General features: G+C 41.8%; 2 protein-coding genes across 2 annotated transcripts; one reads left to right on the top strand and one right to left on the bottom strand.

Annotated features, from left to right (window-relative positions):
- The first annotated feature begins 2,463 nt into the window (after positions 1-2,463).
- On the top strand, positions 2,464-11,913 carry LOC139917364 (gamma-crystallin S-like). Its single transcript, XM_078290980.1, has 4 exons — positions 2,464-2,473; positions 2,584-2,663; positions 10,752-10,994; positions 11,641-11,913. Exons 1-4 carry the CDS (start codon positions 2,464-2,466, stop codon positions 11,911-11,913), a joined length of 606 nt encoding a protein of 201 aa, XP_078147106.1.
- Positions 11,914-13,594: 1,681 nt separating this feature from the next.
- Positions 13,595-80,797, bottom strand: LOC139917344 (voltage-gated delayed rectifier potassium channel KCNH8-like). Its single transcript, XM_078290981.1, has 15 exons — positions 80,722-80,797; positions 64,114-64,347; positions 60,085-60,219; positions 58,695-58,840; positions 55,543-55,801; positions 49,967-50,124; positions 47,527-47,734; positions 37,268-37,645; positions 34,527-34,726; positions 32,912-33,161; positions 28,781-28,995; positions 21,871-22,145; positions 17,282-17,382; positions 16,407-16,459; positions 13,595-14,869 (listed from the first exon to the last, which is right to left on the bottom strand). Exons 1-15 carry the CDS (start codon positions 80,795-80,797, stop codon positions 13,595-13,597), a joined length of 3,963 nt encoding a protein of 1,320 aa, XP_078147107.1.
- Between the last annotated feature and the right edge of the window lie 45,054 nt (positions 80,798-125,851).

A 125,851-nucleotide genomic window follows, 5' to 3' on the forward strand; every position in this document is an offset into this window, starting at 1 on the left:
TATGCATGTATAAACTTGCTTTTATTTGTGTTCTTTTCATATTAATACTAATTCATATCCATGAATGCTTTGGCAACACAAGTAGCCATACTGGTCATGATAATAAAACCATATTGATTCAGATTCAGAAAGAGCGCATCTGGCTTGTAAAAGGGGCATCTGATTTCCCAAATGGATAGTCAGTGGTCTTATACTGCATTATTATGCAGACAAATAAATCCCTAACAAAGACATAGGCAAATTATTAGTCGTAGGAAATGAGAAGATATTATTATTTACTCAGTGTGATAAATTATTAGTCATAGGTCAACAAACTTAAAGAGAACACTGGTCCTGATTCTCTATATCCCTGATAATATTTTTTTAGCTTCCAAATACATTTCTGGTGGTTTTTGCTTTATCTTTGTTTTCCGGTATAGTAATAAAAATGACAAGATTAAATTTGGACCCACTTTGGCTTTGTCATACGCCGATGATTTCTTGCTTTTGTACAAAGTAAGTAAAAACCATAGGCCGAGATGCTGCTTTTACATGGATGGTCTCAAGTTCTGTACATAACTTGCACAATGCAGACGATCTTGACAAAAGAGAAACCAGCCTGCAATACTGATCTGGGTTCATCAGCAGAATAAATAAAAAAAAAATAATAATAAAATACAAACAATTAATGTGGTCCTATGCTGCTAAATAAATGAAAGCAGACATGAGCCTATGGGAGTTGGATTTTTAGGCCAAATTATTAGAAGATGGTGAACCTACAGTAAGTATTTTTCAAAAAAGCTAATTCAGAAACTTAGATTAAAATAATAGTTTATAAGGTCCACAAAAGTGTGTTTCTCCCTCAATTTCCACTGATAGCCAAGACAAATTATTTGAGTGTCACTAAAGAAATGCAGTCATGTTTTTGTGCTGGAATAAGATTATTCTATTCTGTTCTTTCTACAGTAGGGGATAGTAGAACCAATACAATTATTTCAACAGTAACTGTAGCATTATCTCAGTATGTTAATGCTAATATAGTCGGCCCACAAACAATGTAGTTTTAAAGTTAAACATCACCGAAAAATCCTCAACCAGTAATCATTAGGAAAGCTATGAAATATAAGAAAACAAAATTTGTATATTAAGTTTCTTAAATGAATAATTCAATTGTATTTTTTTTTTTTATTAGTATTTCTAATCACATTAAACATCTTACTGACTTACAAACTTTATTTTTCTATCAGTGTCCTTCAAGGAGGCTTTAGGCGGTGCTGGTTTCTCATTTGGATGATTTGGGCAGGGCAACAAATTCAGTATCAAACTTGTTTTTGGTGATGCAAGCTTTTAAACATCCAAAAAATATTATTCATCCTTTGAGACTGCAATCAAAACACCCACATCCCTGTCAATCCTTGTCCTTGGTTTCGATTTTTCATTGCTTTTTGTTTTTTAACATTTTCAGTGTTTTTAATGAGGACAATGTGTGGAACAGTATTGGAATTTATGGAAGTGTAAATCTGTCCAGCAAGCTGCCCAGTAACCACAGTCTTCTCTTGCTCCACTATACTATGTTGAGTGGTAGTCGGCTCCATGTTAACACTTTAGCGTAACTGTTAGGCTACATGTATTCTAAAGAGTTAGAGAGTTTACTATCACTCAACATAGTGTATGCTAAAGTGTTAGCATGGAGTCTACTATCACTCAACATAGTGTAGGCCTATGCTAAAGTGTTAGCATGGAGTCTAGTATCACTCAACATAGTGTAGGCCTATGCTAAAGTGTTAGCATGGAGTCTACTATCACTCAACAGTGTATGCTAAAGTGTTAGCATGGAGTCTACTATCACTCAACAGTGTAGGCCTAAGCTAAAGTGTTAGCATGGAGTCTACTATCACTCAACAGTGTAGGCCTAAGCTAAAGTGTTAGCATGGAGTCTACTATCACTCAACAGTGTAGGCCTATGCTAAAGTGTTAGCATGGAGTCTACTACCACATAGTGTATGCTATGTGGTATGGTAGTAGGGTAGTAGGCTCCATGTTAACACTTTAGCGTAACTGTTAGGCTACATGTATTCTAAAGAGTTAGAGAGTTTACTATCACTCAACATCAGGGGTCTCAAACTCAATTTACCTGGGGGCCGCTGGAGGCAGAGTCTGGGTGAGGCTGGGCCGCATCAGGTATTCCACAAGAAAAGCTTTGTTAAAAAAATTCCAATCTTCTCAAATGTCTTTATTTTTATTCTTTAACACAAAATAAGATTTAAACGTCTTTATTAACAGTTCTTTAACCTCAATGGGTTCTTCTGAATATGAATTGTCCTGAACATGAATGGAACATTGAAGAACATGAACTGTTCTTCTGAACATGGCTTCTCTTGCCTACTCCTTGCTGCTAGAGACCTGGCAGCACTTCCTCTCGCATAGCTGAGCCACATTTGGCTTGAGGGAGGAAGCAGTTGAGACCCTCAGTATGGCTTGAAGATGATTATCAGTAAGTCTGGACCTGTACTTGGACTTATTGAAGTTCAAGGTGGAGAAGAGCTTTTCGCACAAGTATGTGCTCCCAAAAAGGCACATGGTCCGCTTGAACATTCGGGAAAGCTCAGGGAAGCTGGGGGTCAATTCTCTCAAAAATTGCCCAAGCTTGTCTGCTTTTCCACTCACCTAGTAGTGTTCATCGTGTGAGGCAATGCAAATAGCGCGATGCAAATAAAAAATAATGACCCACAAATAACGGTGCGACCCTATAATTGGTCCGGTTTACCGGGGACTGTTATCGCCGACGGACAGGTGTCGCTATGTGACTGCAGACTACATTAGGCTACATTGAGTTCCTTACTTTTCTTTTATCCCGCCGCGTACGCATCACTTTGATTTATTTTGTCAGAGAGAGACATATATACGTATAATGTCCCGCTGGGCAGCAACTTAAAAAACTTTTTTTTGGAAGTGTTGTGAACGCAGCGCGCTGGGACGAATGTCCGCGTGTGCCCAATAGAAACGAGGCAGCCAGCCAGGCACGGAAGAAAACTCTCCATGGCAACGCTGCTGTAACTTTAACTCATTGAGAAATGTTTCTCTGCTTGCATCAAGCCCGGTCGATGTCCCACCCCCGAGAGCCATATACCCCACCGTGATTGGTAGGTTCGTTCAGCTCCGCGCACAATACTGTAAAGTGCCATCCATATAAAACTCGCGGGCCGCACTAACATTAAACTTTCATATTAAGGTGGGGGCCACAAAATATCGTCTCGCGGGCCGCAATTGGCCCGCGGGCCGCGAGCTTGAGACCCATGCTCAACATAGTGTATGCTAAAGTGTTAGCAGTCTGCTATCACTCAACATAGTGTAGGCCTATGCTAAAGTGTTAGGGACTGTTCGTTATTTATGAGGGGGGGGGGCAGGGGTATGACTTCGTCTTTTTTTTTTATCTTGACCCTGATCTTGACTTTTTAAATATTATTTTTAACGTGGAATTTGGGGCCTCATGTATAAAAGACTGTGTAGATTTCATATTGAAAGATGGCGTATTCACAAAACTTTAAAAGTACATACGCACAGAAATTTTCAGATGTATAAAACCGTGCGCACGCCAGGTCCTGCGCACCTTTCCTTTATACATCCCAATCAACGTGAAATTGAGCGCACATTCACGAGCCTCTCACCCCGCCTTGTCCCCTCCCAGAATTAACTATGCAAATGACTATAAATACGCCCCTCTTGTCACCTTCTTGTCAAAAACGATGGTGAATGTGCCTGTGTTAAGTGCTTCCCTTTCCAAATATGTCCAATGTGCTTTTACGCATGCAGTGTTTTTGTAAATAAAGGTAAAATTGCACAATTGAACTGATTCAAAGATTAAAAACAAAACCATATAATGTGACATGTCCAGTGTTCGCAGTGCTGCCGCTCCAAATATGGCAATTTGTGGCATTTTTTTCTACACTGCTTTTTTTTTTTAGTTTTACGCATGGGTGGCCTTTCCTTTCTTACCGTTCAGTCCCGCAGTCAGTGCACAACTTCGGTGGTTTGTGTGAGCAGGTACTACACACAAATCGTTTGGACATCACACAGTTGTTCCAGGACTTATTCTGAGTGCATCTGCCCACCCGACACTGCGTTTTCTTCCCAGGAGAGATGGATCTCTGTGCGCCTCGGCAACTGTACAGTCCCCGACATGCATTAACATCTCCATGTCACATAAACAAAGAAAACTGTCCAGTTTACTGGCGATCTTGGTTTTGGCACTGTGAGTAAGGCCTGATGTCATCTGTGGGAAATTAGTTTCACTATGTTTTCATTGCGCTCAATAAGTCAGACCTACTTGAAGCAAGCCGGAGGAGAGAGAGACGCGCATTCACACAAACCAACGCGGCGATATAGCGGCGAGTGCCTGTATTTATTTCCTAAGTGGCTTTTTTCATTCATTTAAAACCCTCATATTTAGGAAAAGTCATGGAGGGAGGAAAAAATAGCATTTTCCTCAAGTGTTGGAGGAACTAAAAATTGAAAATAACAATGCCAGATGGGTTTTGGCCTTTCTAATGTTAAACATTATCCACATAAATAATCAAACTATTATGGTGTATCAGTGGAAATAATTATGGTTTTTCATAGACTACTTCATAGACATAGCACAGTGAATTGAGTGAAAACGTTATTTTGAAACATTTGGAGAGTTTCACTACTTCGTAGTTTGGCGTCGCCAACTGACAAAGCCAGACAAATGTGCGTACGCATGGTCTAAAGTTTGCGGGACGGCCCGCACATTCTCACGTTAAGTTCATTTTTATACATCCCGACGTGTGCTTGAAAACCAGTGTACACAACCTTTTTGTGCATGCGCAACGTTTATACATGAAGCCGGTGTCTTTCCTGTAGGGACTGTGAAGAATATGAGCCCGGACACGACGCAAACCCATGTGGGTATTGTGGCTGTCCACCGGGAGCACATCTCCGTACTGCTGATGAGTCGGGCGTGAGGTCAAATGAGGTTAAGGTAGGGGTGGGAGATACCAAGTTTAGTGAGTCCTGTCACCATACAGCGGTAAAACACGTATTTTGAAAAGAAAAAACGTATTTAAAATAAATATAAAATACAACCATTTAAAGTTGTATGTCCCTCCCTTAAAGCCAAAATAAAAAACATAAGTCCCTCCCCAGTGCTTAAAAAATTATTTGACGTGCCTCCCCCGTTTTGCACCACCCCCTCCCCTCTCATAAATAACGAACAGTCCCTTAGCATGGAGTCTACTATCACTCAACAGTGTATGCTAAAGTGTTAGCATGGAGTCTACTATCACTCAACAGTGTAGGCCTATGCTAAAGTGTTAGCATGGAGTCTACTATCACTCAACAGTGTAGGCCTATGCTAAAGTGTTAGCATGGAGTCTACCACCACATAGTGTATGCTAAAGTGTTAGCATGGAGTCTACCACCACATAGTGTATGCTAAAGTGTTAGCATGGAGTCTACCACCACATAGTGTATGCTAAAGTGTTAGCATGGAGTCTACCACCACATAGTGTATGCTAAAGTGTTAGCATGGAGGAATGGAGCTAATGATCTACTGGGGACACATGGCTTTGGTGTCTATGTTGTCATCACTACGGCTAATTTGACCAATGGGACAATCTACCAAAAACTTGTTGTATTCCTTTAAGGGAAGGGAGAGTATTATTCATTTACATTTTTTGATATTCCTACCTAGTTCCCAGCTGGGTGGGATTTGAACCATCAAGACCAATGGCACTGTATGATTTCATTGTTACACTGCTGTGTTTTTACTGAGCCAGGAGCTGACAAATATCCATAACAGCTTCCGTTTCAATGTGAATCTGTACCGAAATACCAAGTGTTTACGTTAAATGATTCATTTGAGATACATTTTTTAGATTTCAGTTTGTGGTTTCAGTCATTTCATCAGTTCAGTTATGTTTGTTTGTCTGCCTTTCTAAATAGCAGGCCTGGTTTTCACCAGCAGTTTGGTCAGCAGTTTACAACTTATTCTAGACAGAAGAATAGTCACCTATCATTACTATTCACCCTGTCTCCCTTCCTGTCTCTCCTCTGTGGTGTATATGTGTGTGTGTACATTGCCAACACTTGTCTGTCCTGCATCAGACTAAGTACCTTTGACAGCTAACCGCAAGTTGTTAACCCTAAGCAAGAGGTGTAGGTATGTGTGTGTGATTGTGTGTGTGTGTGTGTGTGTGTGTGTGTGTGTGTGTGTGTGTGTGACGGTATGCTTCGCCATTAAAGAGTGCTTTCACAAGGGTCCAATGAAAACAAGCCAGCTCTTATTACTTGTAACAGCAAATATTGACTTTCTGCATACGTTTACGAGTCTGAAAATACCAAACTGGGGTTTTAAATTTACTTTCTAATGCATTTCTGCTTTTTTATATAGAATACAGTGGAGATTGACTGAGACAGAGAGGTGGGGGGAGGGGGGTGACGTGACAAAGGTCATGGGAGATTGTGACAAAAGTGTGTGACAAAATGACAAAATTCTTACCATGATAGGGATCATAGCAGCTCTAATTGATTAATTGTTAGACTTATTTATTGAAATAACATACTTTATGTATTAAAGTGTGTAACTGTATATGTGAAGGAGGGTTTTTGTATGTGTCTTTCTTTTACTGATTTTATGTAAAGCACATTTGTAGTTTCCTTATGTATTAAATGTGCTATACTACTACAATTTGACATGACTATTGCTATCTATATTATTTATGTTTTGCTGCTGCAATGACACACGTTCCCCATAGAGATCATTAGAGGTTGATCTTATTGCTCCCTTTCGAATAATGATTAGAAATAGGAAATTAGACTAATTTTGATATATCACAGCAAATTATAGAAAACCAATTTAGGCCCCTCATTTGGGCATAAAATCAGTTTCCCATAAATCATAGCTTTGGCTTGATTTTGGTCGAAACCTCAGAATTTGTGCAGAAGAGGCTTTTAGAGAATGAAGCCCCAGCTTGTTGGGACTGTGAGGAGAGGAGGGCTTGTTGTTGACTTTTCGCTGTGGAAATGCTGCCTCTCTGTGGTACTTTTAGTAAGTACATGTGGGTGATGACCTAATACCATTCTAAACCCTAAAACAGGTTGTCAAAGTGGGGTCTGGGGACCCCAAGGGGCCTTAGCCAAAGTAGGTTTATTTTCACTTTCATTACACTTCCTGGACATGAGTACAATGAGAAAATTACAACTATTTTTTATTGATTTCACTGTCTCCACTGTTACCTCCAACTTCAAGTATAGACAGATAATTCTGTGTAAAGCCAGTTCTATGTGGGTGCATTACGATGCATTGCACTCTCATACAAAATTAATACACCCTCAGTTTTAAATCCCTGTTTTCCTCATCCCTGCTAACCCCGTGTCTTCAAAGTCATTCAATTTCAATTTGTTTTGAATACTTTCACTGTGACTGGGTAGGTATTGAACACTTATGACTAATCTAAGATGTATGACTAATCTGCTTCAAATTTGTTGTTTTGAAACTCCAATGGGCGGGGAGTTTTTGTTGCAAAACAGAGGCTGGAAAGCCAGAAATCTCAGCACCTGGCCAAGTAATTTTTGAGTCATTGGTACTGATCAACCCCCCCAGATATATTATGGTCTGTTTATGCTATGGGACAGAAAAACCTTATTTGCGCATCGTTAATAGTGATTGTACTAATTTATGAGTTATGGCATTGCAGCTATTTTACCAAACCAATTGTTTAAACCACAGATAACTGCACTTGAAACAATTGGTAGGGATGTTGGCCCTTCTCTGAGGTATGTTACACTTCACCACATCAACCAGTATTCATCACACATTACACATTGCACAGTGAATGAGTGATGTCCATGATTTGTGTCTGGTCTTGCAAACACTACAAATTCAGTAGATACTGTCTTTGCTTTGATATTACATTACATTACATTACATTACATTACATCATTTAGCAGATAATTTTGTCCAAAGCGACTTACAGTACGTGCAATACAATAAGTGCATTTAGTCTTCATCAGCTAACACTTTAATAGGAAAAAGTAGCATAGAATCAGAGTTTTTTTTTTGTTGTTTTTTTATTAAAAGTAGGAGAGAAGATCGGTACATGATATTGATGAGAGAAAGATAATTTCCTGCACTCACACAATTTAAGTTCTATTGCTGCATTCACGCCATATTGGAATAACCATGATGTCGTGATTTTCTGTAGACTTTAATTTCTCCTGATCAGCTTTTTTCACACATGCAGGTAGTGATGATGCATTTGAGTTCATGTTTTATATCAAACCAAACATTGAAATGTCAACCACAAACCAAAAATCCATCAGGTAGATGTGTCCTGCCATGGTATTTGGTATTTGGTATTAAGAGCTGTGATCACAAAAATGACTTGAATGATGAAAATCGTTCATTTTGTTTGTTTTATTTGAAATGAATATCTAGAAATCCTTGAGTTCCCTAGTAGCTTACCAGCTGAAAGCTGAGGTGAATGGTATTTTCAGGCAGGAATCTTGCGTCTACCGTCTTTCCCACTGCACAAGAATGCATAATAAGTGTTCTTAATGGGAGGATCTATTGTTAATGGATGGAAAGGATTGGTCGGCATAGCTGTCAGCTTGACTTGCAGCTGTTCTACTGTATTTCTAATAGGTGAGTCTGTGGATTTCAGTATAGCTCAGTGCTGCTATTGATCATTTGGGTTTGTTGGTGCGCAGAGAAAGCTGACTTGGCTGTTTAGTTCCCTCAATGGCCCTGGAAGGCAATACGCCAACTCCTGGTTTGGCACAGGTTTGTGCCATAATCCTGACTGGCTGTGTGTGTCAGTTTGTGTGCGGTTGTGTGTATGTGTGTGCTCTATTCAAGCTCTACCATAGTTCCATAACATTGTATAATACCAAGCGAGAGAGAGATTCATAAAGTTTACATTTATGTCTGTATGTGTGTGAATGTAAATGTGTGTATGTGCATATATCTATAGTTGGTGCATCTACAGTATGTGTGTGTTTCTTGTACACGTGTGTGTTTATAGTTTGCTCTTAACAGAGTGAACAGGCGGCCGTTGACTGGGGCTTTTATGCAGTGTAATCCCACAGCCCCTTTCTAGAAAACGTGAAAAGCGATGGAATCACTGACTCAAATTTTGGATCTCATTTTCATGACAAAGCAATTGTTTCAATGATAGAGGGCTTGGTGGATATAAAAGGGGATGAGCCCGCAGGATCTGATCACACACACACACGCATACACACACATACATAGGTACATAACACACATAACACACACATTCGAGGGAGACAACTCGGCGGATCACAGCTACACCCAAGATGGGCAGGGTGAGTAGAAGTACTCCAGAATTGGAATGTAACTAGTTACAGTTACTTCAGTTTCTGCACTTGAGTTGATGTTTAGAGTAAGGAATACGAACAATATCTTGCCATAGTCGTAGTATGACTTGAGTAAAATATAACTGAGGTACTTATATGGTTACACCGGTACAGCAGTTTGCCTTTTGGCCTTTTTTTAAAAAACTGGATATCACCTAGTCAATGTCGTCCACCTCCGATATGATGAAGGTGTCTTCCTTTTGTTAATGAACAGCTTGAGGGGTTGCAGTGTGTAAAACCTTCAACCTGCCTAAGAGGAATACATAGGCTAATGTTTTTGCTAGATTGTCCCGTTGGTCAATGTAGCCATTAAGTGATGAGAATATAGACACCAAAATCATCCATGTGTCCCCGGTAGATTGTTGGCTCTGTTACGGCATGCTAACACTTTAGCATACGCTATGTTGAGTGATAGTAGGCTGCATGCTAACACTGTAGCATACGCTATGTTGAGTGATAGTAGGCTCTATGCTAACTATGCTATATAAATATAGTCACTACTATATTTGTCAAAAGGGACCGTGACCAAAATTTTAATGCCACAGCTGGTGATGTTCAACATTTGTATAGGTTGGATGAAAGATTATGACCATATTATGATACAGGTGTCAGTATTATTGACATTTATCAATGATCCCAAAAGGGCAATCTCATTTATGTTCTGTTGTAAACTAGTAGAGTAGAAACAACCCTGGTATCAGGATCATTTGGGGAAATTAATCCCTGGTCAATTATATACCTCAATGGGTAGAGCATGGCACTAACAATACCAGATTTAGGGTTTGTTTATTGGGGCCACTCATGCTAAAATTGTACGCACTCATGGTATTGTAAGAGACTGTGGATAAAAGTGCCCACTAAATGACATATAAACACTTGTCACATGCTGCTTAACTCCAGTTTAACGTCTTCCTTACCCCTGGGTTAGTGGATTGGACTTATTTTTGAAAATGGGCACCGCTTTTAACTCTGAGTTAAGGAACCCTGCTGGGGAGGGCGTTAACCCTGGGTTTATGATGTACTGGGTGAATTCTAAAAAAATAATACCCTGGGTCAGTTGTTAAAAAAAAACAAGTGTGAAATGTAGGATAAAATAACCCAGGATTGTGATAACCCAGGGTTAACATATTCATGTGTGAAAAGGGCTATCATTTTTTGTGCTATACCAAGCTATAAATAAATAAGTTAAAAAAGTAAAAAGTAAAAAAGTAAAAGTAAAGTTTGTGTGTACAATACTCAAGTTTGTTTAGAAGTATGTATACAACTGGGTGTCTTGTAAATCCGTAGAGTAACCCACATGTCACTTGAATAAAACTAAATATCAATGTAATGTAATTTAAACATCAGGGTATCACTCACATTCCCTCTCCCAGATCATCTTCTATGAGGATAAGAACTACCAGGGTCGCAGGTATGAGTGTGACAGCGACTGCACCGACTTCCACTCCTACCTGAGTCGCTGTAACTCTATCCGGGTGGAGGGCGGGACCTGGGTGGTCTATGAGAGACCAAACTACATGGGCTACCAGTACGTCCTGAACAGGGGCGAGTACCCTGACTACCAGCGCTGGATGGGCCTCAACGACAGAGTCAGCTCCTGCAAGATGCTTCACTTTGTAAGCCTTTGAACATTTGGATTACACCAAGTCAAGGGGTTTGTATAGGGTTAGACCGATACAGTGGTTTGCTGATATACTGAGCTGATATTGGTCTTTTACTTGAAATAGAATACTCGCCAGTCAATGTTATACACCTCTGATATGATGGAGGTTCCTGCTTTTTAATAGTTTCAGGGGTGTCAGTCTGGAAAACCTGCAATGAAACCTGCCCCACTTGAATGGCCCACAGGACTTTACTTGATTTAAAAAAAATGTTTGGCATGAAAATGATCAGATTTAAAGATATTGAATATCGGCACAAAATATTGGCAGCTTCAATCCCAAAATATCAGTGTCAGTATCAGCCTTCAAAAACCCATATCGGTTGAATCCTACTCCCCATCTTGTGCTGTTCCTTTCTGCCTTCCACCCACTATTTCTCTGTCACCTCTGCATTCAACCCCCACCCAACCCTCGTTGCTGTTATTTCTCCTCTCTCCAGCCAATCTCTAACTCCCACCAAACTTTTTCTCTCCCCATCCTTCTTCGTACCACAACGTTGCTCATTCAACTACCCGTCCAATCTTCACTCCAAACCCTTAACCTCCTCCCTATTCCTTTTTATGTCCCATCCTGTCCACCCCCCTTCTCCATCCTCCTCCAGGCCAGCGAAGACCCTTGTAAGATCCAGCTCTATGGTAAAGGGGACTTTGCTGGTCAGGTGTTTGAGGCGATCGAGGACTGCCCCTCAGTGCTGGAGAAATTCCACTGGAGGGAGGTCCACTCCTGCAAGGTCTTGGGAGGCTGGTGGGTCTTCTACGAGCACCCCAACTACAAGGGCCGCCAGTACCTGCTGGAGAAAGGCGAGTACCGCAAGCCGGTGGACTGGGGTGCTGTCTGCCCCACCGTGCAGTCCTTTAGAAGGCTAACTGAGTAGCCACCTCCCCTTCTTTCACATTTTCAATTGATCTATCTATCTGTCTATCCATCCTTCCTTTTCTCCCACCTCATCACCTCATTTGCCGCTGACCATTGTCAGCTTGCGATGGGCACCTGTGAGACCAAGACAGCCACAACTACAGATACAATAAAACCTGGCTGGCAAGCAACTACAGGGTTGTGTCATCACTGTGTGCATGTGTGTTTGTGTGTCTGGCAATATGTGCATGACTGTCTGGTCGGTTTAACCGTTAAGTGATGAGAACACAGACACCAAAATCAAGGATGATTTTGATTTTAGATCTTTGGCTCCAGTGCTCCATGCTAACACTTTCACATACACTATGTTGAGTGATAGTGCATCTCAAAAGTGAGCAAATGAGAACTTGTAGCAGCTCTAAAGCTAAATAGTAAGTAATCCTAAATGATATGACATACTGTTTTGATCTAGTAGGGATGACTTTATACTTTCCCTTTTTCAAAAGGAAGTGAAAGTGGTGGGTGATGTGAGGCTGTGTATAGCTACAAATCACTGTGTAGTAGATGATTATGTGGTTGCTCACCTATAATAGTTCCAAAAATAAACCTGGCTACTGAATCTGCAGGCCATATATTAACAATCACACATCCTGCACAGACCCACGACGCGTGTTCAATTCTATGCACTGAAGCACTGCGATTAAATTACCTAACTCCACTAATGTTACTTAAATACCACAAGATGACGTCACCTACCGTTACAGTTTGTAGGGCAGCGAAGACGAGTTACTGTCTGGAAATCCCCGTTACTAACTGTGGAATGTTAAGTTTCACTTTTGTTTTCACACCAGAAGACTCTGTGGATGCGGATGATGAAGTGCAATGCTGCTGGTCTGCTGTCTGTACATCTCCAAATGACAAACATGATGTGATGCGACATCAGGTGCATTAGAGATCGATTTGGATCCATTTCTATAACTCTGACCAACTTCTGATTTTGTGCCTCTGTATGGGAAACACTGCATGTCACAGTCAAAAACACCCTCTAGAGGCCATGTGACGAAGTGCTAAGTGTTACCTGACTGACTGACTGAATGACTGACTGACTGACTGACGGACTGACTGACTGCCTGACCTGAATTTGGCTCGTGATGCCCTTGGCTGCGCCATGGGAAAAACTACTAAGAGTTATTACTAAAAGGTCAGTCTTCTTACTTTGGATAATACTAGACCCCTATCACTCAACATAGTGTATGCTAAAATGGTTAGCATGGAGCCTACTATCACTGTATTGTAAAGTGTTAGCATGGAGCACTGGAGCCAATGATCTACCAGGTGACACATGGATGATTTTGGTGACTATGTTCTCATCAATTGTAAGGTAAGTTGACCAATGGGATAATTTCACGACAATTTCACAAAAACTTTATGTGTTTTTTTAAAGGTTTAGTGAAATATAATCAGACACATATAATCAAAACACCTGAGGTGAAACTGTAAAACAAACTCTTTATTGTCAGATATATCATTACTCATAACCAGTGCTCATGATCATAGTTTAGCAAGAGATTAAATTCAATGTATTTACATCGTAACCCACATGCCCTCCTTTGGGCAAATGTTTGTCATGCAGTAAGGTGTGTCTGGCATGCCTGTCCATTCTGCCAGTCTTTTGCCAGTGTCAGGGTATTTTTCTCTTTTTAAACCGAGGGCCCTTCTTCGTCGATGAAGCTGAGTTGGGCGGTGTGCTCCCCCCACTCCACTTTTTGCATGTTCAAGAGAGGATCCTGGGGGCTGGATGCCATGCTAGGGGCTTGGAGGAGGGACTGGGGCTGGAGCTGGGACTGGAGGTCAAGCTGGGGCTGGGACAGGGAATGGGGCTGGGACTGGGACTTGAGCTGGGACTCAGACTGTGGTTGGAGATGGGGCTGGGACAGGGAATGGGGCTGGAACTGGGACTTGAGCTGGGACTCAGACTGAGGTTGGAGATGGGGCTGGGACTGGGAATGGGGCTGGGACTGGGACGTGAGCTGGGACTCAGACTGTGGGTGGAGCTGGGGTTGGGACTGGGAATGGGACTGGGACTTGAGCTGGGACTCAGACTGTGAGTAGAGCTGAGGCTGGGAATGGGACTGGGACTTGAGCTGGGACTCAGACTGTGGGTGGAGCTGGGACTGGGAATGGGGCTGGGGCTGGGACTCAGACTGTGGGTGGAGCTGGGGCTGGGACTGGGACTGGGAATGGGGCTGGGGCTGGGACTTGAGCTGGGACTCAGACTGTGGTTGGATCTGGGAATGGGACTGGGATTGGAGCTTGAGGTGGGGCTGGGCCGTGGCCTGGGCCTGAAGCTGGGACTGGAGCTGAAGGTGAGGCTGGGCTTGGTCATGGGGTTGGGAATGGGACTGGGACTGGAGGTGGGGCTGTGCTTGGGGCTCAACGCCGGGCACTGTTAAGTCTATCAAAAGGGGAGTGAGGGTTGACAGGTGGTGGGAGGAAGAGAATGGAGAGAGAGCAGGGATGGAGGAGAATGAGGAGAAAGCGTACTGGTGTGGCACCACCATGTGTTCATGGGGAGAGCTGTGGAGTGACGGGGGAGCTGAGCAATGGGAGACAGAGGACAGGACACTGCTCTGATGGGGAGTTGGAAGATGATGCGAGGTGATGGTTTGGGAGGGTAAAGAGGGTGAACTCTGCAGTGGATCAAACTCTCCTTGGTTTGGGCTAGTCTCTAACACCTCGGTCATACTAGGCTGAGAAAAGAATGATTCGGGTACCAGGCTGGATAGGAGATCTTTGTCTTCTGAACAGTCTGGAGGGGCAATTTGGGCCAGGGAGCAGCTATCTGAACACACACTGGGGGGAGGAGTCACAGCACTGGGTATCAGCAGTGGGTTATGGAGGAGAGGTTTGAGAAGACGTGTCATTTCCTGCAGTTCCTGACTGACAGTGGTTACCTGATGGGAAAGGACATTCATCTGAAAAGGGAGGAATGGGGATGGATAGATGGATAGAGGCATGAAAAGAAGAAGAGAGATTAAAATGAATCCACTTGCGCCACAAATCTCTTGGCAGCCACGACTGCCGCCATCTTGGAGGCCCATTGGAGAGTTAGCTAAATATTTAACAACCAGGCTAGAAAAAAGAGAGATACCTGAAAACAGATAGTTACGGTGCAGGTGTAGATCCACTTGATAATGTTATAAGTAAAAGTGAATGGTCGGATAAGGTAGATGTTTCCCAATTTAGGTTAATGTGTCTTTAGTCCTAGCCTCTACTCCACTTACAGTCTGCTAAGTTAGAGTGAGTGAAGTTAACCTGGACAGTTTCTGGCTATGTTAGGTAGCTAACTAGTGAGCAAGTTAACTTAGCAAAGCAACTAGTGTTAATGTTATCATCCAACAACTAGCCAGTAGCTACTACCCAAGTGAGTTTAGCTATTGTGCAAATAAGATGTTAACAAGACAGCGATGGTTAGCTGACCAGATACTATGGTTAGCTAGCTAACAAGCTGACATTATAACACAAAATCAATCAGATGTATCAGTGATGAAATGATCATTTCCCAGTCCAAAACACCACAGAAATTAATCATGTGTATTCAATACTGACAGCAAAGTCACCAGTTTAGAAATACAATCAGCTGAAAGCCAAAGCACCTAGAAATCATGTGGCTACACTGGCACTGAAAGAATTTTGACCATTCATTTGTGGCAGTCATTCATTCACCCAAGGTTGGGTTTTATGTGGTTCCAAACATTTGACTGGTCCAAGCAATGACCAGGTGATATAAATGGTACAATGGTGTGTGTGTGTGTGTGTGTGTGTGTGTGTGTGTGTGTGTGTGTGTGTGTGTGTGTGTGAAACCACATAAAACCCAACCAAGCCTATGGAAAATTCCGTAACACTTGGGACAGCAGATTAGAGACCCATTAGAAGCAAAAATAAACTTTACTTAACAATATAATCACGAAACAAACATCAGAAAATTACACTCAATTTAGTATAATGTCATTAACTATAGAGTGGCCCCATAAAGTATTGAACCCCCTATTTTTTGCATATTGTTTTTTATAGTATGAAATGATTATTATAATTATCATGCACTCACAATGTTTTAATAATGAACTTTTCATGCTTTAATAACGCCTTATGAGCTCCACTTCAAGTAAAGTGTTACCAGAATTGTTCTGGAACCAAGGAACCTATGTGATTTATCTGCTTTGTAGTCCCTGTGAGCTTCTTCCTGCTGGTATATATCATCATTACTCAGTAATGTATAATCAGTCACAGAAAAAAACCCTCAAATTGGACCAAATGAAAGCAAGAAGCAGTTCTGTAATGTTTTTTTCTGGCATTAGAATGAATTGCATTAGAATTACAGTTAGTTTCACAGCGATATGTTAATGAAAAAGTCAACATGTTGCATCGTTATTAATAATTCACTGAATTAGTTGTGACATTCATAACTATATTATGGTTTTCCTCATCAATGCAATGTATTACCGACCTTACCTCATATTTTAGCTTAGCTATAGCCTGCATGGTCTCGGCCTCCTCATGGGCCCCTGTGGACAGACAGATACACACACACAGGCACACACACACACACACACACACACACACACACACACACACACACAAGCTGAGCGAATGAGGACCTCAATAGCTGGTAGTTAAAGGTAAAAAGGAATCGCATACACCGTGTTCCATTTAAATATGTGTTTTTACCACTCTACACCCTTATCAATCTAAGGGTTAGACTGATATATTAGGGTCGATATTCGCCTTTTATTAAAATTGGCCCAGTCTGATATGATAGATTTTTATTGTAGAATTGATCAATACGCTATGGGAAGCCCTTAAATTGATTCTAATGAGAGAATTTTGATTGGATTGTCCACACATATCCATGAGGATGTTTTTACTATTTATTCATTTATTTAATTATCATTATTATTATTATTATTAGTAGTAGTAGTAGTAGTAGTAGTAGTAGTTTTAGTGTCCCATGGTCTAAATGCTGTTTCAGAAGCTTTTTGAACCTGACAAGAATAAAATTCTGGGGGAAACACTGAATACTGTACTTGCAATTGTTTTGGAATATTTTGGCAAGAAAATGGCACCATTTAAAGATATTGAATATCTGCACAAAATATTATAAAATAGCTATTGTTTAATCTTCAGTCCAAAAATATCAGTATCACCCTTCAGAACCCCATCGAAATCTAGTACGGACCAGAAATCTTTCAGTGCTATTCAGGGATGTGTGTCATAGATTTGTGTATGTTAGATGTGCGTGCGTGTGTGCGTGCGTGCGTGCGTGCGTGCGTGCGTGCGTGCGTGCGTGCGTGCGTGCGTGCGTGCGTGTGTCTGTGTGTGTGTCTTACCTGAACTAGGGCTGGGTAGAAAGCTCTGAGTTGCACTGGGACTAAAATCAAACTTCTGGGTTAAACCACTTCGGCTTTCTGCCTCAATCCCATCCACAAATCTGAGGATAGAGAGACAGAAGAGTGACTCAGTGAGTGAGTGAGTGAGTGAGTCAGTGAGTGAGTGAGTGAGTGAGTCAGTCAGTCAGTCAATCAGTCAATCAGTCAAGTCAATGTAAGTCAGTAATTAAGAAAGAAAGAAATTCCACAAGGTGGCAGTAGACTATCCAAAAAAAAAAATAAATGCATAGGTAAAACCTACATATCTACATAGATGAAGGCAAACCACAGCAAAGTTGTATAGCACAGTGTTGTGGTTTGGCATTAAGGCAGGATCGTTAGACATCTAGGTAGGCGTAAATGGATTTTCCTTGTCTGAAAGAAAGTACAACATCCCTCGTATCCCTTGTGACTTTACATTATTCATAAACACAAACTAGACATGGTTTAACTGTCAAAGCAACAAAAATATTACACATTCATTCATTCATTCTAGCATCAAGTACATCAAACAATATCTCTCCTATTTTGTGGTATTCTACATTTTAGTCAGAGGCCTAGGGACAAACTAATAATCAAAAGATGATGATGAAGGCACCCTTAATGATCTTTTGATTATTAGTTTGTTATTAGACTCAGGCTGATACATGTATGTGTTTTTTAATGTCTTAGCCCTCTCCACTTTTTTTAAACTTTCAAACCCACATGTGAGTCTGGACTTGGATTTTGTATGCCACGAGAACATATTTGTGGTCACAATATTTCTTTGCTTACTTTCCGGTACAATTCCTGGCCTCAAAGAACACCTGTGGTTATACTGGGAAACCTGAAGCACTCTGTTCTGTAAAGGGTTATGATTCAATAAAACAAATTGGGGGACATTTACCCAGATATGTTATGATGTACTTTATTACAGTTCCTCAGTAAAACATGTGAATTGTGTCCTCACTACATGTCTCATTATTACGGTTCCTCAGTAGAGAGAAAACAGCAGAGAGGAAAAAAATGAATGGCCAACCATAAAATGAGAATGTGAGCCCGGATCAAGTTTAGTAAGGAAAACAGTAATTTTAGACTTAAGATAAATCAAAGTAAAAACAAAAAAGTGGACTAATAGTAAGAGAACAAGAAAAAGAAAAGACAAATGAGCCATATGAGCCAGGAGCAACTGTACTAGCTAGCAGTCTGAAGCTGACCCCATGAAGTTTGATTTTAGCCATGCAAGTGAATGGCCAAAGTTGATAAAGCATCTTGAGCATTTCAGATCAGTATCAAGCTTGGATAAACAAATACAAGAATATCAAGTCACATGCGCACATACTAGAGGATGAAGCTGAAACATTCTGAATGTTTTACCCTTAGATTGTGATGAAAATAAATCATATGAAGAAGTGCAAAAGGCTTTTGAGCAACACTGTGTGAGCATACGCAACATAATCTTTAAGCGTGCATGCTTCGATCGGTGGAACAAAGAGCAAGGAGAAAGCGTTGAAGCATTTATCACTGCTGTCCATAGTCTTATAGAACACTGTGCATTTGGAGATCTGAAAGAAGAACTAATCAGAGACAGGATTGTAGTTGGCATATGGGATGCAATCATGTCAGAGTAAATGCAATTAGATCCTGAGCGCACATTACCTAAGGCTATAGCCAGAGTACGACAGAGCAAAGAAATAAAGCAACAACCAAGGCAGCTGTCGAGAGGAGCAGATAGCAAAGAATATTGATACTATACGTGCAAAGCAAAGACGATGATGCTCGAAGATGCTCAAAGGGACAAAAGCGCAGTTCACAAAGTCAAAATGTGGAAGATGTGGAATTAACAAAAAGCACCAACAAAAGGAGCTGATGGATGGAGCCATATAGGATTGAGCTGGGGCCAGGGGGTGTCCCATATGCCTGTCCACTCCACATAAGGTCCCCATTCTATTGCAGGATGAAGTCAAATCACACTAGCCAGGCTCTCAGGTGCGAAGGTCTTCACCAAACTGGACACCGCATCAGGATTTTGGCAGACCCCTCTAACATAAGACAGTGCCCTCTTGACCAGCTGATCATAACCCCATTTGGTCACTACTGCTTCAACAGGCTGCCTTTTAGAATCTCTAAAGCCCCAGAGCATTTCCATGCAGGAGGGCTATAAGGGAGTGCTGTGTGTGCTGATGATATCCTGGTGTACGGCAAAGACCTGGATGAACATGATACCAGGCTGCACCAGGTCCTCAGGGGACTGAGAGAGTTTAGAGTTTGCAAAGAGAAAGGCTGTGTCCCTGGGGTACAGCATCACTGCTGAGGGAGTCAATCCTGATGCAGGCAAGGTCAAAGCAATTCTGGAGATGCCAGATCCTGCCTGTGTAGCCAATATCAATGATGGTATGGCTAACTACCTTGGGAAGTTCCTGCCCCACGCTGTCCTGAGCATCAGTGAAGCACATAGTCACTCAAGCTGAAAAAGAACAGGAAGCAGAAGTTCAAGATTTTGTACACACAGACAGGCTCTCCCAGCTACAGAAGCAAGATTGCAGCAGATTGTGGAGAAACTGCAAGCAGGACACTGATACTGTCAAACAGAGTGGCCACAAAAAGCCCACCTACCACCACAATTAGGACCATACGGGACTGAGAGAGAAAATTTTGCCATGGCTGGGAACCTTCTCCTGAGAGGACAAAGGATTGTCATTCCGGGCTCTTTGAGACAAGAAATCCTTGACATTCTACATCAAGGCCAGGGATAGTCAAGTGCAGAGCCAGAGCTCATCAGTCAGGCTGGTCACCAGTACTGTCTGTCCATATCAGCCAGAAAGTTGAAAACCTCTGTTGAAAACACCCAGAGAGAACTGAACTGCTCATCTACTGTAGGAAAACTTACATTGTATTGGTTGGCTACTTTTTCCAGTACATCAAAGCTGCCCATGTCCATGTAGCCTCAGCCAATACAGTCATTTCAGACAATATAACAATATAGCGGGCAATATGCTTGTGCTCTCTTCAAAGTCTTTGCCAGGGAGTATGGGTTCACCCACATAACCAGCAATCCATGGTATTCTCAAGCAAACAGTGAGGTAGAGCGAGCTGTGGTCACTTTGAAAGGCCTGTGGAAGGAGGGAGAAGATTGTGTAAAAGCATGACTTACATATGCCGCTCATGTCAGAGAGCACTTGGAAATGTTACCCAGTTGGCAACAGTCAGCAGCTCAACCTAGTGAAAACGGACTGTTGAGGAGAAACTGCACACGCTTGCGTACAAATTACCAGCTAGACTCTGATACACTCGCACTAATAAAGACCAAGCAACTGTTGATCAAGTAGTTTGTGACAAAAGCATTACATATGTCATAAGCTCAGACAGACAATTGTGTCCACCAAAGAGACATGACTTAAAAAGTTATCGAGTCTTTGTGTCCAATGTGATATAAAAAGACTGTATATTGAAATGTTGAATAAAGTCCCAGGTTACACATCATAACCGCTAATGTAATCTTTTTAGTTGGTCAGTTACCAACTTCAACTTACCTGTCTCCAGCTCAAACTTCTGCCACCACAGAGGTCCAACCCCCACCCTTATATGCTCACCTGGGGGCGTCGCTGTTGCACTTTGCCCCACCACCCTCTCCAGCATAATGTTTACAAAACAAGCACAGACTGGGGTGACGCATCAATTGTGGACTGTAGCTTTAAGTGCTGAGAAAAATAAGAAAAGAATATGCATGTTTCTTACTTAAAAGGCAGCGATGTGATGAATCAAAACTCAAGAGTAAAACCCAAAAGTGGCTCCTGAACAGCAATGAGCAAGCGCTCCGTCCAGAGAAAGCTGTACTTACCAATGATGGCTGAAGTGTTTCACCACCTCCACCCTCACCATGCACTAAGAAGAATGTTGTGTTCATGTTATATAGGAGGTTGTGGAATAATGGCATGACATCTCATTGCTACAACTTGGAAGCGTTCACATGTTTAACTTATAGGAATGCCCACATCCAAGATGGCGATTGTTGTTGTTAACAAGTTACTTTAAAATCAATGAGTTGATTTTATTAGTGTGAGTATAACTGATTTTGATTTTTATTGCCTTGGACCCTCAAAATCGCTGGCTTTGCTGCCATATTTGCCACTTGTGTTGACACACTTCTGCAATTTGTGGTGCCAAGTGGGATTTGGGAACCTAAAAAATTCCCACGTCCTACTTTTAATTACCAATAGAGGGCTGACATTAAAATTTTTCCCAGTCGGCAGCTCATATCCAATATGACATGAATGTGGCAGGAGACATTTAGGTCACCTTACAGGATTTCTGGGTAATGAAGTCTTTCAAACTTTAAAAAATTCTGTCAATTATGTCACACTGCCACTTGGGGCCGCCAATGGGCCCCTAGTTTGTGTTTATGAATAACATAAAGTCACAAGGGATGCTTTGTGGTCCTAGCATTTCCTTTCTTACTTTCCAATCAAAAATAATTTTGGATTTGTTGCTGTCAGCCTGGCTGTCGCTCCCCAAAAAACTTCCTCCAGCCAAAGCTACTGCCAAGTGTCCAGCCAGTGAATGGTTCCTACCGAGGGCTGAGGTCATGGGGTGGGCAGTTGAAGCTGACCACGGGGATCTGCAGGGTGGAGGGCCGGGTGTGGTCACTGAGGGGTCGGAAAGGTCTGGGGGGCAGCAGGGGGGAGCGCAGAGGGGAGCGCAGCGGGGAGGTCAGGCCTCTGCCCAGCCTGCCCAGGGAAGGCATCTTGGGGAGGGGGGAGTGTTCTCCCTCGGACCCTGACCCCTCCTCGTCCTCCTTGATGGAGGGAAGCTTCTTCACGATTCCTCCATTGCTTTCCCAGTCTGTCTGAGGAGAGAAAAACATGGCAGAAACTTTAATGTTCAGTAAATAAGAATAGAACAAATGAGGGAAATGAAACATAACACAATCAACAATTACAACACTAGAATATGTTAAGCATGACTTCAGCATTGAGGTTGATTCCTACGCATTGGACCAGGCCAGTTTATTCATTCACTATGCTGCACTCTCCCAAATGGAGAAATAGACAGAAAACAAGAGAGAGAGAGACACAGAGAAGACAGAAATGGGACCGTCCCAAAAACATTACGTCGGAAGCCTGCTTCTGATAAACAATAAAGTCACTGAATTGACTGAGGGGGCAGGAAAAACTGTTAAAAAATTTAAATTGTAAATAAAATCAACCTGCAAAGTTATGGAGTGTCATTTCTCTGTTTCGCCAGAAGGAGAGGCTGCTGAGCCACTGAAAACATCACTGCCTGTGACTTGCCATTCACAACAGCTGCAATGGAACTGATACCCATTCACTTTTACACTAGCGCTGAAAAACACCATTCCCATTCAAAACACCATTCACCAATAAGAGTCAGCCGAACTCAAAGACTTTCAATCATTCCAAAGCTCTTATCTCGGGCTAAAACATAAAATCCCGTAAAATATGGGCGCTCTTTCAAGTTTTTTATGACTCCTTATGTCATAAACTCCTTATGTCTTACTGTAAGTCATATCTGTACAGCGAATGATTGTCCATTCAAAATAAAATTACTCAGGTACTGCATTGAGCATATTGTTTCCCTTTACCCATTTAATATTGTTTTTTTTTATCTTTTCCCATTTCATTTCTTTTATTTACTATTTTTAATTCCTTCTTGTCGCTGATACTTGTAGCCCCGTGGAGTGTGTGTGTGTGTGTGTGTGTGTGTGTGTGTGTGTGTGTGTGTGTTCTGGACTATCATTTTGAAAGCTGATAAAAAAAATAAATAAACAAAAACAAAAAAATCCTGTCTCCCCGTCTCTTTTTTTCCCCATCTTTCTTTTCCTCTTTTCCACAGCCACCACCACCCTTCCCCTCCTCTACCATGTATTTGTTGTCTTCTCCATACAGTTTTTTTCATTCACGTGGCTGCGTGGTATTTTTAGATCACAGAGGTTTAATTTTAGCAGAGGCTCGCCTAGAGGGAGCTGAACTGAGAAGGGACTGTTATGACTTCCAGTGTGTGTGTGTGTGTGTGTGTGTGTGTGTTTGAGTGAGTGTGTGTGTAAGCAGGCATACACGTGCCACCCTTAATGTGCAGCGTGCCGTTAAAAGGGCATCATTTGCTGTGTGAGAGAGTGTGTATGTGTGTGTGATGCATATGAGAGATGCTGCATGTTCAAATATGCTATGTTATATTACATGTGTGTGCTACAGTGTGTGTGTGTGTGTGTGTGTGTGTATGTGTGTTATGCATATGAGAGATGCTGCATATGTGAATAGCTATATATGTTATGTTACGTGTGTGTATAATATTGTATAATATTGTAATATGTAATATTTGACTGCATTTATAATGTTTATGTCCTTTGTATGCTTGTAATTTATGTGGACATAAATAAAGCATTCATTTGTGTGTGTGTGTGTGTGATGCATTCTCTATGGCAGACGTTGCATGGGCAAATATGCGTGTGTATGAGGGTGAGAGATGCTGCATGTGCGAATATCTACTGCATGTTATGGGTGTGTGTGAGTATGTGTGTCGGCACGTGAATGCAAATATTACTGAGGATCCACACACACACACACACACACACCCCAACCCCCAAACCCTCAGCTTCCTTTCATCCTGCTGATGTTTTCTGCTTGTCTCGTCTCCATCTGGTTGTTGGTCTATATTTATCCAGCCAGGGACGCCCCCACCCCCCCCCCCCCCCCACCCCCACCCCCACCCCCCCCCCCCCAAATGACAGCACTATTTTTAGTCCCACGCCACGCTTGGTGGAGAATGCACTGCTGCTGCATGTGTGTGTGTGTGTGTGGACAATAACGTAGAGTTTTGTGTGTGCACTACGCAATTGTCTATGGTGCTGATATTGTGCTTTGATTAAAATTCTGATTTAATTTAATTAATTTAATCTAAATTTGGGGTTTTTGAAGGCCAACATTTTTGGATTGAAGGTGCAAATAGCCAATATTTTCTTTAAATCTGACAATTTTCATGCCAAAAAAAGTATTCAGTATTTCCCCAGGAATTGTATTCTTTTCAGGGTGGAAAAGCATCTGAAACAGCATCTGGACATCATGGGACACTAAAACTCTCCACTGAAACCTAGACTAAAAAAAATATTTTAGGATTAGCAGCTGTTTTTTTTTACCACCTATTCAATGGTAGGTAAACTCTGGGACACATTACTTACTTTAAGAATTATCTACTTGCTAATTTAATTTTACATATACATTGAAAATTAAAGGTGCACTGACATCTGTCTAAAAGCATTTCTGTCTCACTTCCCCTGCCTTTTGAACAGAGGGCGAACAGGTTCGGCTGTCCTGGAATGTAATAATACTTTATCACTGGCAGGCACTAAAAGTCCCAATTGAGAAGCACGAAATTGTAAAGCGTAAAGCACAACTTGTCAGCATTTTCTCCTTTGAGCCTACTTCTGACATCCTCGACTTGGCTAAAGACATCGGACAGAGGAATTTCTTTTCAAGAGGAGAAAGCAGGGTGAAGCACTCCTCGCTGTGTTTCCACCATTCAAGTGCGTTACCTTTTCTTCAGTCTATTACTGGTTCGCTGAGGTACGGATCCAACTTCAAGGCTGGTGGCAGGTCCTGGTCTAGGTTGGGAATGGCATCCAAGGAGTCTGGTAGATTTGACAAACCGATGTATCGATCGAACCCCAGTCTAAATGCTGTTTCAGAGGCTTTTCTACCCTGACAAGAATACAATTCTGAGGAAAATCTGAATTCTTGTTGTCGCTTGTTTTTTTTTTGCATGAAAATAGATACAACTATGTTTAGACTAATATATGGCACTGATATTGGCCTCCTATTAAAAATCAGATATCACCTCTGATATGATGGAGGTTCCTCCCTGACCATTTTCCCTGAAATTATTATATATAATGTTTACATTTACAGATATTGAATATTAGCCCATCGGCTATCAGTAGCTCCAATCCAAAAATATCAGTATTGTCCTTCAGAAACCTGCATCGGTAAAACCCTCGCTGAAATTTAATTAAAGTCACAACAGTCTTATCTCTCTTTTTCTCTATCTTTCTCTTTTCTCTCTCTCTCATTCTTTGTCTTTTTATCTATCTTTCTCTCTCTCTCTCTCATTTTCTGTCTTTTTCTCTCTGTTTGGGAAAGCACAATGTACTGAATGGTGCTGAATGGTTCCAGGCTTGAATAATCATAATAAACAAATCATTCCAAAAAATATTGCTCCACTGTTCAGAGACGCATATCAGTTGAACCCTAGTGTGAACAGTGTGAGAGAAAGAAAGTGTGTGTGTGTGTGTGTGTGTGTGTGTGTGTACATTTGTGCATGTGTGCATGTGTAAGTGAGTAGATTAATAAATGTGTTCAAGTTCAACTGTATACAGTTGCAGTCAAATACGATGCGAAGACTGTGGCACAGATGGGGAAGTTGCAGAACTGGCCACAAAGGTTTCTTTGCTGTTTCTTTTGTCACAGTAGCCAAGTATTTCATCCAAGTAATTATAATTATGTGAATTATGATATATCAAGTGCAGCACGGCAGCTCAATGGTTAGCACTGTCACCTCACAGTAAGAAGGTCTTTTGATTCCTGGCCATGGTCCTTTCTGTCACAGTCCAAAGACATGCAATCAGGTGGATTGGATATGTACACTGGAATATCACTAAGTGCATTTCTTTGTTTTGGTCTTCAGCTGAAACTATGAATTATAACCAACATTAGCTGACACTAAAGAACAATAACAGCTTGCCCAATACTCATCAATTCTTGAAAGACTCTTTCTATTTTTCTGGTGGATATTTTTGATGTACTACTACGTTCAGGAAGCCTATAATCCAGCTGATGGAAACACACCTAATTCTAATGCTTGACAATTGGATGGAAACATGACTAGTGAGGCTTGATGCAGCACCTGCGCTAAAATAATAAAGCTCTGTCTTTATGCTTCAATGCATGAATGAATTACATCCTTTTTCCCCACACAGAAGAGCCATACCTATGTTCCTCTGCTGTGTGTGTGTTTGTGTGTATGCGCACGCGTGTGCATGTGTCTTTTCATGCGTCTCTGCTTGCAGAGCGTCTATAAGCTACACCTGACAGAATTGTTGACCTGATATTTCATGGCTCCAGATGTTGTTTTTGTTGACGAGGCAGTCGGAAAAATTGTGTTCATTTGAGAGGGCTAAGCTGTTGGAGTAACAACAACTGGTCTAAGTTGGGCAATTACAGCCAATCGGGGAGGTTGTCAGTCAAAATCAGGCAGGGTTCAGCATGTTGCCAGACTGACTAGACAGTCTCAATCTCAAGCCAAAAAAGCAAATGCTAAAGCAATATTATTATTCCAGTATTCAACATGGTGATATGTTACGTCTTCACTAGACGTTTCTGTTGGATCTCTGCTCTAATTAGCTAGCTTACGCCTCTCTTTTGTGAAAATGTGACTTTACTGTTTATTACAAACCGTTGTAGCTCAGTTGTGTAGGATTAGATAAGTTCTGTCGATATTGTTGCAATTCCTACTGGTCACCAATAGAGGCCGATAAAGATCATAGTGTAGAAGTGGCAGGAATGCGGACCCACAGAGCAAGACAATTTACCTCGCGCTCCTAAAACACAACATTACGTCGAGCTGACGTCAGACCCAGAAAACCAGACTTTCTTAAAGGGACCGTGTCTCCTTAACCCTGAGAAGCACACAATATAACTGCGTGTGTTAAACATACCCAAAACACAGATTATGGTGAATAATGTCTATAGAGTCCGCCACAATAGATTACTTAATACATGTTAACCGGAATTGATTGTAAAGCGACATTGATCGGATTCCACACAAGTATGAATGAATATGTTGTCTTCGTCTTCATCTTTTGTCTTACAATTAGTATTGTCTTGGGTTTCCCACCTTGACAAGAACACAATTCTGGGGAAAACACTGAATACTTGGATTTTCTGGCATGAATGTTTTTGGCATGAAAATAGTCAAAATTAAAGGTTTTGAATGTTCAGTAGCCTAAGCCATGTCCAGAGGCTGATGGTGGGCCTTCAGATGGTGGATCTTCCCACATGGATCTTTCCATATGGGGGGCCGGATCAGCTCAGTGTCAGCTAGGACTGGTAGTCACTCAGTATGGAAGATGCAGCATTTCTTGCATCCATGATGTCAGTAGTGTATAATGCCTTGGACCTGTAGGTCTATGCTGCTTATTCATGTGCATTGTATTTAGAACTGAAATCTACCAGTAAATCCGTGGCATCTCAATCTTCCATATTTAGCTTATGTCTTTATCTATTGGCTGCAATTCAGGCAGAAGCTGTGGCCTTTTCCTCAGTCGTAGCCAGATGGCTAATCCTTTTCAAGGGCAAAGCCATCACTCCACCATTGAAGATAGATAGATAGATAATTTTTATTAACGTGTCACTCCTCAACATACAAGACAAACAGGACAACAAACACAGTACAGTAAAAAAAGAAGGTTGAGGACCACTCATTGAGAGTTGAGAGACACGGCTAAAAATAATACACATAGAAAAAAAATACTAGAATATATATACCGTATATATATATATATATATATATACATATATACATACACACAAATATACACACACATAAGTACATACATTCGTATTGATACACATATACATACATACACACACACACACACGCGCGAAAAATAGAAGTCATAATACACACACACAAACACAAAGAACATAAAACTATCTTAGTGTTGCATTATAAAATTTAGACACTCATGAATGAACGTCTTCTGTTAAGGATGAGGTGGCAAGCTTTGGCACATTCGTTAATACAATATTTACCAGCTAAAACTACACACAATTTATTTAAATCATCGTACTCATTAAAATTTGCAACATGGTTTGAAAGTTGAAAAAATAATTCAGAACGAATGTCTGTACAGAGTTCACAGTGTAAGAGTACATGGGCTTCTGATTCAATAGAACCATTATTACATAGAGTACAGAACCGTCTATCGGCTGGGTGTTTGTGTACCGACCAGTTTCTATAGCTAAAGGTGCAACTCCACATCTGAATTTAGCAAAGGCGCTTCTGTGCTGCCTTGATAAGATACTTTGTACATATGGCTCTGTATCAAAAGCACTTTTAAATAGGCAATAAGTGCACAGCCTCAATGTTGGGGGCATGGCACATCTAAAACTAATCTTAAAACTACTCTTCTCATGGTTCTACCCAGAATTTTTTAAGTTTTGGTACCTGTTTTTAAACTATTTTAAACAGGAATTCCCTTTTGTGAATACATCATGACAACATGAGTTTAACTGACCTATTCATCTAAAGATCTAATGATAAATAATATTATAAAGTGCTTTACAACCCAGCAAAAAATGCAAAAGAGACTTTAAGAAGTTCAAAAAGCAGTCAAGTAAAGTGGCCAGCAGCTTCATATCACTTGGGTTTACCAAGTCCAAAGACATACCATATCAGCTATGAGCCTACCTCTGTGTTGTGTCCTTCCCGAAGATTGTATGTCAGATCGTGCTGGATCTCGGTGATGAACTTCTGGGCATAGTCGGGGTAGAGGCAGAGGACCTCACGGAGGCCTTTGAGGCTGATGTACTGCAGGTCACAGTAGGTCAGGGCCTTGACACAAGCGTTGGTCTTAATCACCTCCTCCTGGGTCAGACAGTCAGAGCCAATCAGATCGCCCCGACCTGGAAAACAGGAACATACAAAGGGATGTAGTGGCGGCTAAGGTTAGACAACCAGTGTTGTATTGATCACCTCAACAATAAATATGTCATCAATCAAACTAAATCATGTCCATCATATCAGAGGTGGACCACGTTGACTGGACCAGACCTAACTTTTAATAAAAGGTCAGTATCTTCCCCACATATCATTCTGACGCTAGTGAAGAGCATTTTGCGTCTCATGTTTAGGTTCACACTGCCTAAGTTACGAACCAGGGCTTGTGAACAGAAGTCACATGGAAGTAGCTTGTTTATTGGACAGAGTTTTAGTAACCTACATCATCCTGCAAGATTAAAGATTTTGGCAGCCGGGGAGCGGGGGAGTCAAAACAAATCCGAATCCAGTTACTGTAGCTTTAACCATGGACTTGCCTGGAGCCTTTGCCGCAATTTACCATCTCTGGTCTTCATACCAGGAAAGAACACATGAAGAAAAAGCTGAATCCATTCAGTTCATTTTGGTAGGCTAGACTTAGTAACTGTAACTGCTGTTGGAAATTAGGAGGGGCCAAATTGTCTCCACTTTTCACCCCTTTTAAAAGTCAAAATTTTGTAATTTAATGTAATATTTTCAATCTAATATTTAATTAAAATCAAACTAAAATATGTTTTCAACAGATTATTGAAGATGATACTATTAGCAGTGTCAGCACAGCAACAGGTAGGATGCCAAAGCAAAAAAAAAAAAGGAGTCAGATGTATCAGTGATTAAATGATCAGTTCCCAGTCAAAAACAACACAGAAATTAACCATGTCTATTCAGTAGTGACAGCTGAGCAAGTTAGCTGTTCTCAGCAGTTGTTGTCAAGAGTTGAGGACCTCTAATATGGCTACCAGACGGCACATGAAAATCCTACAGACAGTGTTGTAGACAGAATGGTTGATATAGACTGGATGATATAGACAGTGCTGTAGACTGACTGGATGATATAAATTATAGAACTTGAATGGATAGAACGGTTATTCCTATTCAAATCAATTTTCCAGGATGGGCCGAGTGGCGGCCATTTTTATGCGTAGGCCTCAGTGTTGTGCATGAACGCGCTAAAAGAGCGCATTCATTGAACGTGCTCATGTTTTTGGTGAACGGTGAACTGAACGTATCCGTTTGCAACTAATGAACGTGAGCGTCGTTAACTCCCGCGAGAGTTAACGACGCTCACGCACTGTGTTTTACGGCACCCGAGGATTTACGGCACCCGGCATAGCTAGTGAGTGCAACTTGCAATTCAGACGCAGCTACCGGTACTGCTGAAGTACTCTAAATACTCTAAATTGTGTGCTCTGCAGAACTGAAATCATAGCACATCTTTCAGCTAGCGACTGTAATGAAGCCAGTGGTGGAGCCTGTACCAGCTCGCTTGGAAGCATATGAATCTATTTTATGTTTTTGAACTGCTGCATAATTTGGTTCATGCAGGCTAAATAAAATTTCCATTGCATCTACAGTATACCTTTACTGCACCTCTTTTTTTCACTTTCTGCATAATATGACACATTGTTTAAGTGGTAAAACATATACTCACATTGGTTTTTCTTGGCTTTTAAAAGTAATCTCTGTCTGTGATTCTATAGTAGTATACAGTAATTCATTTAGTTTGGGAAGTGGGCAGTGGCAATGATTGGGGGCAGGGGATGGATGGGTAGGAGGAGGTTCTATTGAAAAAGAATAGCTCAGAGCAGCTCATTTAAAAAAAACAGAAGAAATGAACGTGAACTAGTTCATTTTTTAGGACTGTGAACTTAGTTCAAAATTCAAAATTGTGAACTATGAACGTGAACTAGTTCATTTTAATCAGTGTGAACTGAACTTTGAGCTAGCTCTTGTGAAGTGTGAACTTGCACAACAGGCCTACCGTTGCCTAGCTTCCATATAAACTGACTTCAATCAGGAGAGACTAGGATGAATGTTCGAGTGAAAAGTTTATTCATGACATAAAACAAGATGTAAAGCTTGGCGTAAGCTCCATGGAGGAACTCCTCCCATTCGTGAAGTTAGGAGTACATAGACGTAGATGATAGACGTAGGAATTAGGATGTCCCCCCAGGGAGTTCCTCTGGAGCCTGGACATTGGAGGTGATGGGGTGGTGGAGGGACGAAGGTAAGCACAGCGACTGGAATGACAGCAGCATACGGCATAGATCTGAGAGAAGGGCAATAGTACGAAGTGTTTATACTCCCGTCACTTAGACGATTGGCTCTTTGAAAAAGAGAGGGAAGTGACGGCTAACTCTGATTGGTTCTCTGGAAAAGAGGGAAAGTGTTCACCAACTCTGATTTGGTAAAGAGAAAGCATGAGTGAATGATAAGTAGTCTTCCTGATTGAAATTACGTAATACTTCATTTATGGCAAGTCACTGAGGTGAGAGGTATTGCAGCAAGGACCTAGTCTGTCGCCATGGATTGCTAATATGATAATGTTGACTAGAAGACTGCTGTAGACTGAATGGATCATATAGAGTGTGGATTGACTGTGTTGTAGACTGCAGTAGGAAGTCTGTAGAATTCTCTTTCTTTGCCTCTTCTCTCTCTGCTCTCTCTGCCTCGCTGCCTTCTCCTCAATGCAGCCACAAATCCAAAGTGGCAATGCCAAAACAATTTGTGTGCGTGTGTGTGTGTGTGTGAGAGAGAGAGAGAGAGAGAGAGCAAGATTCAGACAATGTGTGTGTGCATGAGAGAAACAAAATGTGTGTGTACGATGTAAGTGTGTGTGTGTGTGTGTGTGTGTGTATGTGCGTGTGCCTATTTGTGTGTGTGAGAGAGAGAGAAAGACAAAGAGTGTGGGTTTATGTGTCTGTGAGAGAAGTGTGTGTGTGTGTGTGTGTGTGTGGCTGTGTTTCTGGGAGAGAGAAAAGACAAGAGAGAAAAAAAAGAAAAGTGAGGAGGAGAGAGAGAATCTGTGTATGTGTGTGTGTGTGTGTGTGTGTGTGTGTGTGTGTTTAGATGTCCATGTGCACGTGCATGTGCATGTACATACACACCAGGTCCAGCCAGGCCAATTAGATCACCTTCTTTCCTCTGTAGTCAATTATAAAGCAGGCACTTCATTATTTACACCAGTTTGATTATTAATATGAATAACATTGTTTGTTGCCAATCTGCTCCTTCTGCTTTACATGGACAACTGGTTCCAGTGTTTTGTGTGTGTGAGCGTGTGTGTTTCTCAATTCTGTTTCATCCATGCTATGCAGAATCATGGGGGTCTCTCTGTGTGTGTGTGTGTGTGTGTGTGTGTGTGTGTGTGTGTGGCATGCCTTTTTTTGCATATATTTTACATTTTAATTATCTAATGCGCATGCTTGTGATGTTTGTTTACACATGTACCATAAGGTGAACAACTACCAACATAAACAAAGATACATATTTTGGCAGCAATTTTTTTTTTTTTTCTTGAAAAGACTTTTATTATGAGTTTTATTATGTCTTATTTTAACAGACACTACTGTCACTTGTCTTGAGAAACAAATAAAACTGCATTGGAATCAAGTGAAATGATCTCTCCCCATTGGCAGATTTCTTTCACTATTTGGGTCACTATTTTTAGAAAACTAAGATTGTACTACTGAATACAAGATGAAATTGGTACAATAAATATTTTTTGTGTGTTCCATCAGTCTGACCAAATGTCACAAATAAAAAGATTAGTAATTTGGGTTTTTGAAGGGTAATACCGATGCTTATATTTTTTGTACTGAAGCTGCCAATAGCCGATATTTGGTGGTGATGTTCAAAATCTTTAAATTTGACCATTTTCATGTCAATAAATTAAAAAAAAACATACATGGTAACCCTTTAAATTCATACATACATGTGTGGAATCTGATCAAAAATCCATATCCATATCCATATAGTCAAACCCCACTCTTCATTCCTTACCCAGTATGGCGAGCACGGTGTTATCCTTCAGTACTTCCATGGAGCCAGAGCATACGAAGTAGATAGCCTGGAGGGCGTCGCCCTGGCGGATGAGGAACTCCCCGGGAGCGCAGAAGGAGGTCTTGATGATGAGGGAGAGGGAGCGCAGACACCCCCTGCTGGCCGACTCAAAGAGTGACAGCTGCAACAGCTCCTTGTTCAGGTGCATGGCAATGTCGGCCCTCAGCTCGTCTGGGAAGTCCTTCAGCAGCTATGGAAGGAATGAGAATGAAAGGAAATATTTTTTTCCTCCATAATGAAACAAACAAACAAAAGAATGGAGGCCTATGGATCCTGACTATGGATCAGTTTCCATCCGTTTGTTCATTCCTTCATCCGTCCATTCGTCCATCCGCACAGCCACTAGTCTGGAGCCAGTGACCCTGACAACGTGATCTCATAACATTATGTGAAATGAGCATGAACTCTGAAACACAGACTACGTCTTCTGGATACAAATTATGTCAAGATTATGTTCCTCTACCAATTTACGTGATTACGTGACAATTGGTCAATAGCACAAATTGGACACACCATTTTCACTGCTAACGGTTATGTTTAGCCAAGGAAAACTACTTTTGTCAACGGAATAGTTCACCCAAAAATGTTGCCAATATCTACTCACCCTCAGGTCAGTTGATACACTGTAGTAGTTTGTATGTCAGTATAACACAGCGAGTTTGCTAGCGCTGCTCCGTAGCAGCCTTCTCCAAAACAACTGGAGTGAATGGAGACTGTTTCTTTGGAGTTCCAAAAACGGCAAGAAATTACCATAAAATGACTCCAAACAGCATAATTGAAGTGTTCTGAAGGCAAACGATTACACTGTGGGTGCAAAAGTCCAATATTTACCTCAACACACATACAAGTCACAGGCTGATATGTATAGTACTTGTCCAATTTAAATTGTGAAATGTAAAAAGTGAAATTATATGGAATTTTATTAATTTATTTATATTTTTAAAATAAAACTTTTTATAAGATATTAAAAAATGCAGATGCAGTTTTCACTCTGTACTGTCGTTGTTATATACAAAAAAAGTCACCAGAATGCAGGAAATGAGGTAGCTGAATCTTAGAATTTTCTATGGGAGTAAAAGTGAATGAGTGGCATCCTGGTGGATCAGTGGTCTAAGGCGCGTACCATGTAGATGCAATGTCCTAGGTTCGAATCTATCCCCCGATCTTTCCCGATCTTTCCTGTCTCACAAAATGCCAAAAATTAAGTACATTCTGTTGTGTCTCAGAGAGGAATTGTGCATTCACATGCTAAAGGATATATCGGAAAAACAAATTTCCAACGTGGTAACTTTTTTTTAAGCAAGAAGCAGCCAAATCCACATCATTCTTTTGTCTTCTGGGTTTGATTTTCCAACAGAATAGCATGTGAATGCAATGCTGTTCGGCACCCAACTTGAAAGTCCCAGATATCAGACCTAAGAAGACGTGCAGACTTTACAAATCCATGTGCGCATTCAACTAAAATCCATGTGCGCGTTCAGCTAAATTACCACGCAAAAATAAAGCAACTTTGACCTCTAGTCCACCACCCCCATCATTCCTGAGTCCCTCTTACCTCACTGACGTCGATGCCGTTGTTGACAGACCAGGTCGTCTGGAAACACTCCATCATGCGTTGCTCGAGGGCCTTGGGCAGCCGATGCACCCGGATAAAGTCCTTCAGGTCCTTGGTGCGAGTGTGATAGAGGGACCGGCGTGAGTACATCCTCTGGATGATGGCCGTCACATTACCAAACACCACGGCATGCATTAATGCTGTGAAGGAGAGAGACAAAGAGAGAGACACACCAGAATAGCTAGTCTCAGTAATTGACCAAGCATGTTTGGACAGTTTATTTGAACTCTGGAGCATTTGCTCGTTTAGTTCAGTTCATGTGGCCAGGTGGGAACAATGCCGTTCAAACTCAGGTGGCACCAAATAACCGCATCGAGATGCCTGAAAAAGCGAGTCTCAGTCCTCTTTCAAGAAAACTAAGGTGGTTCATTAGGAGTGAGAACATAATCCGAACCAACTACAGGAAACAACCCCAAAATACAAAGAGTCATGGGTATAAGGAGACAGATGTTGAAATTTGATAGCCAGAAGTCCCGCATGCTTGGAAAGTCTAGCATAACAAAATGAAGCGAGGGCAAACCTGATGCTCATATTGAGTTGTTTCTTCATGTGTTCTTAACTGGTATGAACACCAGAGAAGGTCAGTTACAGCAAAGAGCACAGACAAGTCCATCATGCTTAGTTAAAGTTACAGGGACTGGAATGAGATTTGTTTTGATCCCCCCAGCCACCAAAATCTCTTACCTGGCAGGATGACAGGTAAACAAAACGTTGTCCAATAAACAAGCTACTTGTGAGCCCATGTGACTTTTGTTTACAAGCTCTTGTGTGAAACAAACCAAATACAGAATTGTAATGTAAGTAAACTTTTCCACTATGACCACAGAAAACCAACTGTAGGTGTGATTGGATACCTAGAAGAAACTTGGCAACTGTAGAAAATCATCATAAAAAAATCATGGCAAGAAAGACATGAACATCTCAGTTTACACTGCAAACTAAATGAGACTTCAGATGAAATCCTAAATATCTTCCTGTCAGAGACGTTGAGAGATGATGATGGCACATAGAGGCAGAGTGAAAGAGATAGTCCAAAATTTGTGGAAATAAAAGGACAATACTCAGAATATATAAAGTAGTATTCCAGACATTTCTGTCCTCCCTAACACCATGAAACTCTCAGCAGTTCTCAGCGAGGAGGAAAAGCGTGTGTGTGTGTGTGTGTGTGTGTGTGTGTGTGTTGACACAAAGTTGGTCTCAGCATGCTACCAACTTGATAAATGTTAGTTCATCTTAGACTGACACATTTTTTTTCTTTTTGTCAGCAGCAAAGCATGTACCCTTTTTCATGTTAAACCACATTGATTCATGTGTACATTTTTATTTTTTAGTAGTAGTATTTTGTAGTGTCATGCAGCCATTTACTAATGAAAATGTAACAATCTCTTTGCTTTGTGATGTACCAAAAATATTTTGGCAATATTGGTTATTTTCCATCCATGCCAATAAAGCTTATTTGAGAGAGGGGAGGTGAGAGGTATGTCAGCATTCAAACTGCTTATTCAGAGTGTCTTTCATCTATACACCATCTATACATCAGAAATAGTCCTAAATCTGAGATGAGATGTTTAAAAAAAAATAAAAATGTAAATATACAGAACAAATTTTATAGATTTTATACAAATTTAAGTATACTGAATAGAGGCAGAAAAATATCAGTACACAAAATTGTATTCTTGTCACGGTCGAAAAGCCTCTGAAACAGCATGAAGACCATCATGGGACACTAAAACTCTCCATTGAATCCCAGGACAATGACAATAATAATATATTCATGCATATTTGCATGGAATCTGATCAAAATGTTTCAGTAGAATCAGTTCAGAGCTTCTCATAGACAACCAGTGTAGTAAATATGTAATCAATCAAACTGCATCATATCCATCATATCAGAGGTGTACCACACTGACTGGACCAGATCCCATTTTTAACAAAAGGACAATATCTGCACAATATATTGATCTAACCCTATTTCCTACCTTTCTTCTTTCTTTCATTCTTTTATCCCACTATCTGTTTCTCTCTCTCTGCACTATAATCAGATTAGAAGAGGGAATCAAAGCTTCCTCCGCCTCTAGCTTCACACCACATCACCAGTTGCCATTCTTCCAACTTGGACCCATCCCTACAGTGACGTGTGTGTGTGTGTGTGTGTGTGTGTGTGTGTGTGTGTGTGTGTGTGCGTGTGTGCGTGTGTGTGTGTGTGTGTGTGTGTGTGTGGCTAGTCATTGAGTCATATCCCAGTGAGTCATCCATTAATATGCAGTTACAACACAAGACAGGACACAAGGTCTGTATGACACAACAGAAAAACAAACAGGACTGACATCAGAACCTGTTTGCCTTTCTGAGGCATCAACTATTTGCTTTTCAATGGGAACTCAAGTTTCCTAGAATAGAATAGAATAGAATAGAATAGAATAGAATAGAATTACTTTTTCTTAGAGGTACTTCAGAAACGGTGACAGTGGACCATGAATCTCTTTTAAATCTCCCCTAATGACTGAATTGACAGGATTCAATAGATATAATTCAATTAAACTCTAACCTATATCTACAGTAGGATGTACTCTGGTGCAAATGGGTTTTTGTACTTATTCTTCCTATTATCATCATGGATGCCTTGAAAATTGTTGATTCATTTTTTGTGAATCAACAATTGATGTTGAGATGTTGCTCACCTCCAATGAGCATGGTGCAGATGGAGAAGATCTTCTCGGAGTCGGTGTTGGCTGAGACGTTACCAAAGCCCACACTGGTCAGACTGCTCAGGGCGAAGTACAGCGAAGTCACATAGGAGCTCCTGACCGATGGACCGCCACCCAGCGCCGTCCCTGAGCCATTCGGTTGCCTCGCCCCAGCCCTGCTGGCATTCCAGTGGCCTGAACCCAGCAAACCTGGGCCAGTCAGTGACTCCAACCCAGAGGCGTTCCAGTGATTGTAATTGGCCGGTCCGCCCGTCATGGTGCCCTGTGGCGAATCAGAGACTCCCAACAGGGAGGTCAGTGGCGCCAGGAAGTATGGTGTTCCCAAGCGTTTAGCCAGTTCATGGAGCCAGCCTGGTGGGGGGAGAGGGACAGTCAGGAAGAGTTAGCGTTTCTGTCAGTTTAATGAGAATGCATCAGCGCTTGTTTGATGACCTTTACTAGACGGCTTCGTTAGCAGTGGTAACGAGGCTGGAAGGGCATAGTAATTATTTCAGTGTGTTGGTGTTTGTGTGTTTGGGAAGGGTGTACAGGACAGACAGTGTGCACTCGCATTTGATGGCCTGCTTATGCGCCTGGTTCTGTATGTATGTGTGTGTGTCTGTGCGTATGCCTTGTCATGCCTCGTCATGTTTTGGCAGCTGTTTCAAGATGGACTTGATACTGTATATGTGTGTGCGTATGTACAGTACATCCGAGTATGAGTGGATGCCTTAATGCTATGTGTGTCTTGACCACTCATCCCTCATATTCTCCGATCTCTTCCTATCTCATTCCACCTTGCTGACTTACGGTAAATCCCTTCAAGCGGATAACCATCAGTACTTCACACAGTATTGTTGTTAAGTAACTGAGACATTAGTCTTTAAAGATGTGCATTGTCATTTTTTTTCTAAAAAAAATGGCAGTGGTGGAAAGAGTACTAATGTCCTACTCAAGTAGAAGTGCTGTTACTTAACTGATATTTTACTTAAGTATAATTAAAAGTACTGGTGTTAAAATCTACTTAAGTAAAAGTAAAAAGTAGCTCATTTAAAATGTACTCAGTAAAAGCTACTGAGTTATGTTTTAGAAAAGAGAACGTTGTTACATGTGGTTTTTTCCATGAAACTCTAAAAGGATGAGAGGACAAAGTTCAAACTAGATTCTTTAATTTGAAAAAATGGAAATTACAACATAAAGTGCAAAAACAAAGTAAAGCCAGGTTACTCTTCACGTCTTTGCTGACTGACCGTTCACTGTGAATGGCTCCACAATTGACCAATTTACAATAATCAAGTTTGTGATGCTTATGGAGAGCCCACAAAATGTGTACTCTGCAATGGATGGGATTTAAAATGTAGCTAAATACATACATACATGAGTAAATGTAATTAGTTACTTCCACCCTTTCCAATGAGCACAGTAGGGGAAAAACAGATCACCAACATTGTTTTTTTAGCATGAGGACGCACAAACACACCACATGCTGAAGGCATATAAGCATGTATTTGCACTTTTTCTGGATTGGTAAGTGATAATGTGCAAGATGCTATTTATTTTATATTTTTTTGTCCTCATTTTTTTGCTAAGTCATAATTGCTGTGGTGATTTTGCACTGCACTTCCTACAAATAACTTGAAACAGTGGTTTTGGTTGGTTGTTATATTGACATATAAACTTCACCAGTATTTCAACTGACACAAGGGTGAGAAGATAATGAGAAAAGTTTCATTTTTGGTTGAACTATTCCTTTAAGTGTGATGACTGAGCATTCCTGAGTATTCAACACAGTCCCTGCAGCCCTCCATGAACCCAGTGTACACTGTGAGACTGTCACTGGCCAGAACTCCAGCTCATTGGTGTTTCCTGCTCACTGTTTCCTGTGCTCAATACAACTCAGGTTAGAAACCTCCTAGCTCCAAGAAAGAGTGCTTAACGTCTGTAAGCTCCAGCTGTTTAGTAGAAACCATTATCTGTCTACGCAGTTGCGTCACAAATCTCCCAGCAACCACATCTGGCTCCATCATAGAGGTCCATAGGACGATTAGCTGTACACAAATAATGGCCACTTTAGGTACACCTGCCCATTAATGCAAATAGCCTGCTCCGCCAAACAGTGAATCATGTGGCAGCAATTCAGCATATAAAGCATGCAGACACGGTGAAGTGGTTTAGTTTGTTTGACCAAACATTACAATGGGCAAGACGTGATCTAAGCAACTCTGACTGTGGTCTGATTGTTGGTGCCAGATGTGGTGGTTCCAGCACCTCAGACACAGATGCCCTTTTGGGAGTCTCTTGGGAGTTTACAGAGAATGGTGCGATAAACATAACTAGTGAGCAAAAGGTACCCTTTCGCATCTGTATAGGATGCACCGGGTGTTCCATAGACTCCATGGTAAAACCTCTCGCGGCAGTATTGGACGCCTACAACTTTCTCTCCTAGCCACGGAACACATAGTCTAGTCTACATTTTCTGCCCAAATAAGGGATTCCGGTTTGCTGCATTTCTTTCTTTATAACAACTGTATTGTTACCTCTACTTTACAATAAGCACAATTTAAATAGAAGAACGCAGCTAGGAGTTCTGTTTCTAAACGTTGCATAATCCGTTTCATCATTGAACATACCTCTTTCTGCCCGTGAAACATAGCTGATGAAATCGCAGCAAAACAGCACCAAGAAATGTTTTTTATTATATCCTCTTATAACATCAACCTTTTGGTTCAGATTGTATTGCATCTTTGTAATATTGAGCAGTTTGCCTTTTCACAACCGTAACCTTCCACTGATTGGCACTTCCTATGAGCACTACACAATAAAAGCCCTGTTGCGTGGGTTTTGTAGTTTTGTTGTTGTTTCTCCCATAGTGGACGTTGTAAACATGAAATTGACATTGTTACTGGGGTATTTGAGGGTGGAAAAAAACAAATCTTTTGTCAGATTTTAGCCATCTTAATGGGAAGCAGGATAATTTCAGAAAATATTGCATTTCAACCCAACTCAGTGCCGCCTGCCATCAGTAACCCCACTCCCATGAAAGTGCAGCTCAGTAGCTTTCTAGAAAAGTTGACCCCATCTCTCTAGCCCAGGCGTGTCAAACATACGGCCCGCGGGCCAGAACTGGCCCGCCAAAGGGTCCAATCCGGCCCATGGGATGACTTTGCAAAGTGTGAAAATTGCATTCTAATTTTTCAATAAAATGCACTGCTATTCCTGACTTGTCCACTGGGGGTCGCGCTGTCCTAATAAGCGTAGCAGGCCCTGGATACGCTATGTTGTAGAATAGATCCCACTTGCCTACGTGTAGGCTACGTGACACAACACTATCAAGCGTCATGTTCATGCAGGAGCCGTCGGTGGAAAATTAAACATGTCTTTGTCAAAAAGGAGAAAAGTGGACACAGAGTGTCGGGTTTTCCAAGACAAATGGACCAGTTCATATTTCTTCATCGAGATAAATGGGAAGCCAGTGTGCTTGGTGTGTTCACAGCACATGTCAGTGCTCAAGGAATATAATATTCGGTGCCACTATCAGACTCATCATGGCGAAAAATACAACAACTTGCAAGGACAACTGAGAACAGAGAAGATAAATGAATTGTTGGCAGGTTTGAGGAAACAACAATCTGTTTTTAGTCGTAGCCGAGAGGTCAGTGATGCAGCTGTGAAAGCTAGCTACCTTATTGCTAACGAAATAGCATCAGCATCAAAGCCATACTCTGAGGCCGAGTTTGTGAAGACATGCATGGTGAAGGCTGCAGAAATCGTGTGCCCCAACAAGCGACAGGCTTTTGCCAACATCAGCCTGACGAGAAACTCTGTGGCAGATAGGATTTCGGATCTTGCTGGGGATTTGGACAGCCAAATTAAGGACAAAGTTAAGTCATTTGTTGCATTTTCGGTTGCAATTGACGAGAGCACGAACATTACAGATGTTGCTCAACTGGCTATCTTCATTCGTGGTGTTGATAAGACATTGACTGTCACCGAGGAGTTCCTCAAGTTGGTGCCGATGACAGACACCACAACAGCGAATGACATTTTCAACTGTCTCGTTGGAGCGCTGGATAGGGTCAGGGTGGATTGGGCCCACGCTATTAGCCTGGCTACTGATGGCGCACCATCAATGATCGAGAAAAAGGCAGGTGTTGTGACAAAATTCAGAGAGAAAGTACAGGCTGCAAATGGAGGGCATGCTTTTTGGACTTTTCATTGTATTTTGCACCAGGAAGCATTGTGTTGCAAATCGTTACGAATGGATCACGTCATGGGAGTGGTTGTCAGAACTGTTAATTTCATCCGAGCCAGAGGTCTGAATCATCATCAGTTTGACAGCCTTCTTAGTGACAAAGACATTACCCATGGCCTGCCATACCACACCGAAGTAAGGTGGTTAAGCCGAGGAGCCGTGCTGATGCGTTTCTTTGATTTACGAGAGGAAATTGGACAATTCATGGAGCAAAAGGGAAAACCAGTGGCCGAATTACAGGATACAGAATGGATGCAGGACCTTGCATTTATGGTGGATATTACAGACCACTTGAATAATCTGAACCAAATGATGCAAGGCAGCAACAAAGTTGTCACAAAGTATTATGACAGCATATGCGCCTTCCAACTGAAGCTGACTTTGTGGGAGACGCAGCTGTCAAATGGTGACCCTGCTCATTTTCCCCATCTCATTTTCCATTCATGCTGACATGAATCGGTACAAAGACAAGATTACGGGATTGCTGCAAGAGTTTCAGCAACGGTTTCAGGTCTTTGGTGAACTTGAGACACAATTCAAAGTTTTTCGCTCGCCATTCACAGTCAAGGCTTCTGATCTGCCTGTGGACATCCAACTTGAGATAATTGACTTGCAATGTGATACAGATTTGAAGGACAAATTTGCCTCAGTGGGCTTGGACACATTTTATCAGTATCTCTTACCGGGGTATCCCAAATTGACAGCCCTGGCTGCAAAGGTTTTGTGCATGTTTGGGACTACTTACCTTTGTGAACAAGCTTTTTCTGTAATGAGCATCAATAAAACAAAACTGCGTTCCAGGCTCACACACAAGCACTTAAATGACATACTGAAATTGGCAACTGCTCAGGATTTGACACTTAATATTGATGCACTTGTGAAGGCTAAGAGGTGCCAGGTTTCAGGAGCAAGTTAAATAGTAAGTAGCCTATTTCATGTTTTCTGTATTCATCACTAAATGGTAAACTATTTTCATTACCCTTGAATATAGAGAAGAATTGCACAGTTGCCGTCAATTGTAATGCACAGTTACAGACAGTAGACTTGATAATTTGTTTGATAGGCCTATGGTAGCTGAGATAACCCTATGTGAAAATGTGTTAAGTGTTTTCCTCATGTTACTGAGCAGAGTATTGTCATTATCCTTGCCATCAGTTTTAATGAGCAGTAGCCTAAACGTGTCCACCAATTGTTTTATGGAATGTGGAAAAACTGAGATATAATATTGTTGAAATTGCACTTTGAAATTGACATCTCAGGCTGTTCATCATCTGTTTTGTAAATGGATGGTCCTGTGAAAGTTTTCAAAATGTACCTGTACTTCTTTACACTAAAAGAAACAGGAAAATTTGGAGGTGTTGTTAGTTATAGGTTATTATGCAATGATTTTCTTTGTCTGGCCCACTTGAGAACAAATTGGGTCGCATGTGGCCCGTGAACTAAAATGAGTTTGACACCCCTGCTCTAGCCCCTTCTGTTGCTGCATAATAAGCCTTCAAAAGTGGCCCGGGGTCACAGTTCAAAGGGCAATATTGCAGTGCAGGAACCACCCATGTTCTTCATATTGATATATGTTACTCTCCGGGTCAAGGCCTTTCCAAAAATGTCTTCGATTTTGTCCTACGGCAAAGTTGAATTTTCTATTTCTATTTTCTATAGTGCTCATAGGAAGTGCCAAACAGTGCAAACTGTAGTTTTTCCGGGTGGAAGGTTACGGTTGTGAAAAGGCAAACTGCTCAATATTACAAAGATGCAATACAATCTGAACCAAAAGGTTGATGTTATAAGAGGATATAAACAAAAAAATTACAAAAATATGCTTTTGTTAGTGCTATTTTGCCGCAATTTCATCAGCTATGTTTCACGGGCAGAAAGAGGTATGTTCAATGACGCAACGTTTAGAAACAGAACTCCCGGTTGCATTCTTCTATTTAAATTGTGCTTATTGTAAAGTAGAGGTAACAATACAGTCGTTATAAAGTGCTATATTTTATGGAGTTTATTGAGATGCCACTGAAATAACTTGTTATATAGGTTATGAGCCAAATGTATTTATTTATCTAGCAGATGACATCAAATGCTAACATTTTTTTTTTTTTTTTTCATTTGGCCTCGAAATTGATCTACAACCATACTAACCAATTAAAAAAAAAAATCCATATTAGCACCAAAGAGCTCAAGCAAAGAACTGCAGCAAACCGGAATCCCTTATTTGGGCAGAAAATGTAGGCTAGACTATGTGTTCCGTGGTCTAGGAGAGAAAGTTGTAGGCGTCCAATACTGCCGCGAGAGGTTTTACCATGGAGTCTATGGAACACCCGGTGCGTCCTATACAGACGCGAAAGGGTACCTTTAGCGTCGTTATCGTGACGCCAAGGGATTTGACAACGAGTCAACATAGGACGAGTTGGGAATGAGCACGGGTTGAAACACCTTGTTAATGAGAGAGGTCAGAGGAGAATGGACAGACTTCAAGTTTTCAAGTTCAAGCTAACAAAAAGACAAATGCTCCAATAACAGCTCTTAACAACAGTGGTGTGCAGAAGGGCATCTCTGAACACAGTTGTTGGCTCTTATGATCAATGCGCTATAGCACCAGATGACCAACCGGTACTAGAAAGGTGTACCTAATAAATTGGAGTGAGTGTATAACAACCAAGCTAGAAAAAACAGAGACACCTGAAAGACATTGTTGTGGTGTGGATGTAGGTCAATTCAGTAATGTTATGCCCTCTTTTCTGGGCTTCCAAAGAGGACTGTAAGGCAACTACAGCTTACCCAGGTTGCTGCAGCTCACGTCTTGACTACAAAGACAGAGCACATAACACCTGTTCAGTCAGGAACACTCTCGTCATGAAGTTGAATCCATTATTGTACGAATGGTTATACAGTTGTATTTGTCTGTACAGGTTCTGCTCTCTAGGGTTAAGATTCAGCAGGGAACGCAATCAACGCCCCCAGGGGTATACACAACAGAACCCAGCAGACACATATCATTGAATATGATATGGAATATACATATGGAATATACATAATTCCACGAGACAAGCCTAGAGAAACATACCATCACACGTATATTGATTAATACGGAACCAGACAGGAGGAGGCTGGGGTGGTGCAGGGAGTTAGCAGCACAAACTGTCAACAGCAGCATGGAGCTGACAGCATAAATGGACCACCTTGTTTGAAGTGCAGAATGTGATTGGTTTTTGTTTGGATCAGCTGACGATCAGGTGATGTGGCAGACATGACTTACGTGTCCTGAACTAACTCGATGTTTCATTTCTTAGATCTCTCCACTGGTTTCTAGTGAGCACAAGGATTGATTTCAAGATTTTGCTCCTGCTACAAAGCTCTGGTCTGGCTCCACATTACATTTCTGATCTGTGTATTAGTTCATTCAGCCAACTCAGTAAACAGAATATTGAGAATGAATGCAAATATAGATACTGAGTTCAGTATGGCGTCTAGGCTGTGATCTTGTCACTCCCTGCGAGCATACACCTGACGACAGGGAACTTCCCCCCCAAAGCTATCAGATACAGAGCCGGATTCAAACTATTCTATTTCCGGTGGAGCACCCACCATGTGGCCTCACCAATATCCCAATGCAAGCTATGTATCTTAGGATCAAGCAAGGTCATTGTAACATTATGTGGAACCTTCTATGTGTGGGCCAGGCACTATTCTCCGTGTGGCCATTCTCCTACTAGACACCACTGACCAATGAGGAAAAATATACTATCTAGTGGACCCTCTATGTGTGGACCAAGCACTAGCCGCCATGTGGCCATTCCCCTCTAGGCACCACCGACCATCGAGGGTTATATACTATCTAGTGAAATCTACTGCATTTGGCCATCCCTCTAATGAGCAGCTTCCAGAAGGATACAATCTGTGTACCCAGCAATCCACCTGATATGCAGCAGCAGAGCAAAGGTAAGCTGCAGAAAACCAACAGCCTATTTCAGTCAGGACAACACATATTGATATTAATAATATTTATAAATAGTTATGACATGCGATAAGTATTGGCGGAATAGATCTGCTTATAGCTTGCTGCTGCACATGCATTAGACTTTCAGTCAGGGAGTATATATCCCCCCAAAGCAGAAGACTTAAGCCACCAAAACGTGTGCGCTGCAATTATGTGACGTTTCCTCTGCATGGAAAGTAATGCAACCGGGATCTATAAGAAACAGTGGAACCTATGTGAGCCTCCCACTTAAATGCTTACACTGTCCTTCTCATGAGGCGTGTAAGTTCAGCAGCTGCAGACCGCTCTCAAATGAACATATGGCAAGATATGTGCTTGCAGTATCTTGAATTAAGGGAAATATTCTACATCACTTAATGTACTTAGCCCGAAGGCATGCTTTTCACTGAGGTGGCAGCCAGCAGCATGTCAACATTTCAAACATATGCCAAATGCACACACTAATTACAGGAATAACTTGAATTGAAAATTAACCTCAGCCAACCTTATTAGATTCATATTAGAATAAATGCAATTAATTGTAAACAGATAAGCTTGCAACATGATAAGCGCAAATAAAATAATACTCAGCTTAGATTATTTGCAGCAGCGCTAGTACTCGGGGCAACGTGGACATCCAGCATTCTTGGTAGTGATGTGACGTCATCAAAATCCCTAGGAAAGGAAGGCCCTGGTGTCTGATAGCGGAGATGCGGCAGAAGCAGTGGAATGCTTCCAGGGCGTTTCCAGAGCTTGAATGCAGTCATACATGACCGATTGAGGTCTGGATATCATGAAAGCTATCCGAGTTTGAACTCTCGCTTGGGAGTTGCAGCAGTGCAGAAGCGGGAAGAGCAGTGACAAACTTTCAGAGGCGGTATGCGTGGACTTTATTGCCAGGAGAGGTCCGATGGCAACATTTTGAGTGCAAGCAAAATAGCAAGCCTCATGATAGCATATTAGCAGTTTGCATGGGGCACAAGAGCCAGGAGGTAAGGCAAAAATGCAAAGGTAATAAAACGTATGTCCCACAGGAGCCGAATGTATGCAGGTTTTCATTCCAACCACAGACTGCAGACCTCCTCTCTGGTTGAATGTGTGCAAAGTAGTGACATCACCTTGTGTAGTCTTTGGTTGGAATGAAAACCTGCGTACATTCAGCCCTCCATGGCACATGGTTGAATAGCCCTGACGTAGATGAACGGAACAACACTTAATGTAATGATGAAACGTTGGTATGGTGAGCAGCAGCAACACTGTAGCAGCAGTGATCAGCAGTCTGAGCATTGCAATGCTCAGACTGTGAGCAAGTGCATTTGGAGCTTAAATAGACCACCTTATTGCAAGGGAGGCACTTGATACGGGTTGCAATCAGTAGTGTGTGTATCACATGTCTTGCAGCATGACTCAAGTTGTCTGCCTGAACTAGCTTTGCAGGCTTTGTTTCATTTATGAAGCTACCAGGTCTCTCAGGTAATCTGGCATTCTTAAAGATCTTTTATTGCTTTTATGCACCTAATCCATGGAACAGACTAGGAATAGAATAGATCTAGATCTGATTATATAGTTACTGAATGGATGGAGGGGAGGGACACGTGGGGAATACATACTTTACAGTATATAGTTGTGATGGATATAGGGTGGTTGGGGTGGTTGAGAATGGGAGGGCAGTATGTCCTGCTGACAAAAAATCTGTAAAAAATTGTCGCCATCACTGTATCTTAGAAAGAATGAGCGATGAAAGTCACGTAGAGGATCTTTGACATTCATTTTCTAATATAGGATACAACAAGAAATGAGATGTTCACCATTTGAAAAATATGAGACCTACTCTTGCAAAACGATTGCTATCACAAAATGAAAGATAGATTTTTTTGGTTGAGGAAATGAAAACACATTTACAGATTGGATCCTTGGATTATATAGTTTTTGAATGATGAACTTCAGGTAATATTTTTTTTCCCAATTTGGATACATAGCATTTTGTATATATCACAACATGCACACACAGCCACCCACACACACCTATATCCCAGGAGCTGGGGCTGTTGCTTTCGATCTCACTGCGGCCGATGAAGTACCAGACACAGGCCATCCAGTGGGCCAGCAGGGCGAAGGTGGACATGAGCAGGGTGAGGACCACGGCACTGTACTGGGAGTACCGGTCCAGCTTCTGGAGGAGGCGCAGAAGGCGCAGGAGGCGCACCGTCTTCAGCAGGTGAACCCCAAAGTTCTGGAGAAGAGAGGAGTTGTGAAGTTGAGGGTATCCACACATTTTACACTAGGTATAAAAAAAGTGTAGCCCCATTGGGATTAGTTCCTCCAGGGTAGGTAGGTAATTCTAATTACCTGAATTATTACTTGAGTTATTTGTCAAGTTTAATCCTGTCTGGAACGAATTAGTACTACCAGGGGAGGTGAATTGAGCAGGGCCAGAGCGAAGTTAAAAAGACCCTGTTTCAGACCCTGCCTAGTTGGTGTGCTACCTTTAGATGTTCCTGCTACTTTTCAACCTACACGCCCCAGGTAACTTTTGATGTTTGGATTGTTTGAGGCACATTTTGAGATTTGACAATCCAAGGACCCGCCACACAACGGCACCCATAGTACAGCAAAACAGGCAAAACTTCAATTGGCTCCATAGTATTGTAACGCCCCACTACTGATTATTAGAACCTTGTAAATCAGACGGGATTAAAATTACCCCAGGACATCAGAGTCTAGATGCAGACATCCAATGTCTAGATGCAATATGTAATTCAGCCAGACTTTTTACCAGGGTAACCAAAGAAAATCACTGGCATGTCTATTCCAAACAGGATAAAATTCCTGAGGTAAAAATTACTTATCGCCAGACCTCTGGCAATTTTCTCCCTCGACATCTGTATTATCTGTATATCTGTCCAAATTCCCTACTGTTTTTCAGTTCACCCAGTAGGTGGTCTGATGAATCAAGGTTTCAGCTCATTTGAAGATAATTTGGACACCAGTCGCGTCACTTACTGATCACCAAGGAATTTCATTTATGTCTGTGAAAGTGAAGACTGGCCAACATGGAAGCGTTTGAAGATAATTTAACTGGTATGAACCTACACCACACACTCCTTACTGGGAGACAATAACTAGAAGTCCGGGACAAGCTAGATCCTATGAGCTGCTATAATGGACAATAGTAATGACAGCTACAGGTAAATTTTCGATCTGTAGGCTAACCAGGATTGAATTTGTGGATTTGTGGAAGTGACACTTAGTGGAAGTGACACTTAGTCCATACCTTTTTTAGCATAAAAATCCAATGACTATCTATTAAAGAACTAGCAGGCTTTGCATCCTGGATCCAACCAAACTACTTGCTTTCATCTGTAATTTTCCATTGGTTAAAAAACATTGAAATCAGTGAGTAAAATAAGGGAGGAGCATGGCTAATATTTATAATCCCATCCCAATGGGGCTTTAGTCCGTCTATCACCCTAATTACCTTTGATTTATATCAGAGGGTGGGATCACAGTCTACCTATCTCTCATCCTAATTACCATTGACTTATATGAGAGGATGGCATCACAATGTACTCATCTATCAACCTAAATACTAGTGAGTTATATTGGATGTTGGTCTACCAATAACCACTACACCAAATAGGAAGAGGAAGAGGGAAGAGGAGGAAGGCATGTCTGATTCTGTACTGTACAACTTTCTAATCAGTATTATTTTGAGAAACATCTTAAACCATGTCAGTAATGGTGGCCACGTTGAGATACAATATGTCAGCATACGCTGGGAAAAATTACATATTTTCATGGTTGATTTTACTTTTTTCCAATAAAAACATTACTTTTCACTAGCTTTTGGTTTCCTTAGCCAGTTCTTTGTAACATAACAGACTGTGTGTGTGTGTGTGTGTGTGTGTGTGTTGCTGCCTCGGGCTCTTCTGTACGGTTGCAGGCTGTTTTCACGGTCTTATTAAATCAATGGGCGAGTGAGAGGCGAACAGCGGGAGAGTACTATCGATAAAAGACTGACGTCTATTACCACTGGCAGGGCCCAGGGAGCCTCCATACATCAGACACACACACACACACACACACACACACACACGCACAAACGTACAAAGACACACACAAATTGCACACAAAAACACACGAAGATGCAAACAAAGACAAACATGCACAATTCATGCACTTACCCACGCCCATAAATATGCAAACACTACACATTTACACACTGTACACACAGAGACACACATGCACACATGCAAATTACACTGTGCATGCGCACACACACGTTTCTGACTGCTCAATGCGTCTTACACTAACAGTACCCAGAACCACTGATAGACCAGTACAGAGGTATGTCTGTGTGGGAATGTGTGTATAAGTATAAGTGTGGAGGAGGCACTGCTTCTGCTGTATCTGTGTGTGTGTGTGTGTGTGTGTGTGTGTGTGTGTGTGTGGGTATCAGACTCACCACACTGATATTGAAGGCGTAGAGCAGGTCAAAGGGCAAGGCTGCGATCAGATCCACAAACAACCACGATGTGACGTAATGAATGCAGATGGAGCGAGCGTCATACACAACCTGGCCAGATGTGCTCACATAGGTGGTTCGGAAGTTCAACACGATGTCTGGCACGCAAACACAACATTAGAGAACATCAGCCAACATCAATATATCACCCCAATATTTGTAACCACATTAGTTAGGAGTGCCATTGTCCATTATCTGTGGAGGCATGGTGTAATATTGTGCTAACAGATGAATTGTTAAAGTCTAATTGACCCCATTTATGCCTGGGATTACCGTCCTGGGTATTGAACTAGGTTTGGATAGAGCAAAAATGCATTAAATCCAAGTGTAAATGTAAACATTAACAACAAAGTGTGAATGTAATGTGTCTCCATACTACATGTAAGTAACATACCTCATACATTTTCATATAAATACATGTCCATTTTGTTACTCTCTATCACTGATTGATATGACACAATTGTGATTCAACCTATAGCCAGCTCATGAATAGAAGCTAGTACAGAATAGCTACCATGGCTGAACAGACAAAGAAAAGAGCGCCACCTACAGAAACTCAAACTGCATCAACAGAAAATCCAAGGAAGAAGACGTCACACTGTTTGATTGACAAGTGCTAGAAAGTGCAGCGCAGAAACACCACAGCAATAACCACTTTGCACCAAAAAGAGACAAGAAAAAACAAGTACAGATCCTGTACAGGCCCACGGCGCGTGTGTGGCCACTAGCTGTGGCCACACTGATCTGTCGGATAGATTTCTGTCCATTGGGCTGTTTTGGAATGTCAGTATGGTGGGAGAGGCAGAAATACAGTAGCCTAGCTTTGCTCATAACGGTGCTACTTCATAGAAACAAGTTAAATTCACTTGAACACATTGTTTTATCACTCACATTGGGGTGAAAATAGGAAAGAATGTGTTTCTTCTTTCTCAACATTTTCACAACACAACTTGTCAGCTCTGCAGCTCAGATTAAACCATCTGTGTCATTTGATTGTGCACTTGTTTAATGTGGCGCGGCATCCTGGTTGAGTGGAGTTTTCCGTTTTTAAGCACTGTGATTGGCCCGAAGGTCCAAACACCGCCCAGTCGGAAAATTTTGGTCATAAAACGAACCAAGCCAGTAGTTTAAGCTCCTAAAACAGGTACAACCACCAGTACTGCTCTTTATTTATTTTTTCAGAACCGGAACGCGTGTGACGTCGTCAAACTCCCGGAACGGCGTACTGGTGCGTTCTGGCCCAATGACCCCCTGGATATAGCCTAGGTTTGTTTCCTCTGCCAAGAGATTCAGGGCCAGTCAAAAAACATTTCCGGCTAAAGCCCGGAAGCCCGATGCTCATGACGAGAACAATAACCCATAGGCGAGAGGCCATCTCTTGGTCAAAGACGCCCTCTAGAGGCCATCTCACGAAGCGACATCTCACTAAGCGCTACCTGACTGACTGACTGACTGAATGCATGACCTGAATTTGTCGCGTGATGCCCTCTGCTGGGCTGTGGAAAAAACACACCCTCCTACACTTGGACCTACCACTCACTACAGAGGAAATAATGTTATTAGGTACCTACCCTCTGGAAAAGCCCTGGGCCCTGGCGGTTTCACAATCAAATTTTATAAGACCTATGCTGAAGAGCTTGTGCTGCTTCTCCTAAATCTATATGGGTAAGACTGCTATATACACACCCAAGTTGTCACTAATAGTTTGGTCTCCACCCCCTTTAACCTTGCCCGAGGCACAAGGCAGGGGTGTCCCCTGTCCCAGATATTATTTGCTGTAACCCTAGAACCATTAGCAGAGGTCATATGCAGACATCCTGCCTTTCCAGGAATAAAGGTAAACCAAAACGCACATAAATTAATGCTATATGCTGATGATATTCTGCTCTGTTTCTGAGCCAGATCGCTCTCTTTTCAATCTGATTAACTCTTTTTCTAAAATTTCAGGATATAAGGTTAACTAGGCAAAATTGGAAGCCCTCTCCCTTACCTCATACTGCCCTCAGCATCAGATGATCAAGAAAATCCAGTGCCTTAAAGTTCCATCTCCACCCATTCACTGAATTCATAACTTCCTCAGCAATAGACCTCAAGCAGTAAGGGTTGGCAACACACTGTCACCCGTTATCATCATCAATACTGGTGTGCCTCAGGGCTGTATGCTCAGCCCATTCCTTTACACCCTTTATAAAAATGACTGTCAGAGTCCTACTATGTACTGCAAATATGCAGATGACACAGCCATCCTTGCACTCCTCAAAGACAATGGGCCTCATTCACAAAACTTTTCTTAAATTGTTCTTACTTTTGTTCTTAAGAAACATGCCTACGCAAAACCAACGTGGGATTCATGAAGCATGTGCAGAGTCTCGATTTTTGCGTATTCCAGGTGTATCTGATGATGAATGCCACTTGTTCCTTAATTGGATGCGCGTGCCTGTTGATGCTGATTAGCATAGGTAGACGGCCTGGCAACTCCATAAAAGGTCTGCTGTCTGAAGGGTCGTGCGCAAATGGAAAGCATTACTGGAGTGGTGGAGAATGGCAAACAGACCCAAGAAGAAAAATTCAAACTCTGAAATAGAAGTGTTGTTGTCGGGAGTGAGAGAAAAAAACATATATACTTTTTAAAAGTGTAAGCGGTGGAGTGACAGCAACTAAGAAAGAAAACATGGCAAGAAATTACTGATGCTGTCAATGCTGCAACATCAGAAACACACACCTTGAATTAAATTAAAAAGAAACGGTTTGACTTACAGTTTGAATCTAAAAAGCGAGGGCGATAGTCTAATTCCAAATAGATGCAGTTTATTAGATTCAGGCGGACGGCAGGGCGCTGCAGAAATGTTTGGGGAAATAATATGGAGACTGTGCTGTCAGGTGTCCAGTCATCAGCGGAGTTGGACACTGGTTTAATTCAAGCAGCATCTCCATCTGATGGTAAGCTCAGACTTTAGGCTTTATAATAATATTGCTGGTTTTGACTGTAGCTCTTGGCAGGAGCTTTCTTCCTGCGGTGTCCAAGCACATCCAAAGTCCTTCCAGCTCAGTATGCTGCGCTCGCTCTGTGGCGGAGCGAGTGCACGTATGATAATTATATGATCGCTGCTGAGGGGTCTGAAGGTTTATCAGGTATGTCATTAGCAATGTGGTCAAGGCATAACCTCTATCACCTAGAGACAAACTAGTTAGTCTTGAGACTCAGGTTAATTTGCGCCATGCGTCTCCAGCAGCACCTGCTCGAGACGCACGACCACCCTGCTGTTCTGCAGCACCAACGACTCGTGGCTCCCTCCTGGACAGGGGAAACCACATGTAGGAGGTTTAGGTTGGCGTCACAAATTAATTGAATGTTTATGGTATGTTATTGTTTGTGATTTAAATAGGGGAAAGCGTTTGGAGACGGTGCTTTGATGCGCACAGTCTATTGCTCCTGTGGTAAGATAAGATAGAACTTTATTGATCAATAAATAATATAATAATATATGTATGATAATATACGATAATAATGAATCACTTTAATCACTCAGGTTTACAATTGAATAGAACTGCCTATGAATTTGTTCATATAGGCCTAGCTTTGTTAATATGGTTATTATCACCAGGCTTACAAATGGACTGAAACACATTTTGTTGTTGATATGAGATCTGGGACTGCTAATAGATTTTGCTTAAAGAATAAGGCATTTTAAGTAGAAATCACTTCATGCGTAATGCCCCACGCATGTTTCCAAACACACGTAGATTTTGATCGTACCAAAGAACAAATTCAGGTAAGAAAAAAAATGATGAATGCCGAAATGTTTGTGGAAACGTTCGTAAGTACACTTTAAGATCAAATCTGATCGTACGCATGTTTCGTGAATGAGGCCCATTAACTCTCTCTGCCTACCAACAGTCCATATTTCACTTCACCACATGGTGTAACAATATGTTCCTCCAGCTAAATGTCTCCAAAACCAAAGAACTGCTCATCAGCCCCCCATAATGCCCGATCTCGCCCCCAGTCCAACCATTATTCATGGTGAGACAGTAGAGGTAGTTGAGGTGGTCAAATACTTAGGTATTACACTTGACAGTAATCTCATTTTCAGCCAACACGCCACAGACATTCATAAACACTGTCAACAGGGATTCTCAGTGGTTCAAAAACCTGTCTGTCCAACCCCACCTCCTCCTCCTATATCATAGCATCATTGAGCCAGTGCTATGGCACCATCGATGATCACACACACACACAGCCACTCAGATAATTGGTCTTCCAACTCCCAATCTATCTGACCTCATTTCAACAGCCACAACACGTAAAGCACACATAATTGCACATGACCCAGAGCACCCACTCTATTGTCACTTTACTCTCCTCCCCTCTGGTCGCAGATACTGGACACCTGTGTGCAGGAAGGCCCGCTTCAGTAAAAGCTTTGTCCCCTCAGCCATACACGCTCTCAACAACTTTCCTCCACCCTTGTGATTCCTGTTCAAACTACAGCTTGATGTTCTCTGTGATGTCAGTTGTTGTTGTATGGTGTATGATTCATTGTATCATGATTTTGTATGTGTTCTGGCTTGTGCCAACTGTGAAAAATAATTTCCTCTCTGAGGACAATGAATAAACAATCTATCTATCTATTTTATTGTGTTTACAGGCACCACCAACCCTGTGGTGCCTGTAACATGGCAAGATGAAATTTACGAATAAAAGTGATACACAGACTAATGGTGTGATACAGCCTTAAAATCTGATCGACAAGTCACTGGAAGTCCATTCATTTCCTATAGAGCTGAGCGACCAGGGAAACTCTGGATGTGCGGATGGTCAACAAGCTTGTCAGCCTGTGAAAGCTGGCCACGGCTGAACTTTCCACAGTCATTGGCCAGCAATAGCCAATCAGATTTCAAGCACTTCCTTGTTTCCTTACTGATGTAATGTCATTTCATGAAAGCAATAGTTCCACTTGGCAAGTGCGAAATGGACAAGGAGATGATAGAACTTTTATTTGAAAGACTACATGAATAAACATTTCAAAAACAATGCTTAGACGTTGGGTCGTCTGAAAATTGTTTTCTGTTTATTTCCAATTAATGCTATTTAATTAGCGCTTGCTAGCTATAGCTTTGTTTTGATGAGTTATCATGCAGATATACATGATTGTTGCTGCAGACCACTACATACGCAGATGCAATCGGAGCTTCTTGCACCACCAACAATCGGTCAGAATAGAGCAACCTATCAATCACATTGATCGCTGTAGGAAAGCAAGGAAATTGAACTTTTGAGTGTCTATGGTTCAAATCTGTTTTGTATGTACTCAAGGATGAAGGCATCATATCAGAACCTGTTTTTGACCAGTTGTTTCTTGTCACACAGTATGTGTGGTTTACTTTGGCAGTCTTCACACTGAAGATACAAATGAATCACAGCAGCATCTTGAGGCTGTTTGGGCTACATCTTCTCCAACTCCATTACATATTCATGCATTTTTTTTCATACAAGTGTGTGCAACCAGCCTCACCAATTATAAACAGTATCTCCACCAGGATATCGCTGACACTTGGAGGGTTACGTGCCGCTGAGCCACCGTCCTCTCGTATCTCCACAGCGGTGAAGCAGACGTTATAGGGAACAGTGATTGCTACATAGAACGTGGCCAGCAAGATCAGCCAATCCCAGCCGGCCTTGAAAGTACCGTAGTGAAGGAGGATGAACCGGGACTTCTGGATGTCCGCCACCTTGTACTCCGGGACGGGGTTAGCGTTGGCTCCAAGAACACTCTGGAGAGGACGGGGTGGGGTGGTGTATGGACACACACACACACACACACATACACACACACACACAATCACAGATTAATAATCAGTTGTTGGCTGTTTGAGAGAGGGGAAGGAGTTAGTCACACTAAAGGTTCTGGGGCTATGCTTATTATTCACACTGGGGTGGCCAGGCTTGATGTAGGTGCCGTAGGTGGAGTTAGCCGCTAAAATAAAGTAAAAAAAGGCACCTGGCAGTGGTGTGTCACGTGCATCACAACAACGAGACAAGTAGGTGAAAAAACAACTGATAAAAGAATATCAGAAACAATAAAGAAACTCAGAGAGAGAGAATGTGCACCTCTTTTCTCTTTCTCCTGCAGCCTTGTTATCGTTTGTAAGTCCACTACCACTTACCAGCCTGCCATCAGTCTAAATTAGCCTCACTGGTTGGTAGTATGTATGGTACTCTTCAACAAAGGAAACAGCATGAAGAGAAATCATTTATTTATTTAATAAGGAAATACATTTGATACGCTCAATATTGATAATGCTCAAGAATGTTCAACGTTGCTTATAGATTTTACAACAAAAATCCTTATTTCAGCAGCTATGCGTGGTGTAACCACAAAAAATGTTGGCACAAGGAGAGAAAAGCATTAAAATCTAAATCACATATTGGAGGAGAAAACGTGACCCCTCAGCCCTACTTGTGTTTTGTCTTGTGGAGTGGACCCTGGTAGACTGTAGATCGGTGCAGTTTTTAATCGAGCGACTCATAGTGGCAGTCAATCGATCAATCGGAGCCCATATTCCCACTCTATGTCTTTCTCCACTTCGAGTGGCAGAAAAACCCAAACAAAGAATGACTGAACCTACTTTCAAGACGCTAGAGCAACTACATTTCACTTTGGGATGGGCCCAGAAATGTGTCAGACCACATTTGGTCACACTCCATAGCACCATCATCAGGCCACCCTTGCAACAGCATCTATTTTTTTCATTTCTCCTACAAAGTTGCCTCATTCTCCACCAAACACACAGTGTATTTCAACTGCCTGCATCATCTTTGTATCACAGAATCTTGATACTTGTAACTGTGATGCACTGTGATGTGACTTGGCCGTGCTGCACAAAAGAAGTTCATGGAAAGACAAACAGGAAGGGATGTGGAATTCTTTAATGCCTAAATGTTAGATATATAAATGTTTGCGAAGGTCTAAAAGTGTGTCAGACCACATTTGGTTGCGCTCTATGGCTTTATCATAAAGCCAAAAATTGGCAATGTGTCATGCACCATTTCACCTGCAGTTGCAGGACTTTCACAGAAAAGTTCTATCTTTCATTATCATTATTATTGTCATCATCATCATAATCACCATCATCATCACCCTCATCATCATCCTTTCAATGGAGAGTTTTAGTGTCTTGTGGTTTAAATGCTGTTTAAAGTCTTTTCCACCATGCTAAGAAAACATTTCTGGAGGAAGCAATGAATATTTGTAATTTGAAAGTATTCAAATTTAAAGATACTGAATATTAGCACAAAATATTGGCTATCGGTGGCTTCATTCCAAAAATATTGGTATTGGCCTCTTAAAATCTTTATCAGTCAAATCCTAGTCCATATACTAATTCTTCTTTTACAAAAAATATCTGGATTTTAAAGACAGAGTGATACTCTACATTCATTCATATTTTGTATGGACAAAGTAATGACATGAGTATACAGTATGTGACAATAATTAACTTTATACTATGCCTAATAATACATCTTCTCTATTGTCAAGGTCCCTGTGTGTTGAGCAGATCATGTAGTTTAAAGTTAAAATTAATACAAATCAAGTTGTGGCGCAAACAAGCCCTCAAAAAGAGCACTGCGCAACAAAATTGCCCTTTCATCAGCAACTGCAAGGGCAAATTGCTTCTGCTGTAAGACTAATCCACCAGCACTGGCACATTTCGTATCATAAAGCTCCTTTATAACTGGAGCATTCTATGATCTGACTTTCTTGGATGAAAAAATGTGCTGAGTCTTACAGCATTGACAGCAGCCATTCTGAAAGGTTGTACCAAGACCTGTACCAAGTCTTGATGGCACCTTTCAAAACCTTGCTTACAAATAAATATTAGGTGGGCAAAATGATGAGATTTATATTACATTTGCATGTGCATGACCATGACAGGCACAAAGCGGTTGTATTTGTCGAACCAACACTATTAAGCTTTCCAGTCATTGCGCACCCATGGCTTTCTGATTTGATCATTTTGGTGATATACAGTAGCACTCTCGTCCCTGCACAAACCTTTAGTGAATCTTTTCCTGAGCGTCTTTCCTTATACTGCCAAAATACTGTCATGGTTGTGATTGTGATGATGCTGATGCTGATGCTGATGATGACAGTGATGATGACGATGATGATGTTGGTGACATCAGTGAAGATGATGACAAGACAAGGAAGATATTACAATGATGAGGTTGATGATGGGGAAATGATGATCCTGGTTAAGACTGGAGTAATTAAATTTTTTTATTTATTCATTTCTTTTTTCTGTAATGTTTTTTGTAAACTAATTCTTCATTTAAAGGCAATGTATCCCAGAGTTCCCCTACCATTGAATAGGTGTGGTGGGTCACTCTGCCTTAAAGAGTTGCTAATGCTAAAATAATTTCATCAGTCTGGGTTTGGAGAGTTTTAGTGTCCCATGATGGTCTAAATGCTGTTTCAGAGGCTTTTCCACCCTGAAGAAAATAAAACTCTGGGGGAAAACACTGAATCCTTATACTTTTATGGAATTTGTTTGACCTGAAAATGGTCAAATTCAGTTATCAGCTATCAGCAGCTTCAATCCAAAATCAGTATCATGTCTCAAAAACGCATCAGTCAAACGTTAATTCGGACAGAAGTTATCTCACGTTGTTGATCTTCAGCTTGCTCTTGGTCTTGTCCTGTTTCTGGAGGTGTCCGGACAGCTGGTAGAGGACGGCCCGGCTTCGGCGACGCTCCGTCGAAAAGCTCGGCGGGCGGTTGATCCGACGAACCTCCAGACCTGTTTCCCCATCTAGAACCAGGGACAGATGACAGGAGAGATGTGGGAAGAGGTGTGGCATAAATGGTCATCACGTAAATCAACTGGGGTCCAGGATTCTGGGGGGGGAGGGGGGGGGGTGGGGGCAGCAAAATTAGGAGCACTGTTACCTCCCTAGACAGTTATGTAATTCCATACAAAGTCATATCTAACGACAAAAAAAAGACACTAGGTCTGTGGTGCTTTTTATTTTCTTTTTGCTTTTGCTTTTGTTTTTATGCTGTTGCTGCTTATTGGTAATACTAAAAAAGTGATGGTCATAAAGATTTATACAGACATCATAAACACATTATAATCTGATCATAATCATGTAGTATGACAGTGTTATGAGGTTGTTACCCCTGGAGACTCTGCTCATATGAATCATGACACATCAATTATGTTATGAGCTCTGGAATTCATAAAGTCTTATAAGTAATTCATGAGGTCAAGACATTATTCAAAGTCAGGTGGCTTATAACAGCCTCATAACTGTGTCATACCATGTTCATAATGCATTATGATATATCATATTATGACATTTTCTGATGTGCTTGTTATGAGCTTATGATGGCTGTATAATGCCTTATGACCAAGGCGTTATTCTAAACTTATTTTCTGAAGTGTCTTTGAGTATCTTGAAAAAGCCTGTATGATTAATATGTATTATTATTACTATTACTGTTATTATTGTTACATGTCTAGACACTTTATGTACATATGTATGTCCTTCTGTCGACTTGTTAATGAAAACACATCACGTTTGCACATAATGTATATAAGTTGTACATTTTTCATATTTTCAGATTCTAATTTGCATATACAGTATCTTGATTATTTTTTTCACTTACAGTATCCATACGGAATTTATTTCAAATTTTTGGTATACTTTCAATGAATGAATATTTTTCATTCATTTCTCTTTGTTTTAGTATTAGAACATCTGTGTGACTCTGCAATGAAATACCTGACAATGAAATACCTGACAGTGTATTTTTATATATTCCCAAGTACCAAATAAGAGGAATTTTCCAAATAATTGACCTGAGCTGGTATTTTTGCAAAATCTAATAAATGTCCTGTGCAGAATAGGACACTCATTTTTTGTTGTCTCTCAAATATATAAACACAACTTTATTTCTGTTATTCAAATTCAGATTATTTCATGCTCTCTTCCATGCTCTCTCTCCATCTCTGTATGTCTGCCTCTTGCTCTTGCTCTTCTTTCTATCTCTCACCAGTCTCGGAGTCATTGCCATGGTCCAGGTCCTTCTTATTCTCTGTGATGTCCTTATGAGAGACCAGGAACAGAACCACCTCGCTCTTCTCATTCTTTATGGGCACGATGTCCAGCAGACACCAGAACTGGGAGCCTGTCCAAGACACAGTGATCTCAATAAACCTGAACAGAGAAATTACCCTCCAATGCACAAATGCTCCCAAGATGTATGAAGCGTTCGACCACTATCGGTTTTCAAAAGCCAATACGAATATGTTTTGATTGAAGCTGCCGATAGCCAATATTTCATGCCAATATTCAGTATATTTAAATGTGACCATTTTCACGGCCAAAAATATCAGACCGTTGTTGGCCTTTTATTAAATATCATATCTGATCCACTCAGTGTCACATAGATATTATATCACTCAGACATGATACAGTTTGATTGATTACATATTTATTGTACCATTGATCAATACTACACTGGTTGTCTGTCTTCTTTTTCTTCTTCTTCTTCTTCTTATGATTATTATGACTATTATTGTTACACTGGATTCCAAAGTTTTGTGTGTCATGGTCTAAATGCCATTTCAGAGGCTTTTCCACCCATACAATTCTGTAAAATATATTAAATGGAAGGGAAAGTGAACACAGAGACTATTTTTCAGATTAGACTGCCATCTACTCGTCAAAGTACGGTGGCCCTGAGGGTCAAAACACAACATTTCACAAAACACAACTACATTTAACAAAACACAACAACATTTCACAAAACACAACGACATTTCACAAAACACAACAACGTTTCACAAAACACAACGACATTTCACAAAACACAACGTTTCACAAAACACGACATTTCAGAAAAAACAACATTTCACAAAACACAACATTTCAAAAAACAAATTAACATTTCACAAAACAAATTAACATTTCACAAAACAAATTAACATTTCACAAAACACAACAACATTTCAAAAAACAAATTAACATTTCACAAAACAAATTAACATTTCACAAAATACAACATTTTACAAAACAAATTAACATTTCACAAAACACAACATTTCACAAAACAAATTAACATTTCACAAAACACAACAACATTTCACAAAACAAATTAACATTTCACAAAACAAATTAACATTTCACAAAATAAATTAACATTTCACAAAACACAACAACATTTCACAAAACACAACAACATTTCACAAAACAAATTAACATTTCACAAAACAAATTAACATTTCACAAAACACAACAACATTTCACATAACACAACAACATTTCACAAAACACAACGGCAAAAGAGAAAACAATTCAACATTTCACAGAAAATGGAAAAGGTAGGTCCTTTCTTTATTGTTACTGATTGGATGTGTTCGTTGTCACTCAAGGTAACAGGAAGTGGGACCAGAGCAATGGCTCTGAGAGATGCGTTCCGCTGGTTCAAATTAACAGAAAAAAACGCTTCCGGCGTTTAGCCTTCAAAATAAAAGCGTGGTATTTTAAACATGTATAAATACTGTTTTAAACCAATTACTTTGTATTTAATCATCAAATTCAATAAGTGAACACCCATATTAATGTTTGATGTCAAAATAATAATGAAAAATGCTATAATATGTGCCATTTTTAACTGTAAACGCTGCATATATTACACTTTCTGACATTTTTGACTAAATTGGACACTGTACAGTTTACCTTTTAGTGTAACTGCACAAGTTCTATGTCAAAAGACTCCTGCAGACCTGAACTTTCACACACACTAATATTTAGGCCCAAATGGTTTAAGAAAAGTCATGACAGGCCCTCAAAGTCAGCCATACTCTAACACTGTGACATTTGTAGAAAAAAGTATCTAAGACACACATTTGAAACACACACAATAGTCTCAAGTCAAGTCTTTTTCACACTGTAAAATCTTTTTTTTACAGTTTTCAATTTTACTGGTTTCAAGGCAGGTGTGACTGAAAAAAAGAAATGGGACAAATTAGATATAAATACATAAATAATAAATACACAGCTTGGACCTAAATGATAGTGTGTAGTGAAAGTACAGGTCTACAGGAGTGTTTTGACATAGAACTTGTGCAGTTACAATGAAAGATAAACTGTACAGTGTCCAACTTAGTCAGAAAATGTCACAGTTTTACAGTATGGCTGACTTTGAGGGCCTGTCATGACTTTTCTAAAACAGCTTGGACCTAAATGATAGTGTGTAGAGAAAGTACCGGTCTGTTAGAGTGTTTTGACATAGAACTTGTGCAGTTACAATGTAAGGTAAACTGTACAGTGTCCACTTTATTCTAAATTCCTAAATGTTGGTGTGTAGTGAAAGTACACATCTGCAGGAGTGTTTTGACATAGAACTTGTGCAGTTACTCTAAACTGTATAGTGTCCAGTCAGAAATATCAAAAAGTGTAATACATGCAGCATTTATAGTTAACAATGGCACATAATATGGCATTTTTCATTATTATTTTGACATCAAACATTAATATGGGTGTTCACTTATTGAATTTGATGATTAAATACAAAGTAATTGGTTTAAAACAGTATTTATACATGTTTAAAATACCACGCTTTTATTTTGAAGGCTAAACGCCGGAAGCGTTATTTTCTGTTAATTTGAACCAGCGGAACGCATCTCTCAGAGCCATTGCTCTGGTCTCACTTCCTGTTACCTTGAGTGACAACGAACATATCCAATCAGTAACAATAAAGAAAGGACCTACCTTTTCCGTTTTCTGTGAAATGTTTAATTGTTTTCTCTTTTGCCGTTGTGTTTTGTGAAATGTTGTGTTTTGTGAAATGTTGTTGTGTTTTGTGAAATGTTAATTTGTTTTGTGAAATGTTGTTGTGTTTTGTGAAATGTTAATTTGTTTTGTGAAATGTTAATTTGTTTTGTGAAATGTTGTTGTGTTTTGTGAAATGTTAATTTGTTTTTTGAAATGTTAAATTCTTTTGTGAAATGTTGTTGTGTTTTGTGAAATGTTCATTTGTTTTGTGAAATGTCGTGTTTTGTGAAACGTTGTGTTTTGTGAAATGTTGTTGTGTTTTGTTAAATGTTAATTTGTTTTGTGAAATGTTGTGTTTTGTGAAATGTTAATTTGTTTTGTGAAATGTTGTTGTGTTTTGTGAAATGTTAATTTGTTTTGTGAAATGTTAATTTGTTTTGTGAAATGTTGTTGTGTTTTGTGAAATGTTGTTGTGTTTTGTGAAATGTTAATTTGTTTTGTGAAATGTTAATTTGTTTTGTGAAATGTTGTTGTGTTTTGTGAAATGTTGATGTGTTTTGTGAAATGTTGTGTTTTGTGAAATGTTAATTTGTTTTTTGAAATGTTAAATTCTTTTGTGAAATGTTGTTGTGTTTTGTGAAATGTTCATTTGTTTTGTGAAATGTCGTGTTTTGTGAAACGTTGTTGTGTTTTGTGAAATGTGGTTGTGTTTTGTGAAATGTTGTTGTGTTTTGTTAAATGTCATTGTGTTTTATGAAATGCTGTTGTGTTTTGTTAAATGTCGTTGTGTTTTATGAAATGTTGTTGTGTTTTGTTAAATGTCGTTGTGTTTTGACCCTCAGGGCCACCATATTAAAGGCATGCTATTGCAATTGCAATCTACTATTGGCTGATCTAGGTTGGTTGGCTGCTTGATCCATGACGAACCATGACAAAACAGGTAACCTATATCACAGGTAACCAAAATCAGCCAATAGCAGAATAGCATGATTTTAACCAGTAGATGTCAGTCCAACCTGAAAAGTAGTCCTGTGTTTGAGTAACTGAACCCCAAACCCAAATCTGATGTCACCACCATCACATGGCACCAAAGACATGACACCAAAGACATGGTCACCATTAGGTGTCAGGCTTCACCACAGATTTGGGTTAGGTGTAGTTACTCTTTAAAACCTATATCGGCTGAACCCTACAACCAGCCAGTCAACCATCTTTCTTCCTACCCACCTAACCAACCAGTTTCTCACAAATAAACTACTAGCCAACCAGCCAAAGTCCCCACCCTCTAGCCAACCAATATTACCACTCTTCTTGTACAGAATGATCTCAGTCTTGAACTCCCGGCGTTCATCCAGAGCCTTCTGCATCTGCGAGGTGAGGCGGTCGCTGGTCTCGGCGCCATACAGGAAGTGACACATGCAGCTCTTCTGCATCAGTTCACCGCGGGCGAAGCCGGTCAGTTCGCAGAAACCATCGGAGCAGTAGACGATGGGATAGAGGGACTTGACCTGGGCGTTTCCCAGGACAAAGTTACTGTCTGGTAGGAGGAGACAGAGGTGTAGGTGGAGAGGGAGCCGGGGGAAATCGGGGCAAGAAACAGGAGAGGAATTTGAGGTGAGTGAAAGAGGGGAAAACGGAGTAGGGATAAAGTATGGATAAGAAAGAGGCTAAGCAGTCAGAAGACCGCAACAGCCTGCATCACTATCACCTAAGCCAGTGGTTATCAAAATGGGGCACAGGGACCTGCAGGGGTCATTGAGGGGGGTTCAAGGGGTCCTCAGCAAAATGAAGAATAGTTTAATTTCACTTGAAATTATCCAAATTAGAGAATGACTATTCTAATCCTCGGTTTCACTGTCACCACAAAGAGTGTAAACAATTCAATACTAAATCAACAACAACTGAAATCTGGGACTAAATCTTACAAGGACCACCATAAAATGGTGGTCCATGTTCTGATCTATTTGGGTCCATGACATGAAAATATTTGAAAACCAATGACCTAAGCCTTTCTAGGTCATGGCCTCCTTCATTCTGAATTTTGTTTCATGGAGCTACAGTATCTTGTTATAGTTAATATCTTGGTGGCAAAAACATACATCACACACCAATACAAAAAAACATACACAAAGAATACAATGAATCTCAAATGCAGGATGAAAAAGGGGTGGGTGAAATAGGAAAGGGTAGAGGGGAGAACAAATAATACGGCTTAGACGTGCCTGCCTTAGGTTCCAGAAGGAGTTTCTCAATGCTCATAGCCGCTTGTGATAATTATTTTACTGTGCCACTGGTTATCAAAGATTGTAAAAAAGTTGCATATATGTTAACGGCAGCATTGTAGTACTTGAGTCCCAATTTTTATGACTGAGGACTTGAATTTGGGACTCGGTCACCTTAGACATTGACTACACGTCTTTTCAGTGTTACCCTAAATTTGTACCTCATTATCTGGTTGGTTAACAATATAGGTTTACATGAGTGACTTAGGCCATGAAAATGTGTCTCAATCCGTCAAAGGCTTTTATTTTGATGAAATGATTGAAATCCACAACTTAGTGAGTCACCAGCCAAACAGCTAGCTTTTAATGGGACATATGTGAATTTGTTTGTGCTCTTTTTAATTTGATCTGGCATGGACTATTGAATTGAAACTGGTTACTTGGACTCAGACTTGGACTCGAGTACTGAGGATTTGAGACTTGACTCAGACATGACCTTGGTGACTCAGACTTGAACAAGGACTTGGGACTCAACTTAGACTGGAGTGCTGTAATTGATGACAGTTGATATGGTTAAGGTTATACCAATATATTTATAATATAGCCAGTAATACAAGTTCGCCAATATATTGGGCCAATATTGGTCTTTTATTAATATCGGATATCACCCCATCAATGTTTCCTACTGCTGATATGAGGTTCCACCTTTTTTTAGTCAACAGCTTCAGTGGTGTCAGTCTGGACCTCAACCTGCAATGAAACCTGCATCACCCTGCCATAAGAAGCTGCTAACTCACCTAAAAAAATGTCATTAGTATGCTTTCAATGAAGAGTTTTAGTGTCCCATGATGGTTAAAATGCTGTTTCAGAGGCTTTTCCACCCTGACAAGAATACAATTCTGGGGGAAATGCTGAATACTTGGATTTTTTTGGCATTTTTTTATTTATCTTTTTTTTTTTGGTCAAATTTAAAGATAATGATTATTGGCTCAAAATAACAGCTGTCAGCAGCGTCAATCCACAAAATAACAGTATCAGCCTTCAAAAACTGATATCAGTTGAACCCCAATGAGATGTGTGAAATTTTGGTATTTGAATCAGTCTTAAAAATCCATATCAGTTGAACCCTGTAACAAAAAGGCTGAACCCCCGATAACCAATAGCTCCTATGTAATTGTAGCGTGTAGAGTCGAAATGATCAAATCTAGAATTTAGTAAAGGTATGAAAATATGAAACTTTGATAAAGATATCAATTTACACTAGTAAGGGGCACCACCTTCGTAGATGAAGGACCTTTACTTATACTAATCAGTCATCAGTCTAAAGATCGTGAAATCTTTTCAATACAGGGATTACTCTACTCTGCAAGTAAGGAAACACATAACAACTTCTCTGTAATAAATGGGAATATTTATTTAACTATACAAGCATAACAAATTCAATGAGATAAGCAATATAAGGCACGTATATTGATCACCAGAATGAAGCACGGAAACTATAGACTAAAAACGGACATGGAATGCAATGAAACAAATTAAGAATGAAAGGGAAATGATAATGAAATATGGGAATAAGAATTGGCAGCAGTAAATGGAGGTATGTATGGATCAATCAACCAGAGAAACGAGGCAGAAGGCTATGGGGCAACTAAACTATAAAAGCCTAACTTTTCCTGATCTATTTAAGTAATTTGAATCTAAGCTGTTGCATCAACTCTCAGCAGTAAAGACGTGGATAATCAGAGCCTACTTTGTTCAGTTGGGAAGTCCTGCCGGGTCGGGTTGTCTGGTCCCGCTGAGCTCGGAGAGATGGACTCGGCGTGGCCGGTTACCTGGCAACGGCAGACGCTGGTGGAACAGCTGGTCTCTGATGTATTATCGTCACGTCGAGGCAAGCAGCGCTACCGGCTTTTCACAGCTGTAGACAACAGGCCTCTCTGGATGTGGAACACTGCGGCGATGTTGAACCGGTGTTTGACTGCTGGTCTTGGAAGAGTTGACGTTTCTAGCTCTTCTAACTGTTATAAAAACTAAATGATCTCGTTTCTAAATAGCTTCGAAAATGATCTTCGCTTGGCCGAGCGTTGATAACTTCTTAACTATTAGACGCAAGGTTCAAACTTCTTGTACGCGATTCTTAAGTTCATCTGGAGAAGACGTCTCTAACTCCAGGTTCAAACTCTAAGTTTCAGCTAAGCTCGAATTGTAGCTAAATTCTTGGTCTTGGCTTCAGCAGGTTTGTTGGCGAGGGCGGAATGTTGAACTGTCTGAAAACCCAGATAAGAACATTTTATAGCTCTTTGAATTCTCAGGCGTGGTTTGCCATACAAATCACACTTCGCGCTCTTTTTCTGTTTACTAATTAATTTCTTTGTTTGAGAAGATTTCACCCCGAACCGAGAGGGAGGGGGGAAAGGAATGCAAGAGGAATCATTCCTCTAGTCTATTTTATTTTGTGATCTATTACTAAGTGATCTTAATAAAGATTCCTTTTAAAATAATATGTCGGTATTTTACATCTCCACCAATTACTGTTGTCAATTGATCGAAATAATAAAAACCTGTCAACTTACATTCAAACTTATATAGCTAGCACATCAATATAAGGACATCAAATAAACCTTCCTGGTACAATCTGTGGCTATAAAGTCTTCATCAAGTTAACTCGTATATGTGACTCGTGTCTCCAACTGCGTGATCAATATGATAAAAACAATTTAATCATTTAAGACATTTGGACGTACTGACATTTTATACTGACATGTCGTTGCTATAAATGACCACAAGGTGGCAGTGTAGGACCACGGAAATAGGAGAGTGTCTCTGGATGAATATCTGAAACAATTCAATCATTTAACATATCATGGTCTATGCGTGTAACTTTAGCTATTGAACATCTTCAACATATATATGGGCCTGTAGTTAACACATCTAGTATACTTCAAACTACAAAATAGATCCATTAAAGACATTGAGAAAATATAGTTGAAAGTAGGTTTTAAAGGAATGTGAAAAGGGAAGAGATTTATGACTGTCCTGATTTAGAGAGGGGGTAGTGATGAGACTCTGGAAAGTGTCAACAGCAGTCTTTGGTTCCTTCGTATTGACACGGTGTGTATTCCCGTTCTCACCCAATGGTGACTGTCCCTTCTGATTAACCAGAACAGTCTGGTACTCCAAATGAAGAAAGGAGGGTGATTCCCTATATTCAGATGTGTGAGAAGTATGGATGTGTGAGTGTATAGTTCATTAGTATTCCTGAGTTCTTGAGTCCTTCTCCTCCTGATGGCTGAAAGATAAAGGTCGTTAATTGTGGAATGTGTGATTTTCAAAGCTCTTCGCCGGGTTGGTATCCTGTCGTTAATTTCCTGAGCTGTCCTGTGGAGACATCTCTGGCTGGCATAGACTCAACTCCTTGAGCCATGGACTGTGTCCATTCGACACCTTTATGGCCACTTGTTGTGATAGGCCATTTGGTGTTGATTCAAGAAAGCAACAGAAAGGTTGTGGGCTTTCTGCAAATGTCTCCCTGGTATCGCTACATAATGTATGTAAAACGTAGTGTATAATGGACACTATGTTAATATATGTAACTGTTTCTCTGGTTTCATATGCTGCACAGTAAAATGCTTGTGGCCAGTGTTAATTATTGCCAGAGGCTATGAGCATAGAGGAACTACTATCGGAATCTAAAGGGAGCTGGCACATCTGAGCCCTATGGATAAGGTGGTTGTTGAAAGTGAATGCTGGCGACAGACAAGAGAAAGAGAGAGGTGGGGGGAAAAAGAAAGAAAAAGAGAGGATAATTTAGGGAGAACAATAGTGGGAGATGAAGAAAGGGAGACGATATGACGTTCATTGAAAAGCAGCAGGCATGTTAAATTGTCCCTGAAGAGAGCTCTTCAAAGTGAGCAGAATTACTCGTAAGCTTTTCTGGGACATGGACTGAGAATGAAGGACTGTGAAAAAAACAGTGGTTTCAGAAAGAGCCATGCATAAAATTTTAATTATGTTTTCTCTGAATTAACATGAGACCTTGGAGTAGTAGGTGATGACCCTGTGGTTCAGACTAAAGCATGCACCATGAATATGACTGGAAATGTGAAAACTGCAGCCATTAAAGGCCCAGTACATAATTGCAGCATGGTGCTCTGTGTATATTGTGTTATATATCAATTTGGCTGAAATTGGCCTTTTATTAAATATCGAATATCGTCTCATCATGTCGTCTACTACTGATAGTTCCTCCCTGATCACAGCTACATAAAAACATTTTGGAAAGCCTGCAATGACATTTGATTAACTTTTATGTTTTCATTTAATTGTTCTATTTTCTTTTTGTTTGTAATTCTTAATTTAAATACCTAAGGTATCCCATTATATATTGTAGGCTATACTATTGAATAGGTGCAGTGAGTCACTCTGACTGCCTTAAGGAGCTGCTAACCCACCAAATATAATTTCATTAGTCTGGGTTTTAATGGAGATGGTGTAAATGAACAAAATGACAATTTCAATGATATTATATCAGCACAAAATATCGGTATCAGCCTTCAAAAACCCATATCAGTTGAACCCTAGTTTGAGGCTGTGTTTGGTTCATTTATATTGGTAAGATCTGTTAAGACTGGAGTCAAACAGACATATATATTTTGTTTTATAATGGGTAAAGATTGATAGATTTCCCATCTACAAGATAAGGTGAAATTTTATTGATTCCCCATGGGGAAATTGGTCATTGCAGCAGCAAAAGTAAAATAACAGAGCAGGGGGAAAAAGAAAAATAGAAAATAGAAGTAAAAGCATAAAATAAGCAAAAAAAAACAATATAAGAACGATAAAAATGCTAAAAATAGAATTACTAACAGTCTCAACTGATCCAAGCCAAGCTCTTCCCAAACAAAGTGTGAATCCCAAAACAAAGTGTGAATATGCTAAAAATTAAGATGGTCAAATGAACTATAAATGATTAACTTTAAGCCCAAAAGCAAGAAAAAACATTCATATGAGGTAATGGATATATATGCAAATATCCAGGCTGTGATATAAGCAGGAGCTTTGACAAATGCTTTGACAGGCTGAGTTAGAAGGACAATCTTGAATATTTCATAACATAACTCAGTTAGGTATGATAGGCGACTCCCACAGCCAAGCCATTCATTCCACCAAGATAATTAAAGTCCATACATAAATGAAATCTGGGAGACTGGAGTGCTCACTTTGAAGAATGTGAGCAATATAGGAGGAGAGAGCAGGCGCGCAAATGATTGAATGAGAGAGAGAGAGAGAAATGGATGGGCAGAGACATAGAGAAAGAGAGCAATTGCATGAAGATGAACTGGGGACAATGAAATTTAATAATTCATACAGTAATAATAAAGCATGTGCTGTGTAAATGCTCTTGTCAATCCTCAGAGAGAAGCTCTACGCCGGTGAGTATTACATCATGTCATTCAGTGGAAATTGATTGAGTCTCATGGGAGGTTACACATTTCCTCTGAAGCTGTCTACCACTGTACAACCAGCTATGAATCACAATAATACTGTCACTGACAAACAAAATTAATATATTAATATTTCAATTTTACAATTGGTAGTCCTGAGACATAGGTTGTACTTATAGTGAAACATATTTTCATTTAAGCTAGACAGGAATCTCTTTGTTCATATATGCCCACATTCGCATATTGGACTTTTAGTTCGAAGACAGAGCTGATCTGGCTGCAGAGATAATCTCATTGGTTGAGTTAAACCTCAATAGGAACCGCAGTTTTTCAGAGCGCAAGCTAGCCAACTGTCAAACATGAATGGAAAAGAAGGAACTCTAGTCAAAGTACAAAATATAAACGGCAATGACTTATTTTTGTCATTGATTCATGACCATGACATTCATGATATTGGAAGGTAAGCCGGCTAACTAAATAGCTTACCTAGATAGCTGTCGGCTAGTATGGCTGGGTTAAGCTCGGAAGGTCAGCAGGTTAACTAACTAGCTTGCCTAGATAGCTGTTGGCTAGTATGGCTACTTTGAACTTGGAAAGTCATCTAAGCTAATCATAGACTGTAAGAAAAGATGGACGTAGTGAGTGTGACGTCACTCATAGGTTTATGAAGGGCTGTTTTGAAGCCAAAAGATTGGGTTTACGATCGCCGCCATGTTGACATTTTTTGGAGCCAGTGCAGCTAGAGCATGGGTCTCAAGCTCGCGGCCCGCGGGCCAATTGCGGCCCGCGAGACGATATTTTGTGGCCCCCACCTTAATATGAAAGTTTAATGTTAGTGCGGCCCGCGAGTTTTATATGGATGGCACTTTACAGTATTGTGTGCGGAGCTGAACGAACCTACCAATCACGGTGGGGTATATGGCTCTCGGGGGTGGGACATCGACCGGGCTTGATGCAAGCAGAGAAACATTTCTCAATGAGTGAAAGTTACAGCAGCGTTGCCATGGAGAGTTTTCTTCCATGCCTGGCTGGCTGCCTCGTTTCTATTGGGCACACGCGGACATTCGTCCCAGCGCGCTGCGTTCACAACACTTCCAAAAAAAAGTTTTTTAAGTTGCTGCCCAGCGGGACATTATACGTATATATGTCTCTCTCTGACAAAATAAATCAAAGTGATGCGTACGCGGCGGGATAAAAGAAAAGTAAGGAACTCAATGTAGCCTAATGTAGTCTGCAGTCACATAGCGACACCTGTCCGTCGGCGATAACAGTCCCCGGTAACCCGGACCAATTATAGGGTCGCACCGTTATTTGTGGGTCATTATTTTTTATTTGCATCGCGCTATTTGCATTGCCTCACACGATGAACACTACATATATTTCTATATGATGTCATTTGTTTTTTTTGTTTCTATGACTACGTTTACAACAACAACAACAACAGCACGGTGTCATTTCCGCTTCTTTTTCCTGTAACAACAGCACGGCGGATAACACTCCGGGAGCAGTCGCCTTTTTGCGCTCGCTATCCCGGTACTTTCTACCATCTACAAATGCCATGGTGTTCATGTCATCATGAAAGACATGAACATCGAGCGCAAAAACAAAGGAGACTGCTACCGGGCTATTATCCGCCGACCGCCGTGCTGCTGTCACAGGAAAAAGAAGCGGAAATGACGTTCTCCGTGCATCGAGACGTTCTCCGTGCGTCGGCTAAACACAACAGTGACAGTTCATGTTCTTCAATGTTCCATTCATGTTCAGGACAATTCATATTCAGAAGAACCCATTGAGGTTAAAGAACTGTTAATAAAGACGTTTAAATCTTATTTTGTGTTAAAAAATAAAGACATTTGAGAAGATTGGAATTTTTTTAACAAAGCTTTTCTTGTGGAATACCTGATGCGGCCCAGCCTCACCCAGACTCTGCCTCCAGCGGCCCCCAGGTAAATTGAGTTTGAGACCCCTGAGCTAGAGCGAAGCTGAGGGTCGTCCACAGCGCCAAACTACTATTGGTCCATAATCTGTCGGTTACTGGACAGACAACCTGTCAATCACTAGGAAAACAACCCTGTTTTATAACCGTTGTATCCCGTTAATGACACAATTATTTTGAAAATCACCATAAGGACACACATTAAAAGAAGTCAAATTAGCTACAGAGACCAACCTCTTGTCGTAAAAATGTATTGACTTTATATTTTGAATGAGAAGTTGGGTTGTGGTCCCATTGACTTGAATGAAGTTGTGTCGGGTTTGGAGTCTTTTTGGAGCCAGCATCTAGCAGACATTAGAGGAATCGCCACCTGCCGCCACTTCCTTATTGGCTTTAAAATTCACCCTTGGTTTTGGCCGTTTGAAGCAAAGCTAGCTAACCTAGATAAGTTAAAGTGGCTAGAATCCTTTTTTTCCCACGGTGCAGCCGAGTACATCAGGAGGCAAATTCAGGTCATGCATTCAGTCAGTCAGTCAAATAACTTTGTGAGATGGCCTCTAGAGGGCGTCTTTGACTAAAGATGGCCTCTCGCCTATGGGCTAAATGCCACATTCAGTCCCATACTGATAATGCCATATTGGAGCTCACACAGAGCCACACTCTTTGCCGTCAATTTACAGACATCCACATCTTCTGCTGTCCTGCAGATTTTAACGGTAGGTAACGTTATTACCTGTGGTATGTGACGTTGGTGGAATAGGTAATGTAACCAATAAATGTGGAATGGGTAAGTTAACCAATAAACGTGTCGCACTAGCCGAGCATTGCTCCCACACTGAGTCCCACTCTCTGCCGTTAATTTACATCCATCCACGTCTTCCATTGCCCTGAAAACTTTAACATTAGGTAACATTATTACCTGTGGTATTTAAGTGACGTTAGTGGAATTATTTAACCGATAACCGTGCCGCAATGCTTCAGTGCATTGAATTGAATTGAACACGCACCGTGGGTCTTTACAGGATCTGTACTTGTTTCAGTTAAAAGCACTAGGCTTCATAATATTAGCTTCCTCCTCTCTTACCCTTTGCCTAGTGGGTTTCAATCTGTTGTTACTTAGTCAGGAAAATGCTTATGATAGGAGAAATATGTCAATATAAGTATATTAATATACAGTCTACCTATTGTGAAAACTCTGTATGTTTTGTATGACGCAGCCTGCAGCTTGTCAGCATGCCTCTGAACTGCACAGTGCTACACCATTCTGGTTAAGGTTTCATATCATTAAAACATAAGAGGGATTTCTGCAGCAAGAGCCTGCGATTAGGCCTGAATCACATCTTTGCAACATCTTTGCAATCTGTGATGGATATTTTCTACTTCGATGCTGCTTCTAAGTGGAGGGTTGATTTATACTGTACTGTGCTTATATACTAATCGACCCTATACCAGGATCAAATCCCCAGGAGGTGATATAGATCCAGAGAAACAGTTCACCCTATGTTCCGGCATTTTCCCTCTACTATTTCCCTATGCCATATTCCTTTTCCTTTGCCGTAATCATATTTTGCACATTCCCCAGAGAGAAGGCATGGCTGTCACATTCAAACTACTAGTTAGGTGTAATGACATCCACGTTGAGCTACAAAACCACTAAGACTCAGTCCCTGGATGGCTTAGTAACCCCCCTAGCAGTGACAGCGACAGCCCGGCAGAATACATTCACCACCATTCACAACGTTAGTGAGTGTGTATATGTATGTGTGTGTGTGTGTGTGTGTGTGTGTGTGCGTGTAGGTGTGTGTGTGTGTGTGTGTGGGTATAAGCCTGTCTGTGTGTGAGAGAAAAAGATCATGGCGGAGAGCCATACACATACACACACACATGCATACATAGAGAGGCAGAGAAAGACAAGAATGAAATGAATAGAACAATTGAATTGAATTTTTATTGAATACTCACTATAATATTATAATGTCTATATATTGCTGATAACACTGATATTGTAGATTTTTTGCTAAATTACTACTAGTTATCTGTTAATGTTGATAATATAGCCTCAATTGATATTATATTGCTTGGCTGCATAGGTTTCTGTCCTATCAAGCCAATAAAGCAGAATTGAATAGAATTGAACAAAAAGGTCAATTCTATTCAATTTTGGGGTACCATGCTGCAAGCCAATAAAGTATTATGTAATACAATATTAATTACTACTAGTACTACTATTATATCAATAGTATTACCATCTGTTTGTGTTCATTATCATTCATTATCATAATATCATCACAGTTGATACTATAGTGGTTTGGCAACACAGGTGTCTTTCCTTTCATGCCAATAAAGCAGATTTGAACTGAATTAATTTGAATTGAAAGGGAGAGCCTGAAATGACAGAAATGAGAGAGAAAGCTACAGAGAGAAAAAGAAATAGATAGCGACAGATAGATGATTCCTGAGTGTAGGGTTATTTGTTGAACCAGCTCCCCTATGCGTTGCCTAAACCCTTGACCGAAAACACATTTTCACTCTGGATCAGCTTCAAAACTCCAGCCCTCGAGGCTCTCTGCCAGAACTCTCCTGACAAAAACACAAAAATATGGACGTATCAGTCACTCCTCTGTCTCATTCGCTCACTGTTGTAAAGCCACTTTCTTTTGCTCTGTCTCTCTCTCTTCAAGCTTTAGAACGACTGCTTCTCACTTGAGCATGAAGATGTATCCCAACCACTGATGTAGTAGAAAATAAAAAGGAGGGTTAAATATGACCTCCAGTCAGTGATCATCAAGCAAACAAATGCTTTTTTCCCTTAAAAGACCCAATTCTCATATAACTTACATCAATTTGATACTACTTACAGTGATTCACACTCTAAATTTCATATCATTAAGATTTATGTCAGCTTAGAAGGTGGTAAACTGAGTTTAGGTGGGTTTACCCTCCACTATCCCAACTAATCTCATACCAGACTGCACTGAAACAGGATACTAGGGTTGTAATGCTAATGAATCAAACCATAACAATGTATGTCATGTTTGCCAAATCATGTTTTTTCATTGCAATGTATCAGCAGTCCTTTATAGTCATATATGAATTTAAGGGGCAGTGGGCAGTGGTGGCCTAAAGGTTAGAGAAGCGAGCTTGTGACCGGAAGGTCGTCAGTTCAATCTCCGGACCGGCAGGATAAATCTGGGTGGGGAAAGTGAAAAAGCAGCGCTTGCCGCTCTGGACGGAGTGCTTGCTCACTGCTGTTTAGGAGAGTTTGGATTAGTCACTTGCTGTGTGGAGAAGATTTCCCTCCAGTGACCATAGTAACACCAAAATTTCATTTGGACAAACAAGGTGAATCTAGTGTCTCAATTAGTGGGGATGGGACGCTCTTCTCTGTTGCAGACCCATTTTGCGATTTAGGCTGAGAGGACAGCTGGATTTTTACATTAAAATCTTGCCTAGAGCAGCTTTCATTACAGAAGCATCAATCTCCCTGCCTCATCCCAAAAAGGCTAGTGGCAAAATTTCTGACTTGATGCCTACACGAGGTGAGGTGACAAGCTAGGCCTGCTAGGTCTGCATGATATTATAATGAATCCCCTTAATTGACTAGTGTTCTCGTGAATATTAATGGATCAGGTGTGGGTTTACAGATCAATGTAGGCTGTGATTGTTTCTTTTGTTAAGTCAGCTGTCAGATCAAAACTCATGATCATAAATATGCATCAAGCAGATGTGGAACATTATATTTATAATTACAAAGGCAGCTACACAGGCCAGTCATATTAAGTTGAATGGCAATTAGCAGTATGTGTCGTCTTTAAAAGAGCTCTGCCTCTGGCAATTACTACTTTTATATGTTAGATTTCCCAGCAACATGAGGCAAACAACAGAAATCCACAGAGGAATAGTCAATCTGCGGATGCATCGGTCACAGAAATGTTAAATTATTTAATATGTCAAGGAGAACAGTCTGGAAACTCATAATGACATATACCAAACCCAGAGAAACTGCATCAGCAAAGAGGAACAGCGGTGGCAAGTGGAAGCTCACTGACAGGGACTGACAGACAGATACAGGATAGATGCTAAACACCACAAAACTAGACTCAAAAACACAGTCTCAACTAGAACTGTACTGAGCTCCACTAAGCTGGTATAGGACAGCCATTTGTGCACTTCTGAACTATAAACAGAACTCTTTCCCAAGGCCAGTCATTTCTGTCAAGTTTCCACTTTATCTGTTATTCCATCCATTTTCCCAATAAGTCTTTGAATAATACAACCACACAGAGTGCTATGACATTTGGATTGACAGGGTCTGTTATACCGGCATAGCGATGAGGGTCAGATACATAGTAAAAGATATATCCTTTGCAGAACAGACAGAGAAGATCACATGTCATGGTTACTTTATCGCTGTACAAATGTATGTTGTTGTTACACTGAATACATGAACTTTCAGTACTCTGTTCTCACTAGGACATCATCTACCCACATCCTCCATTTCAGAATGGCCTCCTCATCCGCTTCTTCAAGAGCAAGCACAGCAATGACTAACTTTCTCTTGCCTATTTTTATTTTAAACATTATCCCCAATTATCCCCTTTTCAACATTACTTCAGGTTAGCTAGCTAACGCTAATTAGACAGCTTACAGGCTGTTGTCAAACGCTTGACCCCTTGCTTTCTTCGTTAACTTGCAACACTCACAGATGTGCTTGTGTTTGAGCAGGAGAAAAAAGACTCCTGTCTGATCATGGCCTAAGTTCATGAGTGTATGAAAGTTCCTGTGTGTGTGTGAAAGTAAAGTGAAACTTCAGTCATAAAGTTTGACGCTTTAAACGAGTTTGACCGCATAAACACTTCCAAGTCAATGCTTTGAGCCATCAATTTGTTTTCCCATGTGACATCAGTACTTGAGAGTGGATGGGACTTCATTTCATTGGGCTGGGAAGCATTTCTGAGAATGTGTGCCTTCTCTCCTCTCCCTCTCTCTCTCTCTCTCTCTTCAAATCTCTTTGGCATTCATTAGATCCTTTACATCCAGAAAGACAAGCCTATAGCTTTAGACAACAAGAGACAGGAATGAGACCCGGCAGCCTTGTCAACTCTCCAAGCAATCGTAAGCGATCCCAAGCAATCGTCCAACATTACCTCTGATAGTCGCAAGTGGGCAAAACAGTTGCTAGCCTCTTATAAGAGATGCAAAGGGCTTTTTTTCATTGATCCATTGCCATTTTTATTTTTTTTATTTTTTTTTTGTATGTACAGTAAGTTGATACTGTGTTGTCCTTTGAGCTACATTGTCTGTATTTTATTGCCTGCATCATGTTGATTGATTTGTTTTGATAAAAAGAAAAATACATGGTAATCTAAAAAAAAGCAATTCATGTATATTTGATCCTAGAGGATAGCACAACAAAGTGTTACATTTTTTTTCCATTGTGGTCCTTGGAAGACAAAATAACAAGAACTTGACATACAACACAAAACACAATAAAAACACAATTATATGTTATCTAATGTTTGTCAAAATGATGATGATTCTGACACTTGAACAAGATCAGATTGATTCGATCAAGAGATCCACAGACAAATCAAGTGAGCCACTTGATTAAAGTTAACTGAATACAGAGGAAACAGGTGATATGATGTTCACAATCAGATGGATACATGATCTGCATTATAGGTGGGCTCATTGTACATATTGCTTTCTATTTCAATTTTTGTACTTTTTCACGACTGAATTTGAAGATTTTAGCCACTTTTCACAAAATATCGTATGCTGATAGCGGCTGGGCCATATGGCTACCAACATGGCCCTATAACTCTATGGCTGATGACTGTCATTCACAACAGCACATATCAAAATATAACAGAATATCAAAATATGTGACATGGGTCTACAACTATATAAAATTATTAGTTATGTGACTATCAGAACTAGACAACCATATTTTGCAGGGCAATAGTGTATCACTCTGATACAGCAGCTTACCCTTAAAGGAAAAATCCCCCTTTGGCTACTGTTTAGATATAATCAATTTGTCTGTTCAATGCATTCCAGGAGTTATTTTGTGATGAAATGTTGTAATTTACTTTTTTTGATGTATTCACTTTCCCTCAACCTGCCTTCTATGCTTCAGTTAGTGATTTCCAACATTTCCCACAATGCCTTTCAACAACCCCCAGAGAAGGGGGTTCTCTGTGCTGTAGGTGGAGAGAGCGATAGTGATAGCGATGTGAGTTTTTCCAGTCAAGAAAAAGTCAGTGGAGAGAGAGCGATGTTGTGGCGTCACTTGTTCAAATTACAAAAAAGCCATTGAAGAGGGTGTTGCATTTCACACACTACTGATGACAGATCCACAATGATGGAAACTGTGGCTGCATTACATTCTGGTCTACAATGGATTTCTCCCTGGATGATGTTGACCGTCGGTGCAAAATGGCGGCTCTAGAAAGAAGCCCTCGCTCTTTGATTCTGAGGGACTGACACCAAAACCTGACGTTTACGTTTTGATGATTTAGATCGTTGAAACATTTTCTGCTATCAAACTCCTTTTCAGCTGTGACATAATGTTGTCTACATTTAGTCAGATATCAATGGGAATGAGTTCATCCAGTGTTAAAGTTTTTTAGGGGGTATTTTTCCTTTAAAGAGACCGTTTGGTAACACTTGAAGTCTATTGTGATGAATTACAAGCAGATTTCAAGCACATTAGAAGCAGAAATAAACTTAACTTACAATATAAACATCAGATGAAGAAATTCCAGGTTTTTAACCTGGTCTTTAATCATGCTCTAATTCTAATAATTATTATTCACTTACAATGTGCTTATAATGCGCTTATCATGCCTTATAATGCCTTATGAGCTCCATTTCAAGTCAACTGTTACCAACCACAGTCTTCTACTGCTGGCCACTGAGCAGCACCACTGAAGCAGTTAGGGGTTCAGTGCAGTGAACAGAGGCTGGTGGGTTTGACACTGCTTATTATCCAGAGGGGTTTGACCACTATATTGGTTTGCTGATATATGGCTGATATTGGCCTTTTCTTAAAAATCAGATCTGGTCCAGTCAATGTGGTCCACCTCTGATATGATGGATGTGATGCAGTTTGATTGAATACATATTTCTTGTAGAATTGATCAATACTATACAGGTTGTCTATGAGACTGGACTGTGTCTGGACTGATGCTCATATTCAGTTATTTCTTCATTTGTTCTTAATTGGTATGAACAGCAGAGAAAGAGAGGATTTCTTTTTCATGGATGCATTTTGTTCATTCAATTTCACCCCCCTTGTATGCCGATTTCACAATAATAGTATCATCATTTATAAGCTCTTTAAGGGAGTCCTCTGCTTGACATGTTAGGAAAAGCCTTATACCGGTATTCTTGTTTTCTAGTCAGATAGAATAGAATATATCTCTCTGGACAAGGCGGCAATATGTTTCATTAGAGGAGTTTCACTTAGAGAGAATGAAAGTGCTTTTTTCTTCAAATCTGTTTTGATAAGAATCTGATAGTTGTGTGACAGGAAAAGAAACAATGTTTCTCAGTCTTAATTAGTGGGATGCATAACACTGTAGGCTTAGATTGGATTTGGAGTCCTATTTTGTAGCTATGTATTTGTCATTTTGACTGATTTTATATTCTAGGTACTTTTTAGGTTCATTTTATTGTGCATTGTTCAATAACCAATGAATTATATTTTCAATAGGCGGAAGGTTGATGTTGGTTTAAACTGTATAATATTTATTGTAATTTCTCCACCACAATGGTTGATAATGATAGGCTACAGTATATTCTGGGATTCTGGGAATCATTGGAAGAGCTTTGGTGACTGTTGGCTATCAGCATCTGTCTCCTTATATGCATAAATCCTTGTGTTTTGGGGTAATTTTCTGTAGGTGGTTCGGATTACATTCTCACTCCTAACGAACCGCACCTCACTTCTCTTGTTAGAGGACTGAGACTCGTTTTCAGGCGTTTCTGTGCGGCTATTTGGTGCTACCTGAGTGGCAGTGAAAGACTCCAAACCAATAACCCATCAGGTTAAGGACTTCCCATAGACAACCAATGTAGTATTGATCAATTCTACAGTAAATATGGAGTCAATCAAACCGCATCATATCCATCATATCAAAGGCGGATAATTGATCTTTAATAAATTGGCTATCGGTAAATATCAGCAAACCCATACATCGGTCTAACCGGTCTACAGATTGTTTTCCTTTTCAACTTGCTTGAGAGTTCAGTTCGCCACATCCAACACTAAACTGTAGGTAATGCGAGTATAAACAATCACTTACGGGTCCCATCGAAACGGGTAGCGATGGTGTCCAGGAAGGTGTTCTGCGGGGCTATCAGACCCCGCATCACCGGCATCCGAGAGCGGGTCGAGCCGCGTCTCTCCCGGCGCTCCGAGGCATTGCTCTCGGAGGAGGCGGACACGAAGCCCGGCAGGAACCTGGAGGAGGTCCCCGGCGCACCTCCTAACCCCTGGAGGAGGGCGCCAAGCCGAGAAGCCCGGGGCTCCACGGTCCCGACCGCTGGCCGACCACCGCGCAGGTGATCCCGGCTGAGAGGAGGAGAGAGGAGCCGCTGGAGGGAGAGGATGGATGGAGGGATGGAGGGATGGAGAGATGGAGGGACTACAGCGAGGATGGTCACATTTACGCACGGACGTAATGCAATGTTATCTCTCTCTCTCTCTCTCTCTCTCTCTCTCTCTCTCTCTCTCTCTCTCTCTCTCTCTCTGTCTTTTTCTTCTCTCTACTAATCTGCTAATTTCTCTCTGCCGCTCCCTCTGTTTTTTCTGTCAATGTATTTCTTCCTCCAAGTCTCTCTCTCTCTCTGCCTCTTTCTCTTTTTCTGTATTTCTCTTTCTCTCCATCTTTCCTTGGCTTTGTCACGCGCGCGCGAGCGCGCACACACGCGAGTTCTCATTGATGTTCTCATGACTGTAGCCTTAAAACAGGTAAATTTAAGTGTTATTTAGCTTATATTTTATCATTTCTGATTTCGTTTTAATTAATTTAACATCTCCAGCACTCCGCCTGCCATGCTTCACACTTAAAACTGTAAAATGCGTCACTCCTGGAAGAAAAGGAATAATGTAATAGTCGGGTGGACGGAATGACAACAATCAGGACTCAGTAGAATCACTGCAATAATTATGGAGCGAAACTGTAGCTGTTAAATAGATGCATTTTTACAAAATGCCCTTTCCATATAGCATATATTAATATGCATAGATCTATGCTTATAGCCTACAGTGCTGCCAAAATGTACTGTGGCTCATTCTATATCATTTAGGAACAACTGTGCCACTGAAATGGGTTCAAATAGACTTTTGTAACTCCTGCAAATTGTCTGGTAGAAGTTTGGTGTTTGAGAGCTTACATTTTTTTGGGCAGCCAAAGGCAGTCTTAGATTAATCTTAATTAATCCGTGGGACATGTAACCTTCAGCGGGAGAAAAATCTGGCAAAGGGAGACTGGTAACCAGCGATATTTCTCTGTAGGTATGTTTATTTTAGCCATTATCCTTTATGCACGGTTTGTCCTTAAGGACTGGGCCCCCAAATCATTAAGTCCGCCCCTGCTGGCAGCCCTGTATATATGGCATCTTGCATAGGCCTATATGGCTAATAATATGCTGTGAAAAAGACATGTTGCAATAAACAGCACATTTCCATTCCTCCCTACTGTAGACTAAATAATAATACATACTCTTTTTGAGTTCTGACACTTTATATTACTTAAAAAAATATTGACATGCATCAATAAGGGTTTTATTTGGAAGTTTGGTTTGATGTTTATAAATGTATTCATTTATTTATTTTCTTGCTTGTTTGGTTTCATAATCTATGTTTAATTTATGGTAGCTATATGTTGGAATAGGACCGGACCAGCTTGACTCTGGTCTAGGACTCAACCCTTGGAAGTGCAGGCTGGTAGTGGCATTAGTAAGGCAACAGCGGCATCTTGAGGGCATGATGTTGCACACATGAAGGATGCTGAGGTGGCAAGATGTATTCAAAAACTCTTATAAAGGGGAATACTACTTGGTTAAAGAATTTCGTGCAGAGAGTTGTATGAAGAGTTTTGAAAACGTGAACTCAGTAATCACGCAATATTTATTAAAGGCTCTTTAATATTTTTTTGTATTAGTTTTGCCACTACATAATTACAAACTAGGGTATAAATTGCATGGGTCACCTCTACTTTTTCTGACAGATGTTTCTATTGGCCAAGGAGGATTCCCTGTGTGTGTGTGTGTGTGTGTGTGTGTGTGTGTGTGAGTGAGCGAATGTGAGTGAGTCTGTGTGTGTGTGTGTGTGTGTGTGTGTGTGTGTGTGTGTGAGCGAGAGAGAGAGAGAGGTGAGAGAGTTAGAGAGAGAGAGAGTGTCCATGTCCAGAGTTGAGCAACAACAATCTTATTATCTTATTATAACACAACAAAAATATGCTGTATATACAAAAACAAGAGACAGAGCTTCACTTCACAATAATCTGTCCTAAATATAGCCAAATTAGAAATTACCATTACCCAGAAATTCAACACATTTCAGAAGCCTCCTTGAAATTAACAAACTAACCATCCAACTGGGAGATCCTTCTGATCCAAATGCCACAAGATCAAGATTACAGAATCCAGATTTGCATTCCTTAAATAGACCTCTATACTGCCATCTGTTGGAAAAATAATGTTACAACATGTTAGACCAAAAGGACATGAGTGAACTAGATGAAAAAGTTTGATTACAGTTTGTGTGTTACTATTATTCAATTATCTGCACAAGAACATAAAGACAAAATTCAAAGGTCAGAGCATCTCTCATTGGCTATGTAGGCACTGCCAGGATTTGCTAGTGACAACTGAATTTAACTGCAGTGTGTACATAGCCATTGACTGTCCAGCTGGTCCAGCAGTTGGTATGAGACTTTATTTTAAAGATTTTGTTCATTAATAAAATGTAAACATTAAATACTACTTTTAATCTTTAAAAAGGTTAATCTTTAATACTTGACATTGTGAAAGCTAAACTGAATTACAGCTATAAACTGGAACAGAAATTTGCAAACATGAACACTAAACAAGCCTTTCAGAGAGTCAGAACATTAACTGGCCAAGGAGACCACAAACACATCAGACCTCCTTCCAACTGGACTATGAGACCCTCCTCACCATGCAGGACGTCTATCTCCAGCTGCTGAGGTGCAAATCTAACAACGCTCCCGGGCTGGATGGGATCCCAGGTTGAGTCCCAGAAACTTGTGTCCTGGAGCTCTCACCCATCCTCCACTCTCTGTTCCTCAAATCCCTCTGCACTACCACAATACAATAAAATTGTACATATCATACCATCATTGAGCCAGTCCTTCTATGGCACCATCTGTTTTTTTCAATATGCTTAGTGTCACCAATAAGAATAAAGTCTTAGAGATCACACACACAGCCACTAAGACAATTGGCCTTCCCACTCCCAATCTATCTGACCTCATTTCAACGGCCACAACACGTAAAGCACACATAATTGCACATGATAGAACACCCACCCTGTCACTTTACTCTCCTCCGCCCTGGTCGCAGATACTGGACACCTGTGTGCAGTTTTGAGAGACAAATTAAAAGCCATATAGTCTCCCATACACAGCAGTTATTGGACCCCTATACAACTTGCTTATCAGCCCAGTAGGGGAGGTTGAGGATGCCATTTAAACTATGTTGCACCTTGTCTACACACACCTTGAGGCACCTAAAGCTCATGCTAAGATTTCATTTGTGGATTTTTCTTCCACTTTTAATACGATCCAACGCCATATCCTTGACTCAGAGTCAAGTCAAAGTGTCTGTTGCTTCATCAGCAAGCACACTCACATAGCCTATAGTGGGTCTTAGCGCCTTGCCTGTCTGTTCTGTCCACATGGTGCCATCCTTTGCCGTCTCCTTTCTCCCCATAGCCATGGAAAGTGGAAGGTGCATCAGCCCACAACTATTCATCTCTAGCTCCTCCTTCACTCTATAGGCTTAATCATCTTCATTCTGCCACTGTTCTGAAAGCATGTGAGAGATTATTAATTTGGATGGCACTATGCACAGCGCATTGTGGGACCTTAAAGTCCCCAGAACAGAGTATATTTAATGGTGACCTCATGCTGCAGGTGTAAATATGAATTCCAACCAATAAAACCATAATATATTTTTGAACAGTCCTGCCCCTCCACCCCTCCAGGTGGAAAGCAAGCATTAGTATAACCTATAAGTATAACTAAGTATATTTACTCAAGTACTGTACTTAAGAACAATTGTGTTACGGCCGTGGCCGTACCCCCAGAAGATTCCCTTGTGTTTCCCCTTCCCTGTGTTCCCAGTGCTCCCCTGTCTGTCTCTCTCTCTGTCTATGTTTTGTTTGTGTGTGTATTGGTGTCTGCAATCGGCTCATCACCTCTCCCAGTCTGCTCACCTGCCTCTTATCAGCTCATCTGCCTGCAGTATATCTACCCCGGGTCTTCAACCATTCTTTGCCAGATTGTAGTTACGCTTCAAGGCCAATCTAGTTAGAACTTCTAGTGACTTTGTCTCTTCGTGTTTCCTGTGACTAACCAGCCTCTCTTGTATCCCAGGATCATCACCCACCTGCCTGTCTTCCTGCTTGTCTCCCTGCCTGCCTGCCTGCAGCAACCTCCTAGCCTCCAAGCTACCCCTGCCTGCCACGCTTCCCCTCATCCCACGCTCACGCCAAGCCCCGCTCCTCCCTACCATCACTCACCCCTGCTGCCACCGGATTCCCATTCCCTGCCATCAGTCCCTCATCCAGATCCTCCCTTACAATAAAACTTTTCCCTTACCAACACCACCCTGTTCATGTCCTGCGTTTGGGTCCCACCTGTGTTCATAACAAATTATGAGGTACTGGCACTTTACTTGAATATTTTCATTTTATGACATTTCATACTTTTACTCCACTACATTTCAGAAGGAAATATTGTACTTTTTCCTCTACTACATTTATCTGACGGCTGTAGTTACTAGTTACTTTGCAGAATAACGTGTTACATGCAAAACATACGATAAGCTCATAAAATATGTTGCATTGTTAGAGTTTAAACTCCACAACAGAATATGGAGCAGTTAGACCAACAACATTAAAATACTTCTTACAGGTTAATGCATCAATAATTTACTCTGAAAGGGACCGTTCTTCAGAATGAATACTTTTACTTTTGATACTTAAGTATTTTTTACTGTTAATACTTCTATAATTTTCTAAGTAAACTTTTGAATGCAGAACTTTTACTTTTAATGTAGTATTTTTCCATTACGGTACTGCTACTTTTACTTAAATAAAGGATTTGAGGACTTTTTCCACCACTGGTTATGTCCCACCCCAACATCCTGTTTCAACAGGAAATACATCAAATCAAGGAAGTAAAGATGCTATTTCATGGGGTCTTTAATACATGTTTCTAATGCAGCACAACATATAAAATCAGGGGCAGGGACAGGATTTAGCAGTAGTAGAAAACAATATTCTAGAGTTGTTACCATTCTCTGCAATAATCTTTGAGAAATGAGTCCTCATGGCAGAGCGTATAGCATTGTTATAGGTGACTATGGAATCCTTGTAGATGCTACGGTGTACCTCAAGTCTAGTTTTCCTCCACTTTAATAGATGTTATTCTTACTTTCTGAGACAATGATCATACTATGTATTATTCCAACTCAGAAATCAGTAAGGATGTATCTCTTACAACCCTATTATACTTGAATATAGCAGCTGGTCACAAACGGAAAGGCTTGTGTAAGTTGGTGTATTTTGGGGGGGGGTGTAATTCCCAATGCATTAACCTGTACAGATAGTATTGATATTGAAAAGCTGCTGACAGTTTTGTTGTGACCATGTAGATTGGGAATGCTTGCTTAGATTTGATCAAAGAAATAGCAAGGTTCAAGGTAAGTAGCAGAGCATTTCTCTTGAGGTGGTAAGAGGGTGACAAAGCCCTGTGGAACCTGGCCCTCGTCTGTACCAAGTTCCAAGACGTGGAAGAAAGTGCACAGTTTCAGAAATAAGCACACTTTATATGGCTCAACAGTATGCAAATATTTGTGATAATGGTACAGTAACCCAATGTAGCTACACTTTACTTAAAGCTTACCTGACATACTTACCTGATACAGCTGTGAAAACAAGGTCAGTGTACACTTACCTGCCATACTTACCTGATACAGCTGTGAAAACAAAAACAGTATACACTTCCTGAAATACTTATCTGAAATAGCTGTGAAAAAATTAATCGTCAATCGATTAATCACCGTTAAGAATTTGATCGATTAAGAATATATTAATTGATAATGTAGGCTGTGTGAGTTTTTTTTCTGAAATAATTTTCCAACACAAGAGGGCACAATTGAATTTCACTGCACAGAGGCTACAGAAGAAGAAGAAAGTCAAACAAAATGAAGCGGGCAAAACATAGTCCAGTGTGGGAACATTTCACCCGAAAAGATGATGTTCATTGTAACTAGAAAGGTGCATTTTCTGAAGAAAATGCGTGTGATTGCTGAGAGTGCAAACTGTGGCTTGTCAGTAAAAAACACTGGTGCAATGGAGTGTGGGTACAGCTCACCCTTTCTGTTGGCTGTCTGTGTCTGTCACTCTCCTCTTTCCTTCTTTCTTATCCTATGGCTGTCATGGTATGTAGTGTTAAAGTTGTGGAAGTGGTTGAAGTTTCAAAGAAAAAATCTGTTCAAAATAAGCACACCCGGACACCCTGAACAAACATTCATATCTCAAAAACTGTGAAAGAAAGTCTATTAAAAAGATAGAGTGGGACAGACAGACAGACAGACAGACAGACAGACAGAAAGTCTATTAAAAAGCTAGAGTGAGACAGACAGAAAGTCTATTAAAAAAGTTAGAGTGAGACAGTCAGAATGGCAGAAAGACAGACAGTCTTTTAAAAAGATAGAGTGAGACACACAGACAGACAGACAGACGGATAGACAGACAGACAGACGGATATACGGACAGACAGTTCTCTTAAGACTCTGTCCATATACAGTACTTCTATTGTTGTTCATCTGTTATTTCATGTTATGATGGATTTGTGTAATGTCTGTTTTGTGAGACAAATGTATGTTTTACCTTTCTTTCATTTTTATGGATGAGCACTATCAGTGCACATTTGCTTTGGCAATATTGTTACACAACTGTCATGCCAATAAAGCTTATTGAATTGAATTGAGAGGTAGAAGAGAGATAGAGAGAGGTAGAGGTAGAAAAGAGAGAGAGACAGAGAGAGAGAGAGAGAGGTAGAAGAGAGAGAGAGAGAGGTAGAGGTAGAAGAGAGAGAGTGGTAGAAGAGAGAGAGGTAGAGAAGTAGAGAGAGAGAGAGACAGAAGAGGTAAAAGAGAGAGAGGTAGAATAGGTAGAAGACAGAGAGGTAGAAGAGGTAGAAGAGAGAGAGGTAGAAGAGATAGAAGAGAGAGAGAGGAGGTAGAAGAGGTAGAAGAGAGAGAGAGAAGAGGTAGAAGAGAGAGAGAGAGAAGAGGTAGAAGAGAGAGAGAGAGAAGAGGTAGGAGAGAGAGAGAAGAGGTAGAAGAGGTAGAAGAGAGAAAGACAAGAGGTAGAAGAGGTAGAAGAGAGAGGTAGAGAGGTAGTAAAGAGAGAGAGAGAGAGAGAGGTAGATGAGAGAGGTAGAAGAGAGAGAGAGAGAGGTAGAAGAGAGAGAGAGAGAGAGGTAGAAGAGAGAGAGAGAAGAGGTAGAAGAGAGAGAGAGAGAGAGGAGGTAGAAGAGAGAGAGGTAGGAGAGAGAGAGAAGAGGTAGACGAGAGAGAGAGAGAAGAGAGAGAGGTAGGAGAGAGAGAGAAGAGGTGGAAGAGGTAGAAGAGAGAGAGGTAGAGAAGTAGAGAGAGAGAGGGAGACAGAAGAGGTAGAAGAGAGAGAGGTAGAGAAGTAGAGAGAGAGAGGGAGACAGAAGAGGTAGAAGAGAGAGAGGTAGAATAGGTGGAAGAGAGAGAGGTAGAAGAGGTAGAAGAGAGAGAGAGAGAAGAGGTAGGAGAGAGAGAGAAGAGGTAGAAGAGGTAGAAGAGAGATAGACAAGAGGTAGAAGAGGTAGAAGAGAGAGGTAGGAGAGAGGTAGTAAAGAGAGAGAGAGAGAGAGAGAGGTAGATGAGAGAGGTAGAAGAGAGAGAGAGAGAGGTAGAAGAGAGAGAGAGAGAGGTAGAAGAGAGAGAGAGAAGAGGTAGAAGAGAGAGAGAGAGAGAGGAGGTAGAAGAGAGAGAGGTAGGAGAGAGAGAGAAGAGGTAGACGAGAGAGAGAGAGAAGAGAGAGAGGTAGGAGAGAGAGAGAGAAGAGGTGGAAGAGGTAGAAGAGAGAGAGGTAGAGAAGTAGAGAGAGAGAGGGAGACAGAAGAGGTAGAAGAGAGAGAGGTAGAATAGGTGGAAGAGAGAGAGGTAGAAGAGGTAGAAGAGAGAGAGGTAGAAGAGGTAGAAAAGAGAGAGAGAGGAGGTAGAAGAGGTAGAAGAGAGAGAGGTAGAGAAGTAGAGAGAGAGAGGGAGACAGAAGAGGTAGAAGAGAGAGAGGTAGAATAGGTGGAAGAGAGAGAGGTAGAAGAGGTAGAAGAGAGAGAGGTAGAAGAGGTAGAAGAGAGAGAGAGGAGGTAGAAGAGGTAGAAGAGAGAGAGAAAAGAGGTAGAAGAGAGAGAGGGAGAAGAGGTAGAAGAGAGAGAGAAGAGGTAGAAGAGGCAGAAGAGAGAAAGACAAGAGGTAGAAGAGGTAGAAGAGAGACAGAGGAGGTAGAAGAGGTAGAAGAGAGAGAGAGAAGAGGTAGAAGAGAGAGAGAGAGAAGAGGTAGAATAGAGAGAGAGAGAAGAGGTAGAATAGAGAGAGAGAGAAGAGGTAGGAGAGAGAGAAGAGGTAGAAGAGGTAGAAGAGGTAGAAGAGAGAAAGACAAGAGGTAGAAGAGGTAGAAGAGAGAGAGAGGTAGGAGAGAGGTAGAATAGAGAGAGAGAGAGGTAGAAGAGGGAGAGAGAGAGAGGTAGGAGAGAGAGAGGTAGAAGAGAGAGAGAGAGAGGTAGAGGTAGAAGAGAGAGAGGTAGGAGAGAGAAAGAGAGAAGAGGTAGACGAGAGGGAGGTAGAAGAGAGAGAGGTAGAAGAGAGAGAGAGAGAGGTAGAGATAGAAGAGAGAGAGTGGTAGAAGAGACAAAGAGAGAAGTGGTAGAAGAGAGAGAGAGGTAGAAGAGAGAGAGGTAGAGAAGTAGAGAGAGAGAGAGAGACAGAACAGGTAGAAGAGAAAAAGACAAGAGGTAGAAGAGGTAGAAGAGAGAGAGAGGTAGGAGAGAGGTAGAATAGAGAGAGAGAGAGGTAGAAGAGGGAGAGAGAGAAGAGGTAGAAGAGGTAGAAGAGAGAAAGACAAGAGGTAGAAGAGGTAGAAGAGAGAGAGAGGTAGGAGAGAGAGAGAAGAGGTAGCCAAGAGAGAGGTAGAACAGAGAGAGGTAGGAGAGAGAGAGAGGTAGAAGAGGTAGAAGAGAGAGAGAGGTAGGAGAGAGGTAGAACAGAGAGAGAGAGGTAGAAGAGAGGTAGAAGAGAGAGAGAGGTAGAAGAGGGAGAGAGATAGAGGTAGAAGAGAGAGAGAGGAGGTAGAAGAGAGAGAGGTAGGAGAGAGAGAGAAGAGGTAGACGAGAGAGAGGTAGAACAGAGAGAGGTAGGAGAGAGAGAGAGGTAGAGGTAGAAAAGAGAGAGAGACAGAGAGAGGTAGAAGAGAGAGAGGTAGAAGAGAGAGGGAGAGGTAGAGGTAGAAGAGAGAGAGTGGTAGAAGAGAGAAAGAGAAAAGTGGTAGAAGAGAGAGAGAAAGGTAGAAGAGAGAGGTAGAGAAGTAGAGAGAGAGAGAGAGAGACAGAAGAGGTAGAAGAGAGAGAGGTAGAATAGGTAGAAGAGAGAGGTAGAAGAGGTAGAAGAGAGAGAGGTAGAAGAGGTAGAAGAGAGAGAGAGAAGAGGTAGAAGAGAGAGGTAGAAGACAGAGAGAGAGAGGTAGAAGAGAGAGAGGTAGAAGAGAGAGAGAGGTAGGAGAGAGAGAGAAGAGGTAGCCAAGAGAGAGGTAGAACAGAGAGAGGTAGGAGAGAGAGAGAGGTAGAAGAGGTAGAAGAGAGAGAGAGGTAGGAGAGAGGTAGAACAGAGAGAGGGGTAGAAGAGAGGTAGAAGAGAGAGAGAGAGGTAGAAGAGGGAGAGAGAGAGAGAGGTAGAAGAGAGAGAGAGGAGGTAGAAGAGAGAGAGGTAGGAGAGAGAGAGAAGAGGTAGACGAGAGAGAGGTAGAACAGAGAGAGGTAGGAGAGAGAGAGAGGTAGAGGTAGAAAAGAGAGAGAGACAGAGAGAGGTAGAAGAGAGGTAGAAGAGAGAGAGAGAGAGGTAGAGGTAGAAGAGAGAGAGTGGTAGAAGAGAGAAAGAGAAAAGTGGTAGAAGAGAGAGAGAAAGGTAGAAGAGAGAGAGGTAGAGAAGTAGAGAGAGAGAGACAGAAGAGGTAGAAGAGAGAGAGGTAGAATAGGTAGAAGAGAGAGGTAGAAGAGGTAGAAGAGAGAGAGGTAGAAGAGGTAGAAGAGAGAGAGAGAAGAGGTAGAAGAGGTAGAAGAGAGAGGTAGAAGAGAGAGAGAGGTAGAAGAGAGAGAGGTAGGAGAGAGAGAGAGGTAGAAGAGAGAGAGATGTAGAGGTAGAAAAGAGAGAGAGAGAGATAGAGAGGTAGAAGAGAGAGGTAGAAGAGAGAGAGAGAGAGAGAGAGGAGGTAGGAGAGAGAGAGGTAGAAGAGAGAGACAGAGAGAGAGGTAGAAGAGAGAGAGAGAAGAGGTAGAAGAGGTAGAAGAGAGAAAGACAAGAGGTAGAAGAGGTAGAAGAGAGAGAGAGAGAAGAGGTAGAAGAGAGGTAGGAGAGAGAGAGAGAGAGAAGAGGTAGAAGAGAGGTAGAAAATAGAGAGGTAGAAGAGGTAGGAGAGAGAAAAGAGGAAGAGGTCAAAGAGAGAGAAGAGGTAGGAGAGAGAGAGAAGAGGTAGAAGAGGTAGAAGAGTGAGAGAGAGAGAAGAGGTAAAAGAGAGGTAGGAGAGAGAGAGGTAGGAGAGAGAGGTAGAAGAGAGAGAGGTAGAAGAGAGAGAGAGAAGAGGTAGAAGAGGTAGAAGAGAGAAAGACAAGAGGTAGAAGAGGTAGAAGAGAGAGAGAGAGAGAAGAGGTAGAAGAGAGAGAAGAGGTAGGAGAGAGAGAGAAGAGGTAGAAGAGAGAGAGAGAGAAGAGGTAAAAGAGAGGTAGGAGAGAGAGAGTTAGGAGAGAGAGAGGTAGAAGAGAGAGAGAGGTAGGAGAGAGAGAGGTAGAAGAGAGAGAGAGAAGAGGTAGAAGAGAGAGAGAAGAGGTAGAAGAGAGAGAGAAGAGGTAGAAGAGAGAGAGAGAAGAGGTAGAAGAGAGAGAGAGAGAAGAGGTAAAAGAGAGGTAGGAGAGAGAGAGTTAGGAGAGAGAAAGGAGGTAGAAGAGGTCGAAGAGAGAGAGAGAAGAGGTAGAAGAGAGAGAGAAAGAGAGAGAGAGAGAGGTAGAGGTAGAAGAGAGAGAGTGGTAGAAGAGAGAGAAAGAGATAAGTGGTAGAAGAGAGAGAGAGAGGTAGAGAAGTAGAGAGAAAGACAGAAGTGGTAGGAGAGAGAGACAGAAGTGCTAGAAGAGAGAGAGGTAGAAGAGAGAGAGAGGGAGACAGAAGTGGTAGGAGAGAGAGACAGAAGTGCTAGAAGAGAGAGAGAGGTAGAAGAGAGAGAGAGGGAGACAGAAGTGGTAGGAGAGAGAGACAGAAGTGCTAGAAGAGAGAGAGAGGTAGAAGAGAGAGAGAGAGAGAGACAGAAGTGGTAGGAGAGAGAATTTTTGAATTTTCAAAACCTCTTTATTTGCTCAAAACAGAGTTTTCTAAATACAATGATGCTGTATTTTCAAAAAGCAGGAAAATATAATAAAAAGATGTAAATAATAAAAATAAATGAATAAATAAATACAAAAACATAAATTAGCTAAAAATGAGCCCAAAAATCAGGTCATTCTCTACAACAGAACGTGAAACATCTTTAAGGCACCATATGCTTGTGAACTCTTCCACATTGTTTGTTGTGCTGTAACAACTGTAATCAACTTTCAATCTGGCCTTCATCCTCCTGAAAAAAATAGAATTCACATCAAAGTCCAAAGAGTCTTCTAATTTATTCCTTCTGCTGAGGTAGATAGCCATTTTTGCTTGACCCAAAACAAAATTAAACAACTGGCATTTCACTCTCCACTTCTGACTGTATCGGTAGCCTAGGATGAACATGTGTTCAGAAAAAGTTTCTCCAAACATCCTGAACATTTGCTGTAGCAGCTGAAACAGGAAACAGTCTGCCACAAGTCCAAAAAGCAGTGATAAACTGTTTCTCTCTGTGAGCAGAAAGGACAATTATCACTTACATTGGGGTTAATAACAGAAACAAAAGCATTGACAGCCACAATACCATGCAGAATTCTCCACTGCAAATCTCCAACCCTTTTGGTTAACGGTGGTTTATATAGTGCTCTCCACACAGTCTTGACCTCATTTTCAAGCCCTAGATGAGCTCTCCAATGAGTGTCAGCCCGACCACTTAGTTTGTCCTTGTTTAAAACTTTAACCAACAGTTTGTACATAGTTTTACCTCCCATGACATTTAACCTGTTTGTTGGAGCCTCGCTGGACTCCAACAGTTGACCAGTGCAGTCTTTAAAATCAGGAACAAGTGTCAGTTCAGGGAAAGAATCATCAACATTTGGTTGACAGTGTCCATTACAGTGTGCATTTAACAAAGAGAGTTCAGTCTGTGTCAGCTCACACTTCCAGGTGTTGAGCAGGTGATTGATGAACCTGACAGATCTAACTCCCAAACGAGAGGCCAGATCTGTAGCGTTGATCAGATGAGGTCCACATAGTTCCACCACGTGTCCCAGCGTGACGATCCCCGCCGAGCAGAACAGCTGCAGCACAGAGGGTCCCGCTGTGCGCTCTGTGTTGAAGCGGGTCCCGTGCACTACTGGCTCTTTCAAAAGCCAAGACAGGGAAACACAGTTTGTCAGTCTCTGTTTGTGGAACATCCCCCACACAGTAAACAGTCCATGGTAAAACTTTGGAAAATTGCACAGTTTGTGAGCACTCAGGTCCATCAGAAACAGAGGTTCAGCGAGACCCAAGCTCCCACCCCGGCTCAGTATGGCTCGGGCTATGGGTCTCCAGACGAGGTCTACGGGTCCGGCGAGGAGCCTCTGGATGAACTGGAGTCGGAAGGCAGCACCCCTGCTGGCCAGGTGAACAAGCCCCTGTCCTCCTTCCTCCTTTGGCAAGAACAGCACGCTCTGCGGGACCCAGTGCAGACGGTCCCAGAAGAAATCCACCATCACCGCCTGTATCCTGGCCAGCAGACGTGCTGGGGGGTCCACACATGCCAGTCGATGCCATAGCATGGAAGACACCAAGTTGTTAATCACTAATATGCGGCCTCTAAAGGACATATGTGGCAAAATCCATTTCCATTTTCTGAGTCGTCCTTCAACCTTCATCCAAAAACATTGTCCCAATTTTTGCACACAAAAGAATCATGACCAAGATAAACACCAAGATATTTAAACCCTCCTTTGTTCCATATTAACCCCCCAGGTAAGACGAGCTTCCTGCTCAGCTCATCACTGACTACTAAGGCTTCGCTTTTTCCCCAGTTAACCTTAGCAGAGGATAGTGCACTAAAATCATTAACAGTTTCAACAAGGACATTAATATCATCTTGTTTTTTGACAAGGATAACAACATCATCGGCGTAAGCAGATCATTTAAAAACTTGTTCACAACCAGGGAGGTTTATACCTGAAAGATGCAGTCTCAGTTTATGCAGGAGAGGCTCTATGGCCTGGGAGTACAGCATGCCAGATAGGGAACAGCCCTGTCTGACTCCCCTCTGAACTTTAAAAGGGGCACTTAAACCACCGTTAATCTTTAGTACACTCTCAATGTTACTGTACAAGACCTGGATCTTGGCTATGAGACCAGAGCTGAACCCAAAGGCATCCAGTGTCTGCCACAAGTACTGGTGTTCAACTCGGTCAAAAGCCTTTTCTTGATCTATAGAAATCAGACCAAGTTCGCAGCCCAATGAACTGGAGAGGTCCAAAATATCACGAATTAGAATAATGTTGTCAGATATCAGCCTGCTGGGTACACAATGGGTCTGGTCAACGTGAATGACATGCTCCATCACTTTTCTCAGCCTCATGGCCAACACCTTGGACAAAAGTTTGTAGTCGGTGCAGAGCAGAGCTACTGGCCGCCAGTTCTTAATCTCCTGTAGATCCCCTTTCTTGGGGAGAAGGGTGAGGACCGCTCTCCTGCAGCTCAAAGGTAACTGTCCTTTATTAAGACTATCTCTGAGAACGATCAGCAAATCCTTGCCAATCACAGGCCAGAAAACCTTGTAGAAATCTGCAGGAAGGCCATCAATGCCTGGAGCCTTACCGCTCTCTAGGCTCTGCAGCGCAGCATGTAGCTTATCAGCGGAGATCTGTGCATCCAACTCTGCGTTGGCCTCCACGGGAACCTTGGGTAGGCCCTCGTAGAACAACTGCGCCACCTCTGGTCTCTCCTGGAACTCCTTCTTGAAGAGCTCCTCATTGAAGGTGACTGCACACCAGCGAATCTCTGCAGACTCCTGCAGCAGCTGCCCAGTGTCGGACCGCAGGAATGCATGAGTCTTTTTTGTCCATTCTTGCGTTCGAGGCCGAAGAAAAAATGAGAGGGAGCATCCATTTTGGCAACATTTTGGAAACGGGAACGAACCAGAGCACCTTGAGCAGAAAAACCAAGCAGATCAGATAGAGCTGACTTTTGCTTTTGAGAACTTTAATATGTTCTCTTTCTCCTAGGGAGTCTGCTAAATCTTGCACTCTTGGAGGCTCCATGTGGTTCTGGATGGGTTCTATCTAGAGTTGCATTTGCAGTACAGTTAAAGTCACCACCCAGGAACATGTATCCTTCACCACTACAGTTGTTAACAACAGTGTTTAAAGTGTTTAAAAAAAACACCCTTTCTGTGCCTACGGTTGGAGCATATACATTAATGAAAGTCATTTTTACATTTTCAGACACAGCTTGCATTTTCAACAAACGACCCTCGATAATTTCTTCAGTAACACAAGAAATGGGTAAAAAATCTCTAGAAAACAAGATACCAACTCCACCACTGTTACTGCTCTTATGGCTGAGGAAAACTTCCCCATCCCATTCCCTCTTCCATGCAGGTTCATTCTCAGCTGTGCTGTGTGTTTCTTGTAGAAAGATAACATTTAGTTTCCTAACCTTAAACAAACTGAAAAGAGAAGCTCTCTTGACATCCTCTCTGGCACCATTAATGTTTAAAGAGCCCATCTTTATGTCACACGTTAAATATAAAGCTGCATGTAAACAAGGTAGAGAGGAACATGCAGAAAAAGGAGGAAAACAGAAAAAACGTAATCATCATTCGCAAATTGCGACTTCACTTTTAACATCAGTTTCTTGAGACGATAAACTTCTTGTTCAGTAAAGGTTGGTTGGCCGGTGCATCCTGTGTTTTTCATGAAAAGTCTAACTGAGTCAAGGAACAGCTTTAAATCTGGGAAGAAATCATCAACTCTAACTAGTCTCATGCCTTTTATACCTTGTAAAAAAGACCGGATTCTGGTGAAGACTGGTAAACACTCTCCACATCCACTTGTGTGTTTCCAGTTAGATCACTTTCACTCTCCTGCATGTTCATTAAACTGTCCTCTGACTGAGAGGAACAACACGTCGGGTTTATCTTTGACACTTTTGTAACTTGTTCACTGTTTGATTTGCTTTCTGGATTTTTTCTTTTGATTGGCAATTTGGAAGTTTCATCATCAATCATAACTTCCTCATCAAACAACACTGACTCCGCTACTCTAGTCGCGGTGTGACCAATATTTACCTTTAACTCAGTTTGTGTTTTCTGCTCACCTTGCTGACTCGTTAGACTTTCCATGACTTCATTCTCCTGATCACTGTCATCCCTGTTTTCCTCCTGTGAGTCCTGCGTGTTTCTCTGTGGTTCGTCCAGTAGAGAGGCTCCGCTGTCGGCTCCGGCAGACGGCGGCTCCGGCAGACGGCGGCTCCGGCAGGCGGCGGCTCTGCCGTAGAAGCAGCCAACCAACCGGCTCCGTCAGCTCCGGCAGAGAGCTATAGAGAGATAGAAGTGGTAGAAGAGAGAGAGAGACACGCACACACACACACACACAATAATACATGGGAGGGGATGGAATTATTTTTCTGTTACTTAATTTTCTTTTGTTATTTAATAATTTAATTGATGATTAATCTCGTTACATGCTTTGGCAGTATTGTTTGTTTGTGAACTGTCATGCCAATAAAGCACCTTGAATTGAATTGAATTGAGAGAAGTGGTAGAAGCGAGAGGTAGAGAAGTAGAGAGAGAGACAGAAGTGGTAGGAGAGAGAGAGACAGAAGTGGTAGAAGAGAGAGGTAGAAGAGAGAGAGAGACAGAAGTGGTAGGAGGGAGAGAGAGAGACAGAAGTGGTAGGAGAGAGAGAGAGAGAGAGAGAGAGAGAGAGAGAGAGAAGTGGTAGAAGAGAAAGTGTAGCTCCCCTCCGGTTAAAATCACGAACACAAGGCGTTCTTTCGGTTACGGGTATTTATTTTGCACATCCATGCCGTCAAACATGCCATGAGAACTAGATAAAGCAAAATACACAAATCATAAAATTAGTCCAATACAATACAGAGCATTCTCATAGAGAATAACCATTAAACAGATATCTCACAAACACAAAATATATAGCTTGTGTAATCCATTAACTTTGAAGGCTATAAGCTGTTAAACTTAAGGAAAATTAGCTTGCTAACATTCACTGAAATGTAGGTAGGCTATCACGTTGCTATCATGAACTCCGCTAGCATATATTAGCCGTTAGCTAGTTTGTTAGCATATCCAATAGCTATAAGCATAATGTAGAAAATGTTATGGGTGGTATTATAGTGCCACCTAGGGGATGTTTAGTGGCAGTAAACATTTACGTAGAGTCACGTTGTCTCCCAGCATGCTCGGCAGTCTTCCTTGTTGTTGCATCTGATCTCTTGCAAACACTAAAGCTGTTATCAACTAACCTGATGTTCCGTCCAATCTTTATAACACCACGAACCCAAACATGGTGTCAGAAGTGGACCTTTGATTCGGCGATTTAGTACCTATATGGATTTTGAGCTGCCGAGTGAGTTTCGCAAGTTTTTGTTTGTTTGCTAATGCTAGCTATACTGCAGCAGCAGCAGTGAATAGCCATGGCCGTGACCATACCCCCGCCAGCTCCGATGAAGCTCAGTGGCAATCTGAGTGCAAATTGGGAAATCTTCCGGGCAGAATATGAAGATTATGCTGTAGCGACGGGGTTAGTGGACAAGCCTGAGGAGGTCCAGGCAGCGACTCTGAGGAGTGTTATGGGAGTGGAATGTCGACACGTCTACAAACACAACTTGACTCTGAGCGATGAGGAGCAAGCGGACGTGACCGTCATACTGGACTCATTGGAACGGTATTTTAAACCTGCTAAAAATGTGATATATGAACGCTACGTTTTTGGCTGTTGCAAACAGGAGGAAGGTGAGCCAATAGACTGTTTTGTGACTCGACTCAGGGAGAAAGCTGCTACATGTGAATATGGAGCCTTAAGAGACGAAATAATCAGGGACAAAATAGTTATCGGCATTGCTAATGAGGGCACACGCAGACGGTTGTTAAGGGAAAAGGATTTGACACTAGCCAGTGCTATTGAAGCATGCCGAGCAGCAGAGCTGAGTGATTGGCAGTTGAGATCCATGGAGCATGAGAGATCTCACTTGGACAATGTCAATGTCATAGGGAAACAAACATTCAAAAGATCAACCAGTACTACGGAGAAAATGAGTGGTCACCCCAGGGCGCAGGGCGAGGGCCTCTCCACATGCAAGTACTGTGGCACATCACATGGGTGGGGGAAAGAACACTGCCCAGCGTATGGCAAGACCTGCAATGCTTGTGGCACAGCCAATCATTTTGCAAGAGTTTGCAATAAAACTAAGAAAAGGGATGGGAAACTCCACGCAGTTGAGGGACTGAACACTGATAAAGACAACACAGTCATGGAAACAAATGATGTGTATGCCACAGAGAGCGTTAGTGCAGTGAGAACAAAAGGCAAAAAATGGTTTGTCAATCTTCGGCTAAATGGCAAACTACAGAGATGCCAGCTTGACTCAGGAGCTATGTGCAACGTCATGGGTCTCAGAGACAAGACAAGGCTAGCTCCCAGAGAGAAACTAAGACCTAGTAGCACCGCACTGAAACTGTACTCAGACCAAGGGCTGCCTTCATTAGGGGTCTTTACTACAACGTGTGTTGTATGGGGCAACAAATACAAACCGCATTTTGAGGTTGTAAATACACGGCAGTTGCCACTGCTGTCGGGTTCCATGTCAGAGGAGATGGGGCTCATGCACTTCACCATCCCAGAGGAGCTCAGAGTAGAAGAGCTCAACACAGTGGACAACAGCCTCAGCATGCCTCTCACCAGAAGTACAGTCATCGGAGCATATCAGGATGTCTTCACTAGTCCTGTGGAGGCACTCCCCGGAGAGGTTCACTTTGAGTTGGACCCAGTCGTTAAGCCGGTGCAGTGTGCACCACGCAACGTCCCGGTGGCTATGAAGGCTCAGCTCGACAGATACGAAAAAGAGGGTCATATCACGTCAGTCAGTGAGCCCACGGAATGGATCAGCAATATGGTCATTGTCAGAAGACCAGAAAAGCTGCGCATATGTTTACAGCCGCACCATCTCAACCTGGCGCTCAGGCGTCCGCATTACATCATGCCCACGCTGGAGGATGTGCTTTATAAGCTGCCTAAAGTTTTCACACTGGTTGATGCGAGAGATGCTTCAGTGTAAACTGGATGAGGCTAGCAGCCTCATGACTACCTTTTGGACCCCCTGGGGCCGGAAGCGGTGGTTGAAACTTCCATTTGGCGTGTCAGTAGCCCCAGAGGTCTACCAGTGCTGTGTTGGACATGCCAGCCCCATCCGACGTCAAGGGTGTGCAAAGGCTCATCGGATTCGTCACTTACCTGGCAAAGTTTCTCCCGCGGCTCTCAGAAGTATGCGAGCCTTTGAGGAGACTCACAGACAAGGACACAGTGTGGCACTGGCTGCCAAAACACGATGCAGCTGTCAGGGAGATAAAAGAGCTTGAGACAATGACGCCTGTGCTGCGATACTACGACGTGTCAAAACCCGTCACAGTACAGAGTGACTCCAGCCAGCATGGCATGGGCTGCTGTCTGATGCAGGGGGGACAGCCTATTGCTTTCGCTTCGAGGGCACTTACACCTACGGAGCAAAACTATGCGCAGATAGAGAAGGAATGCCTCAGCATAGTGTTTGCCTGCCAGCGTTTCCATCATTATCTGTATGGACAAGATAATATCATAGCGGAGACGGATCACAAGCCCCTCATAGCAATCTTCAGCAAGCCTCTCCTTAATGCTCCCAAGCCCTTGCAGAGCATGCTACTGGCTCTCCAGAATTACAACCTGCGAGTTGTCTATAAACCAGGACCGGAAATGTTTGTGAGTGACACATTGAGCAGGGCTGTCACTTCCAACGTGCACCCCGGCTCTACGCATGCAGAGCACACAGTCTGCAGTATGGTGGACGAGCAGCTGGCAATTGAGCACATAAATATGGCTGACTATCTTAACGTCACAGACAAAAGGCTGCTACAGATACAGCAACACACAGACAATGACGGACAGCTGCAAGTCGTGAAGGCTACTATTGTGAAAGGTTGGCCGGTTGACAAGGATGAAACAGAGCGGGCAGTCAGAGAGTACTGGCCTATCAAAGAGGAGCTAAGTGTTCAGAATGGGGTGCTGTTTAGAGGTCAGAGAGTTGTGATCCCAAAGTCATTGCGTCCTGAAATGCTTGCCAGAGTACACTGCAGTCACATCGGCAGCGAGGCCTGCTATAGGCAAGCATGGGAGACCTTATACTGGCCTGGAATGCAGAGCGAAATAAAGGACTTTGTCAGTAAATGCACAACATGCAACGAGTATGCTATTGAGCAGCAAAAAGAGATGATGCTGAGCCATGAACTGCCCACACGCCCCTGGCAGATTGTGAGTCTGGATCTTTTCCAACACAGTGGGAAAGACTTTCTGCTGGTAGTGGATCACTACTCAGATTTCTGGGAGATTGATGTTCTACCAGATCTCACCGCGGAGACGACAATAAAACGATGTAAGGCTCAATTTGCTCGGTATGGTCAGCCTGACAGGGTCATCTCAGACAACGGACCCCAGTTTGCCTGTTCTCAGTTCCGCCACTTTGCTGTGCAGTGGGAGTTTGAACATATCACTTCCTCACCAAGGCATCCCAAGGCCAACGGAAAGGCGGAAGCAGCTGTCAAAATCGCAAAGAACCTATGCAAGAAAGCCCTGCGGGAAGGCAAGGATGCCTGGAAGGCAATCTTACAATGGCGAAACACCCCAACAGAGGGCATGGACAGCAGTCCTGCCCAACAACTGTCTTGGCGTCTGAAGTCGGCTCTGCCAGTGGCTCACACCCTTCTTGAGCCACGGGTCGTTACAGATGTGGTAGACAAATTGCGGCACAGGAAACAAGTCTCTAAACTCATCTATGACAGGACTGCTAAGGACTTACCTGAGCTTGCAGTGGGAGAAGCAGTTCGGATGAAGCTACTGCCAGGGGATAGGACAGGCATCTGGCGGCGGGGAGTGTGTCTGCGGAAGGTGGCTCCACGGTCATATCTGGTGGAGGTCGAGGGCTTCTTCTATCGTCGCAATCGTGTCGATCTACGTATAGGGGAACCGATGCCATCACAAAACCCTGTGGTTGGTTCAGAGGGGCCTTCATCTGAATGCAGTGGGTTTCAGCCACAGAGTGAAATGACTGAGGGTGGGAGGGCATGCATGTTCTCTCCTCGACCTACTCCCAGCAGGCTCTGCAGCAGTCTGCATGCCTCGGGCCCATCACAGACTTTGGACTTTGGACACTTCTGCTGTCCCATCTTCTCCCCATTCCCCTGTTGTCTCTCGATATGGCCGTCAGATATGGCCTCCCAAGAGACTGAACCTGTAAGTTCACATGGACTGTTACAGAGCCTGTGTAGCGACAGAAAGACAAACAAAAAGAGAGAGAAAAGGACAGCAGACTGTGGACTGTCTCTAACGTTCAGTGTTTGGACTGTTTGGGGGGTTGTTGAAAAATAGAATAAAAAAATAAAAAATAGAAAAGGGGAGGGGACGATAAGAAGGGCTGTTTAATTGTTTTTCAGATCCTGGTCATGCTTACACTGCCTTGTATAACCACGTTGTTGGTTAAGTTCTCAATTTGTTCTTACAAGAAGTGTTTTGTTTACTTAAAGAAAAGGGAGATGTTATGGGTGGTATTATAGTGCCACCTAGGGGATGTTTAGTGGCAGTAAACATTTACGTAGAGTCACGTTGTCTCCCAGCATGCTCGGCAGTCTTCCTTGTTGTTGCATCTGATCTCTTGCAAACACTAAAGCTGTTATCAACTAACCTGATGTTCCGTCCCGTCTTTATAACACCACGAACTCAAACAGAAAACGTACAGATTAGGGCTGGGGCGACTCATCGACGTAATCGTCGTAATCGATTTGCATAACGTGCGTCAGCGCGTCGCAATGATGGCTGCGCCCGGTCAAAGCATGGATTCCCCCGGAGAACAAGCTGCAGCTAAAAAAACCTCGCCTACGATCATCTAAAGTGTGGGAGTATTTTAGACAGAGACCCAACAATGTGGTTCTCTGTGAGCTCTGCAAATTGGAAATGGCTTATCACAGCAGTACAACTGCTATGCACGAACACTTGAAGCGAAAGCATCCCGGAGCGCTTTGTCAAGAGGGCAGCAAGACAGCACCGTAAATCCTGTTTACTTTTTGTCCCCACCCAAGCATGATATATTAGGATTATCAACACGCGGAAAGTGTTTCTGTTAGTAGTAGTCACTTAAATTGATTTTCTAAATGTTTCTTCATCGCCCCCTTCATCGCGACTGTTGTTACAGTCTGTAAATCGTTTCAATTATTTTCCTTCCCCCACACTGATGCAAAAATACATTTGCCAGTGATTATCTTAACTGCATATTACTCCAGTGATGAAATAAATCCATGTCATAACCGTTTTAAGTCAAGTACTTAAGTAAAAATACTGATTCTCTAGTTCAGGGAAAGGGTTGACATACAGTGATTAAATTAATCTTTGTGTCACAGCAATCCTTTTGAATTTGAGGTCCAGTATTTTTCTGATCAGGCATCTGACAAATAGGGTCTATTATTATTAATATCATAACAAAGCAGTGACGCGGAAATTAGACTAATTTTAAAATATGCCACTATTATCATTATTCTAATGTGCTTTATGTGTCTCTTTTTCAGGATGAGGCAAAGCAGTGTGGAGGACTTTTTCCACAAAAGGAACCCAAATCCATGCACACCCCAGATGGCTGCTGAGCTTTCTGACAGCATCTTAGGCCCTGACACACCAAACCGACTTCAAAGAACCAGCGGCGACGAAGGCCGACTGTTGTGTCGCCTCACGTCGCCTGCGTCTGGTCCAAAAAGTTGCACTTGAACACACCGCAAAGACTACAGCCGACGGCCAACTAGCACGTACGTTCTGCGCATGCGTGAGGGGAAATAACTCTCCATACCATATGTCTGATAAGAAGTTGCAAATGGCACTGGCGTTGTCAGCCCTTGATCTTTTGGTTGTGGAAGAAGAAAGGAAGAGGCGGAGGCGAAAAATAAGGAGAAACCGCACTAAATGGGTGAAATCATAAATAACGTTACTCCAGCGACAGGCTCAAGGGGCTTTCCCGAACCTGTCGAGAGCTGGAGATAAATGAAACCGCCGATTTTAAAAATTTCGCTCGGCTCTTTCCTGTTCAGTTCCACATGTTGAAGGAATTTATCAGTCCAATCATCCAGAAGCAAAACACGAACTACCAATCAGAGTGATCTCTCTCACCGACGGCTCCGACGCCGATTCAACATGCTCAATCGGCCAAAAAGCCGCCGACAGGGTCTGACTAGTGCCGACGGTGCGGGACACACCGCAAAAACTAGGGACACCGACGCTTACCGACGGCCCGACATTGGCCGACGGCCGACTGTCGGTTTGGTGTGTCAGGGGCTTAAAGGCCCTGACACACCAGTAAAGATGATCATCAAGGACATGAGATGAGGGGGAGGGAGAGAGAGAGAGAGAAGGAGAGGGGGAGAGAGATTGTGTGTATGTGCTTGGGTGTGTGTGTTACTGAGAGTTGATTAAGAATGCACTAGTTTTAGTTATTCATGTTAGAAAAATGTTTAAGTGTTACTCAAATTGCACTAATTTTACTGTAAGATGATTTTATGTTGGACTGCTAAACAATGTTTTGGTATTCCTCCTGAAAGTGACTTGGATTTTACATTGTTTCATTTATTTTGTTGTTGGATTGCTAAATGTAAATTGCACTATATTCCTTTTACTTGAATTGAACAAGCTCTTGCTTTAATTTTATTTTGGAGAGATTTTATGTTGGACTGTTTTTAAGAGAAGATGATTGAATAAAATATTGAAATATTAATGAGACAAGTTTTTGATATTTATTTTGGGTAAATTAATTGTTATATTAATCGAGTAATAAAAAAATAATCTTTAGAATAATCGCTAAATTAGTCGTTAGATTAATCGACTAATCGAAAAAAGAATCGTTAGATTAATCGATAAAAAAATAATCGTTAGGTGCAGCCCTAGTACAGATAACCTTGCATACCTCATTGGTCGCGTTAACTCAAGCTTTGCAAGTCTTCACTTAATTCCAAACTTCATGAAACATTACTATACAGCAACATAACTTAAAAAACATCATCCTCCGTTGAACCTGGCAGGTGGTCTGCCTCTCGTGGTAATGCTTAGAGCGTAACTAATGATAATGACCCGACCCCACTGTAACACAAGAATATATGTTCTGCTATGGAAATATTAGACAGGTTCTTTTAGACATATGTTCATAATTATATTTATGTTAATTAACAAAAGAAATATTTTATTAAAAACATAAATTATTCTTATATTAACTCAAATTATTAAATTAACTTAAACTGTATAACTGACTGATGGCAGCTACAGAGTGGTAGAGAAGTAGAGAGAGAGAGACAGAAGTGGTAGAAGAGAGAAAGGTAGAGAAGTAGAGAGAGAGACAGAAGTGGTAGGAGAGAGAGAGAGACAGAAGTGGTAGAAGAGAGAGAGAGAGAAGTGGTAGGAGAGAGAGAAGTAGTAGAAGAGAGAGAGACAGAGAGAGAGACAGAAGTGGTAGAAGAGAGAGAGGTAGAGAAGTAGAGAGAGAGAGACAAGTGGTAGAAGAGAGAGGTGGTAGAAGAGAGAGAGAGAGAAGTGGTAGAAGAGAGAGAGAGAAGTGGTAGAAGAGAGACAGAGAGAGAGACATGGTAGAAGAGAGAGAGAGAAGTGGTAGAAGAGAGAGAGACAGAAGTGGTAGAAGAGAGAGAGAAAGAGACAGAAGAGAGAGAGAGAGAGACAGAAGTGGTAGAAGAGAGAGAGAGGTAGAAGAGAGAGAGGTAGAGAAGTAGAGAGAGAGAGACAGAAGTGGTAGGAGACAGAGAGAGACAGAAGTGGTAGAAGAGAGAGAGAGAGAGAAGTGGTAGAAGAGAGAGAGAAGTGGTAGGAGAGAGAGACAGAAGTGATAGAAGAGAGAGCGAGAGAGACAGAAGTGGTAGAAGAGAGAGAGAAGTAGAGAGAGAGAGTGGTAGAAGAGAGAGAGATACAGAAGTGGTAGGAGAGAGAGAGAGAGAGACAGAAGTGGTAGAAGAGATTTTTTTTTTTTTAAATACTTTATTCTATGAATCTTTCAACATGCCATTTACAAAAATACAACCATCTTCAAAACACAAATAAATAAATACTCAAAAATAAATCACATCACATCAACTCCACAGAAAAAGTAAGTTGGTTTTCATTCACAGAACACAACACATCACCATAAGCCCAGATCATGCTGAACTGATCTACATCCTTCATTTCTTTGTAATAATTAAAATCAATCATTATTCTGGCTTTCACCATCCTAGTAAACAATAATTTTACATCAATGTCTACTGAGTCATCAATCTTCCTCTTCCTGCTTACATAAATAGCCATCTTTGTTTGTCCCAAGATAAAATTAATTGGGCCCCATTCACGAAACTTTTCTTAAATTGTTCTTATTTTTGTTCTTAAGAAACATGCCTACGCAAAACCAACGTGGGATTCTTGAAGCATGCGCAGTCTCGATTTTTGCGTATTCCAGGTGTATCTGATGATGAATGCCACTTGTTCCTTAATTGGATGCGCGTGCCTGTTGATGCTGATTAGCATAGGTAGACGGCCTGGCAACTCCATAAAAGGTCTGCTGTCTGAAGGGTCGTGCGCAAATGGAAAGCATTACTGGAGTGGTGGAGAATGGCAAACAGACCCAAGAAGAAAAATTCAAACTCTGTAATACAAGTGTTGTATTCGGGAGTGAGAGAAAAAATATATATATACTTTTTAAAAGTGTAAGCGGTGGAGTGACAGCAACTGAGAAAGAAAACATGGCAAGAAATTATTGATGCTGTCAATGCTGCAACTAAAAAGAAAACTTAAAAAGAAAGAAATTAAAAAGAAACTGTTTGACTTACAGTTAGAATCTAAAAAGCGAGGGCGATAGTCTAACTCCAAATAGATGCAGTTTATTAGCTCCAGGCGGACGGCAGGGCGCTGCCAAAATGTTTGGGGAAATAATATGGAGACTGTGCTGTCAGGTGTCCAGTCATCAGGACACTGGTTTAATTCAAGCAGCATCTCCATCTGATGGTAAGCTCAGACTTTAGGCTTTATAATAATATTGCTGGTTTTGACTGTAGCTCTTGGCAGGAGCTTTCTTCCTGCGGTGTCCAAACTCATCACAGCCTTCCAGCTCAGTATGCTGCGCTCGGTCTGTGGCGGAGCGAGTGCACGTATGATAATTATATGATCTCTGCTGAGGGGTCTGAAGGTTTATCAGGTATGTCATTAGCAATGTGGTCAAGGCATAACCTCTATCACCTAGAGACAAACTAGTTAGTCTTGAGACTCTGGTTAATTTAACTTCCATTCAGTCCTATATGCGCCGTGCGTCTCCAGCAGCACCTGCTCAAGACGCACGACACCCTACTGTTCTGCAGCACCAACGAGTCATGGATCCCTCCTGGACAGCTGGAAACCACATGTAGGAGGTTTAGGTTGGCGTCACAAATTAATTGAATGTTTATGGTGTGTTATTGTTTGCGATTTAAATAGGGAAAGCGTTTGGAGACGGTGCTTTGATGTGCACAGTCTATTGCTCCTGTGGTAAGATAAGATAGAACTTTATTGATCAATACATAATATAATAATATAATATGATAATATATATACGATACTAATTAATCACTTTAATCACTCATGTTTCCAATTGAATAGAATTGCCTATGAATTTGTTCATATCGGCCTAGCTTTGTTAATATGGTTATTATCACCAGGCTTACAAATGGCCTGAAACACATTTTGTTGTTGATATGAGGTCTGGGACTGCTTTAATAGATTTCCCTTAAAGAATAAGGCATTTTAAGCAGAAACCACTTCATGCGTAATGCCCCACGCATGTTTCCAAACACACGTAGATTTTGATCGTACCAAAGAACAAATTCAGGTAAGAAAAAAAATGATGAATGCCGAAATGTTCGTGGAAACGTTCGTAAGTACACTTTAAGATCAAATCTGATCGTACGCACGTTTCGTGAATGAGGCCCAATGAGTTGACATTTGTGTTTTGAAGAGTTTTTGTATTTAAAACCAAGAATGAACATTTGCATGGAGATAACCTCGCCTGCCCTTCTGAATAAACTCTCCAACAACATGAACAGTGGTAGCAGACGCATGCACTCCAAGTAACAGTGGAACACAGTTTCTTTGCAAGGACAAAAAGGACATTTATCACTCACACCTTGATTAATAACATAAATAAAAGCATTGACTGCTACTATCCCATGCAAAACTCTCCACTGTAAGTCAGCTACCCTTTTTGTTAATGGTGGCTTATATAAACCCCTCCAAGCAGGTTTGACATCACAACCCAAGCGCAGATGATCTCGCCAAGGTGTGTCAATCCGATTGTGTAGTTTACTCTTATTTAGACACTTAACCATCATTTTATACAAATCTTTACCTTTTACCTCTTCCAAGTTTAAATAAGTACGACTTTTCTCGTCTAAAAAAGAACCAGCACAGTTATCGAAACTGGGACGAATACCTAAACAAGGAAAAGGATCATCTATATGAGGCACAATCAAACCATTACTGTATTCATTCAACAGGAGGCATTCATGTCCAGTCAAACACTGTTTCCAGTGTACAAGCAGCTTGCTGGGAGTGAGATCCTCACAGATCTCACTCCCAGGCTAGCTGCTAGAGCAGCTGCATTGTCCAATTCAGGTCCAGCAATGTTCACTACAGATCCAAAGGTTAGAATCCCTGCTCTGCAGAACACTTCTGCAACTGCTGATCCTGCCCAGCAGGGGGTGTCCAAACGTCCTCCATGCACCACAGGCTCCCGCAACAACCAGTATAAGGAGCCACTTTGCATTATTCTCTCCTTCACCAACATTTTCCACACTGTGAAAACTCCATGGTAGAAAATTGGCAAAGCCTGGAACTTCAGAGTCCTTAAATCCATGAGGAATAGTGAGTCATGCAGTCCCGGACCATGAAACTGTTGCAGAACTATGTGTGCCAGTGGTCTCCACACCAAGTCTTTAGGGCCAAACAGCAGTCTCTGAATAAACTGAAGGCGGAAAGCAGCACCTCTGCTGGCCAAATGTATAAGTCCTTGTCCTCCTTCTTTTGGAAGAAAAAGAACAGCCTGAGGAATCCAATGCAATTTATCCCAAAAGAAATCAACCAAAATAGCTTGAATTCGTGAAAGCAAGTTTGAAGGGGGATCCACACAAACTAATCTGTGCCATAATGAAGAGGACACTAGATTGTTAATTACAAGCATCCTCCCTCTGTAAGACATGCCATAACCTAACCCATTTCCACTTTTTAAGCCGGCCTTCTATTTTTTCTAAAGCATTCTCCCAGTTCTGGAAAACAAACACCTGAGAGTTCTTTCCTGAGTTTGTGAAGCAGAGGCTTGATGGCGAGGGAATACAACATCCCAGAAAGAGAGCATCCCTACCGTACCCCCTCTGTACATTAAAAGGTGCAGCCAAACCACCATTAATTTTTAGTATACTCGCAATATCACGGTACAGTACCTGGATCTTGGCTACAAAACCTGGGCTGAACCCAAAAGCATTTAACATCTGCCACAGATACTGGTGTTCAACCCGATCAAAAGCCTTTTCCTGGTCTATGGAAATAAGATCAGTATCTATACCCAATGAGCCAGAGACGTCCAAAACATGCCGAATGAGAGTGATATTATCAGTTATTAACCTGCTGGGCACACAGTAAGTCTGGTCAACATGGATGACCTCACTCATCACCTCTCTAAGTCTAGAGGCTAAACTTTAGAGAGGATTTTATAGTCCCCACACAACAAAGATACAGGTCTCCAGTTCTTCAGATCTTGTAGATCTCCCTTTTTCGGCAGCAAGGTGATAACCGCCCTCCTACAGCTCAGCAGTAGGTGTCCTTTACACAAACTGTCACGAAGCACCTCCAATAGATCTTCACCAACCACTGACCAAAACGATTTATAAAACTCAACGGGCAGTCCATCAATGCCAGGTGCTTTTCCATTTCCCAGGCTCATGAGAGCAGTATACAGTTCATTCAAAGACAGTTCTGCATCCAACACTGCATTAGTGTCAGCATCCACCTGAGGTAGTCCAGCATAAAAAGATTCAGCCAACTCTAAATCCTCCACATATTCCCTTTTAAAGAGCTCTTTGTAGAAGAAGGTGGCATATCTCCGAATCTCAGGGGTTTCCATTATTGTGGATACATTTTCAGAGCGTAAACAGTGGATAATCTTTCTCTGACCATTCTTTCGCTCCAAACTGAAGAAAAACTGCGAGGGGGCATCCAGAGGCATTCATGAATCGTGAGCGGACCAGAGCTCCCTGTGCTGTAAAGCCCAACAGGTTGGCTAAGGCAGCCTTTTTAGATTTAAGGGCTTCAATATGCCCTAGATTTCCTGTAGAATCCACTAGACTTTGTAATTCTACTACTTCAATCTCTAGGTCTTGAAGAGACCTGGTAATGTGCTTGGTGACATTGCAAGTATACTGTTGACAAAATTGTTTAATCTGACTCTTTCCAATATCCCACCATTGCTGCACTGAAGAAAAAGTAGATTTGTTTTTCCTATGTGAAACCCATAAAAATTCAAAAGCCTCTCTAAAAGATTTATCATGTAAGAGACCAGTATTAAAATGCCAATATGCGCTGTGTAACTTAACATTTTGAATATAAAAGGAGCACTGAACAAGACAATGATCAGACAAACCAACAGGAAATATTCAAACATGTTTTAAAAATACCAAAATGATGCTTAAAACAATAAAAGCGATCAAGTCTGGCTAATGATAACAAATTGTCCTTGGAGTGACTCCAGGTATACTGCCTGTCATTCCTGTTAAAACCTCTCCAAACATCTTTTAACTCATAAGTTTCAATTAGACGCTAGAGTCTGGCAGATGAAGCAGGATGAGGCTCCAGGTGATTCCTATCTAATTTGGCATTTTCAGTGCAGTTAAAATCACCCCCCAGAAACAAAAAATCATCGGTACAATTGTGAATAACATCACACAAAACATTTAAAAATCTCATTCTTTCAATGCTCAAAACTGGAGCATAAACATTTACAAAAATCATTTTCACATTTTCATATCGTACTTTGACTTTTAAAATATGACCACACATTATTTCTTCCACCTCAAAAGAACAGGGACTAAAGCCCTTCGAAAAAAGCACGCCAACTCCCCCACTGTTAGACAATTTATGGCTTAGAATTACTTCCCCAGGCCACTCCTTCCAGTCACTTTCATTTTCAGTGTCACTGTGAGTTTCTTGTACAAAAACCACATCTAAGTTTTTTATTTCTATCAGTTTGAAAAGAGAAGCTCTTTTCACATCACTTCTTGCACCATTAATATTTAAAGATCCTATTTTTAAATCACCCATGGAAAAGAAAAACTTGTCACTAAAACAAAAACACATACAACTAATATGTGGAGAAGCATTTCTGACTTAATCATCATCTTCAATTAGTTGAGCTCTGACTTTTGTCACAATTTTCTTGAGCCGATAAATCTCTTGTTCACTGAAAACCTCCTCCTCCTTCCTCAGCCGTGTCACAGACCTAACAAAAACTCTCAAATCAGGGAAAAACTTTTTAGTTTTAACTCCTCTTTGCCCTTTAGTGTCCAGTAGAAATTTCTTTATTTTCTCAAGAGGATACAAATTTGTCTCATCCTCTTGTGATGGCGTCCACTCACATTCCTCATCATCATCTGACAAATCCTCCAGCACTTTCTTAGCCTTAGCACCGCTCTGTTCTCTGTCAAGATTTTTCCTTTTGCTAGATTTATTTGATAGACTTATCTCCTCAGACATGTCTTCAGCCAACAGCACATCTTTAACCACACTTTCAACACTCTGACTGCAGCTTTGTTTGTTTTCTTTACATTTCTTTTTCTCTGTCTGTTTGTTTTTTTCTGATTTCTCACTGGTCTAGGCAATTCTTTTTTTATCAACTTTATTTCCACTCTCAACTTGATCCTGTTTCACATTCTTCTCCCTATCCTGCATGTCTGCCTCTGTTTCCTGTGCTTTCTCCACAGACTGCTGCATACCAAGTAAGTCTGACTCAGCCACAGGTTGTGGTGCGTCAGGTGAACCCGACCCGCCTGCAGGCTCCCCGGCCCGCTCGGCCGACCGGCTTGGGCCTGGGTCGGCCCCCCCGGCCGATCGGCCTGGGCCCGAGTCGGCCCACCCTCCGGCCTCAGGGCAAGACCGAACCAAATGTCCCTCTGCCCCGCAACCAAAACATTTAATAGTTTCAGAAGTCGCAAACACAATGTAACTGAAGCCATCAACTTTGAAACTGAAAGTCAAGTTCAAATCATTTGTATTATCTTTGAGAATCATAAAGACCTGTCTTCTGTGACACACAACATGCTTTAATTTTGGCGACTTGCACCCCAGCAGAACCATTTTAATCGGAGACACCAGCTGCCCGTAGCGCGACAGCTCTTTGGCCAACTCGTCATTTTTAATGAATGGAGGTGCGTTTGAAATCATGATCTTTTTTGCTGGATTCACCAGTGGGAGAACAGGGGTGAAAGTATCACGAACCACAACACCATGTTCAACAACCTTCTCAACTTTGGCCACATCATCCAGAAAAATGACAAAAGCGCTGTTCATGCGAGAGGCAGATTTCACACTTTCAAAACCTACACCCTCTCCAACAGCGTAGCTGGCCTCCTCCACCGAAACGGCGACACGCGGTACTATTTTAACCGCATGCCAGCGTGTGAGCTTCTCCAGCTCCACATGACCACTGACAACGGGCATGATGCCCGACTGCCAACCCCACTACCAAACTGAACCAAACTTAACCACCACAAACTAATAACACAAAAACTAAACAAGAAAATAAACACATACAAAAACCTCAAAACAGATAGAAAAAGAGCAAAGATAGAAACTCACTCACTCCGTAGACTCACTCCATGCTCACTCCACGCTCACGCATGCGCCCAGAGAGAGAGAGAGAGAGAGAAGTGGTAGAAGAGAGAGAGAGAGAGAGAGACAGAGAGAGAGAGAGGTAGAAGAGAGAGAGAAGTAGAGAGAGAGAGGTAGAAGAGAGAGAGGTAGAGAAGTAGAGAGAGAGAGGTAGAGAAGTAGAGAGAGAGAGAGAGAGAGAGAGAAGTGGTAGGAGAGAGAGAGACAGAAGTGGTAGGAGAGAGAGAGAGAGAGAAGTGGTAGAAGAGAGAGAGAAGTGGTAGAAGAGAGAGAGAGAAGTGGTAGAAGAGAGAGAGACAGAGAGAGAGAGAGAGACAGAAGTGGTAGAAGAGAGAGCAAGAGACAGAGAGAGAGAGAGATAGAAAGAGAGAGAGAGAGACAGAAGTTGGAGAAGAGAGAGAGAGAGAGAAAGAGAGAGAGAGAGAGAGAGAATTTTGAATTTTCAAAAACCTTTATTTACACAATCAATTCAACAGTGCATCAAAATAACAACACAAAAATCAGCCCAGCATACGTCCAAAACAGAGCTCCCCCTCATCAATGGAGCACAAAACATTTTTATAGCACCACACAGAAACAAAACAGTCCAGATCATTCATCATCCTGTAATAATTATAATCAATTTTTAGTCTGCTTGTTATCATTTTGATCAGTATGGTGACAGCATCAACATCCAAAGAGTCATTTATCTTGTTCTTCCTGCTGATGTGAACGGCCATCTTAGCTTGGCCCAGCAGAAAGTTGAACAATTGACACTTTTCACGAACCTTCCTTGAGTATTTGTAACCCAGGATGAAAACCTGTTTGGAGAAAACCTCTCCAAACTCATCAAAGAGCCTCTCTAAAAACAAGAACAGAGGAATTAACTTCACACAGCCCAAAAAACAGTGAAAAACTGTTTCTCTCTGAGGACAGAAAGGACAGAACTCGATTTAAAACACAAATAAAAGCATTTACAGGCAGGACACCATGCAAAACCCTCCACTGTAAATCTCCCACTTTTTTAGTCAATGGTGGTTTATATAGCGCTCTCCATTGAGGCCTCACCTCAGAACTCAGACCCAGGTGAGACCTCCATGGTGTATCAACACGCCCCCTCAGCTTGGCTTTGTTTACCATCTTTACCATCAGCTGATACATAATTTTTCCAGTTAAATAATTCAGGTTCACACCTCCAGATGCAGCACAATTTAACAGTACACCAGAAAAGTCTTTAAAATCAGGAGTCAATGTGAGTGCTGGAAAAGGATCAGAGTCCGTGGGTAAAACAGAGCCCTGGCAGTATGAGACCAGGAGGCTCTGTTCAGTCTGTGTGAGCTGTTCTCTCCACGCTCTGAGCTGGTTGGTGAGGAGCCTTTCTGAAGATAGTCCCAGCTGAGAAACCAGAGCAGAAACAATCTCTAGCTTGGGTCCACACAGTCCCACCAGCTGACCCAGTGTGACGATTCCGGAGGAGACAAACCTCTCCATCACTTAGGTTCCCAGTCCACATAGTGTTTTAAAACGTAGTCCATAGACGACAGGTTCTTTTAAAAACCAGTACAGTGAGCTTTCACTCAGCAGCCTTTGCTTCTTGAACATGTTCCACACCTGAACAGCCCCTGATAAAAGTCAGAAAGCCCACTCAGTCTGCGGTCCTGGAGGTCCATTAAAAACACATTTTCAGTCAACCCTTGACCTCCGCCCCGGCCCAGGATCGCCCGAGCTACAGGCCTCCACACCAGGTCATCAGGGCCGGTCAGCAATCTCTGGATGTACTCGAGGCGGAAGGCAACGCCCCTACTGGCCAGGTGAATCAGTCCTTGCCCTCCCTCTTCCTTGGATAAAAACAAGACACTCTGTGGGATCCAGTGGAGGCGATCCCAGAAGAAATCCACGATCACCCTCTGGATTTTTGACAGGAAGTTAGCTGGAGGATCAACACAATACAAACGGTGCCACAACATAGAAGCAATCAAATTATTAATAATCAGAACACAACCTCTAAAAGACAACTTGGGTAAAATCCATATCCATTTTTTAAGTTTACCTTCAGCTTTCTCTAATACATTCTCCCAGTTCTTAGAGACATTAGTGGGATCTCCAAGGTGTACCCCAAGATATTTGATGCCTCCTTTTTTCCAGGTGAGCCCCCCAGGTAAGCCAAGCCACCATCACCTACCAACAGGGCTTCACTTTTTTCCCAATTTACTTTTGAAGAGGAGATCAGACCAAAATTATCCACACTGTCAGCTAAAGAATCAATGTCGCTCTGTTTTTGGACCAGCACTATGACATCATCAGCATAGGCTGAAAGCTTGACAACAGAATTGCAACCTGGGAGATTAAAACCAGAGAGTCGTGTTCTTAGTTTGTGTAAAAAAGGCTCTAAGGCCAACGAGTACAACATGCCTGAGAGGGGGCAACCTTGTCTAACCCCCCTCCCCACCTTAAAAGGAGCGCTTAAACCACCGTTTATCTTAAGCACGCTTTCAATGTCACCATACAAAACCTGGATCTGGGCTACCAGACCTGGGTTGAAACCAAAAGCTCTGAGCGTCTGCCACAGGTATACGATCAAAAGCCTTTTGTTGATCTATGGAAATCAGCCCAAGATCTAACCCCAATGAACTGGAGAGGTCCACAACATCTCGAATTAAAGCTATGTTGTCTGTAATCAACCTGCCAGGTACACAGTAGGTCTGATCCACATGGATGACCTGCTCCATCACTTTCCTCACCCTGTTGGCCAGAACCTTGGACAGGAGCTTGTAGTCGGTGTAGAGGAGGGAAACAGGCCGCCAGTTTTTAATATCCTGCAGCTCTCCTTTCTTAGGGAGGAGGGTTAGGACTGCCCTCCTGCAGCTTTGAGGCAGCAGGCCCTTCCTCAAACTGTCATTGAGGACCATCAGGAGGTCCTCACCAACCACAGACCAGAAGGCCTTATAGAAGTCGGCAGGCAGACCATCAATGCCCGGGGATGTTCCACCCTGCATGCCCTGCAGCGCAGCATACAGTTCTTCCGAAGATATATCATTCCCCAGCCCTGCGTTGGCCTCCTCCGAGACTTTTGGCAGATCAGCATAGAAGAACTGAGACACCTCTGGATTGTCGGTATACTCCGACCTGAACAAGTCACTGTAGAAACTCGCTGCAAACCTGCGTATGTCAGCAGACTCCTGCAGCAGCAGCCCATTATAAGAGCGCAATGACAACATCTGCCTCCTCTGCCCATTTTTTCGCTCCAGACCAAAGAAAAAGTGAGAGGGAGAATCCATCAAAGCTACGTTCTGAAACTTATTGCATACCACAGCGCCCCTAGCAGAGGTGCCCAGCAAGTCAGCTAAGACAGACCTTTTGATTTTAAGGTTCTCAATATGACCTCTTTCTCCTGTGGAGTCTGCGAAAGTCTGCAGCTCCACCACTTCTCTCTCCAGAGCTCTTATAGACCTGGCCAAGTCTTTGGAGACATTGAAGGTGTACTGTAGACACAGGTTCTGGATTTGGCTCTTTCCAAAATCCCACCACTGCTGCAAAGAGCTGTAGAGGGATTTAGTTTCTCTAAAATTTTTCCAAAAAAATGTAAAAGCATCTTTAAAATTTCCATCCACTAAAAGTGACGTATTGAAATGCCAATAAGCACTGCTAGATTGCACATGTTTGATAAAAACAGAGCATTGAACCAAGGAGTGGTCAGAAAAACCAACTGGACTTATAAACGAACCTTTAAAAACATTCAATTGATGTTTAAAGCAATAAAATCTATCAAGCCTGGCCAAGGACAAAAGGTTGTCCTTAGTATGGACCCAGGTGTACTGACGGTGGCTTTTATGAAAAACCCTCCACACGTCACTCAGCTCATGAGCTTCACTTAACTTTAAAATACAATTCTTAGAAGCCAAGTGTGGCTCTGGATGGTTCCTGTCCATCTTTGGGTTTTCCGTGCAATTAAAATCACCTCCAAGGAACAGAAATTCATCAGAATGACATTGTTTAATTACATCACTTAAAACAAAAAAAGCCAAGTCTTTCAGTGCCTACAGTTGCTCCAACTGTAGGCACTGAAAGACTTGGCTGATAAAAACCATTTGTACTTTTTCAAATTCAGCCCTTATTTTTCAAATTCGTCCTGCTACAACTTCCTCAACAACAGTGTTACTGGGATTAAAATTCTGAGAAAATAAAATTCCAACCCCACCACTCATGCTACTTTTGTGACTGAGAAAAACCTCACCAGCCCACTCTCTCCTCCATTCAGCAGCATTTTCCTCAGTGCTGTGAGTTTCCTGAACAAAGGTAACATTTACATTTTTCATACGAATCAAGCTAAACAGAGAGGCTCTCTTTATAACATCCGTAGCTCCATTAAGATTTAAAGTGTCAATATTTAAAGTGCACATTTGCAAAATGGGACAAAACTGGGATAAAAACACACAAAATAGGAAGACTACAAACACATTATTCATCAGTGCGTATTTGATTTCTCACCTTCAGAACTATTTTTTTCAATCTGAAGATCTCTTGCTCAGAGAAGCAGGGCTTTCCAAACTCCCCTGTGTTTTTCATGTAAATTTTGACTGAATCCAGAAAAAGTAGTAGGTCCGGAAAATAATTTTCCACCTTGACGTGTCTCAGCCCCTTTGTGTCCTGCAAAAACTTCTTCATTCTAGTGAAAGAGTATCCACTCTCTAAGTTCTCATCCATTTCACTTTCACAGTCAGAGTCTACCGTTTCTTCTAATTGAGAGGATGGACACTCTGTAACTGTCTTTGACACCTTTTTTCACTCTGCTTTCAACTTGTCTGGTTTCCTCCTCCTCCTCTAGCACAGACTCTGCCACCCTGGCAGCAGTCTGTCCCACCCTGCTCGCTTCCCTCCTCTCATTGTCCTCCTCCTGACTTAAATCAGTTTGTGAATCAAGTGTCTCCATATCATTTTTCTCAGTTACGCTTGTGTTGCATTGTCTATCCTCAGCCAGAAACGTTGCACCGTTAGACGCAGCAGGGACCGGCGACCCTGGCGGCGGAAACCCCACCGAAACCGTCGGCCCAGGCGCCCCTGCGCCCGGAGCCGGGGCCGACGTCCCAGGCGCCCCTGTGCCCGGAGCCGGGGCCGGCACCGCCGCAGCAGCAGCGGCCGGCCGCCGCTCCCCCACTCTCTCCGGGCAGGAGCGAATAAGGTGCCCCTCCAAACCACAACCAAAGCACTTCATATTATCTGTCGATACGTGCATAGTGTAATCAAACTCATCCACTTTGAATTTGAAAGCAAGGTTTAATTCATCCTCATTTTTATTAAGAATCATGAGGACCTGTCTGCGGAAAGACATGACATGTTTTAAATGGGGAGATTTGCAGCCCAGGGGAATCAGTTTTATGGGCGACATGAGTTGTCCGTTCCTGGACAACTCTCTCGCCAGCACTTCATTTCTAATGAATGGTGGAACATTGGAAATTATTACTTTTTTAGCGGGGTTAACCAACGAAAACACCGGAGTGAAGGTGCCTTGAATAACCACACCGCTCTCAACAACACAATTTACTTTGTCCACACTGTCCTAAAACAAAACCACAGCGTTGTTCATCCGGGAGGCAGATTTGACACTGCCGTAACCGACAACCTCACCAACTGCCAGACTACACTCCTCCACACTACATCTAACCGCCGGAGCCAACTTAATGGCGTGCCGGCGAGTTAGCATCTCCAAACCGGAGTCTCCACCCGCTGCCATGCTTACCAGCAGAACTGGCAGCTGACGCCACAAAAATCACCCAAACACAGTGAAAGAAACAATACAAGCAACAAAATCAACAGTGACACAGTCACATATACAAGAAAAACAACAAAAAAAGAGTTAGAAAACTCACACACTCTGACATGCTCTCAGCAGCACTCACCACGCTCACTCCCAGCATGCACTCAGAGAGAGAGAGAAAGAGAGAGAGACAGAAGTGGTAGAAGAGAGAGAGAGAGAGAAGTTGTAGAAGAGAGAGAGAGACAGAAGTGGTAGAAGAGAGAGAGAGAAGTAGAGAGAGAGAGAGAGAAGTGGTAGAAGAGAGAGAGAGAGAAGTGGTAGAAGAGAGAGAGGTAGGAGAGAGAGAGAGAGACAGGAGTGGTGGTAGGAGAGAGAGAGAGAGAGTGGTAGAAGGGAGAGAGAGAGAGAGCGGTAGAAGAGAGAGACCACAAATTGGTCCCAGTCCCTCCAACCTTCCACAAAACAGCTCTGCCCTTACAGTCCTACACACAACCCCCTGCTCAGACAGAGCAGAGGAACAGGAACCACCACAACACCGCTTGCACCCTAAAACTGCCATCCTCATTGATTCCAACGGCAAATTCCTGGAACACAGACAGCTGTTCCCTCATCACAGAGTGGGGAAGTTCTGGTGCCCCCATACTGATAAAGCTCTCTAGCTTCTGCCATGACCACCTGGATGACCCTGACAATATCATCATCCACACAGGAACAAACGATCTGCGTCATAAGAGAGAGAGGGTGGCAGAGGCCATAATTAAGGTGGCTAAAAAAGCACTGCAGGAGTTTCCTCAGGCCAGCATCACCATTTCCACACTACTGCCGCGGACTGATTTCCCCTCTGACATGATCAGCAAGATAAACAGGGAGATCACCTTAGGGTGTGCGACATTAAGCAATGTAAATATCGCCCATCACCCCACTCTGACACATGAGCACCTCTATGATCATGTCCACCTAAACCGTGACCACATCTGGATGTTTGCTGAGGACCTCACAAGGACATTGGCCAATGGAGAGCCTTCAGTCCCACCCCTCATCAGCGGACCACCACATCTCAGCCACAGACAACAACACACACAGCCCAGGCCAAGGGAAAGGAGAATGCCACTTGGCCCAGCCCAGCGCAGCAGAGCCCCACCCAACAGAGCCCTGCCCGGCAGAGCCCAACCTACTGGAGCCCCACCCGGCAGACCCCAACCTACTAGAGCCCCACCTGGCAGAGCACAGCCTGGCAGAGCCCCATCCAGGAGAGCCCAGCCCACTCTACCTCAGCCAGGCATTGGTGCCAGGCCTCGAGAGCCTATACCTGGAACTTCACTATACACAGAAGCCCAGCCTGACACAGTTCAGGCCATGCCACCCCTTCAGAGACAACGTACCTATGCACAGATAGTAGAAAATCACACTGACATTGGAGAGGTGAAACAATTGCTCCAACTTATTTGCAGAATTCTTAGTTAAGAAAAAAAGAAAAAATAAATTGTAATAGTATTCTGTTTTTACATCATTGAAATGTCGTTGAATCAAATATAAATTTGGCCCAAATGTTTTACTTGTCATTATACACAATCTATGTATGTAATTAATAATTAATGAAATCTTTCACTATAAGCTCTTGGAACATTCAGGGTCTATACTCTTCTACTTTTGGACCAAAGAGTGCAGATCCAGAATTCACCTCATGCATCTCAGGTCAAGATATCATAATATTGTTAGAGACATGGTGTCGAAATGACACAGATACCCACTGCCCCCAAAACTACAAAGAAATCTTACTGCCATCCCTCAAACAGAAAAACATATGCCATGGTAGAGACTCAGGTGGAGTTATCATATGGTACAAGGAGGACTTGTCAACCCGATTACAAATAATCAAAAAAGCTACAACACACATCTGGCTTAAATTGAATAAAAGCATTATCAAATGTGACAGAGAATTATACATATGTGCAGCTTACACTCCCCCATCAGAGTCACCATACTATGACGAAAACTTCTTTGAAATTCTCCACAAAGAAATCAGCCATTACCAGGCCCAGGGTAATGTCTTATTGCTGGGAGATTTGAATGCCAGAACAGGATGTGAAACTGACACAGTGCATCCTGCTGGCAATAGCCATATATTTGGACAGTCCTCTCCTTACCTCACACTCACCACTACCCACAGAAATAACCCAGACCATGTTGTAAACAAAACTGGAAAAGAGTTAGTGCATCTCTGTCGTTCGCTAGGTCTGTATATGCTCAATGGCAGGATCAGAGGAGACTCCTTAGGGAGATTCACCTATTGTTCAGCTCTTGGAACCAGTGTAGTCGACTACGCCATCACTGACATGGACCCCTCCCTCATCAGTGCATTCACTGTCAGACCACAGACCCCACTAACAGACCACTGTCAGATAAATGTATATCTAAAAGGAACTGTACAGCAGAAAGCAATAGAACCTGAACCCTGTAAACTATACAGACTAAACAAGTCATATAAATGGTCTCCTGACTGTGAGATTAAATTTAGAAATATAATCAGCTCTCCAGATATCATACATCTTATTAACACTTTCCTCTCAATAGAGTTTAAACCTAACCAAAATCAATAATATTTATCACAAATCTGCCAATAAAGCAGGTCTCATTAAAAACAGCCCTACATGTAGACAGAAACCAAAAAAGGAGGTGTGGCATGACAAGGACTGCAGAAGTGTCAGGAAAAAACTAAGACACCTGTCCAACCTAAAACACCGTCAACCACAAAACACAGAGCTGCGCCAAAACTATGTTGAAACACTAAGAGAATACTAAGACAGAAGAAAAGAGAGCATTACAATCTGAAACTAAGAGAAACTGAGGAATCCATTGATCAAAATCAGTTCTGGGAGAGATGGAACAGCTTAAGCAACAACAAATCAGATAATGTAGCCTTACAAAACTGTAGCATTTTGAAAAACCATTTTGAAAAACTCTATGAGCAAATTTCGCCCAGTCAGTCAACAGTCTAAATCATGAACAAAAACAAATCCGAGAAAAGTGGAGAATACTTGAATCAACGATCAAAAACAATCAGAATCCACTTGACTACCCAATTTCAATGAAAGAACTAGAAGATAACATCAGAAAATTGAAGTCTGGCAAAGCATGTGGAGCCGACAGCATCAGGACAGAGATGCTCAAATACAGCCCACCCGAGTTGCACCAGGCCCTGCTTAAACTGTTCAACCTAATCCTTCAGGCCGGCTGCTATCCTGAGATCTGGAGCCGAGGACTTGTTTCCCCAATACACAAGAGTGGAGATAAACTGGACCCCAACAATTACCGAGGCATCTGTGTAAGCAGTAACCTGGGGATGGTTTTCTGCAACATTATCAACGCCCGAATGCTGGGCTTCCTCACCGAACACAATGTCCTGAACAAAGGGCAAATTGGCTTCCTACCAAACCATCACGTACACCAAAAAAACAAGGGGAAAATTTTTGCATGTTTTATTGATTTTAAAAAGGCATTTGATTCAATTTGGCAAGAAGGATTATATTATAAAATTCTCCAAAGTGGCATAGGGGGTAAAGTCTATGACATAATAAAGTCAATGTATGTCAGTAATAAGTGTGGAATAAAAATTGGAAACAAAAGTACAGATCTCTTCACTCAAGGGAAAGGAGTATTTCAGGGAAACAGCTTGTCACCAACTCTCTTTAACATCTACATCAATGAGTTGGCAATGCTGCTGGAACAGTCTGCTTCCCCTGGCCTGAGCCTACACAATAAGGAAGTTAAATTCCTGCTCTATGCTGACGACCTGGTGCTGTTGTCACCAACACAGCAAGGTCTACAGCAGCATCTGGACCTGCTGGAGCAGTACTGTCACAACTGGGCCCTGACAGTAAACTACAAAAAATCAAAAATAATGATCTTCCAAAAGAAGCCCAGATCTCAGGAAACCAGATACACATTCAATCTAGGAAATACTGTACTGGAACACACTCTACACTATGACTACCTGGGACTCAAAACCAGCGCCTCAGGTAACTTTGGTCTGGCAGTGAATGCACTGAAAGAAAAGGCCTGTAGAGCCTTTTATGCAATTACTGTAAGAAAAGATTCCACAAAATAAACATACCAATTAGAATTTGGTCTAAAATCTTTGACAGTGTAATCCAACCCATTGCCCTTTATGGAAGTGAGGTTTGGGGTCCGCTCAGCAAACAGGACTACACCAGATGGGACAAACATTCTACAGAGGTCCTGCATGCAGAGTTCTGTCGGACCATACTAAACATCCACAGAAAAACACCAACCAACGCATGCAGGGCAGAACTAGCCGTTACCCACTGATTATAAACATCCAAAAAAGAACTCTCAAATTTTGGATGCATCTCAAATCGAGTCCCCAAGACTCCCTGAGATCTCAGGCACTGCAAACCCAGGAGCTGAACCCCCAAAAGAGCCCCTTCTGCCAGCTGGTCAGGAGACTGACTGATACAGACCAACCTCAGACCAGCACTGCTCCAAAACCACCAATCAGAGTAAACCAAATTATACAACAAACAAAAGATACATATCTGAAACATTGGACAAATCAAACACGAACACAAAACAAAGTTAATTGCTATCTGGCCTTAAACCGTAAATATAAATTGGCAGAATATCTTTTCAGTGTAAAAGACCCAAAGCAGAGGCAGATCCTGAGCAGATACAGACTGAGTGACCACAGTCTGGCCATAGAGAAAGGACGACATAAGAAGTCCTGGCTACCAAAAGAGGAACGAATATGCGGTCATTGCACAACAGGTGAGGTGGAGACAGAGATGCACTTCCTCTTGAAATGTGACAAATATAATCTAATTAGAGCAGAATACTTTAAGAAATTAGAATTATTAATCCCCAACTTCACTAAACTGAATGAAAGTGTCCAACAGCAGATCCTGCTGGGAGAGGGACAGGCAGCAGGTCTAGCTGCACAGTATGTGACCGCCTGTCACAGACTGAGGGATGGCCCAGAATGATCATCTTGACCTATCTTACTCACTACTGTTTGTTTATTGTTGTATTATATTATTCTAACACTGTGCTTATTGTTAATAATATTGTCATAATTTGTAGTATTATAATACTAGTATAATTACTTATTGTTATAATACGTATTATTTTAATACTGTTCTTGCTTTGTCAGTATCTTATTTGATTTATTTTACTAGCAGAACTGATTCTGTCTTATTCAGTAATGTATCCTCTGTTTACTCTGTTGTTAGATCAGTTGTATCCTTTTGTTGACTGTCCTGAGAAGCTTTGGCAATTTTGTTGTTATGACATTCATGCCAATAAAGCAAATTGAATTGAAAAATTGAATTGAATTGAATTGAGAGAGAGAGAGAGAGAGAGAGAGAGAGAGAGAGAGAGTGGTAGAAGTGGTAGAAGAGAGAGAGAGAAGTGGTAGAAGAGAGAGAGAGACAGAAGTGGTAGAAGAGAGAGAGGTAGAGGAGAGAGAGACAGAAGTGGCAGAAGAGAGTGAGGTAGAAGAGAGAGAGACAGAAGTGGTAGGAGAGAGAGAGGTAGAAGAGAGAGAGAGAGAGAGGTAGAAGAGAGAGAGAGAGGTAGAAGAGAGAGAGAGAGAAGTTGTAGAAGAGAGAGAGAGAGAAAGAGAGAGACAGAAGTGGTAGAAGAGAGAGACAGAGAGAGAGAGAGAAGTAGAGAGATAGAGAGAGGTAGAAGAGAGAGAGGTAGAGAAGTAGAGAGAGAGAGAGAGAGAGAGAGAGAGACAGAAGTGGTAGGAGAGAGAGAGAGACAGAAGTGGTAGAAGAGAGAGAGAGAGAGAGAGAGAGAGACAGAGAGAAGTGGTAGAAGAGAGAGAGACAGAGAGAGAGAGAGAGAGAGAGAGAGAGAGAGACAGAGACAGAGGTGGTAGAAGAGAGAGCGAGAGAAAGAGAGAGACAGAAGTGGTAGAAGAGAGAGAGAGACAGAGAGAGAGAGAGAGGTAGGAGAGAGAGAGGTAGAGAAGTAGAGAGAGAGAGAGAGAGAGAGAGAGAGAGACAGAAGTGGTAGAAGAGAGAGAGAGGTAGAAGAGAGAGAGGTAGAGAAGTAGAGAGAGAGAGACAGAAGTGGTAGGAGAGAGAGAGAGACAGAAGTGGTAGAAGAGAGAGAGAGAGAGAAGTGGTAGAAGAGAGAGAGAGAGAAGTGGTAGAAGAGAGATAGACAGAGAGAGAGAGAGAAAGAGAGAGACAGAGGTGGTAGAAGAGAGAGCGAGAGAGAGAGAGAGAGAGAGAAAGAGAGAGAGACAGAAGTGGTAGAAGAGAGAGAGAGACAGAGAGAGAGAGAGAGAGGTAGAAGAGAGAGAGGTAGAGAAGTAGAGAGAGAGAGAAAGAGAGAGAGAAAGGTAGAAGAGAGAGGTAGAGAAGTAGAGAGAGAGAGAGACAGAAGTGGTAGGAGAGAGAAAGAGACAGAAGTGGTAGAAGAGAGAGAGAGACAGAAGTGGTAGAAGAGAGAGAGAGAGAGAGAGAGAGAGAGAGAGAGAGAGAGAGAGAGAGAGGGACGAGGGACTTTTCTACAAATTATTGACAATTGGCATAGGAGGTAAGATATATGATTTAATTAAAAGAATGTACATGAATAACAAATATGCAATTAAAATTGGAAGTAACAGAACCAACTATTTCAAACAGTGGCGTGGAGTGAGACAGGGCTGCAGTTTGAGCCCAACGCTTTTTAACATCTATAAATGAACTAGCAGAGCAACTGCAAAAGTCCTCGGCCCCTGGGGTCAGTCTGCAGGACACAGAGGTCAAATGCCTGATGTATGCAGATGACCTTGTTCTTCTTTCTCCCTCCAAAGAGGGTTTACAGCAGAGCCTGGACGTCCTCTCCAGGTTCAGTGAAACATGGGCATTGACTGTAAATTTGAAAAAGACCAATATCCTGACGTTTCAAAGACGTTCCAGTTCTCAGAAACACAGATTTACACTAGGAAATACAGAAATTGAACACACAACAAATTATAACTATTTAGGTTTGATTATCAATTCCACAGGACGTTTTAACTTGGCTGTGAATGAACTGAAAGAGAAAGCAAGAAGAGCTTTCTATGCCATCAAAAGAAAAATTCCAATTGACATCCCAATTAGGACCTGGCTCAAAATTCTAAATTCAGTAATACATCCAATTATGCTATATGGTAGTGAAGTGTGGGGTCCTCTAGCCAATCAAGATTTCTCAAAATGGGAAAAACACCCACTGGAAGTCCTGCATGCAGAGCTGTGTAAAATCATCCTGGGAGTCCAGAGGAACACAGTCAGTAATGCATGCAGGGCAGAACTCGGCCAGTATCAAATCATCATCAACATTCAGAAACGAGCCATCAAATTCTACAAACATCTCCGATCCAGCGACCCCCACTCCTATCAGTATAAAGCTCTTCAGTGCCAAGAGTGGAACAAGGACAAGAAGAGTTCCTTCTGGACACAAACACCAGGGATTCAGGACAATCCTCAGTCTCTCTGGACCAACCAAATAATTTCAAAACAGAAAGAAAAATATATCACCTATTGGAAGGAAAAGACAAAAACACAAAGCAAATTAGAAGTCTATCTGACCCTAGACAGAGAGTACACAGTGGCAGAATATCTGACCACTGTGACCAACAGCAAACTAAGGAAATCCCTAACGAGATACAGGCTCTGTGCTCACAAGCTGGCCGTAGAAACAGGCCGCCACAGGCAGACCTGGCAACGCAGGGAGAGCAGGTTGTGTTTATTCTGCTGTCAGGGAGAGACAGAGACAGAAAGTCACTTTCTGTTACACTGTGACAGATACAAAGATGTGAGACAG

Source organism: Centroberyx gerrardi, chromosome 21, assembly GCF_048128805.1.
Source record: "Centroberyx gerrardi isolate f3 chromosome 21, fCenGer3.hap1.cur.20231027, whole genome shotgun sequence".
Classification (NCBI taxonomy): domain Eukaryota; kingdom Metazoa; phylum Chordata; class Actinopteri; order Beryciformes; family Berycidae; genus Centroberyx; species Centroberyx gerrardi.

Excerpts from the sequence above, each read along its gene's own strand:
- LOC139917364 (XM_078290980.1), top strand. Across the intron at positions 2,664-10,751 it reads CACCTAGTAGTGTTCATCGT|ATCATCTTCTATGAGGATAA; the intron begins GTGAGGCAATGC and ends TCCCTCTCCCAG. Across the intron at positions 10,995-11,640 it reads CCTGCAAGATGCTTCACTTT|GCCAGCGAAGACCCTTGTAA; the intron begins GTAAGCCTTTGA and ends ATCCTCCTCCAG.
- LOC139917344 (XM_078290981.1), bottom strand. The coding sequence starts at position 80,797 with ATGCCGGTGATGCGGGGTCTGATAGCCCCGCAGAACACCTTCCTGGAC. Across the intron at positions 47,735-49,966 it reads ACGCCTTCAATATCAGTGTG|AACTTTGGGGTTCACCTGCT; the intron begins GTGAGTCTGATA and ends TCTCTTCTCCAG. Across the intron at positions 37,646-47,526 it reads CCCCAGCTCCTGGGATATAG|GCTGGCTCCATGAACTGGCT; the intron begins GTGTGTGTGGGT and ends TCCCCCCACCAG.